The sequence below is a fragment of the Spinacia oleracea genome, chromosome 2, assembly GCF_020520425.1.
Source record: "Spinacia oleracea cultivar Varoflay chromosome 2, BTI_SOV_V1, whole genome shotgun sequence".
Lineage (NCBI taxonomy): Eukaryota > Viridiplantae > Streptophyta > Magnoliopsida > Caryophyllales > Amaranthaceae > Spinacia > Spinacia oleracea.
The window spans coordinates 31,976,233-32,120,411 of record NC_079488.1 but is presented as its reverse complement, the minus strand read 5'-3'; the positions used below and the strand labels follow the sequence as shown (position 1 = coordinate 32,120,411).

At 35.6% G+C, this 144,179-nt stretch overlaps 4 protein-coding genes and 3 pseudogenes across 49 annotated transcripts; 5 read left to right on the top strand and 2 right to left on the bottom strand.

The window, feature by feature from the left end:
- The first annotated feature begins 22,071 nt into the window (after nucleotides 1-22,071).
- On the top strand, nucleotides 22,072-25,776 carry LOC110795424 (uncharacterized). The gene is made up of 7 exons (XM_056835808.1): nucleotides 22,072-22,143; nucleotides 22,254-22,502; nucleotides 22,596-23,150; nucleotides 23,259-23,444; nucleotides 23,556-24,701; nucleotides 24,822-25,096; nucleotides 25,194-25,776. The coding sequence occupies exons 1-7, from the start codon at nucleotides 22,072-22,074 to the stop codon at nucleotides 25,774-25,776; spliced, it is 3,066 nt and encodes a 1,021-aa protein (XP_056691786.1).
- Nucleotides 25,777-45,019: 19,243 nt separating this feature from the next.
- LOC110795411 (uncharacterized) lies at nucleotides 45,020-52,408 on the top strand. Of its 33 annotated transcripts, none has more exons than XR_008927716.1 (8): nucleotides 45,023-45,212; nucleotides 45,371-45,401; nucleotides 46,126-46,197; nucleotides 46,740-46,814; nucleotides 48,581-48,613; nucleotides 49,374-49,479; nucleotides 49,570-49,735; nucleotides 51,682-51,896. XR_008927716.1 is itself a non-coding variant. In XM_056836676.1 (6 exons), the coding sequence occupies exons 1-6, from the start codon at nucleotides 45,200-45,202 to the stop codon at nucleotides 49,273-49,275; spliced, it is 237 nt and encodes a 78-aa protein (XP_056692654.1). In that variant the 5' UTR covers nucleotides 45,020-45,199; the 3' UTR covers nucleotides 49,276-49,330. The 33 variants fall into 33 exon arrangements, 2 of the variants coding, with proteins under 2 accessions (XP_056692654.1, XP_056692652.1); XR_008927719.1 differs by having other exon boundaries at nucleotides 45,054-45,212; nucleotides 49,379-49,494; XR_008927720.1 differs by having other exon boundaries at nucleotides 45,055-45,212; nucleotides 49,379-49,479.
- A 16,092-nt stretch (nucleotides 52,409-68,500) lies between these two features.
- Nucleotides 68,501-77,091, bottom strand: LOC110795425 (wall-associated receptor kinase 2-like; annotated as a pseudogene).
- A 2,710-nt stretch (nucleotides 77,092-79,801) lies between these two features.
- On the top strand, nucleotides 79,802-91,832 carry LOC110780702 (ATP-dependent DNA helicase RRM3-like; annotated as a pseudogene).
- An 18,091-nt stretch (nucleotides 91,833-109,923) lies between these two features.
- Nucleotides 109,924-111,214, top strand: LOC110795422 (uncharacterized). Its single transcript, XM_056835807.1, has 6 exons — nucleotides 109,924-109,941; nucleotides 110,027-110,187; nucleotides 110,286-110,403; nucleotides 110,551-110,730; nucleotides 110,840-110,902; nucleotides 111,029-111,214. The coding sequence occupies exons 1-6, from the start codon at nucleotides 109,924-109,926 to the stop codon at nucleotides 111,212-111,214; spliced, it is 726 nt and encodes a 241-aa protein (XP_056691785.1).
- Nucleotides 111,215-112,369: 1,155 nt separating this feature from the next.
- Nucleotides 112,370-118,746, top strand: LOC110795421 (uncharacterized; annotated as a pseudogene).
- Nucleotides 118,747-120,131: 1,385 nt separating this feature from the next.
- Nucleotides 120,132-128,263, bottom strand: LOC130459069 (UDP-arabinose 4-epimerase 1-like). 14 transcript variants are annotated; one of them, XM_056836667.1, is made up of 10 exons: nucleotides 127,854-128,058; nucleotides 127,648-127,769; nucleotides 127,014-127,138; nucleotides 126,535-126,648; nucleotides 126,349-126,456; nucleotides 125,907-125,998; nucleotides 124,586-124,695; nucleotides 123,190-123,255; nucleotides 121,976-122,038; nucleotides 120,846-121,042 (listed from the first exon to the last, which is right to left on the bottom strand). In XM_056836667.1, the coding sequence occupies exons 2-7, from the start codon at nucleotides 127,706-127,708 to the stop codon at nucleotides 124,647-124,649; spliced, it is 549 nt and encodes a 182-aa protein (XP_056692645.1). In that variant the 5' UTR covers nucleotides 127,709-127,769; nucleotides 127,854-128,058; the 3' UTR covers nucleotides 120,846-121,042; nucleotides 121,976-122,038; nucleotides 123,190-123,255; nucleotides 124,586-124,646. The 14 variants fall into 14 exon arrangements, with proteins under 14 accessions (XP_056692646.1, XP_056692645.1, XP_056692648.1 ...); XM_056836670.1 differs by adding an exon at nucleotides 125,150-125,267 and having other exon boundaries at nucleotides 121,976-123,255; nucleotides 127,854-128,057; XM_056836671.1 differs by lacking the exon at nucleotides 123,190-123,255 and adding an exon at nucleotides 125,150-125,267 and having other exon boundaries at nucleotides 127,854-128,057.
- Between the last annotated feature and the right edge of the window lie 15,916 nt (nucleotides 128,264-144,179).

The following is a 144,179-nucleotide window of genomic DNA, read 5'->3' as shown; positions in this document are numbered from 1 at the left end:
TTACCACCTTTTAATAGTAAAGTTAACGAATAGTTGTTTACATTTATATTTCACATTTGCTAATATCCAGACCATATCCTGGTAATAAATACAACTCCTAAAGGAACTAATTTGGTAACAACGCAAGTTATTCGTGAACTACAGTGATCGAGAACACGCAAATCTAAAATACCCTTGGTTTCATGTACCGAAGATATCATTTGATCTTATCCAATCCTAATAGTAACCTATATTATAATAATAAGAATGGTCGTTTACATTACATTTCATATTTACTAATACCCAAACCATCGTCTGGTAATAATGACAAGTCCTCACGCAACAAATTTGGTAACAACGTATATACAAGAGATAAAATAGTTTGTTTATCGTTAATTGGAGATGTCAGTTGTTCTTCGTCTTATAATATTTAACCATTTCTAATAACAAAAACTTGTCGTTCTCATTACATTTCGAATTTATCGAATAGTCAAGCCATTGTTCGGTAAGATTCACAACTCTGTTAGCAACTGATTTGCCCATTAAGCCTCTTATTTATAGGAACACGCATAATAACAACAAAAAGAAGATTACATTTCATAATTGCTTATATTATAAAAAGAAGATTAGTTATTCGTCTTATAAAGTAAACGTATATACAAGAGATAAACAAATTGGTTTGTTTATCGTTCATTGGAGATGTCAGGTGTTCTTATCCTATATATTTATTCGTCTTATAATATTTAACCATTTAACAAAAATTTGTCGCTCACATTACATTTCTCATTATTCGAATAACGAAGCCATTGTTCGGTAAGATTCACAACTCTGTTAGCAACTGATTTTCCCATTAAGCCTCTTATTTATAGGAACACGCATAATATCAACAAAACCAATTAAGTGTGTGCATGAAATCTGATATGTTGCTAATATCCAAACTACCGGTTGGGAAGAACCACAAATCATTTATCCACTAATTTGCTAACAACGCAATTATGAACCAACACAATTTTGTGTAATCGCAACTATATTATAATAAGAAGACTAGTTGTTTACATTACATTTCATAATTGCTAATATCCAAACCATTGTCTGGTAAGAATTACAAGTCCTCTAGCACCTAATTTGGTAACATCGCAATTTTATTTATGAATTACATTGATCGAGAACACGCAAATCTAAAATACCCTTGGTTTTGTGTACCGAAGATGTCCTTTGATCTTATCCTATTTACGCGGCTTTTAAAATATTCAACCAATTCTAATAGTAACCTATATTATAATAATTAGAATGGTCGTTTACTTTACATTTCATACTTCCTAATACCCAAACCGTCGCCTGGTAATTTATTATAAATCTAAAGTGTCTTATTTATAGGAACACGCATAATATTACATTTCATATTTGCTAATATAAATAGAAGACTAGTTGTTTACATTACATTTCGCATGTTGCGAACCAACGCAAGGTCTTCGGTAAAACGTATATACAAGAGATAAAATAGTTTGATTATTACTAAAAGGAAATGTCATTTGATCTTATAATATTTAAACATTTCTAATAACAAAAACTTTTCAGTGTTGGTATAATTCAAAACAGGTGTTGGATAATACCACTCTACGTTTGTCAAAACATATGTCGGTTATATCCAGGGCTTATCTATGAGATTACCTACGATTATCTGTATTTCGTCTCAAACTTTTCAACTGCTTGTGTTTTATTCATCTTCTTCCTCTGTCCTCTTTTCTGGAAACCATGGATGACCTGCAAATATGAATGAACCCTATTTTATTGTTTACCAAACAACAAGGTTCATCGTTAGTGATGGATTTTCTTATATGAATTACTTTGAGGTATAGTTTTCGTTTTAGGGTCACTAACTCTTCAAGATCTAGTTTGTAGTCGTTTGTAGTCCAATTTTATTTGCTCCCGCCGAATTAACCAATGTGAAGCTGGGGGGAGAGGAGAGAGAATGACGTGTTTGAGAGGAGAGAGAACAATCGACGGGGAAAGGAACGAGGGAGGCGACGAAAAACGAAACTTGAATTTTCCGGCCTCCGGTGACGAGTATAGAGGTGGTCAACTTTCGGGGTAGCCGTAAATTTTGAGGTAGGGTAGTGGCGGCGTATTTGGTTGCCGGCGTGTTGTCGGCCTTTCCGGCGCCGCCGTGGTTGCTGGAGATGGGGTGGGGGGTTAACAACAAGTGGGGGTAATTAGTGTTTACTTAATTACCATTAGGAAACCAAATATTATTTTTGGAATTTCTGAAAATCATTTTGGTATTTTCAGAAATTAATTATTGGTATTTAATAAATCATTTTTACAATTTATGTAAATCAAAGAAAATGAATTAAAAAAAAGGTGGGGCAACCTCCTCTCTTTGGACCAACCAACAAGCGCCACGTGGCATATTAAGGTGATACTCAATAGGAGTATCACCTTAGAATTCTCACTTATTCTCTCTTACCCTATTATTTTATTTTATTTTCATGCAATGCTGACATGGCACTAGCTCTTATTTATTGGAGCTAGCTCTTATTTCAAAATTTTTACTTACAAACTCTAATTAAGAGTCTCTCATTTCTCACCTAAGAGCTAGCTCTTAATTTTTCTCTCTCATTACCTTCAAAACAAAAAATTCTCTCTCATTAAGAGACACCTAAGAGTCTCCCCTTATTCATGCTCTAAATGATTATTGTTTATTATTGAGACTAATGGAAAAGGCTAGGGATACACTTGGTGTGCAAAGGTATCTTGCACACCACCAATTACACAATGCCATCTCACAAATCCCACTAAAAAAAGAGAGGGAAAAGCTTTCTGAAATATTTTTTTTGGGCGGCAAATATTTTCAGCCATTTGCGCCATTCTGTTCTTTGAGCGGGATTTAATTGCGCCAAAATACCCATTTTTCATATTTGCGCTAAACACCTCTTCACCTCAAATTTTCATCTTTCACCTCCACTAATAATAAGAGAACTGCAAAGAGCCATTTTTTCTGGTTTATATTGCTAAAGCAACTGCAAAGTATGTGATTCATTTTTCCCACCCTCTGAATTTCTATTTCTCATTCTATTTTCTGCCATTTTCGAATGCATTAACTATCTAAATGAGTTATAATTTTTTTTCGAGGCATATAAAAGTCTGCCATTAAAAGAACTTCCATGGATTTAGTGATGCATATAACCTGTTTGATGAAATTACTAAAAGATTTTCAATCATATTTATTATAGTGTTTCAGTTGAGATGTACTGGAAATGATGAATTGAAAGTGACAAAAGCTGGACCTATTGCAATGGCTGGAAAAAATAGTTAATATTGCAATGGATGTAACTATTATTTGTCTTCTATGAATCTGGAGATGATGAATTGGAAGTGACAATGTTGAACCTTTTGTATAGCAATAAACGTGTTTGATTAAGTTATGATTTTGATTCTAGAAATTGTATAGACGATACTCCTAAATGTGTTTTGGTTGTAGAATGTGTATAAAAAATACTCATTAAAATAAAAAAAATATGAATAGGAAAAAATATATTATTTTTCAACAACCACATAGGTTCGAACACGGGTTTAGCTAGTGTAAGGGTAATCAAGTAACCAATTTAACGGGGTGTATCAACACATCATAGTGGGCTACCTAAATTTTTATACAAGATACGATAGCTAATGAAGTTCATAAACAGTATGTATTCCGATTTCAGTATACATGTAATGATCCCACAAATTAAAACACGATCTCTTCAAATGCAACATTTATTAACAAGATATTTCACAATTAAAACACTCCGTCAAAAAATAAACTCGTGTTTGTTGAACTTATTCATCAAAAAATAAAAATAAAACAAATTTATCTGAATTACCCTTTGTGCATCAGGAATCAACTTGGGTTCATAATTCGACGTGGTGAAGACTCTCGTGATGAAATTAATTCATTTGTCAAGTGAAAGCTTTCACGACTTAATTCATTCGTGATGAAGTTATTTTCTTATTTTATTGTATTACACGAAGAGGTGATTTGTTAATTGATACCATCAGAATTTAAAAAATATATATGATTAAAAGAACTAAAATCATACTCCCTCCATATAGATAAAAATGTTTTATGTTGCAAATGTTAAGGTGCTGATACCCCTTTGTCATCATGGACTTATGGTCATTGCTTTACCGCTTGAACTTCAATATATTTGCGATCAACATGCCTTCCAATCCTGGCTCTAGCAAAAACAATGTTTTTAAAAAATGACATCTTTTTATGGGATCATTGATTTTTATAAGTCGTATAAATTGGTATTGCAATTGTAGACGTGCTGATACCCCTTGTCATAGTGGTGGTAACTTCAACGCTTTTGCCTAACATTCACCCGTGTTCGAATCTTAACAATAGGTTAGGATTTTATTTTTTAAAAATCCCACGTTTCTTTCAATTGATGAACCAAAATCATTATGAATTTTATTTGTTGTGTTCAAAAGTAATTATAGTTGATCCTTTAAAAACAAAACATATTCTATGTACTATAAACCCTTCTCTGAAACTAAAATCATGTTATATGTAAAAAGTTGATTGTTTTGATCATTTACATAAAAGAGATTATATGTAAAACAAACCCCTCCTAAAATTAACACCATGTTAATTGTATTTTTTGTGTTCAAAACTAAATATTTTGTGGTCCTATTAAAAAAAAATAGATTTACGTAAAATATACCACTCCCAAAAATTCGGAAAACTCTGATCAAAATAAATAATTGTTTAGAAATCATCTCAATCTAAATCCTATATAAAAATAATAAAAAATAATAAAAATTATGTTACAAATGTTAACAAATCATTTATGGGATCATTTTAATAAACTATAAATCATAGTTATAGAATTAAGAATATATTTTGGGTAACTCGTTACTTTTATGGAAATGATTAGATTTAGTGTAAAAATCGCCAATGTATAATTATAAGTATCATTGAACTATATATAGTATCATTATGAATAATATGAGTTATTTTTAACCGCCTATACTTCGTGATATGTGTAGCCGTAAAGTTTGTTTATGGGGACTAACACAAAATTTATTATCCCCATTATTTATCAACATTGGTTGTAACAATTAATTAATATGAATATTACATTTAAAAAAAATATAAGTCATGATCTTAAGAAAACCCAAAATGATAGTAAAGAATAATATTGAATAATACGCGAAAAATGTCCGTACGACAATAATTTGTGTCAAGTTATATATATTTTATTTATGCTAACCTAATTTTATAATGGTACACAAATAAATAAATAATTATTTAGAAATCATCTCAATTTTTTTTAAGTTATATACTCCGTATATTTTATTTACATTCACCTAATTGTATAACGTTACACAAATATTATAATTTGAATGAAAAATAAATAATTGTTTAGAAATAATTTCAATCTAAGTCCTATATATAAAAAAATAAAAAAAAATAAAAATTATGTTGCAAATATTACAAATCAATTATGGGATCATTTTAATAAAAAAATCATATTTATAGAATTGGAATGTTATTTGGGTAACTCATTACTTTTATAGAAATTATTAAATTTAGTGTAAAAATCGTCAACATATAATTATAAGTATCATTTAACTATATATAGTATGAGTTATTTTTTCACGCCTATATTTCATGTTATGTGCAGCCGTAAAGTTTTTTTATGGGGACTAACACAACATTTATTATCCATATTGTTTATCAACATTGGTTATAACAAATAATTAATATAAATATTAAATTTAAAAAAAATATATAAGTCATGATCTTAAGAAAACCCAAATTGATAGTAAAATATAATATTTAATAATACGCGAAAATGTTCGTATGACAATAATTTGTATCAAGTTATATATATTTTATTTATGTTAACCTAATTTTATAACGGTACACACATATTTAAATAATTGTTTAGAAATCACCTCGATTTGTTTTAAGCTATATATATTTTTTATTTACGCTAACCTAATTGTATAACGGTACACAAATGTTATAATTGAATGAAAAATCAATAATTGTTGTGAAATCATCTGAATCTAAATAGATAAAAATTAAAATGTCATCAGATTATAGTAGGGTTTAGGGATCATTTTAGTGAGTGATAAAGACTCGTTGCTTGCCACCATGATTATTTACAAGGAAATAACATATTATTTAAATTTGTCACATATCATTTACGAGATCATTTTAGTGATAAAGAAATCAGAGAACTGAGCTAATTTTGTTCTACTCCGTAGAATTTTTTGGTAACTTGTTACTTTTATCGGGAGTACGCGAATATTTAATGTCCCTATTATCAAAGAGGTATATTGGAAATATAACATTGGATTTATATTTACTCTAGAAAATTATTTTTAAAACTTTACTCTTAGGATCGGAAGTTCAATAAATAGTTCATTGTACATAATTTTTGTTTATCATACTCGGCGTGTAGTCCAATGAATAGTTCTTTGATTTTCTCTAAGATAAAATGATCCCGTATAACTATCTATTCAGATTAAAAAAAATGTTGTGTTATGCATTTACAAGGATTCGAACACAGGGCCTCTATAAGATAATGTATTGCGGTGACCAATATGGCAAGGGGGTATCAGCACATCTACAACAATATCATAAATATATTTATTGTATTTATTTTAATAAGTTATTTCAGTTTCGCTTTTGATTTTCTCTAAGATAAAATGATCCCGTATAATTATCTATTCAGATTAAAAAAAATATTGTGTTACGCAGTTGCAAGGATTCGAACACGGGTGCAGGGTACATAATCAAGGTGCGTCTTGGTGACCATCTTGGCAAGGGGTATCAGCACCTGAATATTTACAATACAAAGTATACAACAAGAATGATTATAGATTTTATGATAAGATTTCAATTACATCCTACTGTGTTAGATGGCAATAAAATGATCCTCTAAATACATCATATATTTTATTGAGCATGAACAAAGGAAATCTGATTCTGCGTTTCCAAGATTAATCTGAACTTCAATTGCAATTATAGATTTTATGTTGCAGTATAAATTGTTAATTTATTAAATCTGATTTTATTTAATCAGGGATTTGTTGCAAATTCATAAATTTGGGACATTCCAATTCCAATTGCAAATTCGTTAATTTGGGATTTATCAATTGCAAGTAACCACCATGAATCCGCCCAAAAAATAGCACCACCACAATTTTCGATTGTCTGTGGAGGAGGAAAATGAAGGTGGCGATCATCGAAGAGAGAAATTTGTTTTTGGGCATCGGCGCGATGAAATTCTGGGGATGGAATTTAGTTAATGAACCCTAAAGCCGCCGCTAAAAGTCACGGTTCACCCGCCGCTAAAAACTCAAGTAAAATAGATGTGTAACTCCTAACATTTTCATAAACATCTACCCAGTAAGTTGTTTACTTCTTGTTATAATACAAAATTATGACCCACTACCAAGATTAGAAAAGATAGATAGAACACATGAATGTGTTATAATATTATCTACGATTATAAATGATCATTTCACCTTTACATAAATCATATGTAGAATTCTCAAACTCGGTAAAATTAGATGTCTTATAATATTATCTACGATTATAAAATGTGTTATAATATTATCTACGATTATAAAGGATCATTTCACCTTTACATAAATCATATGTAGAATTCTCAAACTCGGTAAAATTAGATTAAAAGATTTATGTTTGCAATGACTTACGTCCTGATACCCCTTGCTACAATGGTCACAACTAAGCTGTTACAACATCTACTCTATCTGCGCAAACCCGTGTTCGATTCTTCTCAAGAGGATAAATAACCAAATTTTTTTAATTGCGGATCAAAACTATTTTACGGGATCATTTTAGTCATGAAAAGATCAAAATATTAGATGATTTTTTGGTTACTCGTTTCCTTTATGGGGAATGCACTCATTGCATTTATGGGGAATTAAAGATAATTAATTGCTGATTGTTGAGAACTTAAAACAAATTTGAAATTCAAAATTAAAATTTCAAAACACATTTCAAATTTCAGTTTGAAATTTTCAAAATAGAGGAATCTTTTAAAATTGAGGTGGCATATTATAAGTGGTGGTGTGCAAGATGCTCTTGCACACCTTGTGTACTTCTATCATCATCCGAGACTAATTGCGGAATATTACAAGGAGTGATCAATAATATACATGCTTATAACCAAGTGACCTACGTTTCTGCTGCTCGATTAGTTTTGATGTCGTCGGTAATAATTTTGTGAAGTTTTCGGGACCGTACGTATGGATGCATTGAAATTGTTGTTCATCGTCTATTAGTACTACAAAACTGCATTAATTAATGCATGTGATATTGATCTGTCAACAAATCCGGAGATTGATATATCAACCCACTGGGTTGTCTACCCATATGAGGTGGACAATCCATGTGGACATAAGAAGAAGAGGTGGACATGACCTACACGGATAGATGGTCAATCTGGGATGGGAATGCATTTATGGATTAGTCAACTTCATTAATAAGGGATAAATTTTCAATAAACACTAAAGATGGAGATAATTAATTATGTTCATTTTTCTTTTTTGTTCTTCTATAAAATAAAATGACTATTTACATTCCATAGTTCGCATGTTAGGGACAAAACCGTTTGTACTGAAGGGAAAAAAACACATGTTATGACTTGTAAGTAGTCTTCTTCGATGGAGATTTTTTCTGATAAAAATTTACTTCGTAGTAGTTAAGCTATTTTTGGAGGTAATTAAAAAATTCCGAGACAAAATTTATTTTCTGTTTCTTTTTTTGTAAAATAAAACATATCACATTTGAGCCATTATTTTAGGAAAAATTATAAACACATAGTACTATTTTGTTACTTTTGTGAATGACTGCCTTTTAAGTTTTATTAAAAAAACACCTATCTTTATTTAAAAAATATTCGAGTACCACTACCTATTAACCATGTACTAAAAGGATTAAGGCTTTGTTCTTACGCACTTTTTTCTCATAATTTCAGTTCAGTTCAGGTCTGGTCCGGTCCGATCCAATAAATTTAGTTTGGTTCAGTTCAGTTTATGTCCAATAATCCAGTTCAATTCAGTTCCAATAAGTCCAGTTTAGTTTAATTCACCTCCAAAAAATCCAGTCCGGTTAGCTGGGTAAATAAACAAAACATTATAAAGTTAGATGAAAGATTAGCGGCTCAGACGGTACAATCTGAATCCATCATCGCCCCTTCACCTGCGACATGCAAATACATTTTTTGATCCCATTACCTAATAAACTTTCGTCCATCGCCGCCCACTTGGGGCGGATGCACAAGGAGATCTCCCAAAAAACCCCGCCCTACTAACAATCTGACATCCCTATATTCGATAAATAATCCAATTTTCCTTTCAAATAAATTTTAAATATATTTACTTAAGTTTATTACGAAGTTTCAAAATTGAATTTATTAGTTTTAATATTGAAAAAAATATATTATTTATGGGTAGTACTCCGTATATTTAATTGTTACAAAATAAACATAAGTTAGGAAAACGATATGCGTATACTCCGTATGTAATATAAAAATTTTGCTCCTTAATTAAGATTCTAATATTATCTTAACTATTTTTTTAGTGAGATTAGTCATTATGTTATATAGAACTTTTTTAATATACTATTTTATGAAGGAAATAATGCCCTTGGTCCAAGTATGCATTCGATGTTAAGTCTAATAAATGCGGTTCAGTATTAATTAACAAGTTAATAATTCAGTGAGATCAAGTGAGCTGAATGCCTAGCTAGAGGCCGCTTCAGTTCAAGTGGAATTAATCATATTAATCCACAGCTTACTCTTGACTGAACCCGTAGGGTCACACAAATAGTGCGTAAACGGATCAAGTATTTAATGGCATTAAATACTCCATCTATGGATATTCGGAATCGATGGATCTTGGTTTCAGTGGGAGCTGAGATCGTCACAGGCAAGAAATGAATACTCCGGAAACGATGATATTGCCGGAAACGGAAATATGGATCGTATCGGAAATATAAATATTATCCAAGTCGTAGATGTTGCCGGAAACGGAAACATGGTACGTATCGGAAAATATTATCGGAAATGGAAATATTGCCGGAATCGGAAATATTGCCGGAAACGGAAATATTGTCAGAATCGGAAATATTATCGGAATCGGAAAATAATTCCGGAAACGGAAATATTAAATATTTGTTCGAAACGGAAATTGATTCCGGAATCGGAAATATTAAATATTGTTCGTATCGGAAATGAATTCCGGAATCGGGAATTTAATCGGAAGCGTATCGTACGAATTAGCATCGGACGAGGCCCGCTAGACGAAGGCCCAGCACGAAGCCAGGCCATCGCCCAGCGAGCCAACACGCACCATCGCATGCCAAGCCTCGACCAGGCCCAGCGCAAGGCCAGGCCCAGCCAAGGCCTGGGGCGCGCGCGCGAGAGCACAGCAGTGGGCCGAGCGCTGTGCGCCTAGCGTGGGCCGCAAGGCTTGCGCGGGTGTACGGTGCTCATGCAATGCTTGTGCGGGAATCCTAAAGCAATCGGGATTCGAAATATGATTAAATCCTAAAACTATTAGATAATGATTATTTAATTAGAGTCCTAGTAGGATTATAATTAAATAAATTAGTATCATAATAGGATTCCAAAACCTTTTCCATAACTCTATAAATAGGTGCCTAGGGTCACATATTTACATAGATTATTCAAGTATTCAAAGTGAGTTTTTGAGAGAAAAATTCAGTCACATACCTTGCCTAAAAGTGCCGAAATTATTAGTACCTTAAGGGCGATTCTAGTTGGTCAATCTTAAGGCGGATCCGGACGTGCTGTGGACTATCTACGGAGGGACGACACTTGGAGTCCTACAGACTTGTTCTTGTTCGGTTCGGGCGCAGCTAGGGAAGGCACGCAACAAAGAGTATGCATCTAAACTATGCTATATGATTATGTGTAAATAATATGTATTCCTGGCTAAATGGTTTTTCCGCATGATTTATGAATTGTCATATGTATCATAACCTAACAGTGGTATCAGAGCCTCTTATTATTTTCATAATCTAAATTGCATGAACATGGTTAAATGTTACAAATTTGCAAGAATTAAAAGGGGTGATTAATTTTCGTAATTGTTAATTAATTGCAAATTGCGTTTATTTAATTATACGTACGCAGTTTTTCGGCAGTTTCTTCGTTACTCATCCAAATAGAGTGATTTTTGTGTCAATTCCGCATGTAAAAGGCATTCTAAAATTTTGACAAAAATAGTGTTTTTCTGCCGAACCCAGAATTCTCAAATTCGAAGCCTAACTATGACTTTTCGAAGGTTTTAGTTTTTCGAATGCAAAATTTCGTAAATTGAAGATGTTAAATTAAATATTTGCGATTCTTGTTGATAAATCTTGAATTTTTGATTGACCTACTGTATATGTTTAACAAGTTTGAATGCCTAGCCTTGTTAATTATGCAATCTAATTTGTAATTATGATTAATTTGTTGAAAATTAGAATAATTTAGAATTAATTTGATTTTCATAATTAATTATAATTTAATTAGATACCTATGATTAAAAACCACCATAAAAATTGTAAATTTATGATAAATTTTAAATTTTTATGACCTAAACTTGAATCCATGTTAATCGGAAATCAATTGAATAATAAATTTTCGATTTTTCGCCCTAAAATTATGAAATTAATATTAATTTATTAATTTGTCATTTAATTTTAAATATAAATTTTTTAAATTTTATGCGATTCGTTCATATAACTTGCACGCACAAAGCAATGGACGCTACGTGTTACCCTTAAGGGGTGTTGTATAGTGCGGGCATGTGACGACGAGCAAGGGAGCTCGTCGCCCATGCGGCACGAATGCAATGAGCAAGGGCATGGTGCACGAGCACAAGGCAGCAGCCCTGCCTTGTGTCGTGGGCTATGAGCAATGGACGAATGGGCATGGGCGAAGGCAAGGCACGGCAGTCGCGTGTGGGCAGCAAGCGAGCTGCGCCACAACGCGCACTGCCTCGCGCAAGCGCGCGCAGTCTTGCGCGCAGCGAGCGCAAGCTCGCGTGCCACGAGTGCTGCGCCCAGCGTCGATGCCGCGCGCAGCGAGCGCTGGCTCGCACCAAGCGAGCGCTAGCGAGCGCGCACAGCATGCGCTGGCGAGTGCACGAAGCGAGCGCTGGCCCGCGTACAGCGAGCGCTAGCGAGCGAACGCAGCGAGCGATGGCTCGCGTGCATCGAGCGCTGGCGCGCGCGCAGCGAGCACATGCTCGCGTGCATCGAGCGCTGGCGCGCGCGCAGCGAGCACCAGCTCGCGCGATGGCTTGCGAAGGGTAGAAGCAGTAGCTATGTGACGCAGCGCATGGGCTGCGCGCACATGGCCAGCGATGGCTGTGTGCGTGTGGCCCATGGGCGTGTGATGCGTGAGGTGTTTGCGTTGCGATTAGATCGTTTTGAAATTTTAATTTGAAATTTTCAGTTTACGTAATTTTAATTAATTTTAAAATTAATAATTTAAATTATTTTCTTGGATTTTAATTTTGAATATTGTAATTATAATAAATTTTATTTATTCTAATTATTTTACTAAAATTAAAATCATGAATTAATTTAAATACGACTGAAATTAAATTAAACTTTTTGGATTCAATTATAAATTTATATGAGCTTTAAATTTTAATTAAATTTGTATGTTTCCGGTTAGACTAGAAATACAATTTTATGTTTAAAATTAGTAAAGCATATGAATTTATTGGTTTAAGTGGGAGCCCTTTTAGTCATAAACTCTTGATTAGGTCTACAAATCCTTAAGGTTAAAACAACTTGATTAGAATTAATAAGGACTGAATAATTGGTAGATTATTGGTGCCCTTGATTAATTGCTGCAAATGTTTACGTGATGCATAATGTGTTTTACTAACAAGATATGTGGGCCATTCATGATAATGAATGGGTGAATGGTATATATTGTATATGTACTGTTTTGCTGGTTATGAAGTGACTAGTATGGCCCAAATAGATAGAAAATATGGTCTGCGTACCATTAATTCGAATGTAATTGGTCTAAAGTACCAAAGTCGTTTTTCAATTCAAATATGGTCTGCGTACCATCAAATAGTTGTAATTAGTTTTAATTATAGCTTATTCTATTTGAAGAAAATGGTGCCTCCCACGGAGATTTTCAAGACGGACTTTGAAGTTAAAGCTTCAAGATGAAGTCGGGCCATACTAGATCACATTTATCTTATGCATGTTTTAAGTTATTTATTGCTTTTAAATATGTCTTAAAATGCATGAGATCAAAAGCTTGATTATGTTGCATGATTAAGGATTTTAGTTCACTTAAAATCTAACCAACATAGTAAGAGCCTTAAGTTCCAAACTTAAAAATTGAGTTAAAAGGTGCCATGCCAAAATATACACTTGCTTGGATATCCTTTACATCAATCTAGTAATAGTTTTCGCTCAGCGAGGTGTTACTTATTGGTCCTAAAGGGGCAAGGTACACAAATAATTGTGAGTACATGTTAGTTTTGGTGAAACTCAACGATATAAGTAAGGAGTCCTTTTATGTCGTGGCAAAATCGATAGGTTTACCTAATAAGTTCTTAGACGTACCTATCAACCAAGAATAGTTTCTAGACTATTAGCAAAAGGCTTTTGCTTACCTAAGATGTTTTAGGATTAAGTCGACAAACTGTGCTTAGTTCTTCAATGATTTTAGGATCTTGGAATCATTTTATTCACACCTGCCGGAACACATAACTTGAATAAAATGCTTAATAAACATTGAATTATGCATGTATGCTAGAATTTAAGTTTATTAAGAGAAACTGTGAATGGTTATTTATTTGTGTATTCTTTTCAATTGTAGTTTTAAATATGGCAAACAACAATCAAAACATCATCATAGGTTCTGAGCTTATGGTCAAGCTGAACCTGGCAAATTTTCTTGAATGGGAAGCTAAGCTAGTTGAAATAGTCAAACTCAATGGACTTGAGTATGTACTGTCACATCCCATGCCAAGCTACTATGCCAGAGACATGACCCCTGAGAGATTTTACGCCTGGGATGCGGATCTCAAAAAGGTTATGAGTCTCATGCTGAACAATATCCCTGATGATTGGGCTAGAAGGTTTGTAGCCTATGAACCTTTTACGCTCATCAAGAATCTGAGGGATATCTGCCGTGGAAGCACGGAGGACAGGGACCTGAACGTCCATTAGTTGATTGAATCAATGTCTGGTCTAAAGGTTAGTTCTCCCAACAGGTGTTATAGGATGGAGGTCCAAGAAACACATGTTCAGCTCCTTCGCACTAAACAGAGGGTAGGCGTCCCACTGAGGTTCCATGTGGATCTTATGCGTTCATACTTTGATCGCCTAAGTCTACTAGGAACACCAATAAGTGAAAGGATGGCAGTCTCTATCTTGCTCAATTCACTACACAGTGGGTTTGGTCGCTTCAAGTAACTATACCTAAGTGAACCAAGAGAAGAAACAGTTGCAGAATTTGTTCACCTTGTCAGAAAGGCTGAAATAATACTGGACTGTGAAGCCAAAGATTTACTCAAGGCTAGAAGGAGACCGTTCAAGAAAGGTGGAAAGTCCAAGGGCAATGCTAAATCAAAGCAGGACAAGTCCACATCAAGCTGTCTTTATTGTGATGGAATAGGCCATTACAAAAGAGAATGTCCAAAGCTAAAGGAAGATCAGAAGAACGGAACAGTCGTTCCATCTTCAGGTATTTTCGTTATAGACTGTATACTTGCTAATTCAACTTCTTGGGTATTAGATACAGGTTGTGGCTCACACTTATGTTCCAATCCACAGGGACTAAGAAGAAGTAGAAAGTTAAGCAAGGGTGAAGTCGACCTACGAGTGGGAAATGGAGCACGGATTGCTGCATTAGCTGTAGGAACTTACTATTTGTCGTTGCCCTCCGGGCTAGTTTTGGAACTGGAAGAATGTTTCCATGTTCCAAGTCTTACTAAAAACATCATTTCAGTTTCTTGCTTAGATGCTAAGGGATTTTCCTTTTTTAATAAAAGACAATAGTTGTTCGTTTTATTTTAAAGAGATGTTTTATGGATCTGCTAGATTAGTCAATGGACTTTATTTATTAGATCACGACAAACAAGTATATAACATAAATACCAAAAAGGCCAAAAAGGATGATTCAGATCTCACTTATCTGTGGCATTGTCGATTAGGCCATATAAACTTGAAACTCTTAGAAAGACTTCAAAAGGAAGGAATTCTAGAACCATTTGACTTAGAGGATTATGGTAAATGCGAATCATGTTTACTTGGCAAAATGACAAAGCAGCCTTTCTCTAAAGTTGGAGAAAGAGCAAATGAACTATTGGGTTTAATCCATACAGATATATGTGGACCAATGAGTATAAATGCTAGAGGTGGTTTCAGCTACTTTATCACTTTCACTGATGACTTCAGTAGATATGGTTATGTCTACCTAATGAAGCATAAGTCTGAATCCTTTGACAAATTCAAGGAATTTCAGAGTGAAGTAGAGAATCAATTAGGCAAGAAGATTAAGGCACTGCGGTCTGATAGAGGCGGTGAATATCTGAGCTATGAATTTGATGACCATCTGAAAGAATGTGGAATTCTATCAGAATTGACTCCTCCAGGAACACCACAATGGAACGGTGTGTCGGAACGGAGGAACAGAACCTTGCTAGACATGGTCAGATCAATGATGGGTCAGGCCAAACTTCCATTAGAATTTTGGGGACATGCACTAAATACAGCTGCACTCACTATAAATAGAGCTCCGTCTAAAGCTGTCGAAAAGACTCCATACGAATTATGGTTTGGAAAGCCTCCAAATGTGTCTTTTCTTAAGATTTGGGGATGTGAAGTATACGTCAAACGATTAATTTCAGACAAACTTCATCCAAAATCTGACAAATGTATCCTTGTGGGCTATCCAAAGGAAACAAAGGGGTATTACTTCTACAATACATCTGAGAACAAGGTGTTTGTTGCTCGAGATGGTGTCTTTTTGGAGAAAGATCACATTTCCAAAATGACAAGTGGGAGAAAAGTAGACCTCGAAGAAATTCGAGTCGAACAACAAACTCTAGAGAATGCTCAAGATGACATTCAGGATGAAACTCAGAGATCTTTAGAAGAATCTGGTGAGAATCATGGTCAATCTAGAAATGTTACCCCGCGTAGATCGCAAAGATATAGATCTCAACCGGAAAGGTACTTAGGTATTTTGACGAACGAGAGCTATGACGTTCTAGTACTTGAAAGTGATGAACCTGCGACTTACAAACAAGCTATGACGAGCCCTAGCTCCAAGCAATGGCAAGAAGCCATGCAATCTGAATTAGACTCCATGTCTGAAAACCAAGTATGGGATTTGGTCGATTTGCCAGATGGCTACCAAGCCATTGGAAGCAAATGGGTTTTCAAACTGAAAAAGGACAAGGATGGGAAACTTGAAGTTTTCAAAGCTAGATTGGTTGCAAAAGGTTACAGGCAAGTCCACGGTGTGGATTACGATGAAACCTTTTCACCAGTTGCAATGCTAAAGTCTATTCGGATAATGTTAGCAATCGCTGCATATTACGATTACGAAATATGGCAGATGGATGTCAAAACTGCTTTCTTAAACGGCGTTTTAACAGAAACTGTGTTTATGACACAGCCTGAAGGTTTTGAGGATCCAAAGAATGCTAAAAAGGTATGCAAGCTAAAGAAGTCAATCTACGGATTGAAGCAGGCATCCAGGAGCTGGAATATACGTTTTGATGAAGCAGTCAGTGACTTTGGTTTCATCAAGAACGCAGACGAATCTTGTGTATACAAGAAGGTTAGTGGGAGCAAAATTGCTTTCCTGGTATTATATGTCGACGACATATTACTTATCGGAAATGACATTCCTATGTTGAACTCTGTCAAGATTTGGCTTGGGAAATGTTTTTTGATGAAAGATCTAGAAGAAGCACAGTACATATTGGGCATCAAGATTTACAGAGATAGATCTAAAAAGATGATTGGACTTAGTCAAAGCACTTATATCAATAATGTGCTTGATAGGTTCAAGATGGCGGACTCCAAGCGAGGCTACCTACCCATGTCTCATGGAATGACTCTAAGCAAGACTCAGTGCCCAAAAACACTTGATGAGCGTAGACGAATGAATGGGATTCCATATGCATCATTGATTGGTTCAATAATGTATGCTATGATATGTACACGCCCGGATGTTGCGTACGCACTCAGTGCTACGAGCAGATACCAGTCAGACCCAGGAGAGGCGCATTGGACTGCTGCCAAGAATATTCTGAAGTACCTGAAAAGGCACAAAGATGACTTCCTGGTCTATGGTGGAGATGATGAATTAATTATTAGAGGCTATACGGACGCAAGTTTCCAAACCGACAAAGATGATTTCAGATCATAGTCTGGGTTTGTCTTCTGCCTCAACGGAGGAGCAGTAAGCTGGAAAAGTGCTAAGCAAAGCACCATTGCGGATTCTACAACTGAAGCGGAGTACATTGCTGCACATGAAGCAGCAAAGGAAGCTATATGGCTAAGGAAGTTCATAGGTGAACTTGGTGTAGTCCCCTCCATTAAAGGACCAATAGCCCTGTATTGTGATAATAACGGAGCTATTGCACAGGCAAAGGAGCCTAGACACCACCAGAGAGTCAAGCATGTACTTCGTAGATTTCACCTTCTACGAGAGTTCGTTGAAAGAAAAGAAGTCGAGATAAGCAAAATTGGAACTGATGACAACATATCAGATCCATTGACTAAACCTCTGCCGCAGGCGAAGCACAACTCGCACACTGCAGCTATGGGAATCAAGCATATTGGAGAATGGCTTTGATGTCTCTGTTTAATGTTTTAAAGTTTTAGAGTTTAAATCTTTGTAAAACATTATTGGTTAATCATTCACAATAAATGAAGAGAATTCATTTTTCCATTTAATTTGTGGTTTATTAAATGATGAGTCCCTTCAATTTGACGATATATTCAAGATAGACTGTCAGGACCAGTCCTGTGACTAAGAAATGTCTATCAAGTGAACTTGAATGTCAAAGGTTGAAAATGGTCCCTAGTCGGAGTTTTCTATAAAATTGGACGCATAGAAAATGTTAGACGACTAGAATGCAAGATGACTAGTAGTTCTGTTTCTTGAACTATGTGGACATGGCAATGTCATAATCATTTGCATAGATACTTACTTTGTGAAGACTAGTATCGAACAAGACCTATGAAACTTTACTGTAAGAGATGAAAATCTGTCATAAGTAAATTTCATTAAAATTATTAGACACTAAATCCTCAATACCTGAGTGATTTGAGATTACTTGTTTGAGAACTGGTTGCTTTGACGTTGACCAACCGTCGCACCGTAAAAGGAGGCTATAAAGGCAACGCTCAGGTAATCACCTATCAAACGAAGTCTAATCTCAAGATCGCAAGATTGGGATTGTCCTCCCATAAATCGGGATGAGATGCTTAAAAGTTGTACAAGGCCACTCGGAGAGCTAGAAACTGTGAAATGCATGGCCGTGCTCGGATGAATCATAGGCTATGATTATCTGTTTATATGATCAGTTGAACTCTGAAACCGAGGAACACCTCTGGACATAATAAGGATGACAACTCTTACCTTATGTTCAAGAGCAAGCATCAAGCGACAAAGGAATTAGGAAATGCACACTTGTCCCTAAGGACAAGTGGGAGACTGAAGGAAATAATGCCCTTGGTCCAAGTATGCATTCGATGTTAAGTCTAATAAATGCGGTTCAGTATTAATTAACAAGTTAATAATTCAGTGAGATCAAGTGAGCTGAATGCCTAGCTAGAGGCCGCTTCAGTTCAAGTGGAATTAATGATATTAATCCACAGCTTACTCTTGACTGAACCCGTAGGGTCACACAAATAGTGCGTAAACGGATCAAGTATTTAATGGCATTAAATACTCCATCTATGCATATTCGGAATCGATGGATCTTGGTTTCAGTGGGAGCTGAGATCGTCACAGGCAAGAAATGAATACTCCGGAAACGATGATATTGCCGGAAACGGAAATATGGATCGTATCGGAAATATAAATATTATCCAAGTCGTAGATGTTGCCGGAAACGGAAACATGGTACATATCGGAAAATATTATCGGAAATGGAAATATTGCCGGAATCGGAAATATTGCCGGAAACGGAAATATTGTCAGAATCGGAAATATTATCGGAATCGGAAAATAATTCCGGAAACGGAAATATTAAATATTTGTTCGAAACGGAAATTGATTCCGGAATCGGAAATATTAAATATTGTTCGTATCGGAAATGAATTCCGGAATCGGGAATTTAATCGGAAGCGTATTGTACGAATTAGCATCGGACGAGGCCCGCTAGAGGAAGGCCCAGCACGAAGCCAGGCCATCGCCCAGCGAGCCAACACGCACCATCGCATGCCAAGCCTCGACCAGGCCCAGCGCAAGGCCAGGCCCAGCCAAGGCCTGGGGCGCGCGCGCGAGAGCACAGCAGTGGGCCGAGCGTTGTGCGCCTAGCGTGGGCCGCAAGGCTTGCGCGGGTGTACGGTGCTCATGCAATGCTTGTGCGGGAATCCTAAAGCAATCGGGATTCGAAATATGATTAAATCCTAAAACTATTAGATAATGATTATTTAATTAGAGTCCTAGTAGGATTATAATTAAATAAATTAGTATCCTAATAGGATTCCAAAACCTTTTCCATAACTCTATAAATAGGTGCCTAGGGTCACATATTTACATAGATTATTCAAGTATTCAAAGTGAGTTTTTGAGAGAAAAATTCAGTCACATACCTTGCCTAAAAGTGCCGAAATTATTAGTACCTTAAGGGCGATTCTAGTTGGTCAATCTTAAGGCGGATCCGGACGTGCTGTGGACTATCTACGGAGGGACGACACTTGGAGTCCTAAAGACTTGTTCTTGTTCGGTTCGGGCGCAGCTAGGGAAGGCACGCAACAAAGAGTATGCATCTAAACTATGCTATATGATTATGTGTAAATAATATGTATTCCTGGCTAAATGGTTTTTCCGCATGATTTATGAATTGTCATATGTATCATAACCTAACATTTTAATCAAAAGAGAGGCGAATCAATGAGTGGCATTTGTCATCACTACATTGATTTCCTCTCTTTTAGTATACTACGTATTATATAGATATAGATATATTGCGTATAAAATAGTACAATCAATTGCGGTCATATTATCGAATTTAGTTGTTAAAATAGTATAGAGTACTATATTAAGATTTGTATACACTTTTTTTTCTAATTATGTAAGTACAAATTATTAGACTACATGCGGTTAAATTTTTATAATGGATTAAAGTTTTATAAAAAAGATAATCTTATATTTTTAGATTTGTTACCAAACTATAGAAACAGTAGTTTATAAAATATTCTCCATGTATATAACGAAATCTTAAAGTTAACAAAATAATTACACAATCAATTTACAAATTATATATTTTTATAAGTATATGTAAATCTCAGCCCTATTTTGGGGAAGTTAATCACAAATTACGTGATATTATTGGTATTTGAAAATTTTGTTGCTTTAATTTTTTTTTATTAAATTTAATTATTTATATTGAAAGAGAGGCCAATCAATGAGTGACACTTGTCATCACCACATTGATTTCCTCTCTTTTAGTATATTATATAGATTTTTATGTTATTAATATTTTCATATTATTTTAATTTATTATTTTCTTTTTTATTATAATTTTTTCAATTAATATAAATATAGTTACTTTTATTCTTGATATTGTTGTTGTTGTTGTTGTTATTATTATTATTATTATTATTATTATTATTATTATTATTATTATTATTATTATTATTATATATATTTATTTATTTATTTATTTATTTTTGCAATGAAAACATGAAACATGTAATACCTTAGTGGTAAAATCTCTATTGTTTAAACTCAAGGTCAAGAGTTGTTCAAACCTTAAGCAAACCATGTTTAACATTTTCTTTATGTATATGAAGATTACATTGAGCAAACGACCCATAAGCAGAGCGCCATGTGGCCCATGTGTCACGTATACTTTCTTTTAGACGTTTTTAATATATAGTATAGATATTATTTTTTTACCACCTGAAAATGAAAAAATAGATGAAACAGTTATATAGGGGCCACTATAACGGTAATATCCGATCATATCCGGTTATCCGAATCTTCCACTTAGTATTTTTAATACTTGTTTTAAGCCACTTTAATTAGTTTTCACTTTAATTAGTCTTCAGCCGCTCTATTGGCTTCTCTGTAACAATCTCTAATGGTAATTTCTCACTCACGCTTAGTGATAAGGGACTTACACTTTCGGATGATATGAATATACCGAGAGTAGTAGGTGTAGGATCTACTAACATACGAACCACGACCTACGAGTCCACCTACACTTAAACCGGCCTATGACCCACGTTCTAGCAATTGTATGATCTAATGATCTTCCTTTAATATTGAAATTAGCTTAGTTGCCGAGCAACGTATGATCTTTAATAAATTTTACCCCTGAAAAGAATTCGTACAACAGTGTATTAGTAAAACCAATATTTATTAACATTGATCAAGGCATTGGAGAAAAGTTGTCCCACATTGATTCACAATGATGGGAACAAGTATAATGGAAGTTATAAAACTCTGAACATAAAAGTTATTTCTTTTGTAGTTATCCCACTTATCCACAATAATCCTAAAGGATGGGAAAAAACTACGGATTAAATGGAAAATATATAAGCAAACAATGACAATTGACAAATATAGGAGTAATTAGGTATAGTATGTTTGTCAAGCTCCATCAGCTGCAAAAATGCTTGAGAGTGGCTCAAGTGAAGTAGGGTCCCTTTTCTTACCTTTAATAAAAAAAATTGTTCACCTTATTTACTTCTTTTTTTAATAATCAAAATTCAGTTTAGATAATTTTACATAAAAGAAATTCTTATAAAAAAAACCTCGAGGACCTTCTTCAGACTCGCAAGCACTTAAAAGACGCTCGTTGGATGAAGTATTGGGAGTATAGGCAATGGATTTTGGTTTGGAAAATGAGGTTTTCACTCCAAATTTGGCATTGAAGCAGCTTCAAGTTCGATCGGAGGTTCGACATTCGTTCAATGAGTTCATGGAGGTCATACATGGATCGCACAGTTAAGCTCAGGAGCTCGTTCTAATGTGGATATGGGTATGATCTCTGTTCCCATTTTACAGCATTTTGATGATGAAATAGTAGTTGATAATAACCTTGATGAGGAATCTGTGTTAGCTGAGGATACTACTGCACCAGTTCAGATTGAATTGGATGATATTCAAAGTGAGATTGATTTTTGGAACTCTACTGTTGTTTGTTATATTGTGGGTGCTAATCCCCCAATTAATGTGATGGAGGGCTATGTTAGGAGGATTTGGGGAAGTCTGAAGGTGGATAAGGTGGTATTAGTGAAAAAGGGAGTGTATCAGGTGAGATTTTTATCCATGGAATCGAGAGATAAGGTGCTTAAGGGCCATTATTTTTTTGATAGTAAGCCATTGATTGTGAAACCTTGGGATCAGGATGTTGATATGGAAAAGGAGGTGGTGCAGGTTGTTCCAATTTGGATTCAGTTGAAACTGAATTTTAAATACTGGAGTGAGAAAGCCATATTCAAAATTGTGAGCCAATTGGGGAAACCTATAAAGAGAGATTATGCTACAGCTTGCAGGGATAAAATACAGTTTGCTAGAGTAATGGTTGAAGTTCCAATGGCAGCTTCCTTGCCTGACCATATATTTTTCATGAATGAACATGGAGAGAAGGTTCAGGTGGAATTGAGGTATGAATGGAAACCAACTTTATGTGCCAAATGCAATATGGTGGGGCATGTTGAAACAGATTGTAGGCAGGGTAAAAGTAGGAAAGTGTGGGTTCAGAAACAGAAGCAAGGGGGTGCACAACCTCAACAAGTTGTTCACCCAGCTATTGAGGTGGATCAAGAGGGATTTCAAAGAGCATTGAGGCCTATCAGGGTTAGGGTTGATTCTGTGGAGCCAACACATGTTGCTAACCCCTTTGATATTCTGCAGAATGAAAGTATGAATGAGAGTACTGATAATTTGCCAGGAGGAGAAGTGAGTGTGAGACGGGGGGAGGTTTAAGTGGAAGGGGGGACCCTTCACTTTCTCATGGATAGAGTCCTTAGTTGGAATGTAAGGGGCATCAACTTAGTTAAAAAACAGGATGAAGTGAGAAGGTTCATCCAGAAGTTTGATATTGGGTTGGTTGGGCTCCTTGAACACAAGGTGAAGGGTGCCAATATTGGTAAAATTTATCAAAGAGTGTTCACAAATTGGTGTTTCACTGGGAATGTTAGTTTTCATAAAGGTAGAAGGATAGTAGTTGCTTGGAAACCTGGCAGTTTTACTGTGAGTATTCTAGCTGTTACAACTCAATTCATCCATTACCATGTCATTCCTATGAGTGGTAAAGATGGATTTTATTGTACTTTTTTGTATGCTTTTAATGAGAGTAAGTAGAGACTAGCGTTATGGAGAGACTTAAAGACTTTGAGCACACAGGAACCTTGGATCATGGGTGGGGATTTCAACTGTGTTATGACTAGTGAGGAGAGAATTGGTGCTCCTGTGAGGCAAGCTGAAATTTCTGGAATTAATGAGTGTATGCATGATTGTAGTATGGAGGATGTGAAATGTGTGGGGAATATGTTTACCTGGAATAATAAACAGCAGGGTAATGCTAGAGTGTTTTCTAAGTTGGATAGAGTGTTGGCTAATCCAGCTTGGCATGATGTTTATACTGATGCAGAGGTGTGTTTTATGAGTGAAGGGGAGTTTGATCACTCTCCTGGTCTTCTCACTTTGTATCCAAGGGTTGCAGGTGGGAAGAAACTATTCAGATATTACACAATGTGGAAAACAGCTCCTAATTTCAATGCTATCATCCAAGATGTATGGAGTGAGCAGATTAATGGAAGCAAGATGTATGTACTAGTTTCTAAATTGAAGAAGATTAAGCTTGCCTTGAAGGAGCTTAATAAGATTGGATTCACTGATATTCAAGCTGCTGATATTAAAGCTCACCAGTTACTGATGGAAGCTCAGAAAGCTATGCATTCTAATCCTACTGATCAAACTTTAGCTGACTTAGAGTTAGCTGCAATCAAGGAGTACAAAAGGCACCATCAGGTGTACATGGATTTCTTAAAACAAAAAGCTAAGATGGAATGGATCAAAGCCGGAGATGAGAACACTGTATTATTTCATCAGAGTATCAAGACCAGGAATGTGCAGAATCAAGTATACAGCATACATGATATGCATGGGAATTGGCAAGATACAACTGATACAGTTTCTGGTGCTTTCCTAGAGTATTATATGAAGCTGTTGGGCACTAATCAAGCTGACAGCAAGCCTGTTTTCAAGGAGATTGTGTTGGTTGGCCCTGTGATTACAGACCAACATAGAACAATTCTTACTGCTGATTACACTAAAGAAGAAGTGAAGAGTGCCTTGTTTTCCATTCCAGGCACTAAAGCTCCTGGATCAGATGGCTTTGGTTCTTTTTTCTACAAAGATGATTGGCATATTGTAGGTGATGAGGTAATCAATGATGTGCTTGATGTGCTGAATAATGGCAAGCTTTTAAAGGAGATGAATCACACAGTAATCACCTTAATTCCTAAAACAAAATGCCCAAAAAATGTTAGTGAGTTTAGGCCTATTTCATGTTGCAATACTCTTTATAAGTGTGTTACTAAGGTGCTATGTGGGAGGTTAAGATAGGTGTTACCAGATTTGATTCTTGAGAATGAAGGAGGGTTTGTGCATGGAAGGTACATTGTCCATAATATCATGGTAATTCAGGATCTGGTTAGATATTATGGAAGGAAATCAGTTAAGCCAAGTTGTTTGTTGAAAGTAGATTTGCAAAAGGCTTATGATACAGTTGATTGGTGTTTCCTTCAGGAGATGTTGGAGATTCTAGGTTTCCTTGATAAATTTGTGAAGTTGGTGATGACTTGTGTTACAACCCCAATGTTTTCTCTCATGATCAATCGGTCAATGCATGGTTTCTTTAAGTAAAAGAGAGGTTTGAGACAAGGTGACCCTATGTCACCTCTGTTGTTTGTTATATGCATGGAATAACCTATCCAGAATTCTTCATAAGTTGACTGAGCTGCCTCAATTTCATTACCATCCCAGGTGTAAAGATCTTAAACTCACTCATCTTTGTTTTGCTGATGACCTCATCTTGTGTTGTAAAGGGGATTACCCTTCCATTTATTCTCTTCTTCAAGCTTTTGTCCTGTTTTCTAAGTCTTCTGGTCTGATGGCTAATAAAAGAAAATATGCTGTTTATTGTCATGGCATGGCTGAATCTGATGTGACAAGAGTGGTGGAAGCTTCTGGGTTTGTTAGAAGTGTTCTGCCTTTTAAGTACTTAGGAGTACTAATTTGTTCTAAAAAGATATCTGCAGGCCAGTGTGACGTTTTGGTGGATAAAATGACAGCAAGGATTAAAATGTGGAGCACTAGGAATCTGTCCTACACTGCTAGAATGCAGCTGATTAATTCTGTACTGTTAAGCTTGCATATGTATTGGGCTCAGGTTTACATTCTTCCTAGGAGTGTACTTCTTGACATTATCAAAATCTGTAAGGCCTTCTTATGGAGTGGACAAACCTACAGTACTAAGCCAAGTAACATAGCTTGGGAAAGAGTTTGCTCCCCTAAGTAGGAGGGTGGTTTGGGCTTTAGGGATGTGATCACTTGGAACATTGCTAGTATGGGGAAATATGTGTGGGCTATCACCAATAAGCAGGATAATATATGGATTAAGTGGATTAATTCAGTATATCTCAAGGATGGGGATTGGTGGGAGTACCAACCTAATGCTTCTGCAAGTTGGTACTGGAGAAGAATTTGTACAACAAGAGATCAGTTGAAGCAAGTGTATTCTCAGGCTGATATCAGAAACATGACACACTATTCTGTGAAACAAGTGTATGGCAAACTAACTGGTGATAAACCTCATATTTAGTGGGATAAGGTGGTCTGGAATAGATTGAATGTGCCAAAACATAGGTTCATTTGTTGGCTGGCTATGCAGAATAGATTACAGACTACAGCCACACTAGCAAAAATGGGGATTAGTAATTCAGCTGAGTGTTTAATTTGCAAGCAAGGTGATGAGGTTCATGAGCATCTGTTTTTCAACTGTCAGTACAACCTTATGTGTCTGCAAGGTCTTACTACATGGCTTGGTATTCAGCTTACCAGTACAAGTTTGCAGAATGTAATCAGTAGTATTAAAAGAAGAAGATATTCTAAATTCAGAACTCAAGTATGTTATGCAGGGGTGGCAGCTCTGGTATATTTGATATGGAAAAGCAGAAATCAAAGCTTCTGGGAGAATTATGTGCCTGCAGTGCATTCTGTTATGGGGAGTTTGAAGCAAATTGTGAGAGATAGGATCACAATAGTCATGAGTCAGAAAGTGAGCAGAAGAGATAGTAATTGGTTCCTCAGTTTGTAATTGATATGTGGTTGTAGCTGTGTGTAGCTAGTTTGTTAGATGCTAGGTGTTATGTGTTGACTGCTGTGGCAGTTGATTGTTGTTTGTTGCCTTCTCAACTTGAGTTGGCTAGGTTGTATTGACCTTGTTTGATATTAATTATAATGCTTGCTTACCAAAAAAAAAACAAAAGGGGAAAACATGAAAAATATAGAGGATCAATAAAGGACAAGTAAAAGACAAAAATAAGAAAAAAATAATAATATTAAACCATCCTCTTACCAGGATTCAAACCCAAGTATCTTGTGTAAAATATTGTCAAACAACCACCAAGCTATGAGTACATTTCATTGTCTTTAATATAAGTTAATTATTAATATATTAAATATTCAAGTGCAATCAATTACCTCAATATCGATTTAACCAATTTTTTTTAAATAATTCTCCAGGACCATATAAGTCCGCCTCTGGAGTCTATGGGAATATCGTTTGTTCATCAAATTATGCACTAATTGTTGGGTAGCTGTCGCCATACAAAATAAAATCGTTGATGTCAACAACTAATATATGATAAAGTTTAACTATTGATTTAGAAATTATAATTATTGATTTATTATAGTTAATTGAACATATCTATTTGATACAGTAAAATAACTATTTGATTAGGATGCTAGTACTTTGTATAACTATGTGGTAAGAAGTTGGTTTTATACATAAGACAATCATTGTGTAAGCTAGGCTCGATAAGCTCCAACCATTATTTTTTTTGAATTTTTTGGAGGGAATAGGAAAATTATCATTAATAAATAGCTATATGACATGAACAACACTAATTAGTCCTAAACAACATATTGGTTGAAGATCAACCAATATTCCTCGAAGAAGGAGGGATCTTCAACAAAACAAAATAACCTAAGAAAAATATTCCTCGAAGAAAAATAAAAGCCATGTTTTTCAAGGGAGAAAAGTTTCTTGCACGAGGAGGAAGCGTTATTGTAACCTAAAGAGAAACAAAATTAAAGGAGCAAACCAACAAAATAACAAAGATTGAGGCTTTTCACCGATAAAAATCGATAAAACTCAACTAATCTACTCCCTCTGGAGTATTTTTTTTTTAGTTTTTATTTACCTTAGCCTCTTGTTTCGAGAAGTGATGATTGAATGTAAAAAAAGAGGTAAAAAAGTAAGAGATGGGTAATAAATTAATGGATAATAGTCGGTAAAGTGAGAGAGAATTGATGATAATGTCTAATTATTATGGAAAAAAGGTATTGAGATGGTAAAAGATAGATAATAGGAGGAAAAAAAATAGAATAAAGCAGAAGTGGTACACTAAAAATAAATAAAAAACCAAATTTGTTTTTTTTTTTGGTGGGAACAAAATCCGAATTTGTCAAACTAAGTACTCCATCTCCGTATTAATCATTCCTAATTCCTAATTCCGAATTGATTTACATATGATCAAAGGTTAACGATGAAGATGGTATTTGAAAATTATGCCTAGAAAATTATGACCAAAGCCCTATAATTTTTTTTATTTTTTTTTTGCAAATGAGTTATAAGTGCAATATAAATACAAATTAAGGATAAAGAGAATTGAACCTGAAACCTATAGTATACAGACGTTCAATATTAACCACGTACCTCATTGGTATTAAACTGATTATAGATCAGTGTGAAATGTTATGGAATTGATCTTTTGTTTTCTTTTGGAGTTTTGAATGTTTGAGTTTTTGAATTTTTGGGACATCCATGTGAAGGAGTTGGGGGTTTGAGAAATGGTAAACATCCAAATAAGGACTGTCACTACAAAATTATGCATCAATTAGAGATGGATTTTGAGACGGATACAATAAACGTCTCAAACTTGAGACGGGTTACTAAATTTTCGTCTCTAAATTAAAATTGAGATGGAATTTTATATGGAGTTTCAAAATTTCCGTCTCAAATTTGTAATGGATTTGCAACAATTCCGTCTCAATTTTTTTTGAGACGCCCTCCATAGTGACGCCCTATTTTCGTCTCAAATCCGTCTCTAAGCATCATTTTGAGACGGATTTGGACTATATAGAAACGAAATTCCTCGTCTCTATAAAATGATTATTTTGTAGTGTGTGCATTTGTCCATTCACGTGATTTTAGGTATAGGATGGATAATTATTAGACAAGTACCAAACTGAACCCATCACGAGCATGAGCATAATGTATAACGTGTAATGTAGTAAAGTAATGTATTTGGGTTCGAGTTATATCCTAAGTTGTAATCTAGGGCTAGTTTAGTTGACATTCTAATATGCATGAGAGTTGAGAAGTTTCATTTCTTAGGAAGTGAAAAGCAAATAGGGAGTTTGGTTGCACTTGGAAGTAAAACTTTCTAGAAGTTCTACTTTTCTCGATTCTTAGAAAGTTAAGAGATTGCAAATACAAAGGAAGTATAACTTTCCAAGTGCAACCAAACTAGCCCCTAATAAAATATTTGGGTTAGAGTGATGCCCTACACACAAAGACGTAAAGTAATACAAGTAATACGTTTTATTTATTTTTTAATTTTTTATAATCAAATTAATTTATTGATAAAAAATCATACGACATCTACATAAAGATTTGAATCCAACAAATACATATCAACCGAATTTAATAAAAACTTCCTTTCACCATAGCTAGGATCGTAATATATCAAACGTTCTGCATACCTTCTTTTATATCGCTGTGATTTACAGTCTTCTTCAACGAGGGAGTTTATAGATCTGTTGTAGACTTGTAGCCGTGATAAATATGATTTTCGTCTGATTCGTTTGATTCTAGTCGAAAGATTGACCTCATTTCAATTTCGCGCATAAAAATCTTTACCAAAGAAACAATCTGAACTGAATGAATAGTAGATATCATTGATAATAAATAAATAAATAAAAAAGAATTCGTGTGTGTGGACGCTCGTGTGGTCCTGACAGATAATACTCAATCTCGTGATTTCTCATTAATTCTCAACTGTATATATATATATATTACATTAGGAAGGCTAACTAGGTAATTCCGTATATCTAGGATATTACAATATTCACATAATAAACTCCGTAAACACTGTATATATCGTAACTCAAATTGCGCCTTCCCCAACGCTTTGGTGAAAATATGCGCCAATTGAACCTTTGTCGATACATACGACGGGCAAATAATTCCCTCCTTGATTGCATCATGAATAAAATGACAATCCAACTCAATGTGTTTCGTCCGCTCATGAAACACCGGATTATGTGCAATATGCAATGCAGACTGGCTATCACAGAGGATGTTCATACCTTGTTTATGAGAAACTCCCAAATCCGAAAGAAGTTGCTTTAACCACTTTAATTCACATGTCAATGCGGCCATGGAACGATATTCGGCTTCCGCCGTCGAACGCGAGACGGTATGTTGTTTCTTGGTTTTCCAAGACACCGGAGACAAACCAAGCAACACAAACCAACCTGTCAAGGAGCGACGAGTCAACGGACAACTTGCCCAATCCGAATCACACTACCCTTCCAACTGTAAAACACTATTTGAGCGAAGTAGAATACCTTGTCCGGGGCACTTTTTCAAGTAACGCACCACTCGCAACGCCGCTTCCCAATTTTCCTGTTTCGGCGACTGCATGAACTGGGAGAGAATATGAACAGAATATGCCAAATCCGATCTCGTGACTGCCAGGTAGATCAGACGCCAGCAAAGTCTGGCCCATCTTCCAGTGCCAGTTTATGATTTTGCTCCATTAGAAACTCAACAGGCTTTGCACCCAACAGACCAGTCTCAGAAATTATATCCAAAGCATATTTTCTCTGACAAACATAGAAACCCATACTACTGCGGGCCACCTCAAGACCCAAAAAATATTTCAGAGCACCCAGATCCTTCATCTTAAAGCATTCACTCAAATAAGCCTTAAAACTTTCCAGCGCAAATGTACTATTGCTTGCAATAATCATGTCATCTACATAAATAAGCACACTTAACTGCAACGTACCTTTGGAAAGCGTAAACAAAGAATAATCTAAGTATGACTGTTGAAAACCATAGTGCTTCAGGGTCGTAGACAATTTCTCGAACCAACAACGGGGTGCCTGTTTCAAGCCATACAATGATTTCCTCATTCTGCAAACTTTGTCCGAATTATGTTTCTGAAAGCCTGGCGGTATTTTCATATAAATCTCTTCCTCCAAGTCTCCGTGAAGAAAAGCATTGTGAACGTGCATCTGATGCACCTCCCACTTCTTAACAGCTACGACCGCAAGGAAAGTACGAACGGTAGCCATTTTTGCAACGGGCGCGAAAGTCTCAATATAATCCACACCTTCCTCCTGATGATTGCCTAGACAGACTAAGCGTGCCTTTAAACGCAACAGATTCCCATCTTCGTCTCTCTTCTCAGTATACACCCATTTACTTCCGAGTGCTTTCTTCCCTTCCGGCAAACTTTCCAATGTCCAAGTACCCTGATCCTCTAAAGCAGCAATTTCAGATGCCATTGCATCTCGCCACCCCTCATGTTGCATTGCCTGTTTAAATGTTTTAGGTGCTTTGCTTTCCTGCAGTGCTGCAATAAAATTTATGTGTTTCGACGAAAAGCGTTCATAATTAACAAAATAGGTGATAGGATAAGGAGTACCTGAAGACGGTGACATTGGTGGATTGTCGGATGAACTATATTTTTTCTGGATTGTGTGCGTCGTGTAATCGCGCAACTTAGATGACGGAAACTTCTCTCGCTTCCCCCTACCCAACTCCGTACCTTCACTACTTGACTCCGCACCACCACTCCTCGCACCCTCATCACGTGCCACGGGCTGCTGCTCCCTTACTCCCTCATTCAAAGCAACTCACTGCCCGCACTGCACGTCCTGCAGGCTCGCATGATGCAGCTCCTCTTGCTTCCCATCTCGCATCGCATCATGCTGCACATCACGCAGCGCCTCAGCCTGTGCATCATGCAGCGCCTCATCCTGCGCCTCATGCAGCGCCTCACCCTGCGCGTCATGCAGCGCCCCATCCTCACGCCCCAGCGCCTCACCTCGCGCCTCAGGCGCCTCACACACAGGCAGTTGCTGCCCACCCTGCAGAACAGCGTCTGCTTCACTCACAGGAAGATTACCATCAACAGGCCTTCCACCTGCTGTCCCAACTCCCTCATCCTCACGTAGCAAGTCCCATTGCTCAAACTCATGTGTACCTTCAAGTGAAATACGATCAACACCAACATTGCCATTCGGAGCATCTACAAACGGAAAGACATCTTCATGAAACCTCACATCCCGGGAAACAAAATTTCCCAGGTCTCAACATCATACACCTTCCACCTTTTTGTCCAAACGGATACCCAAGGAACACACATTTCCTACTACGAGAAGCAAATTTATCCCCCTTACTCCGTAGATTGTAAGCATAACACAAGCACCCAAACACACGAATAGTGGCAAAAGACGGCGCTTTCCCAAATAACATTTCATACGGAGTCTTATTTCCAAGTATCGGGGTAGGAGTGCGATTAATTAAAAAACATGCAGCCATCACACATTCCCCCCAAAACTTTTTAGGCAAATTTCCTTGGAAACGTAACGCTCTTCCCACATTCAAAATATATTGGTGTTTTCTTTCAACTCGCCCGTTTTGTTGAGGCGTTCCAACACACGAAGATTCAAACAACATGCCATGCTTAAAAAAATATCCTTGTAAACAGTTAAACTCCGTACCATTATCACTCCTAACCACCTTGATGATTTGATTAAATTGGCACTTTATCATAGCAACAAAATTCAGAAACATCGACTCAACTTCAGTTTTATTACTAATCAAATAAATCCACACACTTCTAGAAAAATCATCAACAATCGTTAAAATGTATTTCGCTCTACAAGATGACGGAGTTTTGTAAGGACCCCATAAATCAATATGAACCAACTCAAACATTCTACTAGCATGACTATCACTAACGGGAAAACTCTCTCTACATTGCTTTGCACGCGGACATACATCACAAATTTTATTATTCTTCCTATGCCTACGATGAAGGAAATAGTGCCCTTGGTCCAAGTATTCATTCAATGTTAAGTCTAATAAATGCGGTTCAGTATTAATTAACAAGTTAATAATTCAGTGAGATCAAGTGAGCTGAATGCCTAGCTAGAGGCCGCTTCAGTTCAAGTGGAATTAATGATATTAATCCACAGCTTACTCTTGACTGAACCCGTAGGGTCACACAAATAGTACGTAAACGGATCAAGTATTTAATGGCATTAAATACTCCATCTATGGATATTCGGAATCGACGGATCTTGGTTTCAGTGGGAGCTGAGATCGTCACAAGCAAGAAATGAATACTCCGGAAACGATGATATTGCCGGAAACGGAAATATGGATCTTATCGGAAATATAAATATTATCCAAGTCGTAGATGTTGCCGGAAACGGAAACATGGTACGTATCGGAAAATATTATCGGAAATGGAAATATTGCCGGAATCGGAAATATTGCCGGAAACGGAAATATTGTCAGAATCGGAAATATTATCGGAATTGGAAAATAATTCCGGAAACGGAAATATTAAATATTTGTTCGAAACGGAAATTAATTCCGGAATCGGAAATATTAAATATTGTTCGTATCGGAAATGAATTCCGGAATCGGGAATTTAATCGGAAGCGTATCGTACGAATAAGCATCGGACGAGGCCTGCCGGACAAAGGCCCAGCACGAAGCCAGGCCATCGCCCAGCAAGCCAAACGCGCGCCACACGCCCAGCCAAGGCAGCGCCCAGGCCCACTGCAAGGCAGGCCCAGCGCGCGCCAAGGCCACGGCTGTGTGGGCCTCGTGGCGTGGGCTGCTGCTCGCACGCACGTGCATGGGCGGCCCTCGTGGCTGCCGTGCGTGTGTGTGTTTGTGTTCATGCACGATTCCTAAAGTTATTAGGATTTGGTATATGATTAAATTCCTATTCCTAAAAGGATAAATTAATTAATTAGAGTTCTTATAGGATTCTAAGTTTAAATAATTCGTATCCTACTAGGATTCCAATTCCCTTTCCATACCTCTATAAATAAGTGCCTAGGGTCATTATTTTGAGACACGATTGAAGTATTCAAAGGGTAAGTTTTTGAAAGAAAAATCAGCCATACACTTGCAAACACAATAGCCGAAATTCCTAGTAACCTTAAGGGCGATTCTAGTTGGTCTAACTTGAGGCGGATCCGGACGTACTGTGTACTATCTACGGAGGGACGACATTTGGAGTCCTAAAGACTTGTTCTTGTTCGGTTCGGGCACAGCTAGGGAGGGCACGCTACAAAGTGTATGCTCCTAAATTATGCTAAATGATTATGTGTAAAGAATACGTTTCCTGGCATTAAGGTTTTTCCGCATGATTTATGTTTTGTCATATGTTTTGTGTCGTGTGCTATGTGCGATGGGCGAATGGGCGAGGGCGAGGAACAAGGCAGCGAGCAGTCGCCACAAGGTGCACTGCCTCGCGCAGCGTTCGAAGCCTCGCGCGCAGCGAACGCTGGCTCGCGTGCGACGAGCGCTACGCCTGCATCGAAGCCTCGTGCGCAGCGAGCGCTGGCTCGTGTGCTACGAGCGCTACGCTTGCACGAGCGTTGGCGCGCGCAGCGAGCAGTGGCTAGCGTGCTTCGATTGATGCCTTGCGATGGTGTGCAGCAGCAGATGCGACGCAGCACAGAGGCTGCGCGCACGTGGCCAGCGATGGCTGCGTGCGTGTGGCCTATGGCTGTGCGTTGCGTGGTGATGTGCGTACCTTGTATTACGATTAAATCGTTTTAAAAAAAAATTAATTTGAAATTTTCAGTTCATGTAATTTTAATTAATTTTAAAATTAATAATTTAAATTGTTTTCTTGGATTTTAATTTTGAATATTATAATTATGATAAATTTTATTTATTCTAATTATTTTACTAAAATTAAAATCTTGAATTAATTTAAATTCGACTGAAAATAAATTAAATAAATGGATTCAATTATAAATTTATATGAGCTTTAAATTTTAATTAAATTTGTATGTTTCCGGTTAGACTAGAAATACATTTTTATGTTTAAAATTAGTAAAGCATATGAATTTATTGGTTTAAGTGGGAGCCCTTTTTAGTCATAAACTCTTGATTAGGTCTACAAATCCTTTAAGGTTAAACAACTTGATTAGAATTAATAAGGACTGAATAATTGGTAGATTATTGGTGCCCTTGATTAATTGCTGCAAATGTTTATATGATGCATACAATGTGTTTTAACTAACCAATTATGTGGGCCATTCATGATAATGAATGGATGAATGGTATATATTGTATATGTACTGTTTTGCAGGTTATGAAGTGGCTAGTATGGCCCAAATAGGATAGAAAATATGGTCTGCGTACCATTAATTTGAATGTAATTGGTCTAAAGTACCAAATTTGTTTTTCAATTCAAATATGGTCTGCGTACCATCAAATAGTTGTAATTAGTTTTAATTATAGCTTATCCTATTTGGAGAAAATGGCGCCTCCCACAGTGAAATTCAAGACGAGTTTCCATTTTCGAGACGGACTTTGAAGTTGAAGCTTCAAGATGAAGTCGGGCCATACTAGATCACATTTATCTTATGCATGCTTTAAGTTATTTATTGCTTTAAATATATCTTAATTATGCATGAGATTGTGGCTTGATTATGTTGCATGATTAAGGATTTTAGTTCACTTAAAATCTAACCAACATAGTAAGAGCCTTAAGTTCCAAACGTAAAAATTGAGTTAAAAGGTGCCATGCCAAAATAACACTTACTTGGATATCCTTTACATCGATCTTAGTAATAGTTTTCCGCCATAGCGAGGTGTTACTTGTCGATACTAAAGGGGTAAGGTACACAAATAATTGTGAGTACATGTTAGTTTTGGTGAAACTCAACGATATAAGTAAGGAGTCCTTTTATGTCGTGGCAAAATCGATAGGTTTACCTAATAAGTTCTTAGACGTACCTATCAACCAAGAGTAGTTTCTAGACTATTAGCAAATGGCTTTTGCTTACCTAAAAGATTTTAGAATTGAGTCTAAATACATAATGTGCTTAATTCTTCAATGGATTTTAGGATCTTGGAATCATTTTATTCACACCTACCGGAACACATAATTTGAATAAAATGCTTAATGAACATTGAATTATGCATGTATGCTAGAATTTAAGTTTATTAAGAGAAACTTTGAATGGTTATTTATTTGTTTATTCTTTTCAATTGTAGTTTTAACTATGGCAGACAACAATTCATTCAACATTCGATCAATTCTCGAAAAGGAGAAGTTGAGCGGGAAAAACTTCCTTGACTGGCAAAGATACTTGCAAAAAGTTCTTATGCAGGAAGAAAAGGAGTATGTCCTGGAAGAGGCGATGCCCGAAGCCGCATGCGACGGGGTCACTCTGGCAGCCCTCAATCGTTGGATTGATGCCAACAAGGATGTGAAATGTCTAATGCTCGCCACCATGAGTGCAGATCTGCAGAAAACGTTCATCAACTCAGATGCTTTCACAATCATCAGTGAGTTGAAGAACATGTTCCAAGATCTGGCTCGAGTCGAAAGATTCGAGACTCATAGGCAAATTCTTGAGACCAAGCTTAAGAAAGGCGAGCCCGTAAGTCCACATGTTCTCAAAATGATTGGACTCATTGAGAACATGAGTCGGTTGGATCAGCAATTCTCTCAGGAAATGGCTGTAGACACCATCCTCCATTCTCTTCATAACGGGTATGATCAGTTCAAACTGAACTACATTATGAATAGTCTGGACAAAACGCTCACTGAGCTTCACGGTATGTTGAAGACCGCTGAAAAGACGCTCAAAAGTGATAAGCAGGATGTGCTTATGGTGCGTGGGGGCAAGTTCAAGAAATCTAGAAAGAAGAGGAATGCTAAGAAAGGTGGCAACAAGGCCAGCCCAACTAAGCAAACTGGCGCCAAGTCTGAAAAGAGGAAGGTCAGTCAACCCACTTCTGAATCCGAATGCTTCTACTGCAAGAAGAAGGGGCATTGGAAGAGAGATTGCTTGAAGCTAAAGGAAGATCAGAAGAACGGAACAGTCGTTCCATCTTCAGGTATTTTCGTTATAGAATGTACACTTGTTAATTAAACTTCTTGGGTATTAGATACAGGTTGTGGCTCACACTTATGTTCCAATTCACAGGGACTAAGAAGAAGTAGAAAGTTAAGCAAGGGTGAAGTCGACCTACGAGTGGGAAATGGAGCACGGATTGCTGCATTAGCTGTAGGAACTTATTATTTGTCGTTGCCCTCTGGGCTAGTTTTGGAACTGGAAGAGTGTTTCCATGTTCCAAGCCTTACTAAAAACATCATTTCAGTTTCTTGCTTAGATGCTAAGGGATTTTCCTTTTTAATAAAAGACAATAGTTGTTCGTTTTATTTTAAAGAGATGTTTTATGGATCTGCTAGATTAGTCAATGGACTTTATTTACTAGATCACGACAAACAAGTTTATAACATAAATACCAAAAAGGCCAAAAAGGATGATTCAGATCTCACCTATCTGTGGCATTGTCGATTAGGCCATATTAACTTGAAACGCATGGAAAGACTTCAAAAGGAAGGAATTCTAGAACCATTTGACTTAGAGAATTATGGTAAGTGCGAATCATGTTTACTTGGCAAAATGACAAAGCAACCTTTCTCTAAAGTTGGAGAAAGTGCAACTGAACTATTGGGTTTAATCCATACAGATGTATGTGGACCAATGAGTACAAATGCTAGAGGTGGTTTCAGCTACTTAATCACTTTCACTGATGACTTCAGTAGATATGGTTATGTCTACCTAATGAAGCATAAGTCTGAATCCTTTGATAAATTCAAGGAATTTCAGAGTGAAGTAGAGAATCAATTAGGCAAGAAGATTAAGGCACTGCGGTCTGATAGAGGCGGTGAATATCTGAGCTATGAATTTGATGACCATCTGAAAGAATGTGGAATTCTATCAGAATTGACCCCTCCTGGAACACCACAATGGAACGGTGTGTAGGAACGGAGGAACAGAACCTTGCTAGACATGGTCAGGTCAATGATGGGTCAGGCCGAACTTCCAATAGAATTTTGGGGACATGCACTAAATACAGCTGCACTCACTATAAATAGAGCTCCGTCTAAAGCTGTCGAAAAGACTCCATATGAGTTATGGTTTGGAAAACCTCCAAAAGTGTCTTTTCTTAAGATTTGGGGATGTGAAGTATAAGTCAAACGATTAATTTCAGACAAACTTCATCCAAAATCTGACAAATGTATCCTTGTGGGTTATCCAAAGGAAACAAAGGGGTATTACTTCTACAATACATCTGAGAACAAGGTGTTTGTTGCTCGAGATGGTATCTTTTTGGAGAAGGATCACATTTCCAAAATGACAAGTGGGGGAAAAGTAGACCTCGAAGAAATTCGAGTCGAACAACAAACTCTAGAGAATGCTCAAGATGACATTCAAGATGAAACTCAGAGATCTTTAGAAGAATCTGGTGAGGATCATGGCCAATCTAGAGATGTAACCCCGCATAGATCGCAGAGATATAGATCTCAACCGGAAAGGTACTTAGGTATTTTGACGAACGAGAGCTATGACGTTCTATTACTTGAAAGTGATGAACCTGCGACTTACAAACAAGCTATGATGAACCCTAGCTCCAAGCAATGGCAAGAAGCCATGCAATCTGAATTAGACTCCATGTCAGAAAACCAAGTATGGGATTTGGGTAGCCATTGGAAGCAAATGGGTTTTCAAACTGAAAAAGAACAAGGATGGGAAACTTGAAGTTTTCAAAGCTAGATTGGTTGCAAAAGGTTACAGGCAAGTCCACGGTGTGGATTACGATGACACCTTTTCACCAGTTGCAATGCTAAAGTCTATTCGGATAATGTTAGCAATCGCTGCATATTACGATTACGAAATATGGCAGATGGATGTCAAAACCGCTTTCTTAAACGGCGTTTTAACAGAAACTGTGTTTATGACACAGCCTGGAGGTTTTGAGGATCCAAAGAATGCTAAAAAGGTGTGCAAGCTAAAGAAATCAATCTATGGATTGAAGCAGGCATCAAGGAGCTGGAATATACGTTTTGATGAAGCAGTCAGTGACTTTGGTTTCATCAAGAACGCAGACGAATCTTGTGTAAACAAGAAGGTCAGTGGGAGGAAAATTGCTTTCCTAGTATTATATGTCGACGACATACTACTTATCGGAAATGACATTCCTATGTTGAACTCTGTCAAGATTTGGCTTGGGAAATGTTTTTCGATGAAGGATCTAGGAGAAGCACAGTACATATTGGGCATCAAGATTTACAGAGATAGATCTAAAAAGATGATTGGACTTAGTCAAAGCACTTATATCAATAAGGTGCTTGATAGGTTCAAGATGGAAGACTCCAAGCGAGGCTACCTACCCATGTCTCATGGAATAACTCTAAGCAAGACTCAGTGCCCAAAAACACTTGATGAGCGTAGACGAATGAATGGGATTCCGTATGCATCATTGATTGGTTCAATTATGTATGCTATGATATGTACACGCTCGGATGTTGCGTACGCACTCAGTGCTACGAGCAGATACCAGTCAGACCCAGGAGAGGCACATTGGACTGCCGCCAAGAATATTCTGAAGTACCTGAAAAGGCACAAAGATGACTTCCTGGTCTATGGTGGAGATGATGAATTAATTTTTAAAGGCTATACGGACGCAAGTTTCCAAACCGACAAAGATGATTTCAGATCACAGTCTGGGCTTGTCTTCTGCCTCAACGGAGGTGCAGTAAGCTGGAAAAGTGCTAAGCAAAGCACCATTGCGGATTCTACAACTGAAGCGGAGTACATTGCTTCACATGAAGCTGCAAAGGAAGCTATATGGCTAAGGAAGTTCATAGGTGAACTTGGTGTAGTCCCCTCCATTAAAGGACCAATAGCCCTGTATTGCGATAATAACGGAGCTATTGCACAGGCAAAGGAACCTAGACACCACCAAAGAGTCAAGCATGTACTTCGTAGATTTCACCTTCTACGAGAGTTCGTTGAAAGAAAAGAAGTCGAGATAAGCAAGATTGGAACTAATGATAACATATCAGATCCATTGACTAAACCTCTGCCGCAGGCAAAGCACAACTCGCACACTGCAGCTATGGGAACAAGCATATTGGAGAATGGCTTTAATGTCCTTATTTAATGTTTTAAAGTTTTAGAGTTTAAATCTTTGTAAAACATTATTGGTTAATCATTCACAATAAATGAATAGAATTCATTTTTCCATTTAATTTGTGGTTTATTAAATGATGAGTCCCTTCAATTTGACGATATATTCAAGATAGACTGTCAGGACCAGTCATGTGACTAAGAAATGTCTATCAAGTGAACTTGAATGTCAAAGGTTGAAAATGGTCCCTGGTCGGAGTTTTCTATAAAATTGGACGCATAGAAAACATTAGACGACTAGAATGCAAGATGACTAGTAGTTCTGTTTCTTGAACTATGTGGACATGGCAATGTCATAATCATTTGCATAGATACTTACTTTGGGAAGACTAGTATCGGACAGACCTATGAAACTTTACTGTAAGAGATGAAAATCTGTCATAAGTAAATTTCATTAAAATTATTAGACACTAAATCCTCAATACCTGAGTGATTTGAGATTACTTGTTTGAGAACTGGTTACTTTGACGTTGACCAACCGTCGCACCGTAAAAGGAGGCTATAAAGGCAACGCTCAGGTAATCACCTATCAAACGAAGTCTAATCTCAAGATCGCAAGATTGGAATTGTCCTCCCATAAATCGGGATGAGATGCTTAAAAGTTGTACAAGGCCACTCGGAGAGCTAGAAACTGTGAAATGCATGGCCGTGCTCGGATGAATCATAGGATATGATTATCTGTTTATTTGATCAGTTGAACTCTGAAACCGAGAAACACCTCTGGACATAATAAGGATGACAACTCTTACCTTATGTTCAAGAGCAAGCATCGAGCGACAAAGGAATTAGGAAATGCACACTTGTCCCTAAGGACAAGTGGGAGACTGAAGGAAATAGTGCCCTTGGTCCAAGTATGCATTCAATGTTAAGTCTAATAAATGCGGTTCAGTATTAATTAACAAGTTAATAATTCAGTGAGATCAAGTGAGCTGAATGCCTAGCTAGAGGCCGCTTCAGTTCAAGTGGAATTAATGATATTAATCCACATCTTACTCTTGACTGAACCCGTAGGGTCACACAAATAGTACGTAAACGGATCAAGTATTTAATGGCATTAAATACTCCATCTATGGATATTCGAAATCGACGGATCTTGGTTTCAGTGGGAGTTGAGATCGTCACAAGCAAGAAATGAATACTCCGGAAACGATGATATTGCCGGAAACGGAAATATGGATCGTATCGGAAATATAAATATTATCCAAGTCGTAGATGTTGCCGGAAACGGAAACATGGTACGTATCGGAAAATATTATCGGAAATGGAAATATTGCCGGAATCGGAAATATTGCCGGAAACGGAAATATTGTCAGAATCGGAAATATTATCGGAATCGGAAAATAATTCCGGAAACGAAAATATTAAATATTTGTTCGAAACGGAAATTAATTCCGGAATCGGAAATATTAAATATTGTTCGTATCGGAAATGAATTCCGGAACCGGGAATTTAATCGGAAGCGTATCGTACGAATAAGCATCGGACGAGGCCTGCCGGACGAAGGCCCAGCACGAAGCCAGGCCATCGCCCAGCAAGCCAAACGCGCGCCACACGCCCAGCCAAGGCAGCGCCCAGGCCCACCGCAAGGCAGGCCCAGCGCGCGCCAAGACCACGGTTGTGTGGGCCTCGTGGCGTGGGCTGCTGCTCGCACGCACGCGCATGGGCGGCCCTCGTGGCTGCCGTGCGTGTGTGTGTTTGTGTTCATGCACGATTCCTAAAGTTATTAGGATTTGGTATATGATTAAATTCCTATTCCTAAAAGGATAAATTAATTAATTAGAGTTCTTATAGGATTCTAAGTTTAAATAATTCGTATCCTACTAGGATTCCAATTCCCTTTCCATACCTCTATAAATAAGTGCCTAGGGTCATTATTTTGAGACACGATTGAAGTATTCAAAGGGTAAGTTTTTGAAAGAAAAATCAGCCATACACTTGCAAACACAATAGCCGAAATTCCTAGTAACCTTAAGGGCGATTCTAGTTGGTCTAACTTGAGGCGGATCCGGACGTACTGTGGACTATCTACGGAGGGACGACATTTGGAGTCCTAAAGACTTGTTCTTGTTCGGTTCGGGCGCAGCTAGGGAGGGCACGTTACAAAGTGTATGCTCCTAAATTATGCTAAATGATTATGTGTAAATAATATGTTTCCTGGCATTAAGGTTTTTCCGCATGATTTATGTTTTGTCATATGAATCATAACCTATCATACGACTCACAGGAGGAAGTAATTGTAATATCTTCTCCGACGGATGCCCCATACGTTGATGCCACAAGTCAACCACACATCTCACTGCAAGTACCTTCACTCTCGGAACTACGCGGAAAAAATATAGTCCTTCCTGTCGATCACCCACGCCAATCACCGTCCTCGTCATATGGTCCTGAATCACACAAATTTTGTTAGTAAATTGAGCTGAAAAATTCAATTCGTCGCTTAATTGAGTTACAGAAATTAAATTGCAGTTTGATTTAGGCACATATAAAACATCATGAAGAACTAATCCTCCTTCCAAAGCCATAGAACCATATTGATTCGAACTCGCCGACACACCATCTGGCAATACAACCGAACAATCTTGAGACGTAGTAATATTTCTCAAAAGTGAAATATTTCCCGTCACATGATTCGAAGCTCCTGTATCAATGATCCAACATAATTCTAGATTACCTTGTAATTTTTCCTTAGGCTTAGACAAAATATCCATAATTTGCTGCACTTGGTCTGTTGAGACCCTGCAATACTTTGCAAATCATTCACAGCAGGTACTGTCCCTGCGTTGCTGCCGTGTGTCGCCACTGCACTGCTGCTGGCAGCAGCTGTAGTGACAGCGTTGGCACGTGCTGTGCTCGCACTGCCGCGTCCAGCCTTCCCTCCACGAAAGCCAGTCCTACCACCCCTTCCCGGGCCACGGCCACCGCGCTTTTTCTCATCCCACCAATAAGGAAACCCAATAAGTTGATAGCAGCTTTCCTCTACATGCCCCTCACGATTACAGTGGGTGCAAAACTTGTCAGACGTGTCTCCGACCCCGTTCTAGGCTTGGCTTCAACTTTAAACGCCATCACGGTCTCCTTCCCCGTACTTCCCTTAGCACGCATATTTTCCGCATTAACTACGGTCTGGTATGCTTCATCTACAAAAGGCAGGGGCGTTTGAGACAATAATTGAGCCCGAATGGCCTCATAATGATCGTCAAGGCCGATCAAAAAATAATGCAGGCGGTCCTCCTCCCTTATGTCCCCTACCTGCTTCGCTATATTGCACGTACATCCCGCACATGTACAACGCGGCACCCTTGCGTACTGAACATACTCCTTCCAAATTTCGACATTCGGCCGAAATACTTCGTAACCCCCTCCATGGTGGCCTGTTTACAGCTACTCAATGCCATCTTTATATGGAAAACTCTCGTACCAGTCACCACACAAAATCTCTTCCTCAAATGACACCATAATTCGAACACAATATCAAAGTCTTCAATGTAACGGAGATTCTCATCAATCGTATTCGTAATCCACGACACCACCATAGAATTCACAGCGTACCATTGTTTCATCTTGTTTTCGTCAATAGACGGCTCGGTGACAGAACCATCGACAAACCCAAACTTGAATTTTGAAATCATCGAGTGTCTCACAGCCTTCGCCCATTCGTCATAGTTAACCGAACCTCTGAGTTTCACCGGCGTTATGACGATGCCCGGGCCGTCACCGGAACCCAGATGATAGTCAAGGTCGACGACCTTCTCAGGTGGTGGTACACCATCGCCCATCTGTGATCAAACGGCGGACTCCTCCAACTTTTGCGGAAAAAAAAATATTCTAGGTTTAACCTAGGCTCTTGATACCATGACAGATAATACTCAATCTCGTGATTTCTCATTAATTCACAACCGTATATATAGTAATTCCGTATATCTAGGATATTACAATATTCACATAATAAACTCCGTAAACACCGTATATATCGTAACAGGTCCCTTACTGGTTGAACTTGTCTATAAAAAGCTGATAGACTCGAACAGAGACTAATTCATTGTGAGAAATAAAGGTAATTAATAAAGGTGAAACAAATTTACAGGCCATGGGGAGTTTACCTGTGTTAGTGGCACTTAGAAAAGATCACGGCTGGCCGACTAAGAGAGATTTCCTGGCGTGTGTAACGGAAGGGAGCCGACAAGGTTGCATTGCGTTGTCCTCGGAAGCTGACGCTCTCAGCCCATCGGCAAATTTCTTTGTGCATCCTCCGAAAGATGGTCTTGTTCACTTAAGATCTAGGTACAACAACAAGTACTTGTGCAGGTTATTACTTTTTATTTAACCACCACGTACAAGACTACAACTAATCTAATTTGCTTAACGTTTTCTTACATTTACATCATGAATATATAGTAAATGTAAACATTATTGTTTTAAACTTTTAATGAATGTTGCCTTGTCTTAATGGTAAAGATGGATGAGGCCAGCCTGGCCAGACACGGGCAAGAAAAAGTACGTCTCGACACGAGCACGAAGTGTTGGCCCGTGAGCCGGTATGGGCCACATTTCCTTTACCCTTTTAAAAGCCAAAACTTGGCCATTAACTATTTTAAATAATGCCCATAACACCCCTTCAATCCTTCTTCAAAAAATTAGAATTCTCTTAAGAATAGTGTGCAGACATAATTACCCTCATAAACCGTGCAATTACGGTTGTACCCTTAAGGCTGACTTTTCTATCTCCTCTGCCTTCCCCTCCCCTTTCTCTGTTCTCTTTCTTCTTCCTATGACGTCTTCTTTTTTTCGTGAAATTCCTATGATGTCTTCTCTTTCTTCTATATGAACTGGTTAATCGGTGAAATGGAAAGAGCTTTGTTTTAATCTTTAATCGTTTCGCGTCGATTATTGAAATCCAATCTTACCGGAAGAAGTCTCTCGATATTTCTGGGCTTTCTTCGGATTCGATCGTCATCATCCATCTCACTACTAATCTCTGGTATTTTCAGGTACTAGTTGTTGGACCGCGCGCGCGCGGTCCCCAAGAAATTGAAATCAATTTGCAAAATAAGTTTTGTAATTATGTTGCCTAATTAAGTAATTAAGAATTAATTTAACGAATATAGAATGTAACTTAGTTACTAATAATATTCACAATTGAAATACCCTGCTATTTAAAATAATGTCAACTCGTTATTACAATAATGTCAACTCGTAGAACAATTTTATAAGTTTAAAGGTTTGGGGAAAGAGGAAGAAGAATATGTAAGTTAGGGGGTTTGAACTCAAGACCTTTGCAAATGTCAATATAGAGCTTCTAAAGGGAAGGTTTCAATTTTCAATCCGTTTGTGAATAATGAATTTCAAGGTTTTAACACTCAAAACACTATTGATAAGCATAGAATTTTGAATGCATGCATTTTAAAGGTTTGGGATTTTGTGTTTGATTTATTGATTATCTTGCTTCTTGTTCTTTTAATCAAATATTAATGTTGAATTTAATTTATAATTGTGATTAATATTTGTGATTTGAATTTCTAGAGCTGAAGGTAACGTTGTTAATCTGTTTCTTTACTTCATCGCAGCTGGCGAAAATTGGAGCCAAGAAGAAGAAAGGTGAGCAGCAATCAATCACTTGATACGAAGTAATTTCCATTAGCTAGCCATTTTCCGATTTTAATTTGGTATATTCTCTTGTTGAACTAATTTTTTTGTACGAAAATTTGTTGTTGGGTTTGCTGAACAATGTTTAAGTTTTGATGTATTTTTTTCTTCCGGTTTTTAGGGTTTGCCTTATGCCAACTTGGGTAATCAAATTAGACCAGTGTTTTAGACTTTGGGTTCTTTAGGGTTTGGAATTAGAAATTGTTTAGGTTTAGAAGTATAAAAGGGATTGAAGGAAGGGTAAAAGGGATAGAAGTGATCAAGAATTTGTATTTTCTTCAGATTTCTTGGGCGTATAGAGTTTTGGTTGATCTTGGGTGACTTCTAGGCTGGGTGAGTGGTTATATGCGCATAGACTTTTTCCCTTTTTTTCTCTTCTTTATTTGAGATGTTGTTGGCAATCTGATGAAGGTAGTGAGATTGGAAGGAAATTATATTAGCGTTTTCATCACATAATCACAACACTTTTCCTTCATCTACACCCATTTTATTTCCTCCATGGACAGGGAAAACCACCATATTCGTTGGCCATTCCATGAACCCTGATTCCAGATTCATTTTCTCTTCTCTTGTTCTCTCACATTTGGTTCATTATTCGTGATAGTAATGTGTTCATTTATCTATTTCTTCATCCTCTTGCATTAGTACTGATTGTACTTCACACTTCTGATTGAAGGAATTGGGGTGGTTTTTTCACAAAACATCATGGAGCTAGGAGGGATGAAGAGAGAAAACAAATTGGATATGAGTAAGCAGATGATGTTCCATTTTCTTTGCGTTTTATCTTTCTGATGTTTATAATTGAGTTTGGTACTTTTGTTGCTAATTTATGTGGAACTTACCAGTAATAGTTGTTTATGTGGTTGGTTTTTGTTCGATTAATGACGGTGTAATGCTTATAACGGTGAACATCGTGGGATCTAATTGGAAATAGTGGTGGGGGTTTTCCAGTTTGAGATTTCGGTGAGATTTGTTAAAGAACAAAAGTGAAGTGATAATTGTTTAAAATAGAAATCTCAATGGTGCACTTGCCTTAGGTGTATTTTAAAATGGATTTAGTTGCTATTGTGATCCAAGGAGTGCGCAAGAGAAATAGGGAAGCGCTAGGAGTAGATACGAATTTGGAAAAGCGGTAAAAAATACAGACTATTATCTTGGAATTCCTGTCATACTGCATAGATATGAATTTGGAAAACCAGGTGAATTGGCTCCTTGTTTTAGGTATGAAATTCAGACCATTTTTAAATTATACTGTAATCGGAGAGTAAAGCATTTCTTTTTTTGTTGCAGAATTGTTGTTTATAAGGCGCTTTACCCAATCTTTGGAGGGGATTTCTTGCAGATGTTATGGCTGCCATTGACCAGGTACAATATAACATTACTTGTGCAATTTTGCTGTTGTAGAAACAGTTTTGCACATTCATGGTCAATATTGTGGTTAATGTATGTCTTATGTACTCTATGTCTCAGTCTATGAGTCTAAAATCATTAGGTCATGTGCAACAACTGCAACTTCTTTCAGTTTGAGTTGTTATATTTTCTCCTTGGGATGGAATGAACTTTGGTGAAATTTATGCAATATTACAAGGGACATGTATTGGTGTGGTTTTATATTATGCTTCGTATGATAACATTCAAGTCAGGCCTCAGTAGTGTCCTTTTTTGGTTGCATTTGATTACGGAAGAATAGGGGAAAATGTAAAACACTTATGATTTGTTCTTTTCACAAAATAAAAAAGTTTCATAAGGTCTATTTAGTCAGTTACATTGTCTGAAAGTTTGAATTGAATTTGCTGGCTGCTTTTTATTTGAATTTCAACTTCTTTAGGACGCCTTTAGAGGACATGATCCATGTATCCACTAATTGCAATATGTTTGAATTTCTCTGACAATTGAGATATTAGGTTCATGGGAAACCAAGTGTTTGAGAAATATTCTTTTTGAGTTCATGGAAGTAAAGAGCACAAGTGTTTGGTGCATCCATTCGTTAATTGGAAAAGATTCCCATAGATAATAATGATTCATCTGAGAGAATATATAGGTGCTACATATACAAGGAAACCGGAGCAAATAAGTTTTAACGAGAGCTTTTGCTTTAATATGAGCCTTTTGAGCTCCATTATCGCCTGAACATATTGGCTTTTTTTTTGTATATATTATACGTTTGGTTGGCTCCACTTATGGAGGTTACTTGATGAAATAAATTACGACTCATGACTCTGAACTGGAGAGAAACTTTTTCATATGTTTCTTGTTTAGGCAGTAAAATTGGTTTGTGGTTATAGGTCATCGGTCAACTTAAGTAGATGTTAACAAATAAGGTACTTTGCACAAGTGGGTATCTACTGGGAATCTGGAATATTCATTTTCTCTGAAGTTGTTACATTACATTTCAGTTTGTATTAATAAATGTTTTGCTATATGGGGGATGCAACATATAAATTAAGACCCTTGTAGTAGGTAGGATGTTGTTGGATGCAGAGGACATGATCCATGTATCTTACAAGATGATGAAAGTAACATTAGATGAATGAAGTTCTTTAGGTTAGAAAATGTTTGCACCAAAATATCCCTACCCTTTTAAAAACAAGAAGTTGCATTTAACATTTTTTATAATTCCCACAACACCCTTACAATCCTTCCTCAAAAATATTAGAATTCTCTTAAGAATAGTGTACTGACACAAATACCCTTATTAATATCGTATTTACATTTTTGCCCTGAACCCTGGCTTTTCTCTCTTACTCTGCCTGCTGGCTTCCCCTTTCTCTGTTCTCTTTCCTTATGTTCGAATTATCGGTGAAAATGGAAAGATCTTTGTTTCAAGCTTTGATCGTTTCATTATTAGCGTCGTTTGTTGCAATTCCATCTCACAGGAAGAAGTCTCTTGCTATTTCTAGAGCTTTCTTTGGATTCCTCGTCGTCTTCATCGATCTCGCTACAAATATCTGATTTTTTTCTTCTCTGGTTTTTTCTTGTATTTTGTGTTTGATTAGCTTTCCTTCTGGGTTTTGTTGTTTTATTTTATCAAATATTAATGTTGAATTTGTAACTGTAATTTTCATTAATATTTATGATTTTAATTTCTAGGGTTGGAGGTATTTTGTTAATGTGTTTCTTCACTTTATCAGAGCTGACGGTAATCGGGGCCAAGAAGAAGAAAGGTGAGAAACACTCAAACACTCAATCACTCAATATGATGTAATTTCTGTAATCTAGCCATTTCTTATTTCAATATGCTATATTCTCTGGTTGGACTAAATTGTTAGAGTTTGGAGTACGAAAATTTATGGTTCTGTTTGTTGAACAATGTTCAAGTTCTTGATGCCCCCTTAGGGTTTGTTTGATGCCAACTTGTGTAATCAAATTAGACTAATGTTTTAGATTTTAGGATTTGTAGGGTTTGCAATTGTAAATTTTTTATGTTTAGGGAATTAGGGGTAATTCACTTATTATGCGGGAAATTGAAGGAAGGTTAAAAAGGGATAAAAGTGATCAAAGGTTTTAATTTTCTTTTACTTCGACAAAAGTAATCATTAAAAAATATGGAAAAGTAGAGCACAACTTAATACCCAACTAAATGACAGTTGAAATGAGTGACTTTGTGTTTGAGGGTGTAGAACTGCAGATATGCCATTAGCTATGCCACTTGTGTAACCGTGTTGCTATGAGGAAACCTCGCTTTTCTTGTATGGATGGTGCTCTATTTAGTGTTCTGTAAAGTATTCAAGTTGTATGGGACTATGGGTAATAAAGATATGAGATGGATTGTTAAAGTAGGGCCAACATTCTGACTTGAAAATATTGTTGCAGGTTGGATCAGTAACAACAATTTGTTTCACCTGCTTTCTTATACGTTGCTTTATGGTAAATGTTTTTAACAATAGTATACTCAAACAATACGGTTACTGTATTGGATGATAGTGCAGATGCGGGAAAACACAAAAAGTTTACAAGAAACAGAAGTGAAATCTTGCCCTGCATCATGGACTAAATCATCAAAGTAGCCGCTTACCAGAAATGCGGAAAAGTAAAAAGAAAGAAGGTTCTGCTTTCCTTGTCAAGTTCGGTTAAATGTTCAACAGTGCCCTGATTCAAGATCTATTTTTGGTCTCTCTAGGACCGTGGGATCTCTCCAAACGCTGATGAATCAAAAGAAACTAAAGAGTATATATGCACAATAAGCTGCAAATGAATCGTAGTGATGTTGGGATTGCTATTGGAAAATGGAGTTGTGGTGCTTTTGCTGGAGATCCTGAATGGCTAGCTGCATCCCAGATTATCAGGTGACTTACTTGAATTCCAGTACTGTTAAAGTTTGCATTTGCTAGATTTGTTAAACTCGAAACTGTGTTTTGTGCTCAACTGCTCATGAATTATTTTAAATCAGGATAGCTTATTAATTGTAATAGCTTACTTTGAGAATTTGTTTGAAATCTCTAAATGCTATTTTTTCTTCTGAAAACTACTCTTGAGTTTGATTTAAATTATTAAACCAACTTAAGTGCTAAATTAGAACAAAAAAAGTTCTGAAGGTTCAGACATCATTATAGTGGTTTAGAGGACTATCGATCTATAGGATTAGCAAGAAGAGGGAGCAAGAGAGGGGAGGGACGAAGGAAGAGGAAGTGAGAGGGAGTGGGAGAAGTGATATACTGATATAGAGCACTTTTACGAGGCCATCTTAAGAGTACAATTGAGAAAAATAACACTTTATAGAGACAGGTTTACGATGCTGCTCTTATATCTTAAATTTTCACAGAGTTTTCGTAAAACTTCTTAAACCATAGAATACAAGCAAGAGAGGAGATAATGTGGGACATAGAGGAGGGATGAGAAGTTATCGAGAGCATTTTTAAGAGACCTGTTTTAGTGTATGATTTGTTTTAGAGAAAAACAGGAACACCAACAACTAGGGAAAGACCTTCTAAAATTTACAAAGCCGTAAAAGAAAATTGAGAGGGGGAGAGAGGAGAAAAAACTCGAGATTGAAATCGAGCTCCATTCGAGCTTGAATTCGAGTTCGAGTTTCAGTTCTGGGTTTACGAATTTGATTCGAGCTTGAATTTTCGAGTTCGAGTTTCAATTCTCGGTTTTCGAGTTCGATTCGAGCTTGAATTTTCGAGTTTTTTGAGTTTTCGAGCTCGTGTCCAGTTTAGCTCTCGAGTATTCGAGTTCGAGTCCAGTTTGGCTAAACTCGAACTCGACTCGCTCATAAGCATGCCTAGGAAAGACAATTGAAAGAAATTAAAGAGAGAGGGAGAGAGGAGGAAGGATGAGATGGAGAGAATTTTAGAGACCATTTTTAGAGTGTAATTAATTAGCTATATCGGCTAAATATGGTCAATTTTAGATGACAGTCAGCTAGATTGGATATTTGGAACATGAGTGGTGGGGGCTGTTTAGTGTAGCCCTGAATTTCTAAGAATAGAGCGGAAAAAATCAGGAGCATTAATGATAACGGTGGATTTTGGGTGGCTTTGTTTGGTTTAGTCAAGCTATGTTTTGTTTATTACTCTGTATTTTATAGTTCAGTCCATATATAAATGAAACTTGATTTGATTTACTGTTTGAGCGGTTATGGATCTGTTGTTTGTATTTAATGTTATAGTTTGTTGGAAGGACCCTATGTTTCTTGACAAATTCCGGATGATGATGGCATCCTTTCACTCTTTATACAAAGTATATGAAGACTTATTGATTGTTCCAGTTCCTTCAAATATTTTGTAACTTAAAAGGATCTCATTAGTCATTACACAATATCCTCATAAATGTGTTGGTCAAATACCAGGATGGTGTGAATGAGCTTCTTTAGTGCGTTGCTTGAATTGTGGCATTGTAGGTACTATGTCTAAATTGACTCATAATTGATAACCTCACCTGTGAACTATTGTGGTTTATGCTTAAATGAAACAAAATTGGTATGAAGACGAAGTGCTCTGGGCACAGCCTAATCTGAAATGGAGGTGACTCTGTTTTTTGGGATGACAAATTTAAACCCGTAATCTGTAAAGAAAATGTTTTTTGTTTTGTTTTTTTTCTTTCCCCCTTTGGTGTGTGCCTTTGTTTCTTATCTTCATTGGGGAGTGGAATGGAGAGAAGAAAATTTACATGAAGCTGAATGTGTTAGACTACATGAAGTTGCCTTATGATTTAGGATATCTAAAAGTTACATCCTCCCCTCCCCTTGCCTTCCCATTTATTTTGTTCAGTCTTGCGTTTTCTATTGCAGATTGGAGCTTTACTTTATGTTCTTGTTGTTAAGACAAATGTTGCCATGAAATAGGAGCTATCGTACACAGATGATGGGCTGTGGACATTCTAAGTTCGCATGTCTTTGTTGGATCAGAGTGATAGTCTGTTATACTTCTGTTATTTTGTCTGTAATTTGGAAAGTGTGTACTGTTGTTGACTAACGTGCATTGATAAGTAGTTACATTTGATAAAGATTGTTGGTAAGGTGTATTATATGAAGAATCGTTGAAGGTGAGAGATTTGCATTTTAACTTGGAAGTCAACATATTTGGTTGATTTCAGCTGAACGTGTAGTTTGCCATTTCTTACAAGCACACTTGCTGCACTAGCTCCATTGTTCACACGCTGCAATACAAAAATGTGTTCTAAATAATACTTGTGAAGATAAGTCAAGTTGCGGACTGACATTGATCTTTCATCAATCCGTACTTTTGCTACAAGCTCAGTCGTGCACGGGTTCATGACATGTGAACACAAAAAATCTCTTCAAATTATACGATAGTCTCATAGTCTTAACGAAAGACAAAGTCAATACTTGAGGGTGGGTTATCTGAGGAAAATCTGGGGTACAAGCATCTCCTTATGCTCCTACTCTAACCAAGGTAGGGGATTTGATGTTTGAAATCTTGTCCTTTGTGATATACTTGTATTAACAATGAGTTGTTTCCAATCGACATTTAATCTAATAACGCAACAATTATCTATATACTATACTAAAAGAGAGGAACTCAATGTGGTGATGACAAATGTCACCACATGATTGGTCCTCTCTTTTAATATAAATTAATTAATAAGATAACATTTTTGTCATATTTAAGTTACTTTATTTATTGTAACAATAATGAATTAGGAAAAATCGCACAATCTATATTACTGTATATTTCCCATAATGTGCGATGATATTACTATTTACAAAACATGTATCATTTTGAAGATATTATATGAATAAATAATATAGAAAGTTTCTCAGTTATTATCTTCCAAATATTTGGAATATATTATTTGGAAGTTAAGTAGTATTTGTTTGTCCACAAAATTACTTTTGCAATTTGCAAACAATCATGCTGTGGCTAAATTATTTGGAAGATATTTGATTATATTAAGGTTTTGTGCTGTTTGACTTATTTCAGACAAAATAAGTTTAGAAAAATTCAGTTAGGTTTAATTTAGATAATATAAGTTAAGAAAATTAAGTTTTTTTCAGACATTTTTTTCACACAAAAATAAGTTATTTCCCGGATAAAATAAGCTTAGATAAGTTAGTTCGGTTAAATTCGGATAAGTTCAGATAAATTCAGATAACATAAGTTCAAACCAAATAAATCGAATAGAACATAGCTTAATAGAGAGGATTAATGTGGAGCTGACAACTTCCACTCTTTGATTTCCCTCTCTTTTAATATAAATAATTAATACATCACATTTTTTACTAGGGTAATTTATAATTGTTCTTAAAATTATATTTATTGTGGCCATGTAAGCTCTTTCATAAGAGATTAACTTACATAATTAGAATTCATTAAACTAAATTTCGACCAAATATGTCAAAGAATATTTAAGTCATATATGTTGATATTTAATTTTAACATAATTAGAAACTCTAACAAAGCTATAAAAGATAATAAAAATGCAATACTCTGTAGATTACAAAATTAGAAATCATAACTTGATAGAAAGTTTATAACACATACAGTAATACTCCAAACGTGTTAACTTTTCACATAATCTATATCTATATATTATACTGAAAGAGAGGAAATCAATGTAGTGATGACAAATGTCACTCATTGATTCGTCTCTCTTTATTAAACAAAAATAATTAAAATACTTAAATTAAGGAAAAAATATTATTGATTTTCATTATAAATCTTCAATATTATGTTGATAATAAACATATTAAAAATATTTTCCGGCTCTTTTCCCCTTCCTAATTAAACAAATCAATTATACGGAGGATATACTTCAGTTCAATACCTTATTACAAAGTATATTTTTAAAAGATATTGTTGCTAAACTAAAAAATATCTTTTATAATTTATATATTAGTAAATTAGTAAACATGAAATGGTATTACTATGACATACAGATTATATGTCAACGCAACTGATCTGCTTCATATTATGTCCATGCAATTGTACATGCAAAACTAGATATTACAAAAACATTAATTTGTGATATAACAAGATAAGATAGGTCAGAATATACATACATATAACTTAGTAAAACTCTAATTTTGTATTTTATTATATTAAGTTCAATTTAAAGTTGATGAATAAGATAAATTTTTAAATTGGTCAATTGAGTTAAGAGGGTGGAGTATGACATTTTTTAATGAATATTTGGTCGAATAAAGTGAGTGAGCATTATAATGTAACATATTTGATCTACTAATAATATATCATGTTATATCATACTTGGGGTAAAGGGGCAAATATGATTTTGAAATTACTAACTCCATAAGTCAACATAGACTTTATAATGGTTATATTTTATAATTAAGGGTTTATATTGTACGTAGTAGTATCGTAAATTATAACAAAATTATTATTAATATGTTTGCAACGACAAAAATAAGTTTTCTATGTTAATGTAAAGGATTGTAATATCACTTATATATAAAATTTCGTGTAAAGTTAACATTTTGATATATAAACCATGCATCACATGCACTTGATATGGGCGAGTCCGGACTTAATTTATTCTAACGAAGAAAATAAAGATAAATTATTGACTAATATTAACTAATAAATGGAGATTTAGCGTTAGTGAACAGATATGAGGATAACATGTACCAGGCCACCTTGGTGATGGGGCGAGTTTAAATTATTGGATTGAGAACCCTCACCCTCACCCAATTCTAATTATGTATGTCAGATATTTTCATCAATATTATAGCGAATAAAAATAATTTTAATAATAAACTTATGCCAATATATTCAAAAGATAGATGAAAGACAAAGTGACTTATTTAACGAATATAGGGACGAAAGATTGTCAATGGGGCAAGTTTTTTTTGGGAGATAAGCCCGCGCATCCGCACTTGGTGGGAAGGGTGGAGGAAATTTGGTGTGACGGGGTTAAAAAGTTGTACTCGCCGCGGGTGACGGGAAGAGGATGCATGAATTTTTATTAGCCCCACCCGCTTCTCTTATCCTTCAACTAATTTATTGTGAATCTTTTAAAAAAAAATAATACTAACCTACATATTATAATGTGTTGTTTATTTACTCAATTACTCTAACCAGACAACCAAATTGTAGAAGTCTCTAGAATAGAGTTTTAAAATTCAAAGTTCTCTTACCTAAACAAAAAATGTTGATTTTAGGGGTGGGTTTGAGGCCGGTGTAGATACACGGGAGGGTGATTGAACGGGGATGAATTTTATTGTTTACCCTTCAGGAAAGGGATTGGGTGGGGTGGCCCGATTGGTACTATTGTTCCTATCGTGGGTGGCAAGGAGGGGGATAAGATCTTAGGTGGTTACGAGTGTGGAGGCCCCTCCCCGCCTCAAAGTCATCTATATCTGAATAAAGTAAATGGTGGGGGTATGTGTTAAGTGATCGGATAATGACGTAGTTAATAAGGATGAATTTTATTTCGTATCTCATAATTAATACGAGCAGGAATGGGATTGGATTTGGTACTATACCTACAGTTGGTGGAGGGGATAAAAAATTACCCTTGTACGGTTGTGGAGGCTTCACCCGCTTCAAAGTCATTTATAGTCGAATAAAATAGATGGACGGTGGGAGTGTTAGAGGAGTATGACTACCGAAGTATAGGGAGAATGAGAATAATTTTTTATTTGACACAGGTGATGAGAGGGGACGAAAACAAACATATCTTTGTACCCTTATTTTTAATTTTTTTTTTAATAAATAAGACATTGTACGAATGGGGCAACAACATATTTTATTATATTTTATTCATCATTAATTTTTAAATAGAAAAATATTCATAAGCTCTGTTTTTTATTATAGATTGTCTGCAACTGCAACTTAGATTTCATGCAAATTTAATATTAGGATTATAAACCGTGCATCACACGGGCATTATACTAGTTTCCTACCTAAGTACGTAGTACTAAAAAGTGCCAACATTGTAAATATAACTTTATTTAGTTCTCGCTTTTAGTACCATCTTATATTCAAAGTAAAGGTAATACACTTTTACATAAATAATTGCCGACATTATATACTATATGGTCAATTTCACTCTGTTTATCACATATACGTTCTTCGCAGTCCCTTCTTCATAAATAAAATTCATTGTTCTTTTCAACGGGCATTTGCGTGCGGCCCGATACCTAGTTTTAAAAAAAATGCAAGACATGACAAATCACTTTAAATTTAGTAAAATTAGGTTTAGGATTGCCCTTGTGGCATCCATGGATTGACCTCTAAAACCGAGTCCTTGTATCAATTTGTTTCAATGTAAATAATTTATGGTGTGGTTGCAGGGAATCTGAAGAGAGTGGATTGATTGTCGCAGCGGCAAATGAACCAGTTGAAGATAAGTTCCAGTGGAACTGTACGTTGTTTAAACCCCAACTAATGAATGGTGACCCAACAGAAGTAATGTTCTATCATATTGGAAATGATGATTCCAATGATGATTCTGAATACACCGTGATGTTGGGAAAAGAAAATATATGGGAAATTCAGAAATTTCAAGGTGGAATGGACGCTTTGAAAGTAATTGATGTTGTAGAACTTGGATGGATAAAAAATTTGCCAAAATCCATGGGGAATTTACCTAAGTTAGTGTCATTTGGAAAAAAGAAACATTACTTGGCTTGTACAACAGAAGGTAATCGACAAGGTTGCATTGCGTTGTTCTCAGATGTTGCCGCTCTCAACAAAACACATAATTTCGTTGTGCTTCCTGCAAAGGAAGGTTTTGTGCACTTAAAATCTAGTTACAACAACAAGTACTTGCGCAGGCTATTGATCTTTATATTGAACGACCTTTACATTTTTTTTTGTTTTAGTTTGTTTCATAATGTTATTTACATTGTGATTTATGTTATTTTTACAGGGAATCTCAAGAGAGTGGATTGGTTATTGCATCAGCGAGTGAACCAATGGACAATAAGTTAAAATGGAATTGTACATTGTTCAAACCGCTATTGTATGATGGCGATGATGGTTCAAAACAAGTTTTATTCTTTTATACGGGAACTGATAGTTGCGGTTACATTGTAATGGTAGGAAAAGAAAATGTATTGGAAATTCAGAAATTTCAAGAAGGATTTGATGGTTTGAAAGTAGTTGATGCTTTTAAAGTGAGTAAAGCTAATAAGTGGGGTCTAACCTTTTGAACTTTTCACCGTTTAGGACCTATACCTTTTTTTTTCACCGTTTAGGACCTCATTCCCCTTTTCCAGCCAAATTTAACTAGAGTACATTAAAAGGTTAGGTCCTTGGGTTAAAAAGTTAAAGTTAAAGTAAATCAAAAGTTTGAGGACTAACCTTTTCGTTTTTTCACCTTTCAGGACCTGAACTTTCTTTTTTCACCTTTTGAAACCTCATTCAAGTTTTCATGTAATTCCAATTCAATTATTAAAGTTTCTAATCATTAACATATAATAAGTTCAAATTGAAATGATATGTAACTTAATTCATAAATTTAGCCCATATATAAATTGATTTGGGTATCAAATAATCTAATGAATAAAGAAGCAAATAATTATTTACAAGCTGATCATATATTCATATTTTATATATTCGGTTATGGTGTCCAATGACAATAGAAGAATTAAGCAATTTATATAGTAGAGTACGATATTCATACAATTATACTCAAAGGTTTACGGGGATGGTGGAACTAAAAATACACTACGAAATTTTCCGCCCCGGGACCCAAGTTGTTAGGAAGATCCGCAATTGATGGTATATCCTCACAATTATTTGTGGTTTGTTTGAAGAATATTAATAATGTCCACACAAAAACGTAAAAATAATAAAATAGGTTAATTTTAAACGAATTTTGATTTTGATCACAAGTTAATATATCATACTATTTCTTGATTGTTTTATGACAGTAAAGACAATTGGATTATTGATGCTCATATTTGATGAGGTACTTAAATGATTTATGCTTAACTCGATCAAAATTAATCAGCAATTTCCGAATTAAAATTGCTGACCTCAAATTTTCTATAAACATATTCAAATCAGTTGTTATTGGATTACGTAAATTAAGTTTCAACTATTAAAGGTCTTATGAATGAGTAAATATTATCTATGATGTTTGGAGAAGAGTACTATGTAGTTTTAATTGTATGATGGGGTTTGGAAAAGATGAATTATTATTATTATTATTATTATTATTATTATTATTATTATTATTATTATTATTATTATTGTTAAATATATTAATAACAATTATTACATAATAATTAATAAAAATAAAAATATTAATAACTATTATTATAATTATTAATTTGAGCGATAACTTTTTTTTTTGCATTTCCTGATTTTTTTTATAGTAAATAACGTTGGTATACAAAAAATGGATATGAGGTCCCAAAAGGTGAAAAAAACTATTCGGGTCCTAAACGGTGAAAAAATCATAAAGTTGGACCCTAACCTTTGTCTTAATTTATTGTTTGAGTAATAGTATGGTTAACGGTGAGTTAAACTATGGTTAACTGGCCGGAAAATGAACATGAGTCCCCAAAAGGTGAAAAAAAAAGGTTGAGGTCCTAAAGAGTGAAAAAGCCAAAAGGTTGGACCCCAACCTTTAGCTTAACTCCTTTTAAAGTAATTGATCTTGGAATGCCAAAGGCCATGGGGAGTTTACCTCAGTTGGTGTACGAGTTAAGGTAACATATTGGGACTAACATTTGCTTTTTTTCACCTTTTGGGGACTCATTTATTTTTTTTCACCGTTGAGGACCTCTCAACACAATTCCGGCCAAAAAAATTACTCCCTCCGTATTTTTTTAAGAGATACACTTGGTTGGGCACGGGTCTTAAGAAGAATAAAAGAAGTGGGGTTGGGGTAGATATTTTAATAAATAAGTACATTGGGGACCATGTCCTTTTGAACAAGTGGAGGTGGGGGTGGGGTGGGTGTAGTTGTAAAATTATTTTTTAATTGGATGGTGGGTCATAAAGTGTAGTAGATATATTATTAATTAGGTGGTGGGGTTGATAAGTTACCAAAAATGGCAAGTGTATCTCTTAAAAAAATACGGCCGGAAAAGGCAAGTGTATCTCTTAAAAAAATACGGAGGGAGTAAAAGTTATTAAAAAAAGTTAGTTCCTTAGGTTAATATGTTAGTCCCTTGGGTTAATATCTTAGGCCCTGTTCTTTAGAGCTGAACTGAACTGAACTGAACTGAACTGAATGTTCCTGAACTGAACTGAACTGAACTGAACTGAATGCTCCTGAACTGAACTGAACTGAACTGAACTGAACTTAACTTAACTTAACTTAACAGAATATATTACCGAAATAAATAATAAATAATAAATAATAAATAATAAATAATAAATAATAAATAATAAATAATAAATAATAAATAATAAATAATAAATAATAAATAATAAATAATAAATAATAAATAATAAATAATAAATAATAAATAATAAATAATAAATAATAAATAATAAATAATAAATAATAAATAATAAATAATAAATAATAAATAATAAATAATAAATAATAAATAATAAATAATAAATAATAAATAATAAATAATAAATAATAAATAATAAATAATAAATAATAAATAATAAATAATAAATAATAAATAATAAATAATAAATAATAAATAATTAATAATGAATAATAAATAATAAAGAATACTAATTAATAAAAATAATAATAAAATATATTAATTATTAATAAATATTTAGTTATAAATAATAATAATAATAATAATAAGTAATATAATAATATAATAATATAAATATAAATAATAAGTAATACAATAATATAAATAATAATATAAGTAATATTCATAATAATAATAATAATAATAATATTATCATTATTATTAATAAACTAAATTAAATTGAATTGAATTAAACTGAATTAAACTGAACTGAACTTAATGCTCCTAAACTGAAATGAACTGAACTGAATGCTCCTGAACTGAACTGAACTGAACTGAACTAAACTGAATGCTCCTGAACTGAACTGAACTGAACGCTCCTGAACTGAACTGAACTGAACTGAACTGAACTGAACTGAACTGGACTGAACTGCCAAATAAGTCCTGAAGCTGAAATTAAGCCAAAAAGAACAGGGCCTTAGTCCCTTGGGTTAACAAAAAGTAAATGTCTTATACATTAATTTTTTACACGTTACCAAGGAATCGATTGCCCGCAATACGACACTGTATCTAGATATATTGACTCTAATACAACAAGTAAGAAATTGCAATAGAAAGTCAAAATTCTCTTCCTTTCGTAATTTTCCAGCCTTTTCTTCTTCCTTTGGGCTTGGATTCAAACCAAATTTGAAATTCTCAGTGAGTCGATCTCTCTTCATATGGTATGTATTTTGTTCTTCAATTCTTTTGTTTATTTCTCATAATTATTGAGTTGTTTGTTGTTTGAATGTCACCATTGAAGGGTTGAGTTATGGTTTATGGTTTTAAAAATAACTTTTTTTAAAAACACAATTTAGGCATAATTCTTGTTAGTTGTTGCGTAAAATGGTTTTGATTGGGAAATAATTGTTGGATACCGATACATTTAAATTGAGCAATCCCTAAGTTGATACATCTCCAAGACTTGATCAAAATTGGAGATTTTTGGTAGAACAGGGGGACAAAATTAATGGATACAACTGATTTTTTTTTTTTTTTTTTGGTTTTGCAAGATATTTTACTTTTGTTTTTTTTAAGTAGTATTCATGAATTGTTGGAGAAGAAATAAACTTCATTAGAATTTGATTTATCGTGATTTTAGTTTTTTTTTTTTTGATTTTACAGTTGGGCGTTTGATATTATATGCATTTAAAAAAAAAATCAATGTCTAGTTAACGGTGAGTTAAAGGGTGGTTGAGTCATCGGAGTTGGAAAGCGAGTCCTCAAAGGGTGAAAATAAAAAAGTGAGTCCCCAAAGGGTGAAAAAGACAAATGTTAGTCCCTAAATGTTACCTTAACTCGTTGGTGTACCTTTGTAAAAATAAAGATCACCTGGAGTGCGTAACGGAAGGCAACCGAAAAGGTTGCATTGCATTGTCCTCAAAAGCTACCCCTTTCAGCAAACCAACATGTTTCGTTGTGCATCCTACAAAAGATGGTTTCGTGCACTTAAGATCTAGCTACAACAACAAGTACTTGTGCAGGTTTATACTTCTCTTTTAAGTACCAAAACACACAAATATGATTATTGTATGTTTACTCATTTTTTTTTAATCTAGCTACTTGTTACTTTTTTCTAAGGTCACTTTTAATACTTGGGTTTCCCCTCTCTTTATTACTACACGTCTACCCCTGTGTTATTAAATGATATTTACACTTTATGTTTTATTCCGTTTCACAATGTTTCTTAACACTTTGCTTTATTCTATTTTTGGACATTAAAATTTAATACCTTATCTTTCTTATCCTACAATATTTACAATTTTCATTTTCCACTCATTTTCTCTTGTTTTATTCATGTTTTTTTACCCCACCCACTTTTTTACACATTTATCTTATTTTATCCATATTTTATTATATTCAACTAACTTTTTTACTTTTGTGTTAATATTTGTGCAAATAATAACTGTAAAGATTTTTCTGAAACGGAAGTAGTACTACATTCACCTGTTTCGATCATATTGATCTTTACGTTTGTATTTTAATTGAGTTTCATAATATTATTTACATTGCATTTGATGTTATGGTTGTAGGGAGTCCCAAGAGAGTGGATTGGTTGTTGCAGCAGCGAGTGAACCAGTGGAAAATAAGGTTGAATGGAACTGTACATTGTTTAGACCCCTAGTGTATGATGTCGTTGGTGGCTCAAAAGAAGTCTCATTTTATCATACTGGAACTGATGGTTGGTGTTACAGTGTAATGGTCGGAAGGGAAGATATATTGGAAATTCAGGAACTCAAAGAAGAGTTTGACGCTTTGAAAGTAGTTGATGCCTTTAAAGTAATTGATGCTGGATCGTTTGTTAGATTGCCGCCAAAGGCAATTGGGAGTTTACCTCAGATAGTGTCACTTAGAAAAAATAATGATTAAGAGGCGATGTTGGGATTGAGGATAATACATTAAGGGTTCATAAAAGTCAAACTTAAAAAAATAAGGTAATTGAAGGTGATGATGAGTGGATGAAATGGTGTCAAAGTGAACTGATGACAGCAGTAGGCTGTGCAAACAAGAAGAAAACGGCGCATATTCTCTCAACTTGTCCTTTTCATTCATTCATTTCATCTTAGGTTTACAAGTTGGAGAAAACTCCCAATAAATAGCACATGCTAGCCACTAAAATGCTGCCACCTTGCTCTTAGGAAAATGCCTAGAAATTACCTCATTCTAACGGTACAAAAGGACATATTACAGCTAGGCAAATCAGCTTAGGATCATGTGCTAACATTACAATATTGTACTATTCTAATGGGCCTTAGAGTACTATACTATTGCTGCTGATATTGAGGAATAACATCTCTTTCAACACTCCCCCTCAAGCTGAGAGTGGTTGCTGACTCCCAGCTTGGAGAGGATCAGATTATGCTGATAGGTAGGTAACACCTTAGTGAAGATATCAGCCAGTTGTTCCGAAGAAGCAATATAGGAGGGCTTGATCTCACCTGCTAGTGCCTTGTCTCTGATGAAATGGCAATCAATTTCAACGTGCTTGGTCTTTTCATGATGCACAGGATTAGCAGCAATTGCAATGGCAGCTTGATTGTCACAAAGAATGGGAGTGGTCCCAACAGACTTTATCCCCAAGTCTTTGAGTAATTGCTTCAACCACATGACTTCACATACTGTGATAGCCATTGACCTGTATTCTGCTTCAGCAGTAGACCTAGCCACAACACTTTGCCTCTTTGCTTTCCAAGAAATAGGTGAGTTTCCTAGCAAAATGCAGAAACCTGATGTGGATCTCCTAGTGTTTGGACACCCTGCCCAGTCACTATCACAATATGCAGTTAGTTTTGCTTCAGAATGAGCAGCTAACAGTATTCCCTGCTCAATACTCCCTGATAGATATCTTAGCACTCTTTTAGCTGCTTGTAGATGGACAGAAGTAGGATTGTGCATGAATTGACTTAAGACATGTACTGTGTATGCAATATCAGGTCTGGTGATTGTTAAGTAGATCAACTTCCCAACTAGCCTTTGATATTCTTCAGGATCATTGAGAGGAGTACCTGCTGACATTGTAAGTTTTACATGAGTGTCCATGGGCAGTCTGAGTGGTTTGCAATCAATCAATCCATACTGGCTCAGTAGGTCAGCTGTGTATTTTCTTTGAGACAGAAAGATTCCCTTTGTGGTTCTGTCAGCTTCAATGCCTAGAAAATATCTTAATTCCCCCATGTCTTTCATATGAAATTGAGAGCCAAGCATTCTTTTTGCTTCTATGATGGCACTCAGTGTATTTCCAGTTACAATCAAATCATCCACATACACCAAAATTGCCACAAAGTCACCTTGATCTGTTTTTGTAAACAAAGAGTAATCTGTTTTAGACTGAGTGAAGTTGTGTTGCAGCAAAGCAGAGCTAAGTTTGGCAAACCATTGCCTAGGTGCTTGTTTTAAACCATAGAGAGCCTTCAACAATCTACATACCAGAGTTGGTTTGGCTTTTGTACTTGGCAACTCCCCCTCAAATTTATTTGCAAACCTAAATCCTTTCCCTGTATATCCAGGAGGGAGTTTCATGAACACAACTTCTTCTAGGTCACCATGCAAGAATGCATTCTTCACATCCATTTGATGTACATGCCAGCCTTCAAGTGCAGCAACAGCTAGTAATGAACTCACAGTTGACAGTTTAGCCACTGGAGCAAATGTTTCTCCATAATCAATCCCATGTTGTTGTCTGTTTCCCATGATTACCAATCTAGACTTATGTTTGTCCAACCCACCATCAGCATGATACTTGGTCTTGTATATCCATTTTGACCCAATGGCAATTTTGCCTGGTGGAAGAGTAGTGATCTCCCATGTATTGTTGCTTTCCAGAGCATCTAACTCCTCATTCATTGCTTGAAGCCAGTGAGTTTCCTTCACAGCATCTCTAAACAAAACTGGATCACTTTGAGGTGCCAAGTGACTCATAAGACAGTAATATTGATGACTAACACTGACATGTGTCTTGTCTTGTATTTCAGCTGGACAAGAGCTTGTTGTCATGTTAGTTATATGGTAGTCTGAATGCCAAGATGGAGACTTGTGACCTCTTTGTGACCTTCTAACATTTGAGGTTTTATGAGGTGAAGGTTGAGATTGAGATTGGGTTTGTGTTTGAGGTTCAGGTTCAGGTTGAGTTTGGGGTTGAAAATGGGTTTGTGTTTGAGGGTGAGTTTCAGGAGGTTGATGTTCCATTTGAACTGCCATATGATCATCAGTATCAATCCATGTATGAGTATTGGCTGGGTGTTGGTTGGGGGTTTTTTGTGGTTGAGAACTGGTGGAATGGAATATGTGGTAAGGGTAGATTGTTTCATAGAATCTGACATCCCTAGAAACAAATGTCAGATGTGTGAGAAGGTTATACAGCCTATATCCCTTCTGAGTGTGAGGATATCCCAGAAAAAGACATGGCACACCCCTAGCTTGAAGTTTATCAGTTGTTCTGCTAGGATTGCTAGCCATGGCCAGACACCCAAATGCTTTCATCTGGCTATATTTGGGTTTTTCTTTGTGTAAAACTTCATATGGACTCTTATGGTCAAGAATCTGACTTGGCAGTCTGTTAGTGATGTATGTTGCAGTCAGCACACAATCACCCCAGAAATGTAAGGGCAAGCCAGCTTGAAATCTCAAAGCTCTTGACATTTCAAGAATGTTTCTATGCTTTCTTTCAGCTCTACCATTCTGTTGAGGTCTGTCAACACACGAGGTTTGATGAACAATCCCCAATTTGTCAAAGAAGGGCCTGCACTGTCTATCATCGAATTCTAGAGCATTGTCAGACCTTATGATCTTGACACTCTTCTCAAACTGAGTTTTGGCCATATTTACAAAGCTTTCAATGGCTTCATAAGCATCACACTTCTGCTTGAGTAAATTTACCCAAGTTACCCTACTGTGATCATCAACCATAGTGAGAAAGTATCTAAAGTTCTTCCTTGTAGGTACTTTATAAGGACCCTATATGTCTATGTGCAGGAGTTCAAACACTCTCTTGGCTTTTGATTCACTCACAGTATAAGGCAATTTGGTGAATTTTGCCATAGGACATGTCAAGCATACTTCAGTTGAATTGTTCTTTGGACATTTAAGTCCTTCGATTTTCTCAATTTTAGACATTGGTGCATGACCTAGTCTATGATGCCACAAAGTCATCTTACTTAAAACTGGAACATCTGTAACAACACTGGGTACTTCACTACAACTGCTAGCTTCCATTGCAGCTTTGTTCTTACTCTGTGTTGTTCCTGTAATCTGGTTTTTAACCTTTTGCAATACCACCTCAAGTTTTTCATTCATTAGATAGTATAGACCATTTCTAGCTTGACCTACAGCCCTTACTCTACCATTCTTTACTTCTTGAATGATACAAAAACCAGAATGAAAAGATACTTGGCAGTTCATATCTTGAGACAACTTATTCACAGAAATCAGGTTGTGTTTGAAACTAGGCACATATAACACATGTTTAAGGCTTAAATCATTTTCAAGTTTTACATTTCCAGTGTGTGTGATGCTTGAGGTTTGACCAGTTGGGAGATTGATGTGAGGACTATTCTTGCTTACACAAACATCAAGCAAACAATCAAGACTACCAGTCATGTGGTCAGAAGCACCAGAATCAATTATCCACTCTTTATCTATGCTTTTCACATAATTACAAGATACCATACCTACATAGTTCATCTCCATCTCCTCATCTGTGTCAGAACCTCCACATTTTGATGGTGTTGGAAGAAGTTTCAGCAGCTGCTCAATTTGTTGAGCTGAGATTGTTGGCATTGTTGTCCCTTCACAGTTGCTAGAGACATTTGCAGCTGTTTTGGGCTTGGGTTTGTTCCATTTGCCTTGCTGATAACTCTTTCCCTTTCCCTTATAGTTGCCTTGGTTTTGTGTAGATTTCCCACTAGCAGACTTTGGATGCCAAGGTGGGAATCCTACAACAAACCAACACTTATCAGTTGAATGACCTGCTTTTCCACAGGTACTGCAGCTTGCTCCCTCACTGGACCCTTTACTGAACATGGCCAAACTTTCATGTTCTTCCTTCATTTGGCCTAAGACAAGCCTCTGAGATTCTTCTTGCTCTAGGAAGCTGCAAGCTACTTCCACAGTTGGCAGAGGAGTAGTCATCAACAACTGACTCCTTTGAGCTCCATAGACATCTTCGAGTTCATTTAGAAACAGGAACAACTTATGTTCTTCCATTTGCTGGTTCAGAGATCTAATGAAAGCATTAATCTCTGTTGTCATTGTTGTAATTGGAGGCAAGAAGTTCAAAGACTCCAATTCTTCCCACAATCCTCTCATGTGAGTGTAGTAGTCACTGATAGACTTATTCCCTTGTTTCATCTCATACAGCTCTTTGTTTAGCTTGTATTTTCTTGATCCATTTGTGAGTGCAAACCTCTGGTCCAGTTGTTTCCAGATTTGTTCTGCATTGTTCACAAACATAATAGATTTTTTGATTGATTCAGTCACTGACTGCATGATCCAGGAGATGATCATGCTGTTACAAGTGTCCCATGCTTCTGCTTTCACTACATCTGTTTCATCCTTTTTCACTGCACCAGTAACAAAGCCTAGCTTCCTTTTAGAGCTTAAAGCTATTTCCATGGATCTTTTCCATGATCTGTAGTTTCCAGACCCTTGGAGTTTCTCAACACTCATAAAATTGCTTCCATCAGATGGATGCAAATATAGGGGGCTGGTTACTTCTATTATCGACATTATGAGTATTTTTTGAAAGGATTTAAGAAGAACAAACACTAAGGACAGATTTGTTTACCTAATGGCTGAAAGAAAAATGGCTGTTCAGTAAAAAGATTGGATTTTTACCAACCTGGCTCTGATACCATGATGACAGCAGTAGGCTGTGCAAACAAGAAGAAAACGGCGCATATTCTCTCAACTTGTCCTTTTCATTCATTCATTTCATCTTAGGTTTACAAGTTGGAGAAAACTCCCAATAAATAGCACATGCTAGCCACTAAAATGCTGCCACCTTGCTCTTAGGAAAATGCCTAGAAATTACCTCATTCTAACGGTACAAAAGGACATATTACAGCTAGGCAAATCAGCTTAGGATCATGTGCTAACATTACAATATTGTACTATTCTAATGGGCCTTAGAGTACTATACTATTGCTGCTGATATTGAGGAATAACATCTCTTTCAACATGAACAAGCTAGTGTTGGCAAGAGAAGATAAAAATTAAAATATAACAATTGACCCCGGCCCCTTGCACATTGATTTTATTCGTTTTCATGTACCACTGAAAATATTCTTAAAATAACGCGCAAACACAAGTGTTGTGAGTATTGAAAAATGAGGGAGTATATACTAAGTACATCATTTTAGATTGATCTTTACGTTTTCCGTTTATTCCATTTCATAATGTTATTTATATTGCGTTTTATGTTACCTTTGTGTAGGGAATCTCAAGAGAGTGGATTGGTTGCTGCAGCAGCAAGTGAACCAGTGGAAAATAAGTTCGAATGGAACTGTACATTGTTCAGACCCCTAGTGTTTGATGCCATTGATGGTTCAAAAGAGGTTTCATTCTATCATATTGGAATTGATGGTTGGGGTTACAGTGTGATGATCAGAAGAGAAGATATATTGGAAATTCAGAGATTCCAAAACGAATTTGAAGATTCGAAATTTAGTGCTTTGATAGTAGTTGATGCTGGATCGATAGTAAGACTGCCAAAGCGCGTTTCATTCAAAGGCGATAACGATAAGTACTTGCGTGCTTGGTGGCAAGATGAACATCAATACAATTCATTTTCAAGTGACAAAAACCAGAACCAGAACCAGAACCAGAACCAGAACCTTCTCTGAATCATATCCAAAGATGCAGCCAATTAGCATAGTAATTCATGAGTTTCGTCAGGAATTGATTTTTATGATTGTTGTCATTATTGTTTCACCTTGTTGTTTCTGTGTGTTTTCGGCTCTTTTTAAATGGTGTTATAACCACACTCTTACTCTTTTTTAACAAGGGACTTGCCATGATTCGTGAGTTTCACTTTGTAATGTATCTTTTTCTTCACTTTCAATTTATTTGGTGATTATATGCTTATTTTTAACCCATTTTACTATTTTATTTAGGTCCTCTATCAGATTATGTCAAATAAAGTACTCTGTGACTTGGTCACTTGGATCGAGTTAGTTTTGCCAAATTGTTATACACATTAGCGTTAAGCACGTGCGAATGTGCGATACACTGAATACTATTAATATATTAAATAAATAATTGTTACCCTGTTAGCTGGTTAATTTCTTACCAATAGTTGTATTTTTTTTTTTAATCAAGTAGTCACTACAATCAAGTAGTATAAGATCAAAGAGGGTGAAAAATGTCGCCCTCTTTGATATACAATGGTTAAATTAAATTAACTTTATTAGTGGATTAATTGGCTGAAATATGTAGTATAGTAACAATTTGAATCAAATTGTTAGAAATTTAGGCCTGTAGTAATTGACAACCTTTAACAACATAGTAAAAATTAACAAAGTCTTTAACAACGGAGGTAGAGAGTAATTGACAAATTTTATACAAATTGAAAGATTAATAGTTATATATGAGTGGAAGTTCAAAAATATTAAGATTATTATTAGCATTAATATTCATAACTTCATCTCCCATCATTCAAAGGCACCAATTGCACAACTCTACTTTGGTTGTTCAATGAGTCGTTCATGTTGTCAACGCCATAGCCGCCATTGTTGAAAACATGTGTCTCACCAAGAAGATATTCCCCCTCCTCTTGAAGTAGTAATCCATTGTTCGACGACGATGACCATGGATGAGTAGTACTCATTCCTAAAATCCTATCTAGTTCTCTTGCAACCTCCTTCATAGTAGGACGATCTTCCCCTTTCAGTTTCAGACACCTTCTAGCAAGATTCGCAACTTCCTTAAACTGCTCAATTGCTCCATCATTATCACTCACTATTTTGTCATCAAGGATTTCAAACAATCGATCTTCTTTAAGCTTCCTAAGAAAGCATACGGCAAGGCTTCTCTCATTCTCGGGCTTAGCGTAAGAAATCGCCTTTTCTCTGGTTAGAAGTTCGACTAGAACAACACCAAAACTATAAACATCGCTCTTATCAGTTAGCTCACCGGTTTGCATGTACTCTGGATCAAGATAACCACATGTTCCTTGGACCATTGTTCCTAATTGTTCTTGATCTACTGGTGCTAACTTAGAAGCTCCAAAATCAGCGACTTTAGCTGTGAATTTATCATCCAAAAGTATGTTTGCCGACTTAATATCTCTATGAATTATCGGTATAGAAATTGTAGTGTGCAAATAGGCCAACACCTCTGCAACTTCTGCCGCAATTCTTAGACGAACATCCCAAATAAAAACATTATTATGCATTTTTTCTTCACTGTGCAAATGGTCATGCAATGTACCATTGCTTATGAATTCATAAACGAGTAACGGTACCTCTGTTTCCAAACAACAACCCAAGAGTTTCACCACATTTTTGTTGTTGATTTGAGACAAGGCAACAATTTCATTGATAAATTGCTCAACTTGGCCTGGATCCACTTTGAGAGATCTTTTGATTGCAACTATTTGGTTGTTTGGTAATAATCCTTTGTAAACCATCCCAAAACCTCCTCGACCAATGATGCTATTCTCGCTATAATTATCAGTTGCCTTCTTAAGTTCTTCAATTGCAAACATTTTAACTGTATTGCCAACTGATACATCCCGTTCTGATAGTTTTTGATGCAATATATGACCACCATTTTGAAGAAAGAATGTTTCTTTCATTTTTTTGAGCTTTTGATTTCCATGTTGCCAATGGAACCAAAATCCAACCAACAAAGAAACAATAATGCCGCCACCAACACCTACACGTACAATGATAATTAACCATAATACTCATATTATATCCATAATTATTAGAAGATTTGATTCATGTCCTAGAATAGAAGGAAATAGGCAATGATAATGGTTGTGTACATGACCAAATGCAAAACTTCATTATTAAACTCGACCCGGAAATAATGGTTCTTGAATAATATATTGTGACATGAAACCCGATTTTATCTGAACGAGAATAATAATGGGTCAAAATTCAACCGAATCCGTTTTTGATCCTATCAAGTTGTATTTGTAATTAATAAATGAGATTATGAGAAACTTTAAGCACAATAAACACGTTTATTGTTGTTATTGTTGGGGTGTATTACGACTTTGATTTGAATCATAGGTCATTTTATAGTTCAATTTGACTAAGTATAAGGTAGTGATTGATAATTTGTTAATTTGTTCGCATATTAATTTTGTACTATCCCGGTTTCAAAAAATATTTTTTACACTCTTGGTTATAATCCCTTTTTTTTTTTTTTTAACATCATGTTTTATACTATTATTGGACATGAAAATGTATCATCTTACCCCCCTATCTACCATACAAAGTTTACATCTTTGCACTCACTTTCTCTTCCTTTATTCTTCTTTTTCTTACACTCACCCACTTTTTTACATTCTATGATCTTACTTTATCCATATTTTATCATACTCATCGATCCACCTTTCCACACACTTAATCTCATTCCTCTTAATATTTGTTCAATTACTAATTATAAATTTCATTATGAAACGACAGGATTAACATGAGAAAATCAAGTACTTGACTATTAGACCTGTCAAAAATCGACCTAATTCAAAACAAGACCCGGAATGGACCAGGAAACAATGGGACTTGAACAAAAATTTTGACAAGAACAACCCGAAAAATAATGGGTCAAAACACTATAGAATCCGTTTTGACCTAACCGATTGAAACCATTGATTTATATTAAATAAATGAGACTATATATGAGGTACTTTAAGCACAATAAACACACGATCGTTGTTATAGTGTTATTATTATTGGGTGTATTATGATTTTGGTCTGAATTATGCATGAACAAATAAACTCAAACTCAAAGTCAAACTCAAACTCAAAAGCGATGGACCCGGATTAACCCAAATCCGAAAGTACGGAGTAATTTATTATAACCCGACCCAATCGACCGACCCGTTTAATATATCCATAGAAATGACATAAGTATGGCCCAGACCGCACTTTGACCTTTCCTGTTTCATTCAGTTAGACGTGATGAATATTTCATTCGGATTCTTAAACGTTTAATAAATAATCCAAACAAGATGACAAAGTATTTTTTACGTAGTAGAAGTTTAGATGTATGCAAGATTCAGCAAGAATGTAAATTAATTAAATAGGTTCCGTTCCACACAAAAAAATGTTGACCCTGTCAAATGTCAATGTAATACTACGTAAGAAGTTTCAGAAAATCAGCAGTCAGCAGATGGGTAGAAAATTTATAGGAGGACTAACATCAGCCTCCTTTACGCGCAATTTGGATGGTGCAGGCATGTGCACGTAGCTCTAGGTGTACCGGGATTAAAACGACCAACATTAAACCCAAAACGCGCGTTTTCATTAAATTTCCAGAAAAAAAGAACAATGCCCTTGAACAAAAGAACACCCCTGAACAAAAGAACATTAAAGGCTCTGTTCTTTTCAGTTATGTTTATCGCGTTTTTATTTGATTTTTGTTATTTTTGCGATATATATTCTTCTGGGTTTTATGTTTTGAATTCAAACTGTGAAGAGGAGAGAGAAAGTCTAGGTTTTCTAAAATGGGTTTTAGAGAGAGAAATTAATGAAAATCCCCAAAAATTCGTTGATTTTTCTGCTTCAACATCAAATTAAATTGATTCTTCTTCTTCAAATCTGAATTCTACAGCTGATAATCAGATTTTGGGAGGTAAATTTTCAATTTTGTAATAACAAATGGCATGTTTTGATGATTTTGATTTTGTAATAGTTGTGTTTTTGATGATTTTGACTATTTTGATTTTGTAATAATCGTGTTTTGATGAATTTGATGATTTTAATGAATCAAATTATGTAATAACACGCTGATTTCGTTGAAATCGTTGATTTTGAAGATTTTGATTATGTAATTACGATTTTTTCCAGAAAAGAACAGTTTTACGTATTAAAAGAACATATGCTCGAATGAAAAGAACAGTTACATTATGCTCGTATTAAAAGAACAGTTTCATTATAGTAGAAAAATAGACCATTTGCGTTTCATAATTTGTTCTTTTATTTTATTGTGTTCTTCTTTTTTATTATTTTCAATTTTATTTGCATTTCATAACTTGTTCTTTTTATTTTATTGTGTTATTTTTCTTGTTACTTTTTATTTATCCTTTGTTATTTTGATTGCGTTCTTTTTCTTGTTTTTATACATATTAACCTATTATTTTTTCAGATATTATGAATAATGTGCTTGATAATTCATAACAGAATGATGAAAATGATGATTCCGAATCATATGTTATTGTGGGACAAAGTACTTGACTTGTTCTTTTAGTCTCTATATTTGTTCTTTAAGACTTTTCATTTGTTCTTTTCATAATACTCTGTTAAAAGAACAAAATAAAAACACGTGCGCGGTTTTCATTATGCACTCCTTTAACAATTTTTCTTTTCTCCTTCTCTGTTCTTCAATTCTTTGATTCTACTTCCTATTTGTTCATTTTCTATTTTTCAGCAACTATATATATAATAATTGTACTTATGAGTCATAACCATTAGTCATTTTAGAAATACATTTTAGAGAGAGAGAGAGAGGGGAGAGAATTTATATTCTCTCAACATAAGAGAGATTTTTCGAGAGAGAAAGAGTGAGATGGTAAATGAAAGAGTAAAAAAATACATTTTCTCCTTATTCTCTCTCTAAAATTCCTTCTGAATGTTTTTCGTTTGTTGAAAATGAGTGAATTAAGAAAAACACTAGTTCAATGTTGATGCTCTGATAAATGTTGATCAAGTGTTTAAGGTACGCTTCCTTGTTTTTTCATCTAATGTTCTTTTCGGATTGTTATGTTTTTTTTCAAAACTTTATTTTTACTGTGTCATCAACATAGTTTGTTCTTTTATATCAACGTACATAGATTGTTAAAAAAGAACATATTATGGTTTGAAAAGAACAAATAACACTTAAAAAATAACATAGTCTGATTCGTGGTAAAAGAACAAATATACTTTTTTTTAAAAATATAGATTTAGTTTTAAGTGCATCAAAAAATCGTCGTTTTGTCTTTTTAATTAGAACATAAAATCGTTTGAATAGAACAAATAACACTTAATAAAAGAACATAGATCTTATGTGTGGGATAAAAACAAAAATACATTTAAATAAAAATATAGATCTAGTTTTAAGTGCATCAAAGTATCGTCGTTTTCGTCTTTTTAATTAGAACACTAATTGGTTTGATAAGAACAAATACAACTAATAAAAGAACATAGATTTGTTGTTCTTTTCGTCCCTTTCATTCTGTTCTTTTGTTTGGTAAGGAAAAAGAAAATGATGTTCTTTTTTCATGTGTTCTGTTCTTTTTTCCTTTTTTATTGTGGTTTTTTTTTTTGAGTTTTTGTTATTTTATTTTTCTTCTAATTTTGTTCTTTGTGTTTTGTAAAAAAGTTGTTGTTCTTTTTTATAATTATTTTGTGTTCTTTTTAATTTTTTTTACAGTTTTTTAATTTTTAATAATATTATCGATAATATGTATTTTTTTTTTGTTTTTCTATTGCATTTTCACACGATGTTCTTTTTGAAAAATAGTTGTTCTTTTTATAGTTATCAGGAGAGAGAATATGTTATTTTTATTTTTGTACATTTTCTTTAGTTTTTTGACATTAGTGTTCTTTTCAGGTTTAGTTAATGTTCTTTTTGTTTACTCTAGTTCTTTCTGTTTAGTTTTTTTATGTTCTTTTTCGTTTTTTTGTTTTTTGCGTTTTCTTTTAATGTTTTTGCGTTTTGGTGCAGGTGCACGTAGATCTACGTGCAGGCCCCTGCACCATCCACGCGTTGTCCTTTACGTACATTGATATTGTACGTATCGTTGTGTGAAACCATTGGATTCTGCAATGAAACATCCACTATGGGAATGGAGATCATAAAGATACGATGAAAGATATACTTTTTTTTTTCTTAAAGATTGTCTCATTTGACTTTTTAATTATAATCTTTCAGATAAGGCTTAAAATGTAAATAGTTCTAATTTTACACTTGAATTGTTTTTATAAAAAGTTGATATTTTATGAATATATATTGAAAAAAAGGTAACAATATCCCATATTACTGTATTTTTTTTCTAAAGTAATGAGAATTCATAGTTGACATTTTTAAATTTGGCCAAAAAAATTACTCCCTCTGTCTCATAATTATAGTCTCGTTTGACCAAAAATACGAGATTTTAAGAAAATATAAAATATAGTACATGGAAAAGTGGATTAAAGTACAAATGATGATTGAGTTACATGAAAAAGTGGAAACAAATACGGAGTACATGTGAAAGAAAATATAGTAAATAGGAAAGTGGAATATAGTACATGAGTGGATTTTTCAATGCATTTTTAATTAATATAGTACATGAGAAAGTGAGGACCTTAATAGCAAAAATTAGTAACAGGACTATAAATTTGAGACGCCCGATTTAGAAAACAGAACTATACTTTTGGGACGGAGGGAGTAGTAAAATAATGAGGTAATCTTTAACTAGATTAACTTGTTCATAAAGAAAATCATATTGATGTTTAGTTATCTACACTAGTGTAATCTATCACATTTAGGCTAGTTAAAAAAAAAGTTGAACTAAAATGTTATACTTTTACAAAATACTACGTAGGGTGCGTTATGTTCACCTTAAAAAAAATAAGTTTCAGTTCCAATAAGTTCAGATAAATTCAGATGAGTTCAGATAAGTTTCAATAAGTTCAGATAAGTCCAGATAAGTTCCAATAAATTCCGATAAGTTCAGATAAGTTCAGATAAGTTCCGATAAGTTCCGATAATTTCAGATAAGTTTCAATAAGTTCCAATATTAGTTCAGATAAGTTTCAATAAGTTCCAATATTAATAATAATATTTTAATTTTTTATTTTTTATTTATTTTTTATTATTAATTATTAATTATTAATTATTAATTATTAATTATTAATTATTAATTATTAATTATTAATTATTAATTATTAATTATTAATTATTAATTATTAATTATTAATTATTAATTATTAATTATTAATTATTAATTATTAATTATTAAGTTTAGATAAGTTCAGATAAGTTCCAATAAGTTCAGATAAGTTCAAATAAGTTTAGATAAGTTCAGATAAGTTCCAATAAGTTCAGATCAGATAAGTTCAGATCAGATAAGTTCAGATAAGGTCAGATAAGTTCAGATGATTGAATAATTTGGCAAGAAATAGGAAGAAGAAAATAGAAGCCTTGGATACTGACCAACGATGATTTTAATTGACAGCAACAATTTCTTCGGTGTTCCATCAATGACAATACAAGGATCGTTCACGGTAGCCTTGCCACGGTAGCCTTTTCGGCATGTACAAGTATAATATCCAGGAATGTTGTCACAATACTCGTTATTTCCACAAGGATTATTCACGCATTCATTAATATCTGTATATATAAACGGAACAAAGAATTAGCTACAATATAAATATGATTTCGTATGTTTTTCATGAATTAAGTTTAAACAAACTACTAGACATCCAAATTTTTTATCATCAGAAGCTTAAAATTAAGTGTTACAGTCCATTATAAGATTATCCACATCGGTCGTATGGGTGGTTGATGTGGGATTTATATAGGATCATAGGTTCTCCTCCTCTTGAGCTAGCTTTTAGGAATGGTTCTCCTGTGGTCCTGTATCAATGGTATAAGAGCCGGCCACCGGTGCTCGTCCGGGACTAAGAACCTTCTCTCTCCAAAATATGGTTTATATACCTGGGTGCACATGGGTGTATAATTCAAATTGTGTTCTCTCTCTGCCTAGCAAAAAAACCTGCCACATGAGGGCATTTGGCTGCAAAAAGGGGTGGTATATTACGGCCCATTTTAAAGTTATGGGGCTTACGTCCCACATCGGTCATATAAGTGACTGATGTGTGATTTATAGGATTATGAACTCTCCTCCCCTTGAACTAGCTTTTAGGATGGTTCTCCCGTGATCCTGTATCATTAAGCATGATAAATTAGGTAGAAGTGAAAGTTAGATTACCTTGACAATCATTAAGGTAAGGATTACCATAAAACCCAGGGTTGCACTGACAGCGGTATCCCCATTGGCCGGACAAGCCATCAACACAGCTTGTCTTTTTTTGCTGTGTCACAATCTTTTGTTCCAATAGACCAATTATAGACCATTGGATACAACAAATTACTACTATTCTCGAAATAGGTTACATTTCGCGTGAGAATGGACTTAATAGAGAAGTGATTTTCGTTTTCAATTTGATCCTTAGCTACCACAAATGCAACACTACACGGGTTAAACCTTTGCACCTCGGCGTGGTTTGAGATACTCGTAGTCTGTAATGTAATATTGGTTACTCCATCTGGAATTGAGGCTAGACAACAGCCAATTCCGGTGCATTCATCCCTCACATCGGCTTGTTCGGTGCACCCGGTTACACAACCCGAAGTAAACTCGTTAGTATTATTCATCCTTGTACCAGAGAATAATGCAATGCTGTCGCAACCAATGGCACCAGCAATATTTTGGGTGGTCGAAAGCGCAAATCTTACTACACTGATCCAAGATGTAAAGTTTCTAGTCTCCACACCATACCCATCATAACAAATGTATGAAATATAGTTACGTATACGGAATTCACCATCTAAAGTAATATTTGTTACCTCGATAGTAGCACCATACGTTGCAACCGGTGGTTCTTTACTATAGTCGCATGTAATATTGTAAAATGCGCCGTCTTTAGGGTGATCATAATGGCACCCATCCCCTATACCGAAAGGGTAAGGGATGGTGACGTTACCGCATTTGTCAGGACAATTAGGACGGGATACCGGTAACGTTGTACCAGTCGTAATGTCGTCTTGGCCTATAATTTGGTGTACTAAAGGAAATATTGCAACAATAATAATGAAACTATGGTAATAACACCAACCAATTTCCCCTTTCAACATAATTTTTTTTTTCGAGAAAGCAGATTGATGAATTAGTGGAAGTGTGTGATTTCAATGTTAATTTAAGAACAACAAGACCTGTGTTTGTGGGGCCTTTACACCGTGTCTCAATTCTCAAGTCAAGGTCTTCGGGTTTAATTAAAGACAAAAATATATATACATGTAAAATAATTCTCAAGTCGTATCTTACTTTTCAAAAATAATACCAAGAAAAATGCTATGTAATTCATCTCCTCTTTTGTGTCATATCGTACTTTTCAAAGAACTATTTTTTATCTCAAGACAAGGTCTTCGGTGAAGTATAAGTAAGGTCATTGTCTAGTTAGCCAAAAACACAAAAATCATAACTATTAAAGAGATCATATTCAAATGATCCGTCTGAAAAGGAGGTAGTCAATGTTAAGATCATTTTTAAACGATTGTAATATCTAATAATACAAAAATTATTAAATGTTTACCTGAAACTTACAACGTCTATTAACCCAAATTTTGTACTATATAAATGCATGTTAACATGAAACTTACAACGTCTATTAACACAAATTTATACTTTATATTAAAAGACGATTCTATAAACGTTTACATGCCACGTGACGCTCTCCCTTAATCCATAAATCAACATTATTATCAATCCACTTTCATTTAAAAGAATGAGTTAAATGGTTTGCATAAGATTCTAACCCGCGATCTTCATTTTCTACACTAAAATGTTATCCAATTGAGCTATGACTTTTTATATGCTATATTTGCAAAATTAATATAAATATAAAGTAGAAAATTTAACTTCTGAAAAAAAATTCAAACATAATTTCATTGAACAATACAAAAAATATAATTTTCATAAGTTAATGGAATGATGCAATACAAAAAATATAATTTCCCTCAATGATATTTTACATGTGACTTTTAAACTTCATGAATGAGGATACTATTCGTTTCCCTCAAAAAGAATACTACAACAACAACAATAACAAAATCTTAGTCCCAAAATGATTTGGGATTCCCTCAAAAAGAATACTATTCTTAAAAAAAGAAAGTTAGACATTACTTGACCATAAAGTGTAATTATTGTCTTATATTCATAAAAGAGGTTCTTAATTAAAAGTTTGTATTGCATCATTCCATGTATTTGGGAATTTTTCTTTAATAAAATATCCTCCGACAAATTATTTTTTACCATCTAGAAAATCGAAAAATTATTTTTTATCATCTAAAAAAAATATTAAAACTGGTTTTTTACCACATGGAAACTAAAAAGTAGATGAAACTTTTATGCGTAGCTACCTAATTCAATTTCTCTCCATTTTTTACACTTCATGTGACCATGCGTGATTTTCTTTTACTTTTTCACCCTTCTCTCTTTATTTCCATAGAATTTTGTCAATTTTATGAATCAAAAGTGGTGAAAAATTATGTGAGTTTATGGAAAACAAGGATGTTGTGGAAGAGAAGAGATTAAATATATGAAACCGTGGAAGAATAGAACATATTAGAAATATTACTGTTATTGTGGCCCCCATATAACATTTTTATATAATTTTCCTATTGTTAAGTGGTAAAAAACAAGTTTTTTTAAAAATTAAGTGGTAAAATACAAGTTTTAGTCTTTCGGGTGGTAAAGAACAATTTTTCAATTTTTTTAGGTGGTAAAAAACAATTTGTCCAATATCCTCATTCATGAAGTTTAAAAGTCAATTGTAAAATATTATTGAGGGAAATTATATTATTGTGTTATTATTCGTCGGCATACACCTCTATTTATATTATAAACTAGATTTTAGCCTATGCGATGCACGGTTTTTATTAGATTTATTTTTTTAATTATTAGAGTGTTTGATTTTGGATGAAATTATATATGCGTAATATTAATAATTAATCAATAAAAATATGTACGTGACACTCGACTTTTTAATTAACAAATTATTTTGAAATCTTATTTTTCATTGTCCGAAACCATTAGATTTCCTAGTGGCACTCTAATATAAGATTAATGTTTGATTTTGGATTAAATTTTATTTTAGATTAGTGTTTGATTTTGGATGATTTTTATTTTAGATTTATTTTTTTAATTATTAGAGTGTTTAATTTTGGATAGAGTTGTATATTTAATAATTAAATAATTAAAATATCTACGTGGCACTCGAATTTTTTAATTCAAAATTAAATTAGAAATCTTATTTTTCATTGGCCGAAACCATTAGTAATCCTACGTGGCACTCTAATAATTCAGCAAATATGTCTCCTATGTGCGATGCACGGTTTATATATTTTAAAATTTAAGTGCAAAGTTAAATTAATTTAGAAAAGAAACATAGAAAAATACATAGTTTTTTTTATTCATTTTCATGCACCACACATAGTTTCATGTTAGGTATAACAAACAGTTATCATCATGTATTATGAGAGATGTCAATTCTCAAGCTGAATCGTTGGACCCGCTAGGTTGGTCCGATCTTTTAGAACCAAAACCGTTAATAACCCGCAAGCTGTAACCCAAGACCCGATCCTATTATATTCAATCCGAACGATCGAAAAATATTAACCCAATTAAGATCCGAAACCCGATAACAAACTCGTTCCACAACAACCCGATCTGCTTCAACCCGAAACGAATGGATCTGGAAGCTGTTAATGACGAAATTCGTTTCAATCCAAACCGTTTGAGCCCGAGGAAAACCCGTTTACAATACAAACTGTTATAACGCGTAACCCGCTTAATCCGAATATGTCTCCTTTATATATAAGCAGTACACTTCGAAAATTTCCCATGATACCTTATCCAGATGACATGCTCATATCAGAAGGGAGGAACAAGTTAATCCAAGATGAATTGCAGTATGATAGACCATCCTTACTTGTAGAGCATGATAGACTATTTTCGAGTCTTACTGATGAACAAAGATAGATTTACAATAAAGTTATGGATGCTGTTTCAAGAGGTGAAGGCGGTGTTTTCTTCATTTATGGATATGGTGCGACAGGGAAAACTTTCATTTGGAGAACTCTATGTGCAGCTATACGGTCAAAAGGAGATATCGTGCTTCCCGTTGCTTCAAGTGGAATAGCATCACTTTTACTTCCTAAGGGAAGAACTGCGCATTCAAGGTTTAAAATTCCTCTGAATGTAAATGAAGACTCGACTTGTAACATTAAACCAGGAAGTGATTTGGCCAACCTTTTAATAAAAACAAAGCTTATTATCTGGGATGAAGCACCCATGATGAATAAATTCTGCTTTGAAGCATTGGACAAAAGCTTAAGGGATATTCTAAGGCCAACAGAGCAACCATTTGGGGGCAAAGTAGTTGTCTTTGGAGGAGACTTTCGACAAATTCTACCTGTGATCCCAAGGGGAAGTAGGCAGGACATTGTTTTTGCCACGATTAACTCATCTTACTTGTGGAATTATTGTGAAGTCCTTACACTGACAAGAAACATGAGGCTTACAGTAGGTTGTCCAGATTCGATTAGTCATGAAATCAGGGAATTCTCATAGTGGATACTAAAGATCGGTGATGGTAAGGTAAAAGAATCGAATGATGGTACAGAAGCTATAGTAATCCCTGATGAAAACCTTATAAAGGAAGAGAGAAATCCGGTTGAAGCTATCATAGAAAGTACTTATCCTTCCATTTTACAGAATTTGTGGGATCCAACCTACTTTCAAGAAAGAGCAATTCTAGCCCCAACTCATAATGACGTACATATTATCAACGACTACTTGCTATCCTTAATACCAGGTGAAGAGAGAATTTATTTAAGTTCAGACTGAAGGAAATAATGCCCTTGGTCCAAGTATGCATTCTATGTTAAGTCTAATAAATGCGGTTCAGTATTAATTAACAAGTTAATAATTCAGTGAGATCAAGTGAGCTGAATGCCTAGCTAGAGGCCGCTTCAGTTCAAGTGGAATTAATGATATTAATCCACAGCTTACTCTTGACTGAACCCGTAGGGTCACACAAATAGTACGTAAACGGATCAAGTATTTAATGGCATTAAATACTCCATCTATGAATATTCGGAACCGACGGATCTTGGTTTCAGTGGGAGCTAAGATCGTCACAGGCAAGAAATGAATACTCCGGAAACGATGATATTGCCGGAAACGGAAATATGGATCGTATCGGAAATATGAATATTATCCAAGTCGTAGATGTTGCCGGAAACGGAAACATGGTACGTATCGGAAAATATTATTGGAAATGGAAATATTACCAGAATCGGAAATATTGCCGGAAACGGAAATATTGTCAGAATCGGAAATATTACCGGAATCGGAAAATAATTCCGGAAACGGAAATATTAAATATTTGTTCGAAACGGAAATTAATTCCGGAATCGGAAATATTAAATATTGTTCGTATCGGAAATAAATTCCGGAACTGGAAATTTAATCGGAAGCGTATCGTACGAATTAGCATCGGACGAGGCCTGCCGGACGAAGGCCCAGCACGAAGCCGGGCCATCGCCCAGCAAGCACGCGCGCGCCACAAGCCCAGCCAAGGCAGCGCCCAGGCCTACCACAAGGCAGGCCCAGCGCGCGCCAAGGCCACCGTTGCGTGGGCCGCGCTGCGTGGGCTGCTGCTCGCACGCGCATGGGCAGCCCTTGTGGCTGCCGTGTGTGTGTGAGTTTGTGCTCATGCGTGATTCCTAAATCTACAAGAGTCAGTGTATGATTAAATTTCTATTCCTAATTGGATAAATTAATTAAATAGAATTCATGTAGGATTCTAATTTCAATTAATTCGTATCCTACTAGGATTACGATTCCTTTTCCATAACTCTATAAATAAAGGCCTAGGGGTCATAATTTACACAAAAAAGTTTCAAAGTATTCAAAAGTGAGTTTTTTGAGAGAAAATTAAAACACACATCTTGCTCATAAAGTGCCGAAATTTTCTAGTACCTTAAGGGCGATTCTAGTTGGTCAATCTTAAGGCGGATCCGGACGTGCTGTGGACTATCTACGGAGGGACGACACTTGGAGTCCTAAAGACTTGTTCTTGTTCGGTTCGGGCGCAGCTAGGGAGGGCACGCAACAAAGAGTATGCATCTAAATTATGCTATATGATTATGTGTAAATAATATGTTGTCCTGGGTTAATGGTTGTTTCCGCATGATCTATGTAATGTCATATGTATCATAACCTAACAGTGGTATCACGAGCCCCTTATTATTTTCATAATCTAAATTGCATGAATATGGTTAAATATTACAAATTTGCAAGAATTAAAAGGGGTGATTAATTTTCGTAATTGTTAATTAATTGCAAATTGCGTTTATTTAATTATACGTACGCAGTTTTTCGGCAGTTTCTTCGTTACTCATCCAAATCGAGTGATTTTTGTATCAATTCCACATGTAAAAGGCATTCTAAAATTTTGACAAAAATAGTTTTTTTCTGCCGAACCCAGAATTCTCAAATTCGAAGCTTAACTATGACTTTTCGAAGGTTTTAGTTTTTCGAATGCAAAATTTCGTAAATTTAAGATGTTAAATTAAATATTTGCGATTCTTGTTGATAAATCTTGAATTTTTGATTGACCTACTGCATATGTTTAACAAGTTTGAATGCCTAGTCTTGTTAATTATGCAATCTAATTTGTAATTATGATTAATTTGTTGAAAATTAGAATAATTTAGAATTAATTTGATTTTCATAATTAATTGTAATTTAATTAGAAACCTATGATTAAAAACCACCATAAAAATTGTAAATTTACGATAAATTTTAAATTTTTATGACCTAGACTTGAATCCATAACAATCGGAAATCAATTGGATAATAAATTTTCGATTTTTCGCCCTAAAATTATGAAATTAATAATATTTATTAATTTGTCATTAATTTTAAATATAAATTTTAAATTTTTATGCGATTCGTTCATATAACTTGCACGCACGAAGCAATGGACGCTTCGTGTTACCCTTAAGGGGTGTTGTATAATGCGGGCATGCGACGACGAGCAAGGGAGCTCGTCGCCCGTGCGGCACGAATGCAATGAGCAAGGGCGTAGTGCACGAGCACAAGGCAGCAGCCCTGCCTTGTGTCGTGTGCCACGAGCAATGAACGAATGGGCATGGGCGAAGGGCGAGCCAAGGCAGTCGCGTGTGGGCAGCAAGCGAGCTGCGCCACAGCGCGCGCTGCCTCGCACAAGAGCGCGCAGCCTCGCGCGCAGCGAGCGCAAGCTCGCGTGCCACGAGCGCTGCGCCCAGCATCACTCGCGCGCACAGCGCGCGATGTCGCGCGCCCAGCGAGCGATGTCGCGCGCCAGCGAGCGATGTCGCGCGCCCAGCGAGCAATGGCTCGCGCGCCCAGCGAGCGATGTCGCGCGCCCAGCGAGCGATGTCGCGCACGCGCACTGCGAGCGATAGCTCGCGTGCGATGAGCGCTGGCGCGCGCAGCGAGCACAATGTGTGCGGAGGCTTGCGATAGGGAAGCAGCAGCTATGCGACGAGCGCATGGGCTGCGCGCACATGGCCAGCAATGGCTGTGTGCGTACGGTCCATGGGCGTGCAACGCGTAGGGTGTTTGCGTTACGATTAGATCGTTTTGAATGTTTAATTTGAAAATTTCAGTTCACGTAATTTTAATTAATTTTAAAATTAATAATTTGAATTATTTTCTTGGATTTTAATTTTGAATATTATAATTATAATAAATGTTATTTATTCTAATTATTTTACTAAAATTAAAATCATGAATTAATTTAAATACGACTGAAATTAAATTAAATTTTTGGATTCAATTATAAATTGATATGAGCTTTAAATTTTAATTAAATTTGTATGTTTCCGGTTGGACTAGAAATACATTTTTATGTTTAAAATTGGTAAAGCATATGAATTTATTGGTTTAAGTGGGAGCGCTTTTTAGTCATAAACTCTTGATTAGGTCTACAAATCCTTAAGGTTAAAACAACTTGATTAGAATTAATAAGGACTGAATAATTGGTAGATTATTGGTGCCCTTGATTAATTGATGCAAATGTTTACGTGATGCATAATGTGTTTTACTAACCAGCTACGTGGGCCATTCATGATAATGAATGGGTGAATGGTATATATTGTATATGTACTGTTTTGCAGGTTATGAAGTGACTAGTATGGCCCAAATAGGATAGAAAATATGGTCTGCGTACCATTAATTTGAATGTAATTGGTCTAAAGTACCAAAGTTATTTTTCAATTCAAATATGGTCTGCGAACCATCAAATAGTTGTAATTAGTTATAGCTTATCCTATTTGAAGAAAATGGTGCCTCCCACGGAGATTTTCAAGACGGACTTTGAAGTCAAAGCTTCAAGATGAAGTCGGGCCATACTAGATCACAAATATCTTATGCATGTTTTAAGTTATTTATTGTTTTAAATATGTCTTAAAATGCATGAGATCAAAAGCTTGATTATGTTGCATGATTAAGGATTTTAGTTCACTTAAAATCTAACCAACATAGTAAGAGCCTTAAGTTCCAAACTTAAAAATTGAGTTAAAAGGTGCCATGCCAAAATATACACTTGCTTGGATATCCTTTACATCAATCTAGTAATAGTTTTCGCTCAGCGAGGTGTTACTTATTGGTCCTAAAGGGGCAAGGTACACAAATAATTGTGAGTACATGTTAGTTTTGGTGAAACTCAACGATATAAGTAAGGAGTCCTTTTATGTCGTGGCAAATTCGATAGGTTTACCTAATAAGTTCTTAGACGTACCTATCAACCAAGAATAGTTTCTAGACTATTAGCAAAAGGCTTTTGCTTACCTAAGATGTTCTAGGATTAAGTCGACAAACCGTGCTTAGTTCTTCAATGATTTTAGGATCTTGGAATCATTTTATTCACACCTGCCGGAACACATAACTTGAATAAAATGCTTAATAAACATTGAATTATGCATGTATGCTAGAATTTAAGTTTATTAAGAGAAACTGTGAATGGTTATTTATTTGTTTATTCTTTTCAATTGTAGTTTTTAATATGGCAAACAACAATTCATTCAACATTCGATCAATTCTCGAAAAGGAGAAGTTGAACGGGAAAAACTTCCTTGACTGGCAAAGGAACTTGCAAATAGTTCTTATGCAGGAAGAAAAGGAGTATGTCCTAGATGAGGCGATGCCCGAAGCTCCAGGCGACGGGGTCACTCAGGCTGCCCTCAATCGTTGGATTGATGCCAACAAGGATGTGAAATGTCTAATGCTCGCCACCATGAGTGCGGATCTGCAGAAAACGTTCATCAACTCAGATGCTTTCACAATCATCAGTGAGTTGAAGAACATGTTCCAAGATCTGGCTCGAGTCGAAAGATTCGAGACTCATAGGCAAATTCTTGAGACCAAGCTTAAGAAAGGCGAGCCCGTAAGTCCACATGTTCTCAAAATGATTGGACTCATTGAGAATATGAGTCGGCTGGATCAGCAATTTTCTCAGGAAATGGCTATAGACACCATCCTCCATTCTCTTCATAGCGGGTATGATCAGTTCAAACTGAACTACAGTATGAATAGTCTGGACAAAACGCTCACTGAGCTTCACGGTATGCTGAAGACCGCTGAAAAGACGCTCAAAAGTGATAAGCAGGATGTGCTTATGGTGCGTGGGGGCAAGTTCAAGAAATCTGGAAAGAAGAGGAATGCTAAGAAAGGTGGCAACAAGGCCAGCCCAACTAAGCAAACTGGCGCCAAATCTGCAAAGAGGAAGGTCAGTCAACCCACTTCTGAATCCGAATGCTTCTACTGCAAGAAGAAGGGGCATTGGAAGAGAGATTGCTTGAAGCTAAATGAAGATCAGAAGAACGGAACAGTCGTTCCATCTTCAGGTATTTTCGTTATAGACTGTATACTTGCTAATTCAACTTCTTGGGTATTAGATACAGGTTGTGGCTCACACTTATGTTCCAATCCACAGGGACTAAGAAGAAGTAGAAAGTTAAGCAAGGGTGAAGTCGACCTACGAGTGGGAAATGGAGCACGGATTGCTGCATTAGCTGTAGGAACTTACTATTTGTCGTTGCCCTCCGGGCTAGTTTTGGAACTGGAAGAATGTTTCCATGTTCCAAGTCTTACTAAAAACATCATTTCAGTTTCTTGCTTAGATGCTAAGGGATTTTCCTTTATAATAAAAGACAATAGTTGTTCGTTTTATTTTAAAGAGATGTTTTATGGATCTGCTAGATTAGTCAATGGACTTTACTTATTAGATCACGACAAACAAGTATATAACATAAATACCAAAAAGGCCAAAAAGGATGATTCAGATCTCACCTATCTGTGGCATTGTCGATTAGGCCATATAAACTTGAAACGCTTAGAAAGACTTCAAAGGGAAGGAATTCTAGAACCATTTGACTTAGAGGATTATGGTAAATGCGAATCATGTTTACTTGGCAAAATGACAAAGCAACCTTTCTCTAAAGTTGGAGAAAGAGCAAATGAACTATTGGGTTTAATCCATACAGATGTATGTGGACCAATGAGTACAAATGCTAGAGGTGGTTTCAGCTACTTTATCACTTTCACTGATGACTTCAGTAGGTATGGTTATGTCTACCTAATGAAGCATAAGTCTGAATCCTTTGACAAATTCAAGGAATTTCAGAGTGAAGTAGAGAATCAATTAGGCAAGAAGATCAAGGCACTGCGGTCTGATAGAGGCGGTGAATATCTGAGCTATGAATTTGATGACCATCTGAAAGAATGTGGAATTCTATCAGAATTGACTCCTCCTGGAACACCACAATGGAACGGTGTGTCAGAACGGAGGAACAGAACCTTGCTAGACATGGTCAGGTCAATGATGGGTCAGGCCGAACTTCCATTAGAATTTTGGGGACATGCACTAAATACAGCTGCACTCACTATAAATAGAGCTCCGTCTAAAGCTGTCGAAAAGACTCCATACGAATTATGGTTTGGAAAGCCTCCAAATGTGTCTTTTCTTAAGATTTGGGGATGTGAAGTATACGTCAAACGATTAATTTCAGACAAACTTCATCCAAAATCTGACAAATGTATCCTTGTGGGCTATCCAAAGGAAACAAAGGGGTATTACTTCTACAATACATCTGAGAACAAAGTGTTTGTTGCTCGAGATGGTGTCTTTTTGGAGAAGGATCACATTTCCAAAATGACAAGTGGGAGAAAAGTAGACCTCGAAGAAATTCGAGTCGAACAACAAACTCTAGAGAATGCTCAAGATGACATTCAGGATGAAACTCAGAGATCTTTAGAAGAATCTGGTGAGAATCATGGTCAATCTAGAAATGTTACCCCGCGTAGATCGCAAAGATATAGATCTCAACCGGAAAGGTACTTGGGTATTTTGACGAACGAGAGCTATGACGTTCTATTACTTGAAAGTGATGAACCTGCGACTTACAAGCAAGCTATGACGAGCCCTAGCTCCAAGCAATGGCAAGAAGCCATGCAATCTGAATTAGACTCCATGTCTGAAAACCAAGTATGGGATTTGGTCGATTTGCCAGATGGCTACCAAGCCATTGGAAGCAAATGGGTTTTCAAACTGAAAAAGGACAAGGATGGGAAACTTGAAGTTTTCAAAGCTAGATTGGTTGCAAAAGGTTACAGGCAAGTCCACGGTGTGGATTACGATGAAACCTTTTCACCAGTTGCAATGCTATAGTCTATTCGAATAATGTTAGCAATCGCTGCATATTACGATTACGAAATATGGCAGATGGATGTCAAAACTGCTTTCTTAAACGGCGTTTTAACAGAAACTGTGTTTATGACACAGCCTGAAGGTTTTGAGGATCCAAAGAATGCTAAAAAGGTATGCAAGCTAAAGAAGTCGATCTACGGATTGAAGCAGGCATCCAGGAGCTGGAATATACGTTTTGATGAAGCAGTCAGTGACTTTGGTTTCATCAAGAACGCGGACGAATCTTGTGTATACAAGAAGGTCAGTGGGAGCAAAATTGCTTTCCTAGTATTATATGTCGACGACATATTGCTTATCGGAAATGACATTCCTATGTTGAACTCTGTCAAGATTTGGCTTGGGAAATGTTTTTCGATGAAGGATCTAGGAGAAGCACAGTACATATTGGGCATCAAGATTTACAGAGATAGATCTAAAAAGATGATTGGACTTAGTCAAAGCACTTATATCAATAAGGTGCTTGATAGGTTCAAGATGGTGGACTCCAAGCGAGGCTACCTACCCATGTCTCATGGAATGACTCTAAGCAAGACTCAGTGCCCAAAAACACTTGATGAGCGTAGACGAATGAATGGGATTCCATATGCATCATTGATTGGTTCAATAATGTATGCTATGATATGTACACGCCCGGATGTTGCGTACGCACTCAGTGCTACGAGCAGATACCAGTCAGACCCAGGAGAGGCGCATTGGACTGCTGCCAAGAACATTCTGAAGTACCTGAAAAGGCACAAAGATGACTTCCTGGTCTATGGTGGAGATGATGAATTAATTGTTAAAGGCTATACGGACGCAAGTTTCCAAACCGACAAAGATGATTTCAGATCACAGTCTGGGTTTGTCTTCTGCCTCAACGGAGGAGCAGTAAGCTGGAAAAGTGCTAAGCAAAGCACCATTGCGGATTCTACAACTGAAGCGGAGTACATTGCTGCACATGAAGCAGCAAAGGAAGCTATATGGCTAAGGAAGTTCATAGGAGAACTTGGTGTAGTCCCCTCCATTAAAGGACCAATAGCCCTGTATTGTGATAATAACGGAGCTATTGCACAGGCAAAAGAGCCTAGACACCACCAGAGAGTCAAGCATGTACTTCGTAGATTTCACCTTCTACGAGAGTTCGTTGAAAGAAAAGAAGTCGAGATAAGCAAAATTGGAACTGATGACAACATATCAGATTCATTAACTAAACCTCTGCCGCAAGCGAAGCACAACTCGCACACTGCAGCTATGGGAATCAAGCATATTGGAGAATGGCTTTGATGTCTTTGTTTAATGTTTTAAAGTTTTAGAGTTTAAATCTTTGTAAAACATTATTGGTTAATCATTCACAATAAATGAAAGGAATTCATTTTTCCATTTAATTTGTGGTTTATTAAATGATGAGTCCCTTCAACTTGACGATATATTCAAGATAGACTGTCAGGACCAGTCCTGTGACTAAGAAATGTCTATCAAGTGAACTTGAATGTCAAAGGTTGAAAATGGTCCCTAATCGGAGTTTTCTATAAAATTGGACGCATAGAAAACGTTAGACGATTAGAATGCAAGATGACTAGTAGTTCTGTTTCTTGAACTATGTGGACATGGCAATGTCATAATCATTTGCATAGATACTTACTTTGGGAAGACTAGTATCGGACAAGACATATGAAACTTTACTGTAAGAGATGAAAGTCTGTCATAAGTAAATTTCATTAAATTATTAGACACTAAATCCTCAATACCTGAGTGATTTGAGATTACTTGTTTGAGAACTGGTTGCTTTGACGTTGACCAACCGTCGCACCGTAAAAGGAGGCTATAAAGGCAACGCTCAGGTAATCACCTATCAAACGAAGTCTAATCTCAAGATCGCAAGATTGGGATTGTCCTCCCATAAATCGGGATGAGATGCTTAAAAGTTGTACAAGGCCACTCGGAGAGCTAGAAACTGTGAAATGCATGGCCGTGCTCGGATGAATCATAGGCTATGATTATCTGTTTATTTGATCAGTTGAACTCTGAAACCGAGGAACACCTATGGACATAATAAGGATGACAACTCTTACCTTATGTTCAAGAGCAAGCATCGAGCGACAAAGGAATTAGGAAATGCACACTTGTCCCTAAGGACAAGTGGGAGACTGAAGGAAATAATGCCCTTGGTCCAAGTATGCATTCTATGTTAAGTCTAATAAATGCGGTTCAGTATTAATTAACAAGTTAATAATTCAGTGAGATCAAGTGAGCTGAATGCCTAGCTAGAGGCCGCTTCAGTTCAAGTGGAATTAATGATATTAATCCACAGCTTACTCTTGACTGAACCCGTAGGGTCACACAAATAGTACGTAAACGGATCAAGTATTTAATGGCATTAAATACTCCATCTATGAATATTCGGAACCGACGGATCTTGGTTTCAGTGGGAGCTAAGATCGTCACAGGCAAGAAATGAATACTCCGGAAACGATGATATTGCCGGAAACGGAAATATGGATCGTATCGGAAATATGAATATTATCCAAGTCGTAGATGTTGCCGGAAACGGAAACATGGTACGTATCGGAAAATATTATTGGAAATGGAAATATTACCAGAATCGGAAATATTGCCGGAAACGGAAATATTGTCAGAATCGGAAATATTACCGGAATCGGAAAATAATTCCGGAAACGGAAATATTAAATATTTGTTCGAAACGGAAATTAATTCCGGAATCGGAAATATTAAATATTGTTCGTATCGGAAATAAATTCCGGAACTGGAAATTTAATCGGAAGCGTATCGTACGAATTAGCATCGGACGAGGCCTGCCGGACGAAGGCCCAGCACGAAGCCGGGCCATCGCCCAGCAAGCACGCGCGCGCCACAAGCCCAGCCAAGGCAGCGCCCAGGCCTACCACAAGGCAGGCCCAGCGCGCGCCAAGGCCACCGTTGCGTGGGCCGCGCTGCGTGGGCTGCTGCTCGCACGCGCATGGGCAGCCCTTGTGGCTGCCGTGTGTGTGTGAGTTTGTGCTCATGCGTGATTCCTAAATCTACAAGAGTCAGTGTATGATTAAATTTCTATTCCTAATTGGATAAATTAATTAAATAGAATTCATGTAGGATTCTAATTTCAATTAATTCGTATCCTACTAGGATTACGATTCCTTTTCCATAACTCTATAAATAAAGGCCTAGGGGTCATAATTTACACAAAAAAGTTTCAAAGTATTCAAAAGTGAGTTTTTTGAGAGAAAATTAAAACACACATCTTGCTCATAAAGTGCCGAAATTTTCTAGTACCTTAAGGGCGATTCTAGTTGGTCAATCTTAAGGCGGATCCGGACGTGCTGTGGACTATCTACGGAGGGACGACACTTGGAGTCCTAAAGACTTGTTCTTGTTCGGTTCGGGCGCAGCTAGGGAGGGCACGCAACAAAGAGTATGCATCTAAATTATGCTATATGATTATGTGTAAATAATATGTTGTCCTGGGTTAATGGTTGTTTCCGCATGATCTATGTAATGTCATATGTATCATAACCTAACACAGACAGCATATCTAAGGAAGATGGGAACATGGTAATTGAAGATTTTTATCCACTTGAGTTCCTAAACACCCTTACCTTCTCAGGCGTACCAAATCACGTACTTAAGTTGAAGGTTGGGGCCCCTGTGACGCTTCTCAGAAATATAGATCAGTCGTCAAGCTTATGCAATGGTACAAGATTAATTATAACTCAGCTTGGAAACCATGTTGTTGAAGCTAAAATCATTTCAGGTTGCAATATAGGGCATAAGGTGTTCATTCCTTGAATGACCTTAAGCCCATCAGATACTACTATTCTTCCAATCAAGCTTCAACGAAGGCAGTTTCCATTAGTGGTTTGTTTTGCTATGACGATAAACAAAAGCCAAGGCCAATCACTCTCGCATGTTGGTTTATATCTTCCTAGACCCGTCTTTAGTCATGGTCAACTTTATGTTGCATTATCCCGAGTAACGACCAAGAAAGGACTGAGAATTTTAATTTGTGACAAGGAAGATAAGCTTAATAATACTACGAGCAATGTAGTATACAAAGAAGTTTTTCAGAACTTGTCAATATGAGGAGGTATTCTTTTAGCCTATTCAGTTATGTTGTTAAGCTCTTTGTTATTTTATTAAAAAAAAAATTCCAAGTGTTTTTTACTTTATTTTTATGTCTCACTTTCTTTTATGCAGGCTCCAAAGTTTCACTTATCAGCAAGAACCGGTCCAGTTACCGCTAAGTATCAAATCGTTTGTCTATTGTGATGCGTTTGGTGCAAAATAAGTAGGACGAACTTGACTATTTTACATGCTTTTTAGTCTTCTACCCCAAAATACAATGTTATTTTTCTTTTACCAACAACTATTTACATTTTTTTTAGTCTATTATTTATTTCACCAAAAACAAGATGGCCTGAACCATATACACTATAAAACATTCGCTAAACATTCAATTAATTGCAATAGAAAGAGAGTCTGTTGTACTAATATACCAGGAATATTTCCAACTTAGCTATTTATTTGTAGATTCTGGACTTATAACCTCTGCTCCGTGTACCTCTTTCGTGGTCAGAAGAGGTCTGATCAGATTATATTGCTATTATCGGATCTGACGCAGTTGCAGTAAGGCCCTTGGCTCTTCTCAACTCCTCAATCACTAATCCGGTGACTAATTCTGCAATCAAGATAATTTAATGGAAAATCATATACTCCATTTTAGCATTAATTTATCCAAAACTTTTCAAACCCAAATTTTACATCTTATGATTGGGCTGACTTAATCACACATTCAAAATAAACACCCCCTCAAAACAGGGAAAAAAAAAAAAAAGTTAAGTGCATTTTTCACTAATAATGAAAACCAAAAAAATCTTAGATCCAAAAAATAGAATAGGATTGAAATAAAACAAACAATCAAGAGTTCAATCACAGGTTTTGAACAATCAAGATGACTTTAAGTCGGGTACTATACTAGATCTAATAAGGAATAAGAAGATAAACTCATAAATATTACAAGCTCATAATATAATGGATAAGAGATTAAGATGTATACCTAATTAACGAAGAGTAAAAGATTGTTGCAGATGCATGTTCAGGATTTTATCAAAGAAGATGAACCACAATATAGTTCGTGAAAAACGATGAAGTTCAATCGCCCAAAAAAAAAAAAGAAAAACCCGATGAAGTGAAGCTTACAGGGGAAGCTTAATCAAAATTGATTAGATTATTTCTTTGTAGTGGGATCACACGTCATTTCTACTACTTGCAAAGTTAGAGTATTTCTTTTTTACCCTTTTTCATTGATTTTTCCTTTTCCTTTTCTAACTATCTTTGACTTTTCTTTTTTCTTTTTCTTTTTCCTTTTCTATTTCTTTTTCTTTTAAGTTTGTGGTAGATTATCAATTTATAATATGTTATTATCATTAAGCAACTATAGTACAAAATAAACATTTAGATGAATATTATAGAATTACAAATTTTGGAGGTGGTTATTTATATTATTTAGCCTGACTATATAGCTATATGATGATTGTAGGATATGTGAACATTATATATATATTATAAATTATGCACGGTTATTGTACTTCGATGAAGTATGTGTCAATCAGTCGTACGAAAATGATACAATAATGTTGATGATTAGTGTATTAGAACTAATAAATGAATCCCCAAATGATCACCAAATACATAATGTGTTAGATTTATATAAAAATTATTATTCAGATTTGTAAACCGTGCATCGCACGAGTACTATACTTCTGAAGGTTTTAAAGGGGGGAAGCCAAGCTCTGGAAAGCAACCCCACGTGGCACTCCCTTCGATCAAGCAGCCTACCCCACAGGGGCGAGGGGAATCCTCTTTGAGGGGCAAATGATGTGGCCTAAAATGAACGCCACCTGGATGTACCATGAAAGCCCAGAAAGAAGAACCAAAGGCCCATCAGCAGGCAAATCCGGGATTGTCTCACAAACCCGCATGCACACACAGGGTCAAGACCCATCAGTGGGTCATGAGATCCACTTGCTCAGAAGGAGCCCATTCCGCTATCTCCCAAAAAGAAAGGCCCAAAAGCTTAAGAGGGCCACCAGGTCTACCATCAGGCCCCCAAAACTTAGCAGGACACGTGTCTTGATCTTACAGAGCATCCAATCATGCAGGACCAGTTCCCAAGAAACCCTAGCACTATAAATAGTGCAGATACCTAGGTAAAAGGGGGCATCAATTCATTCCCACCAACCTCAAACTATTTTTACTCTGCCTTCTCTCTACAAATTCCTTCTCTCTCTAGCTTATACTTACTTAAGCATCGGAGGGAATATTCCTACCGGAATATTCTTGTTTTGCAGGTTGCCAGAAGTTCGTGCCAGCTCATACTTGATACCTCTGAGGAACGCGTGACACGTCATCACCATAAAAGATCCCACAACAATTGTCAAAAAATATTTCGCTCCACAAGACGAAGGTGTCTTGTATGGACTCCACAAATCAATATGAATCAATTCAAACATTCGACTAGCGTGGCTATCACTAATGGGAAAACTCTCTCTACATTGCTTTGCACGAGGACACACATCACAAATTGTATTATTCTTGCTAATAGTATTACTCACAAGAGGAAGTACAATATTTTCTCCAACGGAACGCTGATGCCACAAATCAACCACACAATCCACCGCAAAGGCCCTCACTCGCGGAACCCCACGGAAAAAATAGTCTTTCATGCCGATCACCCACGCCAATCACCGTCCTCATCGAGTGGTCCTGTATAACACATATTTTGTTAGTAAATTGAGTCGGACAATTTAAATCGTCACTTAATTGAGTTAAAGAAATTAAATTGCAGTTTAATTTTGGCACAAATAAAACATTATACAGGACAAATCCACTCTCTAATGTTACGGATCGGTGTTGGTTTGAATTTGTCGTTTGACAATCCGATAATACAACCGGACAATTTTCTAATGTCGTGATATTTCTCAAAATCGAAATGTTACCCGTCACATGATTAGAGGCTCTGATGTCAACAATCCATCGTAATTAAATATGACCTTACATTTTGGCTTTAGGCTTAGATAGAATATCAACAGTTTGTTGCACTTATTCACTAGAAACTCCAACGAGTCCTTATAGAGTTGCTGCCCCATGTACGTAATTGGAAGCACCTCGTAGCTTCTTCTCCTAACCTCCTTCAATGTTAATATTCTACTCACTCAAATTTGCAAATACTCAAACAAACAAATCCAACAGTCCTCACGCAAAACAATAGGGACGTAGTAATTTGGAAATTGCAAACCAACAAATACTCGAACAACTCAGCAATTCATGTACCGATCTCTCGCATCAATTTTGTGAATGCCTCGATCAATCTCGCGCGGAAAAAAGAAAATTAGGGTTTTAACCTAGGCTCATGATACCATGATAAATAGCGCTCAAACTCTGTTATTCTTATTAATGAACTCCGTATATATATTACATAGGGAAGGCTATTCTCGGCAATTCCGTATATCTAGAATATTACAATATTAACAACATATATATATTACCATATACTCCGTATATATTGTCGTACTCCCTCTGTTCCTTAATACTCGCACCGGTTTCTTTTTCGGGTCGTCCCTTAATACTTGCACCGCTTCTATAAATGGAAATTTTTACCAATATTATATTATTTCTCACACTTACCTAATAACCCACCTACACCCCTACTCCCTACAAAAAATGATTTAAAAACTCACACCCCCGCTCACCACTGGGAGCGAAATTTCGGCATTGCTGTGATGTGTTTCAAAACACATCACAGGGGCATTTTGGTGAATAACATGTACTCCCTCCGTCCCAGATTAGTTGTTACACTTTCCTTTTTCGTCCGTCCCAGATTAGTTGTTACACTTCTAAATTAGGAATGACCCCACAATTATTATATTGTCTCTCTCTTCCCACTAAATTATTTTTTGTCCCCACACTCTCTCTCATTCAATTAAAAAAATACCCCACTAACTCTTATCACATCTACTTTTTTAATAAAATAACAATTGATAACCACATTACTACTTATCGCATTAAACTGTGTGTCCAGGAGAGTTTAACAACTATTCTGGGACGGAGGGAGTAACATTCATTAAAAAGAAAGTACCATTTCGTTAAACGGAGTACCATTACGATAAAAATATGTACCATTACGATAAAACATTTACCATTACGATAAAAACAGAGTACCATTCCGAGTAAAACATGTACCATTGAAATTCAATGTATTTACAGAATTGCCCCTGTGATGTGTTTCAAAACACATCACAGCATGCCGAAATGACTTCCTCCTCACCACTCCCACCCCTTACACATTTCCCACTAACTATATTAAAAAAATACTCCACTATCAACTAACACCCATTAAATTAATAACTCAATTCAAGTGTCTTAAACTCTGCACTGGTCAAACCGATGTGAGTATTAGGGACGGAGGAAGTAACACTTATAGATGATGTTTTCAACTTTGGATGATCTTTCATCTGCCAACCCAGCATATAGGTGGTCTGTACCACTTTGAATATATGTCACTTGGATCTGTTGCAGGGGCGGGCCTATATGTACTTTGAGGGGACCAAAGGGACCCTCATTTTTCTGGAAAAAGAAAAATTAATAAAATCTGGGAAAAAGTATATTAGTATATTTATTTCATATCCGCTTAATGCAATAATGTATTGGTGTAGCTCAATGGTTGAGGTACTTGTAGAGAGTCTAGACTTTGAACGCGGAGGTGTTGTGTTCGAATCCTAACACCTGCAATTCTTCAATGCTTTTTCATTTTTTTTTGTCCAGACTATGGACGCGGAGGTCTTGTGTTCGAATCCTAACACCTGCACTCTTCAAAGCTATTTAATTTTTTTTTGTCTTTACCCATGACCATTCATCTTCATGATTTCTTACATTCTAAAATATTTGTCTTTATTTTTGCCTTTAGCATTGTCTGATGTCTTCATGATTAATTTATTTCTTGCTCTTTTTTTTGTTTTTGTTTTCTTGTATAATAAGATTTTATGACCGTATTTTATATATTATAATTGTTTAATGTCATTAAATTTTTTAGGAGTCTAATTATTTAACAATAATCTGCCCCATAAGCATTGAAAAGATGCAACTTTTTTAAAAAATAGTGTAGTTTTGTTGTTCTTTTTCCTACTTGCCAATATAATTGTAATGAATTAAATTTATTTTAACATATTAATAACTCGTTGTATACACTTGTAATATTTTTTTTTTCTTTGAGATGAATCGTTGTAAATTATTGTTGGTCTAATATATTAATTTCTATTGCTGTTAAGTCCACATACAAAATTCTTAAATCTTCACTAAATGATTTTTGGATGAAGAACAGTAGAAATTCCATAAGAGAAGCTCTAACAATGGGTAAGAGCATCAACTTTAGGTAAAACGTACGAGGAAAGGGAGTTGATATATATTTTTTTTAATTAGGTTTTTTTTGGTATTTCTAACTTAATTAGTTTAGTTTTTTTTAATTCATTAATCCTTACCCTTTAAAAAGCCAAAGGTTGCCCCTTAATATTTCTATTAATACCCACTATAACCCTAAAACACAGGACGCTCAGTTTGGAGCTGACAAGTGTCCCTGTGTTAATACTTTTTTTTTTCAAAAATAAATTCTTATTGTTGTTTACATTATTAGATACCGAAAAATGTATACTATTCTTACTATTATTTACATTATTAGATACAAAAAAAATATAAACTACTATAAAATATTAATTCTGGTGGTTCAAAATATACTTCCAAGAATAATTTATTGGAAGTAGCGAGGACCATTGATTAATAGAAGATATGAAATTTCTAAAATACTAACGTAGCGAGCACCGTTGATTAATAGAAGATATGATACTACTAAATTTCTGAAAAATGCGTAAGAATATCAACTGCTTCAAAATACTTTCCAATTCTTACTATTATGAACCGTGAACTTGGACAAGATTTTGGATTGCAATTTACCATATAATATTGTTAGCACCAGAATCTACTATAGAATAAGCAATAAAATCGTGTGCTGTGAAAAGATTTTAGCATATTTCATATATTATAATATATTAGATAGGAAAATATCTTAGATGGCAATCTACTATAGAATATAGTTAAGAATAAACCGTGTACTAGGAATATATTTTGCCATATTTACATTTGCTTTGTATTACGGTTACTAGAATAATAGTAGGAAAAGATTTTACGTTTACTAGGGTTTGCAGCGTATCACGGTATCACCCATAAATATATAAGACATTCTATTAGCATCAGAACATATTCAAAAACCACTCAAGCAAATGGCATATACTATGATATGTGACATCACACCTGTCAAAGAAAATTGGCGAATTAAGGTTCGAATTGTTGGACTTTGGCTTGCTCCTGAATGGAACAACCCAAAAGTAACTAATTCAATTGAGATGGTTCTAATTGATGAGAAGGTAATGTCTAATTGATTACATACTGTATTATGCAATTTATAATGTTTTACTAATTATTTCTTACAACATTTCGGATTGTACGCCAGGGATCCAAAATACAGGCCAGTATTAAAAAATCTCTCATTGAACGTTTTGGCCGTCTGGTGAAAGATGGTTCTTGTCGGATAATATCAAATTTTGGAGTAGTGCCGAATGGTGGTAAACATAGAGAAACTAACCATACCTATAAGCTTGAAGGAAATAATGCCCTTGGTCCAAGTATGCATTCTATGTTAAGTCTAATAAATGCGGTTCAGTATTAATTAACAAGTTAATAATTCAGTGAGATCAAGTGAGCTGAATGCCTAGCTAGAGGCCGCTTTAGTTCAAGTGGAATTAATGATATTAATCCACAGCTTACTCTTGACTGAACCCGTAGGGTCACACAAATAGTACGTAAACGGATCAAGTATTTAATAGCATTAAATACTCCATCTATGAATATTCGGAACCGACGGATCTTGGTTTCAGTGGGAGCTAAGATCGTCACAGGCAAGGAATGAATACTCCGGAAACGATGATATTGCCGCAAACGGAAATATGGATCGTATCGGAAATATAAATATTATCCAAGTCGTAGATGTTGCCGGAAACGGAAACATGGTACGTGTCGGAAAATATTATCGGAAATGGAAATATTGCCAGAATCGGAAATATTGCCGGAAACGGAAATATTGTCAGAATCGGAAATATTACCGGAATCGGAAAATAATTCCGGAAACGGAAATATTAAATATTTGTTCGAAACGGAAATTAATTCCGGAATCGGAAATATTAAATATTGTTCGTATCGGAAATGAATTCCGGAATCGGAAAATTTAATCGGAAGCGCATCGTACGAATAAGCATCGGACGAGGCCTGCCGGACGAGGCCCAGCACGAAGCCAGGCCATCGCCCAGCAAGCCAAGCGCGCCGCACAAACAGCAAGGCCAGGCCCAGCAGGCTGCGCGCAGCGCGCAGCGCGCACAGCGCGCACAGCACGCGCAGCGCACAGCGCGCACAGCGCGCGCAGCGCGCAGCGCGCGCTGGCGCTGAGTGGGCTGCTGCTCGCGCGCACGCATGAGGCCCATCGTGGCTGTCGTGCGTGTGTGTGCAAGTGTTTGTGTTCGTGCACGTTTCCTAAAACATGCAGAGTTCGGTTAATGATTAAATTCCTAATTCTATTTGATAAATTAATTAAATTAGAGTTCTTGTAGGATTCTAGGTTTGATTAATTTGTATCTGAATAGGATTTCGATTCCCTTTCCATACCGCTATAAATATGAGGCTAGGGCTCACAATTTATAACACAAGTTTCAAAGTATTCAAAGTGAGTTTTTGAGAGAAAAATTCAGTCACACATTTGCCTATAAAGTGCCGAAAATAATAGTACCTTAAGGGCGATTCTAGTTGGTCAATCTTAAGGCGGATCCGGACGTGCTGTGGACTATCTACGGAGGGACGACACTTGGAGTCCTAAAGACTTGTTCTTGTTCGGTTCGGGCGCAGCTAGGGAAGGCACGCAACAAAGAGTATGCATCTATTCTATGCTAAATGATTATGTGTAAATAATATGTTTTCCTGGGTTTATGGTTTTTCCGCATGATTTATGAATTGTCATATGTATCATAACCTAACAGTGGTATCACGAGCCCCTTATTATTTTCATAATCTAAATTGCATGAACATGGTTAAATATTACAAATTTGCAAGAATTAAAAGGGGTGATTAATTTTCGTAATTGTTAATTAATTGCAAATTGCGTTTATTTAATTATACGTACGCAGTTTTTCGGCAGTTTCTTCGTTACTCATCCGAATTGAGTGATTTTTGTGTCAATTCCGCATGTAAAAGGCATTCTAAAATTTTGACAAAAATAGTTTTTTTCTGCCGAACCCAGAATTCTCAAATTCGAAGCCTAACTATGACTTTTCGAAGGTTTTAGTTTTTCGAATGCAAAATTTCGTAAATTTAAGATGTTAAATTAAATATTTGCGATTCTTGTTGATAAATCTTGAATTTTTGATTGACCTACTGCATATGTTTAACAAGTTTGAATGCCTAGTCTTGTTAATTATGCAATCTAATTATTAATTATGATTAATTTGTTGAAAATTAGAATAATTTAGAATTAATTTAATTTTCATAATTAATTGTAATTTAATTAGAAACCTATGATTAAAAACCACCATAAAAATTGTAAATTTACGATAAATTTTAAATTTTTATGACCTAGACTTGAATCCATATCAATCGGAAATCAATTGGATAATAAATTTTCGATTTTTCGCCCTAAAATTATGAAATTAATATTATTTATTAATTTGTCATTAATTTTAAAAATAAATTTAAAATTTTATGCGATTCGTTCATATAACTTGCACGCACGAAGCAATGGACGCTTCGTGTTACCCTTAAGGGGTGTTGTATAATGCGGGCATGCGACGACGAGCAAGGGAGCTCGTCGCCCGTGCGGCACGAATGCAATGAGCAAGGGCGTAGTGCACGAGCACAAGGCAGCAGCCCTGCCTTGTGTCGTGTGCCACGACCAATGGACAAATGGGCATGGGCGTAGGGCGAGCCAAGGCAGTCGCGTGTGGGCAGCAAGCGAGCTGCGCCACAACGCGCGCTGCCTCGCACAAGAGCGCGCAGCCTCGCGCGCAGCGAGCGCAAGCTCGCGTGCCACGAGCGCTGCGCCCAGCATTACTCGCGCGCACAGCGAGCGATGTCGCCCGCCCAGCGAGCGATGTCGCGCCCCAGCGAGCGATGGCTCGCGCGCACAGCGAGCGATGTCGCGCGCCCAGCGAGCGATGGCTCGCGCGCCCAGCGAGCGATGTCGCGCGCCCAGCGAGCGATGTCGCGCGCGCGCACTGCGAGCGATAGCTCGCGTGCGATGAGCGCTGGCGCGCGCAGCGAGCACCAATGCGTGCGGAGGCTTGCGATAGGGAAGCAGCAGCTATGCGACGAGCGCATGGGCTGCGCGCACATGGCCAGCAATGGCTGTGTGCGTGCGGCCCATGGGCGTGCAACGCGTAGGGTGTTTGCGTTACGATTAGATCGTTCTGAATGTTTAATTTGAAAATTTCAGTTCACGTAATTTTAATTAATTTTAAAATTAATAATTTAAATTATTTTCTTGGATTTTAATTTTGAATATTATAATTATAATAAATGTTATTTATTCTAATTATTTTACTAAAATTAAAATCATGAATTAATTTAAATGCGACTGAAATTAAATTAAACTTTTTGGATTCAATTATAAATTTATATGAGCTTTAAATTTTAATTAAATTTGTATGTTTCCGGTTAGACTAGAAATACATTTTTATGTTTAAAATTGGTAAAGCATATGAATTTATTGGTTTAAGTGGGAGCGTTTTTTAGTCATAAACTCTTGATTAGGTCTACAAATCCTTAAGGTTAAAACAACTTGATTAGAATTAATAAGGACTGAATAATTGGTAGATTATTGGTGCCCTTGATTAATTGCTGCAAATGTTTACGTGATGCATAATGTGTTTTACTAACCAGCTATGTGGGCCATTCATGATAATGAATGGGTGAATGGTATATATTGTATATGTACTGTTTTGCAGGTTATGAAGTGACTAGTATGGCCCAAATAGGATAGAAAATATGGTCTGCGTACCATTAATTTGAATGTAATTGGTCTAAAGTACCAAAGTTATTTTTCAATTCAAATATGGTATGCGAACCATCAAATAGTTGTAATTAGTTATAGCTTATCCTATTTGAAGAAAATGGTGCCTCCCACGGAGATTTTCAAGACGGACTTTGAAGTCAAAGCTTCAAGATGAAGTCGGGCCATACTAGATCACAAATATCTTATGCATGTTTTAAGTTATTTATTGTTTTAAATATGTCTTAAAATGCATGAGATCAAAAGCTTGATTATGTTGCATGATTAAGGATTTTAGTTCACTTAAAATCTAACCAACATAGTAAGAGCCTTAAGTTCCAAACTTAAAAATTGAGTTATAAGGTGCCATGCCAAAATATACACTTGCTTGGATATCCTTTACATCAATCTAGTAATAGTTTTCGCTCAGCGAGGTGTTACTTATTGGTCCTAAAGGGGCAAGGTACACAAATAATTGTGAGTACACGTTAGTTTTGGTGAAACTCAACGATATAAGTAAGGAGTCCTTTTATGTCGTGGCAAAATCGATAGGTTTACCTAATAAGTTCTTAGACGTACCTATCAACCAAGAGTAGTTTCTAGACTATTAGCAAAAGGCTTTTGCTTACCTAAAATGTTTTAGGATTAAGTCGACAAACTGTGCTTAGTTCTTCAATGATTTTAGGATCTTGGAATCATTTTATTCACACCTGCCGGAACAATAAAATCGAATAAAATGCTAATAACTTGTTTGAATTGCATGGTTGCTTTAATTTCAAGTTATTATTCATGATAAATGTTTAGACTTTGCATGCTTCAATGTATGTTTTAATTATTGTTTATAATTAAATATCTTGCACTGCAATAAATCCTTTTAGAAAGGTAACAGTAAATTTCCTCGATTGGTAGTGAATCCAAGAACGATTCACGGAAAAGAGAGAAAGTGAGCAATTTAAAATGTACGTTTCTTATATCGACTTTTATGGTTGTTTTCGAATATCAAAATTGAATAGCAAACCAATTGGTGCTTGTGAATTCAAAATACACTGTAGTTTTGAGATCATAAAGCATTGAGTTTAATACGCTCAGCTTTACCAATGGTTAACAACCTAATATCTTTGTCCATTTAATTCTCGAATGAGTCTAGTCCCTAGACATTCGAATAGATCGATGCTTAGAGAACTTTAGAAGCTTCTGGTAAGATCATCTAGTTGAAACAAAATATTCAACATAAATCAAAATGGTAAAGAACCTTGTTGGTGACATTGGACATGTCTAACAAAGTATAAAAAGTCAACACTAAAGAATTCAATTCTTAAGACTATAAGAAAGGGTACAAGAAATAGGAAAACGAGGAACAAATGAAAGGAATTTACGATTCCGTTTCTACCTATAAGTTTATGTTTAAAGAGAAGTGACCTAGCAATCAAACTTCCTTGGTATCATATACCGCTTGAGGTTCTTACTTCGGTAATAACTCAAACAATGGAAGCTAGGATACACTAATGACCTACAAGTGGGAAATGAAGCATGGCAATGCTACATTAGTTGTAGGGTCATCTAGTTTGTTTTAAGTCCTTTCAAAGGCTGGAACTTAATGGCTATTTTGTTCCATAATCAGCATACCTAAATTTCTGTTTTTCAAAACACAGAAAAACTCACATTCAAGAAAAACAAAAACAATGTTTGTTTGTTTATTTGAATGAAATGGTCAATTACAGATTGAGTCAATATGCTTGATTAAAACAAACAACTCTTTAAAGAACTTTACTAGGTTCAAATCAACTTCTTGATTTGAGTTCCACTAATCTTTGGCATTGTTGCTTAGACCATATCAACAAGTTAACATTAAAAATCTCTATTTTGATGGACTTTTGAAAGTTGGTTGATTTCTAGATCAACTTAAGACAAGCTAGTCTTACTTGTTGAAAGTAACAAGGAATATGAACTATTGTTAGAACGCCTAGACGATAGAATTCAAAGCTAAAGAAAGGTTTTATGACTTTATTATTTCACATGGATTTGAGTGAATATAGGTTTATTTACTCAAATGTGATATAAGTTGAATCTGTTTGGCTAGTTCAAAGATTCAGAGGTATAAAATCCACTTGGCAAGAAATCATAAAGATCTAGGTTAGATCATGTTGATGATTACTTGAGACCAAATATGATCATCAATGATTGTGTGTTGTAATTTCACAATCTAGGTCCATAAGATATGGCATATCTTAGTTGGAATAATCGAAGTCAATTAGTACTTGATTCGATCAATGATGAATCATAAAGACTTTTCCTATAATTTCTAAAACAAAATGCTCAACTACCACCAAACTAAACTAAATTCGTCAAAGCTATAGAAAAGAAATTTCAGAATATCTTTTCGATAATATATATCTAGAGAGTTGCTAAATTCAGTGGGAGCTTAGTGTTTGTTATTCGACAAACTAAGGCCCAAATATAGATATATGTTTTATTGTGATTTATTCAAATGAGACACAAGGGTATTATTTCTACCACGAATTTTTGAGAACATAATGTTTGTTTGCTCGAAATAATGTCCTTTTGGAGATTCGTTTCCAAAATGACAAGTGGGAGAAAATAGACCTCGAAAGTCTTCGAGGCGAACAACAAACATAAACGGACATTCCGGAGGCTTTTCGAAGTGCTTCAGAAAATCCGAACTTATTCTTTAAGGACTTTAGAAGTGGCTTTAAAGAATAGATATCTCTTAGAAGACTTTACAAGTGCTTCAAGGAGAACAGAATATTCAAAGGACTTTCAAGTGGCTATTGATATTCTATTGTTTGATGTTCTATACCCAAGTAGGCATAGAATTCAAGTTACTGAAACTATGAGATTCTTCTATTAGATAGTAAAGAAACATAGAGATCAGGTCAATGAAACTATGAGATTCTTCTATTAAATAGTGAAGAAACCTACAACTTGCAGTCAAACTATTATCATGTAGATTAATGAGTTTGTGACTTGTAAGAAAGCTATGACGAAACCTAGATTCCCTAAAATGGTTAGAGGCCATATATAGACTCAAATGTTTTAAATGGTTAGAGGCCATAAAACATACTCAATGTTTTGATGACAAAATTGAAATTTTGTTGATTTGCAAGAATGGGTTCACACCTATTGGTTGCAAGTTTGTTTTAAGGATAAAAACCATCAAACATGGAATTGTGTTCACACACAAAGCTAGATTAGTTGCTAAAGGTTACAAGCAAATTCATGGTGTAAATTGTGTTGAAACCTCATGCATAATCGTAATGCTCAAGTCTATAATTCAAGCAATGATTGCATATTGGTACATATAGCAATTGGATGACAAAACGTATTCCTCAATCAAATGTTGGAATAAACTATGTACATGGTATGTCATAGGATTTGTGGATCCAAATAAATGCTTGAAAGAGAAAGCTAGCTTATAAAATCTAAGTACAGATTTAAGCAAGCAATTGGGAATTTGAACTGTATTTTAAGTGAAGCTAATAAGCATTTTAGTTTCATAAAATATACATGATTCTTATACATATATAAGAAGTTTAGTGGGAGTACATAAAAACTTAATTGGTCCTATGTGTATCACACACATATCTCTCTATTGTAAAATAACATTCAAATGCTAATGACTTAGATTTGAGATTATTCATCAATGATGGACCATGGCGAAACTTAGTACATACTGGGTATTAAGATCTATTTACAAAGATCTTATGATATTGTTTTGGATTAAGTAATGGCATTTACTAAATCAAACACGAAAGTCTCCATTGGAGATATTCGACCCATGTGAATAAATCTAAGTAAAGGATGTTTGAACTATGTATAAGCATTTACTAAGTTAAACATCAAAGGATCTAAATAAGATTCTTAACCTATATTATATGTCAAAGAATTTAGCTGAATTTAGTATCTACTGAAACTAGATAAGCTAAAGTTACATGAATAGAATTCAATTGGGAATTATTCTGCAAAAGAATTTATCATGTATGATATAATATGAGGATCGCCAAAAACGTATCGTATGACTTTAGGCATGACGAACATATACCAATCTCTATTGATCTAATTGAAGATCAACTAGATTGAGATCAAGAATACTTATGGTACTTGAAAAGGTACATAGGAATAGTTCTTGATTCAAGGAAATAAAGATATGCTAAATATTGATGCTACACGCATAAACACTGGCAAAGGATCAAGCAAAGACCCTTTGGAGTTAACCATTGACAAGGGCGAGCTAAAGAGCATCGTGTTTCGAAATGGCAACATGGATTGGAGACCATGAGTTGTTGCGTGGGAAATTAAAATATTAATTTCTATGTTCTAAGATACAGCTGGAAAGTCTTCCACATATCTGTGAACTGCTTGGATAAGCAAATCCAAACAAAGCATCACTAGCAACCTAAACAGTTGAAGTAAAAGTACTTATTGCCTAAGAAGCAATAAAACAGAGTTGTTTATATTAATGAGTTCTTCATTGAACTTGGGTGGATCACATGTCTGCTAACTTGATGATTCTTCATTGCAAAATGCGTAGAACCACTATCGAAGTAAGAAAGACTAGATCACATAATAAACAAACTCAAAAGATCTTATCATCATATCTCGAAGAACATTCGATGAAAAGGATATTAAGATTGGCAAAGCATGATAACTAAACCTATGCAACAAGTGAGAAGCAACACTCACGTTGTAGCACTGGAAATCAAACATAGCTTTGAATTCCATGAAATGTTTTAAAGATGGGTTAGAGGCCCATGGTTGTAAAACATTGGGGTTGAACATTTATCATATATGAAATGTGTTTTCATATTCCATTTAATCTTGGTTTAGTATTAAATGATGAGTCCCTTCAATTTGACAATATATTCAAGATAGACTGTCAGGACCAGTCCTGTGACTAAGAAATGTCTATCAAGTGAACTTGAATGTCAAAGGTTGAAAATGGTCCCTAGTCGGAGTTTTCTATAAAATTGGACGCATAGAAAACGTTAGACGATTAGAATGCAAGATGACTAGTAGTTCTGTTTCTTGAACTATGTGGACATGGCAATGTCATAATCATTTGCATAGATACTTACTTTGGGAAGACTAGTATCGGACAAGACCTATGAAACTTTACTGTAAGAGATGAAAGTCTGTCATAAGTAAATTTCATTAAATTATTAGACACTAAATCCTCAATACCTGAGTGATTTGAGATTACTTGTTTGAAAACTGGTTGCTTTGACGTTGACCAACCGTCGCACCGTAAAAGGAGGCTATAAAGGCAACGCTCAGGTAATCACCTATCAAACGAAGTCTAATCTCAAGATCGCAAGATTGGGATTGTCCTCCCATAAATCGGGATGAGATGCTTAAAAGTTGTACAAGGCCACTCGGAGAGCTAGAAACTGTGAAATGCATGGCCGTGCTCGGATGAATCATAGGCTATGATTATCTGTTTATTTGATCAGTTGAACTCTGAAACCGAGGAACACCTCTGGACATAATAAGGATGACAACTCTTACCTTATGTTCAAGAGCAAGCATCGAGCGACAAAGGAATTAGGAAATGCACACTTGTCCCTAAGGACAAGTGGGAGACTGAAGGAAATAATGCCCTTGGTCCAAGTATGCATTCTATGTTAAGTCTAATAAATGCGGTTCAGTATTAATTAACAAGTTAATAATTCAGTGAGATCAAGTGAGCTGAATGCCTAGCTAGAGGCCGCTTTAGTTCAAGTGGAATTAATGATATTAATCCACAGCTTACTCTTGACTGAACCCGTAGGGTCACACAAATAGTACGTAAACGGATCAAGTATTTAATAGCATTAAATACTCCATCTATGAATATTCGGAACCGACGGATCTTGGTTTCAGTGGGAGCTAAGATCGTCACAGGCAAGGAATGAATACTCCGGAAACGATGATATTGCCGGAAACGGAAATATGGATCGTATCGGAAATATAAATATTATCCAAGTCGTAGATGTTGCCGGAAACGGAAACATGGTACGTGTCGGAAAATATTATCGGAAATGGAAATATTGCCAGAATCGGAAATATTGCCGGAAACGGAAATATTGTCAGAATCGGAAATATTACCGGAATCGGAAAATAATTCCGGAAACGGAAATATTAAATATTTGTTCGAAACGGAAATTAATTCCGGAATCGGAAATATTAAATATTGTTCGTATCGGAAATGAATTCCGGAATCGGAAAATTTAATCGGAAGCGCATCGTACGAATAAGCATCGGACGAGGCCTGCCGGACGAGGCCCAGCACGAAGCCAGGCCATCGCCCAGCAAGCCAAGCGCGCCGCACAAACAGCAAGGCCAGGCCCAGCAGGCTGCGCGCAGCGCGCAGCGCGCACAGCGCGCACAGCACGCGCAGCGCACAGCGCGCACAGCGCGCGCAGCGCGCAGCGCGCGCGGGCGCTGAGTGGGCTGCTGCTCGCGCGCACGCATGAGGCCCATCGTGGCTGTCGTGCGTGTGTGTGCAAGTGTGTGTGTTCGTGCACGTTTCCTAAAACATGCAGAGTTCGGTTAATGATTAAATTCCTAATTCTATTTGATAAATTAATTAAATTAGAGTTCTTGTAGGATTCTAGGTTTGATTAATTTGTATCTGAATAGGATTTCGATTCCCTTTCCATACCGCTATAAATATGAGGCTAGGGCTCACAATTTATAACACAAGTTTCAAAGTATTCAAAGTGAGTTTTTGAGAGAAAAATTCAGTCACACATTTGCCTATAAAGTGCCGAAAATAATAGTACCTTAAGGGCGATTCTAGTTGGTCAATCTTAAGGCGGATCCGGACGTGCTGTGGACTATCTACGGAGGGACGACACTTGGAGTCCTAAAGACTTGTTCTTGTTCGGTTCGGGCGCAGCTAGGGAAGGCACGCAACAAAGAGTATGCATCTATTCTATGCTAAATGATTATGTGTAAATAATATGTTTTCCTGGGTTTATGGTTTTTCCGCATGATTTATGAATTGTCATATGTATCATAACCTAACAAAGCTTAGCTTTTATTTCAAGACTCAAGTGAAGGAATGCGATGATGTGGGACTCTCCCTACACGGGTTGAATTTGGTCTCATTTGATAAAATATTGAAAAGAGAAATTAGTGAGATTGATTTAGTTGGTATGACAATAGTCACTATCTATTGTTTTGTCCTATTAACCTTCTTCTATTGATTTTTATTTTTTGGATAATGCGTTTAATATCATTACTTAATTTTATAAATAAAATCATAACAGATGTGATTGCGGAAGTGATAAAAAAGGGAGATCCTGTTGATATGTCCAAAGACACTACACCAAACTACAAATTACCCCTCGTATTACAAGACTTGGAGTAAGCATTCTTTTGTTATTTTTTACGAGTATATATTCTATATTATTTTGATAGTATCTATATGTTATTTACCCATAAATAACATAATTTCTTACATTATTTTAATTTTCATTATAGAAACAACATGTTGAATTCTACTTTGTGGGGAAAGTACGCTGAGAAGATGATGCAAATTACACAAGAAAACATTGAAGGACCCATTGTCATTATTTTGCAGTTTGCACAGGTCAAACTTTGGCGAGGTAGTCAATTAGTACTCTTATAACTATTGTGAATTTAATGTTGCGTGTTTTGGTAAATAATTAATAAAAATAATTATTTTTAATGCACACATAATAATCTCTTATGGATGTAGATGAAGTTTCTCTATCAAACTCACTTTTTGCAACAAAGATCTTACTCGGTGACCAAATACCTGAAATTAAACAGTTCAAACACAGGTTAGTTGTATTATATTTTCATTTATAAGCGTATTTTTCATGAAAATATATAAAAATTGTTGTTAATGCATTTATTTTTCCGGTAGCATTGTTGATGAAGATGATTCTCATTCGCAAAGATTGACTCATTTGTCAAACACTTCTACACACTCTTTATCCGACGAGTTCTGACTAAAGTCCGAGCGGAAACAACTGGATGAACTAAGTGACACTAAAAAGGTAGGTTATAAGTATGGTTATTATACCAAACGTAATACTAAGCAGTAAATAAATACGTCTAATACAATCTATCATAAGTGAATATTTGATAAGAATCTATTTATATATATTTGCAGGAATGTTATTGTGTAGTATTTGCTACCATTGTTGGGTTTGAAACTGATACAAAATGGTATTATAACTCATGCAAACAATGTAACAAAAAGGTTGATTATGAAGGAGGTGGAAAGTATTGGTGTATCAAATGCGATAAACATGTTAAATCTGCACCACCAAGGTATAGAAGTATTATATTTTGATATTATCAAAATCATTTCATGTTATTATATAGAAAATTTGGTTTCTCACACAATATTAATTTTATTGTTGAATCAGATACAAACTGACGATAACTGTTGAAGATGATAGCGGAAATGCTACATTTGTGATGTTTGATAGAGAAGTCGTTCAAGTACAAATATCAGCCGAAAATTTGAGAGAAAAGATAGCTAAGGTAAATCATACACTACCAATATCATTGGCATAAACGGTTGGGAACATAATTAAATCCATAGGTACACTATCATCTTGGTATGATAACCTACCTATAATCTAGGTGCTTTCAAAAAGTGACAAAGTTTTGGTCTTTCATGTTTTGCAGGATGGTAAAAATAGTTCATTTCCGGATGAACTTGATGTACTTTTAGATAGAAATTTTTTGTTTAGGTTTCATATATCAAACTACAATATTGACAAAAATTGGGATCACTTTACCGTCCTCCGAATAAGTGATGGTGAAGAATTGATAAAGTCTTTCTTGGAGGTTAATAATGATATGGAGGTGAATACCTATCTTTTTTTTCTTTTCTTTTTTTGTCATATGATTATACACACATTTATCAATTCTTTATATCACGGTCATATTTTGTATGGCATATATTTCTTGACAGGAACGTGATATAGAGGTACAATCCACTGTGACTTCGTCAATTCCTTTGCATGAGAAAGAAAAGGTAGTATAAAATACAAATACATTGACATGTTTCTTTCTTTATTCTTTTGATATTACCTAAATGTTATTTACCCTTAAACATAAATACTAATAATATTCTTTTTAATAACCAAAACTTTATCAACAGGAATCTACTTCTATTATCTGTGATAATGAAGACACAAATGAGGGATTTGTTACTCCAATGAAAAGACCTCTTGAGGACGTATCAACTACTGGGATCGAAAAAAAATCAGATTCGGCTCAGCACTCATCCAACAAGAGGAAAACTTTTATAAAGATTGAAAAGGATGACAAGGCGAACAAAGATTAAGTATCTATCTTTTTTTTATGTAGGTGTGAAGATACTTAAGGATGTTTTTAGTTGTTTTGAAAGATTATGATTACTATTAGTGGTTAGAGTTTAAAAATAATTTAGAATATTTAAATTTAACTCTATATTTACTATCTTTAAGTGACGAAAAGAATATTTTCATTTCGATCATCAATCTCAAAGTCTTTCTATAATAAGAATAGTTTTGTTTCGGTTTAAATTCGACTATATCTTAGTCAAATGAGACACAGAATATTCTTATTCTATAGTATACAACTACATAAGTAGAAGAATAATATATTCAAAATACAGTTGAATCTTAAGATTGCCGCGTGGGCTAATGCTAAACGTGGAATATACTATGACTTTTATTACATAGATACCTATTATTTTAATGACACAAAGACAATTTATTATGCTAACTTGACAAATTTATTATTGACAAATCGTGCTAACTTGAGGAATTCAATTAAAATATAAAGACATTTATTATTATAATAATTGTGTTAATTTGAGGAATAGTATATTACGATTGATGATATGTATTACTTTTATGAAATAAAAAGTTATATTTGTAATAAATTTACATTATTCGAAATCTAAAAATATATTAGCAATCTATTACAAATATTTTTTATGGTAACTTATAGTTCAAAATACAGAATAAGAATAACTTATATTCTTATTGACTTCTTTCACATATACCTACGTTAATCTATATGTGTAGATTTATTACTTTTATTGCAGGCACGGATATTATTGGTGAATATTCAATTCCTAATTGATATAGAATTTTTTGTTCAAAGTTTAATCTACTATATAATATAGATTTCCTAATACATATAGAATTAATATAAAGTTTTCTATATTACATTAAGTCTACTATATTCCAAAGCAAGCAGGGACTAAGTCTACTATAAAATATAGGTAACTCATGATCTTTTAATTACGGCAAGAATCTTAAAATGCCATAATTAAAAGAATAAGTGGTACTCCGTAAGGAAAAATCCCAAACAGTGGATCATTATATAAGACAACTATGTATTATTATATATGTAGTCAAATTGAATAATTATGGCAAGAATCTTGATATGCTAACCCAAAGGAATATGATACCTTAATCTAATCATCTTTGTTGCAAATTATGCTATTACAATGGCTACATCTAACGAAATTTGTGAGTAATTAATTGTATGCTACCTTAATCTTTTACTCTTTGTTGCAAATTATGATATTACAATGGCTTATTATCTGCGTTATTATTAATTAGTATAACATGTTGATAATAGATACATCAATGGAGTCAAATTGTACCTCGGCACGGCTCAATAGGAAAGCAATTCTCGCAAATAAACGCCGAAGATCAAATAACAACGAAAATCCTAGTAATATCTAAACTGAATATCATACTCGTGATGTATTGTGGCAGAAACTACTTTTCTTTAATAGAGAAATACATCATTGCTAGATTTGATCAAACATATTAAAAATTATGCAGGTGGTGTAAAGCAAACAAAAGGTACTGGAAAAAGAAGAGATGTTGAAAGTCTGGTACGTGGTCAGAGGATCCCTATGTCCGACATTTCGAATGGTTCAGGTCTATCCTATTTAACTTTATATTTTACTTATTTCACTAATTAACTTATACAAATTGAATACGCATAGATCATGATAATTTGACTACTATAAGCTAACCATGTTTAAATTTTGGAATCTCATGAAGCAAACCACCCTCCCAAGAAACATGGTTTGATTGAAAAAGATAGTATTGTCAATTCTTCTACAAGCAACATCCCAAACATGGAAATTTATACAGCATCTGGTATGTAAATTGTTACACATATGAAGCTTAGTATAGTTACACCCACAATGATATCAGTAGGCTACTACACAAATGCTACTTATCTCATCAACAAGCATCTAATTCTTCATTTGTATGTATAGGCATAGATGCTTCTGCTTCAACATTGTCACAAGATACTCATATGGATAATGAAGGTCATGAACCGCACGGTATATTACATTATCGTTTTATTTTGTATCATGCCTTATATGATTTATTGGAGATGATATCTGAATGGTTCTAGCTATGTGTATAGGTGAGTACAATTATTCATCGACTTCATTTCAAGGTACTTACAAATTATAATTATTGTTGCTTATCAAAAAGTCTATGATGCAGCTCTAACCATCCTGATATTATGTTTACGTAGGGTATTGGGACATTGGAGATCCAATATACATTTGTAAATTCTGTGGTGCAATGTTATGGTATGAGGAAAGATTAGAGAAAAAGAGAAATTCAAAAAATCCTAAATTCTCATTGTGTTGCATGCAAGGAAAAGTCGAACTTCCTTTGTTAAAAGAACCACCATCACCACTCAATGAATTTTTGAAAAATGATGATGCACAGAGTAGAATTGTTCAAGAAAATATAAGGTGTTTAAATGGTATGCTCTCATTTACCTCAATGGGGGAAAGATTGACTCAACAGTCAACCATGGGCGAGGGCCTTATGTCTTTAAGTTAGCAGGCCAAAACTACCACCAAATAGGAAGTTTGTTGCCAACTTCTGGATCATCTCCAAAATTCCCTCAACTGTACATATACGATACAGAAAATGAGGTTTCAAACAGAAAACGTGCTTGGAGGTTTGTAGCTAATTTATTTTATGCACTATCATAGTATACACACACACACACACACACACACACACACACACACACACACACACACACACATATATATATATATATATATTTCTAACAATCTGTCTGTTCTTTTTGCATGGCCAATCAAGAAATTATGACGGCATTGATGATGCAATTATTAATGATCTCACTGCAATGCTCGACCAACACAACCCTATTGCTAAAGCTTTTAGAATGGCAAGGGATCGTTTTAGTCATAATAATTCTCAAAATGTCAAACTTAAACTCATTGGAAGAAGGGAAACTGATGGGAGGACATATAACCTCCCAAGTGCATCTAAAGTAGTAACACTTATTGTAGGTGATATTGGAAGCACATCAGATAGGGATATTATTGTTGAAAAGCAATCAGGTTTACTACAACGTATTAACGAGCTTCATCCTTCTTACCTGGCAATGCAATACCCGTTACTATTTCCATACGGTGAGGATGGTTATAGGGTTGATATTCCATTTAGAGGCACTGACGGGACGAGGAAGAGAAAAAAATTGAGTATGAGAGAGTTTTTTGCATACAGGATTCAAGATAGAGTCAATGAAGCTGCAACATTGTTGTTGTCAAGAAAATTATTTCAACAATTTCTGGTAGATGCTTATACAATGATTGAGACTGAAAGACTAAATTTTGTACGAACACATCAGAAGCAACTAAGAGCGAAATTGTATAAGAATCTTACAGATGCTGTGTTAAGAGGAGACACCGATCCTGCATCGACCGGAAAACGGATAATTTTACCTTCATCATTTACAGGTGGTGCGAGATATATGATGCAAAATTATCAAGATTCCATGGCTCTTTGTAAGTGGTATGGATATCCAGATTTATTTATCACATACACTTGCAATCCAAAGTGGCCCGAAATAACCCGATTTGTTCAAAAAAGAGGGCTCAGATCAGAGGATAGACCGGACATTCTTTGTAGGGTTTTTAAAATGAAACTTGATAGGCTAATCAAGGATCTCAAGACTGGACAAATTTTCCCCTTCAGAGTTAAAGCTTGTAAGTTTCTTAACAAATCTATAACTAAAACACAGGGCGCATAGTCAAAATACAATATACTCTTCTATATAATAATAAGATCTTATAGTTCAAAATACGGAATAAGAATAACTTACATTCTTATTGACTTCTTTAATATATACCTACATTAATCTATATGTGTAGATTACCTTATTACTTTTATTGCAAGCACGGGTATTATTGGTGAACATATAATTGTTAATTGATATAGAATTTTTTGTACAAGTTTAGTCTACTATTTAATATAGTTTTCCTAATATATAAAATTAATATAGAATTTTCTATATTGCGTTAAGTCTACTATATTCCAAAGCAAGCACGGACTAAGTCTACTACAACAAGTTCTGATTGAAAGTTGGTATGTCCAACATTTAGACCCTGAGTTTGTTATTTTTTTAATTTATTTATAACAGCAAAACAGTGACTATGAATTAGTACTCTGTATATTTCCCTATAGCAATCCATTTATGACCAAGTTGGAATTTAAGTCAGACTACTATGACCATTTGATTGAGACATGCTAGCTTATACAAATGAAAAAAAAGATATTTGAACAAGTGCGTGGATTTAAGTAGACTAATATTATTAATTTCTAACACACTTGAAAAATAATATATAGATAGATAAAAAAAATAGCCAGTGTTATAAATGTCAAACGTATGTTAATATACTCATTACATTGTCTAACACTATTGATTTCAGTGGTCTATACAGTGGAGTTTCAAAAGCGTGGATTGCCTCATGCCCATATCCTTCTATTTTTGCACCCAGAAGACAAGATTACTAATGCTCAAGACATTGATAAAGTTATATGTGCTGAGATTCCAGATCCGGATACAGATCCCGAATTGTATAAATTGGTGGGAGATAGCATGATGCATGGTCCTTGCGGTGCAATGAATACAAGTTCTCCATGCATGAAACAAGGAAAGTGCTCGAAACATTTCCCTAAGGATTTCCAGGAAGAGACAAGTGTGGATGAAGATGGATTTCCACATTATAGAAGACAAGATAATGGTAGATTTGTTGAAAAAAACGGAGTGAAACTAGACAACAGGTTTGTTGTTCCATATAACAAAACACTTCTCCTTAAGTATGGTGCTCATATTAATGTTGAATGGTGTAATCAACATAAGTCGATCAAATACTTATTTAAATATATAAATAAGGGAAATGATCGAATCACTGCTGCCATTTCTCAAGGAACTGAAGATAGTTGTGATAATGTTGATGAAATTAAAGCATACTATGACTGCAGGTATATTTAACCATGTACTTATCTAAAAGTTTGGAGGACAATACATTGAGCTAACTTTTCATCAGGTTGAGAATGTATAAATTTAAATATATTGTATGTAGGTATATTTCACCATGCGAAGCAGTATGGAGAATTTTTGGATTTGACCTGCATTATAGAACTCCTCCTGTAGAAAGGCTAAGTTTTCATCTACCTAATGAGCAGAGTGTTGTATTCAAAGACAATGATCCACTAGATTCAGTCATTAATAGGCCTTCTATTGAAAAATCTCAGTTCTTAGCCTGGATGGAGTGTAACAAGACATCTGAAAAGGCTAGAAAACTCACTTATGTGGAGTTCCCAACACAGTTTTCATGGAAGCCAGAGAAAGGTATATGGCAAGAAAGAGTATTGGATCGGTTTTCTATTGGAAGGATCTACCACGTCCCCCCAGGTAGTGGTGAAAAGTACTACTTAAGAATCCTACTTAATTATGTTAACGGTCCAACATGTTATGAAGATATTAGAATATTCAATGGTGTTTTGCACGCTTCTTTTAAAGAAGCTTGCTATGCAAGAGGATTGTTAGATGATGATAAGGAATACATTGATGGAATCACAGAAGCAAGTTTATGGGGAACTCCGCGCTACTTAAGAAACCTTTTTGCAATATTATTGTTGTCAGAAAGCCTCTCAAGACCAGAATTTGTATGGAATGCGACGTGGTATATATTAGCAGAGGGTATTCTTGAAGAACAGAGACGTGAACTTGGGATAGATGGTAATCGTCTATTTTTTTTATCAAATTATAGTAAACATTACAAGGACGTTTTATGTATTTCATTTTAATGTTTAACAAATATTAACTATATAAGAAATCTAATGATTGTTACTTTTCTGGGTTTTTACAGACTTAGAATTATCCGAAGACCAAATTCAAAATCTCACTTTGTCTTACATTGAAAAACTCTTGCAAAGTAATGGCAGTACACTTCGAAAATTTCCCATGATACCTTATCCAGATGACATGCTCATATCAGAAGGGAGGAACAAGTTAATCCAAGATGAATTGCAGTATGATAGACCATCCTTACTTGTAGAGCATGATAGACTATTTTCGAGTCTTACTGATGAACAAAGAAAGATTTACAATAAAGTTATGGATGCTGTTTCAAGAGGTGAAAGCGGTGTTTTCTTCATTTATGGATATGGTGGGACAGGGAAAACTTTCATTTGGAGAACTCTATGTGCAGCTATACGGTCAAAAGGAGATATCGTGCTTCCCGTTGCTTCAAGTGGAATAGAATCACTTTTACTTCCTAAGGGAAGAACTGCGCATTCAAGGTTTAAAATTCCTCTGAATGTAAATGAAGACTCGACTTGTAACATTAAACCAGGAAGTGATTTGGCCAACCTTTTAATAAAAACAAAGCTTATTATCTGGGATGAAGCACCCATGATGAATAAATTCTTCTTTGAAGCATTGGACAAAAGCTTAAGGGATATTCTAAGGCCAACAGAGCAACCATTTGGGGGCAAAGTAGTTGTCTTTGGAGGAGACTTTCGACAAATTCTACCTGTGATCCCAAGGGGAAGTAGGCAGGACATTGTTTTTGCCACGATTAACTCATCTTACTTGTGGAATTATTGTGAAGTCCTTACACTGACAAGAAACATGAGGCTTACAGTAGGTTGTCCAGATTCGATTAGTCATGAAATCAGGGAATTCTCAGAGTGGATACTAAAGATCGGTGATGGTAAGGTAAAAGAATCGAATGATGGTACAGAAGCTATAGTAATCCCTGATGAAAACCTTATAAAGGAAGAGAGAAATCCGGTTGAAGCTATCATAGAAAGTACTTATCCTTCCATTTTACAGAATTTGTGGGATCCAACCTACTTTCAAGAAAGAGCAATTCTAGCCCCAACTCATAATGACGTACATATTATCAACGCCTACTTGCTATCCTTAATACCAGGTGAAGAGAGAATTTATTTAAGTCCAGACAGCATATCTAAGGAAGATGGGAACATGGTAATTGAAGATTTTTATCCACTTGAGTTCCTAAACACCCTTACGTTCTCAGGCGTACCAAATCACGTACTTAAGTTGAAGGTTGGGGCCCCTGTGATGCTTCTCAGAAATATAGATCAGTCGTCAACCTTATGCAATGGTACAAGATTAATTATAACTCAGCTTGGAAACCATGTTGTTGAAGCTAAAATCATTTCAGGTAGCAATATAGGGCATAAGGTGTTCATTCCTCGAATGACCTTAAGCCCATCAGATACTACTATTCTTCCAATCAAGCTTCAACGAAGGCAGTTTCCATTAGTGGTTTGTTTTTCTATGACGATAAACAAAAGCGAAGGCCAATCACTCTCGCATGTTGGTTTATATCTTCCTAGACCAGTCTTTAGTCATGGTCAACTTTATGTTGCATTATCCCGAGTAACGACCAAGAAAGGACTGAGAATTTTAATTTGTGACAAGGAAGATAAGCTTAATAATACTACGAGCAATGTAGTATACAAAGAAGTCTTTCAGAACTTGTCAATATGAGGAGTTATTCTTTTAGCCTATTCAGTTATGTTGTTAACCTCTTTGTTATTTTATTAAAAAAAAAATTCCAAGTGTTTTTGACTTTATTTTTATGTCTCACTTTCTTTTATGCAGGCTCCAAAGTTTCACTTATCAGCAAGAACCGGTCCAGTTACCGCTAAGTATCAAATCGTTTGTCTATTGTGATGCGTTTGGTGCAAAATAAGTAGGACGAACTTGACTATTTTACATGCTTTTTAGTCTTCTACCCCAAAATACAATGTTATTTTTCTTTTACCATCAACTATTTACATTTTTTTAGTCTATTATTTATGTCACCAAAAACAAGATGGCCTGAACCATATACACTATAAAACATTCGCTAAACATTCAATTAATTGCAATAGAAAGAGAGTCTGTTGTACTAATATACCTGGAATATTTCCAACTTAGCTATTTATTTGTAGATTCTGGACTTATAACCTCTGCTCCGTGTACCTCTTTCGTGGTCAGAAGAGGTCTGATCAGATTATATTGCTATTATCGAATCTGAGGCAATTGCAGTAAGGCCCTTGGCTCTTCTCAACTCCTCAATCACTAATCCGGTGACTAATTCTGCAATCAAGATAATTTAATGGAAAATCATATACTCCATTTTAGCATTAATTTATCCAAAACTTTTCAAACCCAAATTTTACATCTTATGATTGGGCTGACTTAATCACACATTCAAAATAAACACCCCCTCAAAACAGGGAAAAAAAAAAGTTAAGTGCATTTTTCACTAATAATGAAAACCAAAAAAATCGTAGATCCAAAAAATAGAATAGGATTGAAATAAAACAAACAATCAAGAGTTCAATCACAGGTTTTGAACAATCAAGATGACTTTAAGTCGGGTACTATACTAGATCTAATAAGGAATAAGAAGATAAACTCATAAATATTACAAGCTCATAATATAATGGATAAGAGATTAAGATGTATACCTAATTAACGAAGAGTCAAAGATTGTTGCAGATGCATGTTCAGGATTTTATCAAAGAAGATGAACCACAATATAGTTCGTGAAAAACGATGAAGTTCAATCGCCCAAAAAAAAAAGAAAAACCCGATGAAGTGAAGCTTACAGGGGAAGCTTAATCAAAATTAATTAGATTATTTCTTTGTAGTGGGATCACACGTCATTTCTACTACTTGCAAAGTTAGAGTATTTCTTTTTTACCCTTTTTCATTGACTAGTTGTTGGCCGACGCGCTATCGCGCGCCGTCCCCCAAGGTAGGGAAAAACGTATGGCGTAGTTATTTTTATTAAAATATATCAAGAATGTTTAATTAGTATTATAATCATGTATTTTTAGGAACAAACCTATTGTTTAAGGATTACTAATAACATTTGTTTTGTAAGGGAGCTGATATATCACGTTGCAACACCTCCTTTTCCGACAACTGAGGATATGAAATGATAAAAAATTACAAATATGCAAACACATGAGGTATATAAATAAGAAATCAATTACAAAAATTCTTGGGCTATTATGCAAACTCATTGGGACTATGTTTTTATAGCAAACAACACCACACCAAGTCAACCTGACCACTTTGGTTAAAACTTCACGGAGCAACAAACACAACCAGCAACAGACAACAGACTACCCAGCAACCCTGAGCTAACTTGTTGCACTGCCACGGACCAGCAAACTTCATGCAAGCCAGAACACAAAAACATCAGCATACTTCGGAGAATAGAACTGTGGCACCAGTGTTGCTAGTACTTTGAAAGAACAACTAAGAACAGCTGACACAACCAAAAACTAAGTGATATGAGCAGGACAGAATGCGCTGAGTAGATTAGACCCAACTCTGAATAAGAGTATATATAAAAGTCACCCCTAACCCCCCCGCCCCCATCTCCACAAAAATAATTACAAAGAATGTATTAACCCAACTTGTTCTGTCTTCCTATCATCCATAGTTTTATCTTGTACCTGTAACACCCCCAAATTTCTCTCTTTTTAAAACCAACATTTATTTGAACAAACTAACATGGAGAGAAACTTAGGAGTATTACTGCCACGTGATTACGTTAAAGGCTAATTAACTCAACTAATGCAGCGGAATAACTCAATACTTTTTTTTTTTATTGAATAATGATAATCGAAATAGTAATAGTGTATATTGAATAAACCCTTGAAATTAAAATACTAAAATCTGAACTCACAAATGAAACCAACTTAGAAAAATAAATCCTAACTAGTGAACTCTCCATTAATCCCGTATGCAAGCATGTCACATCATCACATCAAGTTCCTGAAAACTGCTCACCAAAAGGTGAACAGGGCCAAGCCAAAACAAATAGGAAATACGGGTTAGCAAAAGCTAAGTACGAATATATGCAAGACATGTAAAACATTTATATATATTTGAACATACTTTCACAAACCATTTAATTCAAACTTGCTTAATTGAAATCATAGAATATTCATTTTCCAAAATTAGAAACTTTCCATAAATAGTAACTTTCCATAAATAGTAACTTTCCATAAATAGTAACTTTTCAAAAGTATAAACATTTCAAGATTTAAGATTCCCAAAATAGAAACTTTCCAAAAGTAGAAACTTTCCATGAAAAGAAATATTCCAAATATATAAACTTTCCAAATATAACAATATTCCAAAAGGAGAAACTTTCCAAAAAAATAGATTCCAATTAGAATATGGAAATCAAAACACCTCTTCTTATCTCCCCTTCCTTCCTAAATGTGCACACCCCCATGCTAGTATTCCATCACAAATCTATACATTGGGGTACTAACCAAATAATAGTCAACAAGTGACCCTCGACTTACACAACAAGTGATGCGTATGAACATAAAAGTTCCATGAAATCCATTCCACCTTGAGACTTTATAAAAGTATAATAATGTCATGAAAGACCATCCAGTTCCAACCATATGATAAACCAACAATCCTTCTTTTATTTAATCAAACGTATTTTTAAAGAAAACAACGTATTTTGAAATAAAGATTTATAACTCATCAAAACCAAACAAACTATTTCAAACACAACTTGAACAAATCCATCATCATATTAAAATCAAGAAAAATATTTAACCTTTCAAAAATCCTCAAACAATTTTCACAAATCAAGAAACAATTCAAAATCACTAATTCACAATTTTCAATTTAAAGTTAATAATCAAACCATACATAGATTTCAATCTATAACAATCTAGCCACACACACGTACCTTGATTAAATAATACCTCACACAAAGATAAATTTGATCATACTACGGATCACTCACGAGTTCCTAACAATTAATAAATAAAACCCTAATTAATTCATGATTAAACAATTAAATTAATAAAAATAAATCTAATGGACATAAATTTAATTCATGAGTTATGAATGCATAATAATAGTATTATAAATCAAAATTTAGAACTATGGTTTTAAAAATAAACTTTTTAAAAATTACGGCATTAATTTAGAAGACTTTAAATAGTAAAAACTGACCGTAAAAGAGAAGGCTTTGAAAACAATTGGGGTGTGGAAGTCACGACACCAAAAGGTAGACGTCGGCGGCAAGGAGTGCACGGCGGGGGTGTCGTGGTGGTTGTGTAAGGGTTTTAGGTAAGAAGGTTTAGAGCCAAAGAGGGAGAAGAAGTTTAAGAGCGGGCTTGGGAAAACTCTCAACTTTTGGTGTGAGGAATTATGAATGAAGTAGGGGGTATTTATAGGTGTAGGATTAGGGTTAGGGTTATAATGGAACCCTAAGGGGTATGGCCGTGGTTGGTGTTCAAGTTGTGATAGGATTCTGAATCTAGTCATGATTTTGGTGATATTCGATTTAGAGTAAAATCGTTTAAAATAGAAATATAAAAGATAAAATCACGAAATTTTAAACAGAGGCTTGAATAATTAATTAAGATTTATCCTGAAATTTTCAGAATTTATCTCAAAGAATTCGGATTTTTAGGGAATTTTGAATTGGTAAAACTCTTTAAATCCAATTTTAAATAGAATTATCTTATTTTTCCAAAACAAATTCCGAAATATATTCTCATAAATATCATATAATATAAAACTGATTTTATAAAATACTAAACGTAATTTTTGGATTTATAAAATAATTTTAAGTTGATTAAAACTCTTTTTCTCCAAAATTGATTCCTAATAGAATTAGGAATTAATAAAATATGAAAAATATAATTTAATTCAGTTTTGAAAATAATGTTTACATTTGAATATTTTCCCTCCAAAATATTTGAATATTTTTCCCTCCAAAATAATTTAATATCAAATATATATTAAAAAAAATGCATAAAATGATTAATAAAATCCCTAAAAATATGGGTATTACAGTACCTGTTTCCCGTTGTATGTCGTCTATCAACTATCAATCACATAAACGAGCGAAAAAGTTGGGTTAAGCCAAAAGTTAACAATTTAACTACTCACCATCACCACACATCTGTGTAAATATCAATCTTTTCTCCTTTCCTCACCTTCTGAACGTTGCCATGCCTTAAAAATTCGCATAGCATAGACTTGATCATGCACAATGTACACCAGCCTTGTCCGAAAGAAATTTCATTTATGAACAGAAGTTTATTTATACAAGTTAAAAAACCATCCAGCTGCTTGAAAATCCCTAAAGTCCTCATCTGTTGTATCTTCTGAACTTTGATTTTCCTTAAAATTAAAATCAGGTTGAACCTACTCTTTACTGGGATCTTCTTTCTCCTCTTCGAATATTTTATTAGGATTAGAACTTGGGGATCTAGGAGTTTTAGGAGAAGAAGTTGGTGAGAGGGTTGGTGGTGGAGGACTGTGGTGGACTCAGTAATATAGAAATGGGGGTCCAACTTTTTACTTTTTTAAAAAACAAAATTGCTTATCCTTCTATTTTACCCCTTTTGTTAAGGGGAATTAGGGAACGTTAGGTAATAAATTTTCTTAATATCCATAACAAAATTATGCAGTGAAGATTTAGGAATTTGTGTGTAGTCTTAAGAGCAATAGAAATCAATATATCAGTCCAAACAATAATTTACAGCGATTCATCTCAAGAAAAAAATTATTACGAGTGTATACGATGAGTTTTTACATGTTATAAGAAATCTGATTCATTACAAATTACTAACAAAAAGAATGACAAAACTACACTATTGTATAAAAAAAAGTTGCATCTTTTTCAATACTTGTGGGGCATATTGTTATTATATAATTAGACCCCTAAAAAATGCAATGAAATTAAGCAATTATAAAATATAAATACGGTACTAAAATCAGAAGAAAAAAAAACAAGAGAAGAGCAAGAAATAAATCATGAAAACATCAGAAAATGGTAAAAGTAAAAAATAAAGCCAAAAACATTTTAGAAAGTAAGAAACCATGAAGATGAATGGTCACGGGTAAGGGAAAGAGTGTAATAGCTTTGAAGAGTGTAGGGTCGGGACTCGAACACAAGACTTCTGCGTTCAAAGGATAGAGTTACAGCAAGTAGATTAACCACTAAGATACACCAATTTATTATTATTTTGAGCGGACATTAAGCAAGAATATATAGATTCCTGGTTTATTTTTTCAGAAAATGGGAGTCCCTTTGGTCCCCTCAAGGTCCATGTAGGTCCGCCCCTGGTGGAGGAGGAGGTGCTCTGATAGAAAACAAGGGAGCTTTAGCTTTACTTTTATCTGTTATTCATAGGTTGTTCACACCCTCATCAAAGGATTTCAGCTTTATATTGCCACTAGGTTTCTAACAATAAAATGTTGAGCATAAACAGATTATCATTCATTCGAGTAGCAAATTATTTATTTAATCAGTGAGGAAACAGACAAATAACGAGCTTACTTTTTAACTGAAGAACAAGGGTCTCTCCATCTTTCAAACTGTAATCAATGGCTGAAGAATTCTAGAATTGCTGCTCCGTTTCTTCAGCAGTTTTCTTGTTATCAAGATATCTAAATTGGAAATTTGGATATCAAACAGACAGTTAGTTATTCAATGCATGCCTCAGTTCTTTCAGGTAATTGTTTGAAGACAACATGCATCTAACACAGAAAACTACTTTTTATATGTTTACTTGTTGCATCTAACACAAAAAGAAATTATAATTGCAGAAAAGATAAACAAAGAGATACTTCATATGGTCATGCAGAGCAGCTTGGAAGTCATAAGCTTCAGTTCTCTCATGAAACCCTATCCCAACAAAAGCTGATTCATGTCGTTCATGTCAGTCTGATTCATGTTCTTTCCACAAATCCAAACTCTCTAGAACATCTAAGGGAAATTTCAGAAAGAATTGAAACAGATGGTTTCGATACATGTTTCCCTCTTTTGACAGGCAGAAAAGCAGTGTAAGGTACATGAAACTACGATAGAAGGGAACTGAATCATTTAGTTCTGGGAATGTACCGTGAAGCTAAGAAGTCGATAACATCAACACTTTGTTGAACAGTTTCATCAGTTTTTGCCCATTCAAGAGATCCATCTCTAGTTGCACGGTGTTCATTCCCATTTTGTGACCCGGGTGCTGCGTGCAGGTCTATTAGATACCGTACTTTCTACAGGAAAAAGTTGTGCAATTACTCACAATTTAAGTCCATTTATTTACAGATTAACATGTTGTAATCAAACAAAAAAATGTGTTTTAAAAGCAATCTGTTTTAAAAGCATATTATATTTTAAAAACATCTAAATGACCATAAACCACAATTGCAGATGATAAATAAACAGTAAACCACAAGAAAGGGCGGAAGAGAAACGCACCAAGGCCCAGATACCGGAATCGTCATTGTAAACCGTCCTATCATTTCTAAATACATTTATTTCTTTATTTATTTCTCATCCACATTTACACACCAATAGTCTAGCAACCCTAGCCATAATGAATAAGATGAAAAAGTAGTATTTAACATATATCCGTTATTCAATTTTGAATCTCTTGAAGTAGAAATTTTTATTTATCAAAAGAAAAATAAGGTAATGTAAGGAAGAAGTTTTCACATTTCCATGTAAATATTCCACCTACCATCAACTGTAGTCACTTCTAAAAATATATTCCCAACTATAATGTGTAGGAAATAACCCAATAAAATATGACTACAACTTTTAAGTGTTCTAACCAAACTTCATAGAAACATTCAAACACGGCTATATAAATAATGCTTACCTAAGAGGGTCAAGAGTGCTCTCTCCAACATAAGCAACAGCAGCGAAATGCATCACAGCATCAAAAGCATTTTCTGAGAAAAGTTTGTTTACCTGGCATTTATATTAAGGGAAAATACGAAGAATAAAAGTCTCTTATTCTGTCTAAATTACGGTCTGGAAATGAGACAGGACAAAATAGAAATATATGTTTGCTAGATATCAGTTTAAAAGGTTCAGTTGTATGCCAAATTGAAGCCTCATGGAAAGTGCCTAAGGCACATTTCTTTCAGAATAACTACGAGAGATAGTACTATCAGCAAGTTGCAGTATAAAAATTACACTGGCAAATTGATCTAGATAATGCTGTTGAATCCAATTCATATTTATCTCAAATTCTGATAGGGAAGGCCCAAAGGAAAGAATAATAGCACATAAACAATGGCCTGCCACGATAAGGATACAGCATTAGCATCTCCCAGATCAGCATATACAAACTGAAGTCTTCCTGGTTCTGGAAACATTTGTTGCAAAATCTTAACAGCATCCAGGTTCCCACGAGAAAGATTGTCCTACACAACAAAAACGATCTCTTTGTAAACCTATAGAACTAAATGAGTAGTGGACAACAACGATGATTAAGGGGATACCACAATTGTCACACGATAGGAGTCTTTTAGAAGTCTTAGTGCTGCATGGGATCCAATAAAGCCAGCACCCCCAGTTACCAGGACATGAGTGACACCCATTTCACGGCGGGAAAACTGAATAGAAATGAAAAAAGAAATTAAGAACAAATGAAAACATAAAGTGGATTACTTAAACATCACAGGATCCAAGATTAGACTATAACGAAGGACCTTCCAATGAGACAAAACTAATACTAATTGATATGGAGTACATAACAAAGTCACAGTTACTTAAAAGAAGAAAAATTGATGTCTTAAAGGAGACTCAATCCAGAATTTCTATCTTAACTTAGGCTTACCCTACCACTACATAACAAAATAATAAATCCACCAACAAGCTTAGATGTTGACTCACAACTTTACCTGTCTGTTTTCAATGCAAACACTCATTTGAACCCATACATATAGATATAACTGAAAGGTTGTGATATTAAACTTACTTGGCTGGGGCTGTTGAAAGTTGGAAACTGCTTGATCATAATAAGGCAAAATGCAATTAACCCAGCAGCTACGACTATTTTACCTACGACATTAGCTTTCCGCTTTGGATCAGCGAAATCCATGCCTACAAAGCCAAAGGAAACAAATAACATATAATCAGACCAGACAACCTACATTATATACTTCATCAGCCTAATCTGCATACCTTTTAGATTAGCATCATGTACTTTGTGACATTATAGACATGCGAGAAAAGCACCAGAAAAGCATTACACTCTAACAAACACAACTGATTCAGCTTACAGAACAGGTTAAACGAGATCCATCATTTCTCACTAAATGCGAAAGAAGAAACGAAAATCAGCTTTCTGTTACTTTTACATACTACCCTTCTTTCCTTTTCTTCTTTTTCAATTAGCTAAATGTATAACTTCAACAAAAATTCAATTGCCAAATAAAAAATCAATTACTAACAGAAATAATTTCTAGAGCCTGATTAGCTTAGTTGGTTAAAGTCTAGGTAGGTGGTACCCTGATCAATTCTTGGCTACGCCATTGTTCTTCGTGGCTCCTTATACACCAAAACAAAAACTAAAAGAAACAAAATAAAATTGATGATGAAAGAAAACCAACCTGCAACATGCAAAGATCTACCGTTTCTCGATTGATTTCGCGCTCTGGTTAACCCGAGCATTTGAGGAACCACAGCTTCAACCAATAATATATACAATCAACAATCAATCCAGTTTAATCATCTGCAGAATTCACATGACAAATTATTAGCATCCAGCAATTAATCAAATCAAACCCAAAAACAAAGAAAATTTCAAATTTTTTACCCAGAAAACACTTCAAAATCTAATCAATCAATCAACAATGATAAATAAAGATAGAAAAGGCTGGAAAAAAGGAGACCAATTGGAAAAAATAATTGCGCAAGATCCCAAATTCCAATACGTGGAAAGGGACAATTTACATTTCAAAATTAATTAAACCTAACACATGCATGCCGCTTCCACCCAATAATAGTTGCAAACAAAATATTGTATCAAAAATTCAAACCAACCTTCCTAAAAGTATCATTCAAATTTGAATTTTTTAAAAAAATTGAATTTGTTTTTTATTTAGTTTACCCCATCAAACTAACAAAATCATAATCACATTTTTTTAACAAATCAAACTTTAAGAGGAGAAAATCAAAATCAAAATCAAAACAAGATTTAAAAAGTTCACCAAGTTGGTGTTTTCCTAGAGACATGGGGGTAACTAACAGTTTCGAAAACACTTATGATGTACGATTAACTTAGCCCCATGTATAAATTACATACTTTCTCAACTGGATGCAAGGTTAAACAGATTAATTCATCAGAACTCGAGTCAAAGGAAGAAGGTAAACCACTACAATTACTACCATGCATGGGAGAATAGAACCTCGCTGTTTAATCATAGACAAATTTCCATGCATCCAATGCTACACTATATAGTGGACAATCAATCAATATGTGCCCATGACCCTGAATGATTGCAGACAACATAGAAATGTTCTACGAAGTAAGCCAAGGAATGAGGAATGTAAGCTGTTTTAATTATCTAAATAAGCTTTTATAATAAATTCAGCAGCTGACCACCAGATAAAAGAAAGAAAAAGCAGCTAACTTGCAACATACTGATAGTCTGACAGTTACAAAACATCTTTAACAACATTGACAATTTAACACTAAATCATAACCTTCAGTTGCCAATTAGCATTAATAAACGTACATGGGCTTTTAGCATACTAGCCATGGGTACGGTAGAGTGTAAGATGAACAATATTGTAAGAGAATGTTATGCATCAGCATAGCTACATTAGAATTTATAGAAAGAAAAGAGAGGTAGATTGATAATATGGAATAACAGAACATAGAGGATAGTTATCAAATAAAACTAAGATAACATCTGGATACCTTTCTCTTTGCCTACTCTCCCTTATTTATAGTAGTATTGTTTTTTCATTTCCCTCTACTAACCGACTAAATCATGCAACTACTAAACTACTCTTTCCTATTAGGACAGTTCACTAAAAAGAAGGTGACGAAAAGTGATTACGAGTGAGTATATATGGACTCTACAGAACGACTTCTATGTGGGTCCTCCTACCAACCTCAAATACCTTGTGACCATATGCATAATTTAAGGAATTTTAGTAGGTCATGTCACATATTCAGCGCTTATAAGTACACTTATAACATAAAACAGAAGCATGGTAAAAAAAATATTAATTGCCAAAGATGCCAAATTATTGCACTTACGAGAGTTGTTGGCTTCCATCTACTTGTTGATGCAGCAACGTACTGAATTATGTCCAATAATCACTCTACCTCCATGCATTTCTCTCGTCTTTTGTACAGAAAATTTGTTCGATACTGGCGATCTTATAACTTTTTGATTCATACATGCTTAGTTTCTTAATACCATCATAGTCTGCTGCGTTACATCGAAAAGCTTGGATCAGTTTCAGCAATAGTTTTTGCAAATGAACATTTCATAACAGACGTAATAATCTTACCCCAATGCTGTTTTTACTCCTATTGCCTGATTTCCGTGTTTTTCAAAATGGCTTGATCGAAGATGAATGAGCTCTTGCGGATCCTCTCTGCTGCTAAATCCATTTAGAATCAAGGAATTTCTGCTCTTCCCATTCACGCTTCCTATACTATAAAGCCAAGAAAAGGTAAATTGATATGCTGGGATCATCCATCTTAACCTAATCTAATACATGAGCAATTTGAACAAGATTAAAGAAACTGAAAATGTGATAGCATAAAATATGTGTAGCTGTGTAGGACCTTACTTCAGAGAACAATAAGGGACTAATTCGAAACAAGGAATTTGTAGAGAACATTATTGAGATCGATGGTGTTATTATGTCAATTTCTACATAGGGTCATGTTTTCTCAACGGCCTTCTCATACCTTCTTATACGAGTCGGTGTTTTCTTGGCGAATTAGGTTCACTTTCTCACATAGTTCCATATTTTCCTGCTGAATGATATTCCCCTGTAAAAAGAAATTGGGATTTGAATATGGTAAAATGTGCAATCATACTTGTGACAACATTAAAAGATAGGTATTTCCTTTAAAAGACCTTGTGATTAAGCTCTTGAATCTCATTTGTAAGGATTTGTTCCTGCATTTGTAGGATGCAGGGTCAGTTAACTAATATTCATAGAGAAATTAAATCAAAAAATCTAATTTGACTGTGAAGGCAATGAGTTTCTTGCCTTCTTGCGAACTCCTTGCAGGCTCTTTGGGAATTCAGAGTAAAAGAACTCATTTTGGCCAACTATAAAAAAAGCCTCAGCCATTCCAGAAATCCAATGGTGAAACAGCAACCAGTAAGCTGACATGTCAGTCACCCCTTTTGGATCATCTGAGAATCCTTCCTTAATAGCTCTCTCACGCCGAACACCCCAATTATCGCGCACACAACCATTGACATGAATGAGAGTATGAGACCAACTCCCATTTGTTTCCTTACACTCAATTGTCTTGGTTTTCCTGTTATTCTCGTGTTTAAAGGAATCACAATGCGATCATAAATGACAATCCATAACATTATTGAGATGACTCATGACTGTGAATGTCCTGAAGGAACCAGCAGGAACTTGAAAATTTGAGGTGATATGACGATCCATAGACCCAGCTTGTAGAACAGGGAATGTGAACTGAGTGGTAGTTACTGACATCATAATCCCTGTTCACCATATTGGGATTACCTTTATCAGGGCTTTTATCTCTTCAACCTGATTTACGGTACAAAGGTTCCATGGATCTAAGGCTACTCCATCAGGTGTGAGTTCTTCCTCAACATTTCCAACAATGCAAGCCTTATTTAAGAACCTAAGCATTGGAACAGCATCGGTGAATTATGTGTCTGAAAATGTACTAACTTTCAAAACTAAGGTTTCTTCCCTCTGGATAATTTTAAGTTTGTTGGGGTCATAATTCATTTCAAAAGGAGTAAAGCATAATAGAAGACTTAAAACTTTGGGACATACAACATTAAACAAACAGGTTCAGCTATTATGCAGTCATACAAGGGTTAGGTTAGCTTAAGAAAATAAAAGGTGTCTCTCATATTCAACCTCTTAAACCCACACCCACTAGAGAGATATTCTGTTAGGTTATGATACATATGACAATTCATAAATCATGCGGAAAAACCATAAAGCCAGGAAAGCATATTATTTACACATAATCATTTAGCATAGTTTAGATGCATACTCTTTGTTGCGTGCCTTCCCTAGCTGAGCCCGAACCGAACAAGAACAAGTCTTTAGGACTCCAAGTGTCGTCCCTCCGTAGATAGTCCATAGCACGTCCGGATCCGCCTTAAGCTTGACCAACTAGGATCGCCCTTAAGGTACTTAGAATTTTCGGCACTTATTAGGCAATTGTATGACTGAATTTTTGCTCTCAAAAACCACTTTGAATACTTGAATACTCTGTTTAAATATGTGACCCTAGGCACCTATTTATAGAGTTATGGAAAAGGATTTGGAATCCTATTAGGATACTAATTTATTTAATTATAATCCTACTAGGACTCTAATTAAACAAACTAAATCTTTTAGGATTAGATTTAATCATATGACAAATCCCGGTAGCCTTAGGATTCGAGTAACACACTTCGAGTGATACGCTAGCACCGCACGCAGGCCTTGCGGCCCACGCACAGCGCCAGCCCACTCGTCGCAGCCCCGCGTGCCCGCCAAGGCCATTGCTGGGCCTGGCCTTGCGCTGGACCGGGCGTGGCTTGGCAGCGTGTTTTTGGGCGCTTGGGCTTGCTGAGCGTGGCCTGGCTTCGTGCTGGGCCTTCGTCTAGCAAGTCTCGTCCGATGCTAATTCGTACGACGCGCTTCCGATTAAATTCCCGATTCTGAAATTTATTTCCGATACGAACAATATTTAATATTTCCGATTCCGGAATTAATTTCCGTTTCGAACAAATATTTAATATTTCCGTTTCCGGAATTATTTTCCGATTCCGATAATATTTCCGATTCTGACAATATTTCCGTTTCCGGCAATATTTCCGATTCCGGCAATATTTCCATTTCCGATAATATTTTCCGATACGTACCATGTTTCCGTTTCCGGCAACATCTACGACTTGGATAATATTTACATTTCCGATACGATCCATATTTCCGTTTCCGGTAATATCATCGTTTCCGGAGCATTCTTTTCTTGCCTGTGACGATCTCAGCTCCCACTGAAACCAAGATCCGTCGATTCCGAATATCCATAGATGGAGTATTTAATGTCATTAAATACTTGATCCGTTTACGTACTATTTGTGTGACCCTACGGGTTCAGTCAAGAGTAAGCTGTTGATTAATATCATTAATTCCACTTGAACTGAAGCGGCCTCTAGCTAGGCATTCAGCTCACTTGATCTCACTGAATTATTAACTTGTTAATTAATACTGAACCGCATTTATTAGACTTAACATAGAATGCATACTTGGACCAAGGGCATTATTTCCTTCAGTCTCCCACTTGTCCTTAGGGACAAGTGTGCATTTCCTAATTCCTTTGTCGCTCGATGCTTGCTCTTGAACATAAGGTAAGAGTTGTCATCCTTATTATGTCCAGAGGTGTTTCTCGGTTTCAGAGTTCAACTGATCAAATAAACAGATAATCATAGCCTATGATTCATCCGAGCACGGCCATGCATTTCACAGTTTCTAGCTCTCCGAGTGGCCTTGTACAACTTTTAAGAATCTCATCCCGATTTATGGGAGGACAATCCCAATCTTGCGATCTTGAGATTAGACTTCGTTTGATAGGTGATTACCTGAGCGTTGCCTTTATAGCCTCCTTTTACGGTGCGACGGTTGGTCAACGTCAAAGCAACCAGTTCTTAAACAAGTAATCTCAAATCACTCAGGTATTGAGGATTTAGTGTCTAATAATTTTAATGAAATTTACTTATGACAGATTTTCATCTCTTACAGTAAAGTTTCATAGGTCTTGTCCGATACTAGTCTTCCCAAAGTAAGTATCTATGCAAATGATTATGACATTGCCATGTCCACATAGTTCAAGAAACAGAACTACTAGTCATCTTGCATTCTAGTCGTCTAACGTTTTCTATGCGTCCAATTTTATAGAAAACTCCGACTAGGGACCATTTTCAACCTTTGACATTCAAGTTCACTTGATAGACATTTCTTAGTCACAGGACTGGTCCTGACAGTCTATCTTGAATATATCGCCAAATTGAAGGGACTCATCATTTAATAAACCACAAATTAAATGGAAAAATGAATTCTCTTCATTTATTGTGAATGATTAACCAATAATGTTTTACAAAGATTTAAACTCTAAAACTTTAAAACATTAAACAGGGATATCAAAGCCATTCTCCAATATGCTTGATTCCATTAGCTGCAATGTGCGAGTTGTGCTTCGCCTGCGGCAGAGGTTTAGTTAATGGATCTGATATGTTGTCATCAGTTCCAATCTTGTTTATCTCGACTTCTTTTCTTTCAACGAACTCTCGTAGAAGGTGAAATCTACGAAGTACATGCTTGACTCTCTGGTGGTGTCTAGGCTCCTTTGCCTGTGCAATAGCTCCGTTATTATCACAATACAGGGCTATTGATCCTTTAATGGAGGGGACTACACCAAGTTCACTTATGAACTTCCTTAGCCATATAGCTTCCTTTGCTGCTTCATGTGCAGCAATGTACTCCGCTTCAGTTGTAGAATCCGCAATGGTGCTTTGCTTAGCACTTTTCCAGCTTACTGCACCCCCGTTGAGGCAGAAGACAAACCCAGACTGTGATCTGAAATCATCTTTGTCGGTTTGGAAACTTGCGTCCGTATAGCCTTTAACAATTAATTCATCATCTCCACCATAGACCAGGAAGTCATCTTTGTGCCTTTTCAGGTACTTTAGAATATTCTTGGCAGCAGTCCAATGCGCCTCTCCTGGGTCTGACTGGTATCTGCTCGTAGCACTGAGTGCGTACGCAACATCCGGGCGTGTACATATCATAGCATACACCAATCAATGATTCATATGGAATCCCATTCATTCGTCTACGCTCATCAAGTGTTTTTGGGCACTGAGTCTTGCTTAGAGTTATTCCATGAGACATGGGTAGGTAGCCTCGCTTGGAGTCCGCCATCTTGAACCTATCAAGCACCTTATTGATATAAGTGCTTTGACTAAGTCCAATCATCCTTTTAGATCTATCTCTGTAAATCTTGATGCCCAATATGTACTGTGCTTCTCCTAGATCTTTCATCGAAAAACATTTCCCAAGCCAAATCTTGACAGAGTTCAACATAGGAATGTCATTTCCGATAAGTAATATTTCGTCGACATATAATACTAGGAAATCAATCTTGCTCCCACTGACCTTCTTGTATACACAAGATTCGTCTGCGTTCTTGATGAAACCAAAGTCACTGACTGCTTCATCAAAACGTATATTCCAGCTCCTGGATGCCTGCTTCAATCCGTAGATTGACTTCTTTAGCTTGCATACCTTTTTAGCATTCTTTGGATCCTCAAAACCTTCAGGCTGTGTCATAAACACAGTTTCTGTTAAAACGCCGTTTAAGAAAGCAGTTTTGACATCCATCTGCCATATTTTGTAATCGTAATATGCAGCGATTGCTAACATTATCCGAATAGACTTTAGCATTGCAACTGGTGAAAAGGTTTCATCGTAATCCACACCGTGGACTTGCCTGTAACCTTTTGCAACCAATCTAGCTTTGAAAACTTCAAGTTTCCCATCCTTGTCCTTTTTCAGTTTGAAAACCCATTTGCTTCCAATGGCTTGGTAGCCATCTGGCAAATCGACCAAATCCCATACTTGGTTTTCAGACATGGAGTCTAATTCAGATTGCATGGCTTCTTGCCATTGCTTGGAGCTAGGGCTCGTCATAGCTTGTTTGTAAGTCGCAGGTTCATCACTTTCAAGTAATAGAACGTCATAGCTCTTGTTCGTCAAAATACCTAAGTACCTTTCCGGTTGAGATCTATATCTTTGCGATCTACGCGGGGTAACATTTCTAGATTGACCATGATTCCCACCAGATTCTTCTAAAGATCTCTGAGTTTCATCCTGAATGTCATCTTGAGCATTCTCTAGAGTTTGTTGTTCGACTCGAATTTCTTTGAGGTCTACTTTTTCTCCCACTTGTCATTTTGGAAATGTCCCACTTGTCATTTTGGAAATGTGATCTCTCTCCAAAAAGACACCATCTCGAGCAACAAACACCTTGTTCTCAGATGCATTGTAGAAGTAATACCCCTTTGTCTCCTTTGGATAGCCCACAAGGATACATTTGTCAGATTTTGGATGAAGTTTGTCTGAAATTAATCGTTTGACGTATACTTCACATCCCCAAATCTTCAGAAAAGACACATTTGAAGGCTTTCCAAACCATAATTCATATGGAGTCTTTTCGACAGCTTTAGACGGAGTTCTATTTATAGTGAGTGCAGCTGTATTTAGTGCATGTCCCCAAAATTCTAATGGAAGTTTGGCCTGACCCATCATTGACCTGACCATGTCTAGCAAGGTTCTGTTCCTCCGTTCCGACACACCGTTCCATTGTGGTGTTCCAGGAGGAGTCAATTCTGATAGAATTCCACATTCTTTCAGATGGTCATCAAATTCATAGCTCAGATATTCACCGCCTCTATCAGACCGCAGTGCCTTAATCTTCTTGCCTAATTGATTCTCTACTTCACTCTGAAATTCCTTGAATTTGTCAAAGGATTCAGACTTATGCTTCATTAGGTAGACATAACCATATCTACTGAAGTCATCAGTGAAAGTGATAAAGTAGCTGAAACCACCTCTAGCATTTGTACTCATTGGTCCACATACATCTGTATGGATTAAACCCAATAGTTCATTTTCTCTTTCTCCAACTTTAGAGAAAGGTTGCTTTGTCATTTTGCCAAGTAAACATGATTCGCATTTACCATAATCCTCTAAGTCAAATGGTTCTAGAATTCCTTCCTTTTGAAGTCTTTCTAAGCGTTTCAAGTTTATATGGCCTAATCGACAATGCCACAGATAGGTGAGATCTGAATCATCCTTTTTGGCCTTTTTGGTATTTATGTTATATACTTGTTTGTCGTGATCTAATAAATAAAGTCCATTGACTAATCTAGCAGATCCATAAAACATCTCTTCAAAATAAAACGAACAACTATTGTCTTTTATTAAAAAGAAAAATCCCTTAGCATCTAAGCAAGAAACTGAAATGATGTTTTTAGTAAGACTTGGAACATGGAAACATTCTTCCAGTTCCAAAACTAGCCCGGAGGGCAACGACAAATAATAAGTTCCTACAGCTAATGCAGCAATCCGTGCTCCATTTCCCACTCGTAGGTCGACTTCACCCTTGCTTAACTTTCTACTTCTTCTTAGTCCCTGTGGATTGGAACATAAGTGTGAGCCACAACCTGTATCTAATACCCAATAAGTTGAATTAGCAAGTATACAGTCTATAACGAAAATACCTGAAGATGGAACGACTGTTCCGTTCTTCTGATCTTCCTTTAGCTTTGGACATTCTCTTTTGTAATGGCCTATTCCATCACAATAAAGACAGCTTGATGTGGACTTGTCCTGCTTTGATTTAGCATCGCCCTTGGACTTTCCACTTTTCTTGAACGGTCTCCTTCTAGCCTTGAGTAAATCTTTGGCTTCACAGTCCAGTATTATTTCAGCCTTTCTGACAAGGTGAACAAATTCTGCAACTGTTTCTTCTCTTGGTTCACTAGGTATAGTTTCTTGAAGCGACCAAACCCACTGTGTAGTGAATTGAGCAAGATAGAGACTGCCATCCTTTCGCTTATTGGTGTTCCTAGTAGACTTAGGCGATCAAAGTATGAACGCATAAGATCCACATGGAACCTTAGTGGGACGCCTACCCTCTGTTTAGTGCGAAGGAGCTGAACATGTGTTTCTTGGACTTCCATCCTATAACACCTGTTGGGAGAACTAACCTTTAGACCAGACATTGATTCAATCAACTCATGGACGTTCAGGTCCCTGTCCTCCGTGCTTCCACGACAGATATCCCTCAGATTCGTGATGAGCGTAAAAGGTTCATAGGCTACAAACCTTCTAGCCCAATCATCAGGGATATTGTTCAGCATGAGACTCATAATCTTTTTGAGATCCGCATCCCAGGCGAAAAATCTCTCAGGGGTCATGTCTTTGGCATAGTAGCTTGGCATGGGATGTGATAGTACATACTCAAGTCCATTGAGTCTGACTATTTCAACTAGCTTAGCTTCCCATTCAAGAAAATTTGCCAGGTTCAGCTTGACCATAAGCTCAGAACCCATGATGATGTTTTGATTGTTGTTTGCCATATTTAAAACTACAATTGAAAAGAATAAACAAATAAATAACCATTCACAGTTTCTCTTAATAAACTTAAATTCTAGCATACATTCATAATTCAATGTTCATTAAGCATTTTATTCAAGTTATGTGTTCCGGCAGGTGTGAATAAAATGATTCCAAGATCCTAAAATCATTGAAGAACTAAGCACAGTTTGTCGACTTAATCCTAAAACATCTTAGGTAAGCAAAAGCCTTTTGCTAATAGTCTAGACACTATTCTTGGTTGATAGGTACGTCTAAGAACTTATTAGGTAAACCTATCAATTTTGCCACGACATAAAAGGACTCCTTACTTATATCGTTGAGTTTCACCAAAACTAACATGTACTCACAATTATTTGTGTACCTTGCCCCTTTAGCACCAATAAGTAACACCTCGCTGAGCGAAAACTATTACTAGATTGATGTAAAGGATATCCAAGCAAGTGTATATTTTGGCATGGCACCTTTTAACTCAATTTTTAAGTTTGGAACTTAAGGCTCTTACTATGTTGGTTAGATTTTAAGTGAACTAAAATCCTTAATCATGCAACATAATCAAGCTTTTGATCTCATGCATTTTAAGACATATTTAAAAGCAATAAATAACTTAAAACATGCATAAGATAAATGTGATCTAGTATGGCCCGACTTCATCTTGAAGCTTTAACTTCAAAGTCCGTCTTGAAAATCTCCGTGGGAGGCACCATTTTCTTCAAATAGAATAAGCTATAACTAATTACAACTATTTGATGGTACGCAGACCATATTTGAATTGAAAAACGACTTTGGTACTTTAGACCAATTACATTCAAATTAATGGTACGCAGACCATATTTTCTATCTTATTTGGGCCATACTAGTCACTTCATAACCTGCAAAACAGTACATATACAATATATACCATTCACCCATTCATTATCATGAATGGCCCACATAGCTGGTTAGTAAAACACATTATGCATCACATAAACATTTGCAGCAATTAATCAAGGGCACCAATAATCTACAAATTATTCAGTCCTTATTAATTCTAATCAAGTTGTTTTAACCTTAAGGATTTGTAGACCTAATCAAGAGTTTATGACTAAAAAGGGCTCCCACTTAAACAATAAATTCATATGCTTTACTATTTTTAAACATAAAATGTATTTCTAGTCTAACCGGAAACATACAAATTTAATTAAAATTTAAAGCTCATATAAATTTATAATTGAATCCAAAAAGTTTAATTTAATTTCAGTCGTATTTAAATTAATTCATGATTTTAATTTTAGTAAAATAATTAGAATAAATAAAATTTATTATAATTACAATATTCAAAATTAAAATCCAAGAAAATAATTTAAATTATTAATTTTAAAATTAATTAAAATTACGTAAACTGAAAATTTCAAATTAAAATTTCAAAACGATCTAATCGCAACGCAACAATCCCACGCAACGCACGTCCATGGGCCACACGCACACAGCCATCGCTGGCCATGTGCGCGCAGCCCATGCGCTGCCTCGCATTGTTGCTGCTCACCATCGCAAGGCATCACGCCAGCTGGTGCTCGCTGCGCGCGCCAGCGCTCGACGCACGAGCATGCTGCCGCAGCCCATCGCTGGGCGCAGCGCTCGTCGCACGTCGCAATAGCGAGCTGCTTGCCATCGCTGGGCGCAGCGCTCGTCGCACGTCGCAACAAGCACTCGCACGCCACTGCTGGGCGCAGCGCTCGTCGCACGTCACAACAAGCACTCGCACGCCATCGCTGGGCGCAGCGCTCGTCGCACGTCGCAACAAGCACTCGCACGCCATCGCTGGGCGCAGCGCTCGTCGCACGTCGCAACAGCGCTCGCTGCGCGCGAGCGATCGATGCTTGGCGCAGCACTCGTGGCACGCGAGCTTACGCTCGCTGCGCGCGAGGCTCCGCACGCTTGCGCGAGGCAGTGCGCGCTGTGGCGCACCTCGCTTGCTGCCCACACGCGACTGCTCGTGCCATGCTCTCGCCCTCGCCCATTCGCCCATTGCACACAGCCCACGACACAAGGCAGGGCTGCTGCCTTGTGCTCGTGCACCATGGGCTTGCTCATTGCATTCGTACCGCATGGGCGACGAGCTCCCTTGCCCGTCGTCACATGCCCGCACTATACAACACCCCTTAAGGGTAACACGTAGCGTCCATTGCTTTGTGCGTGCAAGTTATATGAGCGAATCGCATAAAAATTTAAAATTTATATTCAAAATTAATGACAAATTAATAAATAATATTAATTTCTTAATTTTAGGGCGAAAAATCGAAAATTTATTAATCAATTAATTTCCGATTAACATGGATTCAAGTCTAGGTCATAAAAATTTAAAATTTAACATAAATTTACAATTTTTATGGTGGTTTTTAATCATAGGTATCTAATTAAATTATAACTAATTATGAAAATCAAATTAATTCTAAATTATTCCAATTTTCAACAAATTAATCATAATTACAAATTAGATTGCATAATTAACAAGGCTAGGCATTCAAACTTGTTAAACATATACAGTAGGTCAATCAAAAATTCAAGATTTATCAACAAGAATCGCAAATATTTAATTTAACATCTTAAATTTACGAAATTTTGCATTCGAAAAACTAAGACCTCCGAAAAGTCATAGTTAAGCTTCGAATTTGAGAATTCTGGGTTCGCCCGAAAAAAACTATTTTTGTCAAAATTTTAGAATGCCTTTTACATGTGGAATTGACACAAAAATCACTCGATTTGGATGAGTAACGAAGAAACTGCCGAAAAACTGCGTACGTATAATTAAATAAACGCAATTTGCAATTAATTAACAATTACGAAAATTAATCACCCCTTTTAATTCTTGCAAATTTGTAATATTTAACCATGTTCATGCAATTTAGATTATGAAAATAATAAGAGGCTCGTGATACCACTGTTAGGTTATGATACATATGACAATTCATAAATCATGCGGAAAAACCATAAAGCCAGGAAAGCATATTATTTACACATAATCATTTAGCATAGTTTAGATGCATACTCTTTGTTGCGTGCCTTCCCTAGCTGCGCCCGAACCGAACAAGAACAAGTCTTTAGGACTCCAAGTGTCGTCCCTCCGTAGATAGTCCACATCACGTCCGGATCCGCCTTAAGCTTGACCAACTAGGATCGCCCTTAAGGTACTTAGAATTTTCGGCATTTATTAGGCAATTGTATGACTGAATTTTTGCTCTCAAAATTCACTTTGAATACTTGAATACTCTGTTTAAATATGTGACCCTTGGCACCTATTTATAGAGTTATGGAAAAGGATTTGGAATCCTATTAGGATACTAATTTATTTAATTATAATCATACTAGGACTCTAATTAAACAAACTAAATATTTTAGGATTAGATTTAATCATATGACAAATCCCGGTAGCCTTAGGATTCGAGTAACACACTTCGAGTGATACGCTAGCACCGCACGCAGGCCTTGCGGCCCACGCACAGCGCCAGCCCACTCGTCGCAGCCCCGCGCGCGCGCCAAGGCCATTGTTGGGCCTGGCCTTGCGCTGAACCGGGCGTGGCTTGGCAGCGTGTTTTTGGGCGCTTGGGCTTGCTAAGCGTAGGCCTGGCTTCGTGCTGGGCCTTCGTCTAGCAAGTCTCGTCCGATGCTAATTCGTACGACGCGCTTCCGATTAAATTCCCGATTCCGGAATTTATTTCCGATACGAAGAATATTTAATATTTCCGATTCCGGAATTAATTTCCGTTTCGAACAAATATTTAATATTTCCGTTTCCGGAATTATTTTCCGATTACGATAATATTTCCGATTCTGACAATATTTCCGTTTCCGGCAATATTTCCGATTCCGGCAATATTTCAATTTCCGATAATATTTTCCGATACGTACCATGTTTCCGTTTCCGGCAACATCTACGACTTGGATAATATTTACATTTCCGATACGATCCATATTTCCGTTTCCGGTAATATCATCGTTTCCGGAGCATTCTTTTCTTGCCTGTGACGATCTCAACTCCCACTGAAACCAAGATCCGTCGATTCCGAATATCCATAGATGGAGTATTTAATGTCATTAAATACTTGATCCGTTTACGTACTATTTGTGTGACCCTACGGGTTCAGTCAAGAGTAAGCTGTGGATTAATATCATTAATTCCACTTGAACTGAAGCGGCCTCTAACTAGGCATTCAGCTCACTTGATCTCACTGAATTATTAACTTGTTAATTAATACTGAACCGCATTTATTAGACTTAACATAGAATGCATAGTTGGACCAAGGGCATTATTTCCTTCATATTCAACCTTATACATGTTTTATCTGGCTCCTAATGTCCTAAGCTGACCTCTCTGGACACCACTGAACCCTTGAGCTAGTTAATCAAAATATTAGATCTCTTATGCATAAGTTCAGATGAATGATTGTTTTCCTTTGTTTATATGCTGTTACGACGTATATTATCAAGCATCAATTGAATTAAAAGTTGGTATAATTGTACATATTACAAACATACCACGCTCTACACATTAACCAAATGCAGAAAAGAATATAGCCCCCCAAAAAGCGGTGCGTTAGAAATCTGTATACACTGTCATTCTGCAATCATAGATTTAGATACATGATAACCTTGGTGGAACAGTGGGTATTTCACAGAAGGCAACAAATCAACCCCCTAAATGCAATGCTAAATATATTTAAGCACATGCTAACTTGGTGAGTCTGATTTCACAGGAGATTGTAAATTTGTAATCAATCCAAAATGCAATGTTAAACAAGGTTGTATACAAACAAATAATTATTAAACAACAAATTAATCAGAGCATTCACTTTCACATTTCAATATTGTCTATTCAATGAAATTAACCAAAATCAAACCATATCCCTCTTGTAAAAGCAATCAATTACAACAAAATTGCTCAAACATGAAACTCGAACAAAATAAAACTTCTATCTAATTGATTCAAACAAAAGTAATGGCGAACTCGGGATAAGAGCGAGAGAGAAAATGTACCGGCTCTAGCAGATCTTCAGTATTGGAGAGATGAAGAACTCATCAAATTGTCTGAAATCCTATTGCCGAAACCGATAAAATCTGTAAGCGATTTGAACTAATTGTCAAGCAACACTGTCAAATATTGCAAGCAATTTGAACTAATCTTCAACCAATTCGATCAAATCAACAACAACTCAAACTAAATCGAATTAAACCTAAACCTAATCTGAAGAAAAATTGCGAAACTAAGCAAAATTACCATAGAACGCGGAGATGAGAATATTTAACATAACTCAACATTTTTGCCGCGAGGAAGCCTTGGGAAGAGGAGATAGAAAGCAGCAAGGAGGAGGGGGGAGAGCCGCAAGGTAGAAGGAGAAGAAGACAGGGGTCGAAAATGATCCGCGAGATAAGAGGAAAGAGAAAGGGTGAAACACAGAAAGCGTAGAGGGGAGAGGCTGAGATCAGTGAGTTCCAACACGTGGGAGCATCCAACAGCGAGGATAAAACTGTAGTAAAGAGTTAGAGTCGGGGCAAAATCGTAACAGCACTATTGGATGAATAGTGAACTTGAACTCCTCACTTTTAAAAAGTTGTAGATTTTTCTTTTTCCTTTTCTAACTATCTTTGACTTTTCTTTTTTCTTTTTCTTTTTTCTTTTTCTTTTTCCTTTTCTATTTCTTTTTCTTTTTAGTTTGTGGTAGATTATCAATTTATAATATGTTATTATCATTAAGCAACTATAGTACAAAATAAACATTTAGATGAATATTATAGAATTACAAATTTTGGAGGTGGTTATTTATATTATTTAGCCTGACTATATAGCTATATGATGATTGTAAGATATGTGAACATTATATATATTATAAATTATGCACGGTTATTGTACTTCGATGAAGTATGTGTCAATCAGTCGTACGAAAATGATACAATAATGTTGATGATTAGTGTATTAGAACTAATAAATGAATCCCCAAATGATCACCAAATACATAATGTGTCAGATTTATATAAAAATTATTATTCAGATTTGTAAACCGTGCATCGCACGGGTACTAATCTGAAAAATTACGTTTATTTATAATGTTTTCACTTTTATCAAAATTATGATATTGGGAATATAAGAAAATTTTAATGTCCTAATAGAAAGGTGTGAGAAACTAAATAACCAATGAATTTAATTGGTTAAAAAATCATTTGACACAAATTTTGATATAATATTAAATCATTAATGTGATGATATAAAAGGAAATGTAAAGAACATTTTGAAACACCCAAAAAGGAAAACGTAAAAAACAAAGAGAGACGGAGGGAGTACTATACAATATTAAGTTTGGTGGTTCAAAATATATTTCCAATAATAATTTCTTGGAAGTAGCGATTACTGTTGATTAATACTCCGTAGAAGATATGAAATTTCTAAAATACTATACATAATAATTATGCTTGACTTTCTAATTCTTACTATTATGAACCGTGTACTTGGACAAGATTTTAGATTGCAATCTACTCTAGAATATTGTTAGCAATAAACCGTGTACTAGGGTAAGATTATAGATGGCAATCTACTATAGAATATAGTTAGCAATAAAATCGTGTACTATAGAATATAGCTAGGAAAAGATTGCCATCTAAAATCTTTTCCTATTCCATATCTATTACTATATACTAAAAGAGACACCAGGAATGACACGTGTCAATTCCTGGTGCGATTTTTTCCCGCCAAAAATCCTTTCCTAAAAAAAATAAT

Coding starts and splice junctions, on each gene's coding strand:
- LOC110795411 (XM_056836674.1), top strand. Junction 45,402..46,125: donor TGGAGCCAAGAAGAAGAAAG/GTGAGCAGCAAT, acceptor TTCTGATTGAAG/GAATTGGGGTGGTTTTTTCA. Junction 46,815..48,539: donor TTATGGCTGCCATTGACCAG/GTACAATATAAC, acceptor TTTAATTTCTAG/GGTTGGAGGTATTTTGTTAA.
- LOC110795422 (XM_056835807.1), top strand. Junction 110,731..110,839: donor AGGTTAATAATGATATGGAG/GTGAATACCTAT, acceptor ATTTCTTGACAG/GAACGTGATATAGAGGTACA. Junction 110,903..111,028: donor CTTTGCATGAGAAAGAAAAG/GTAGTATAAAAT, acceptor CTTTATCAACAG/GAATCTACTTCTATTATCTG.
- LOC130459069 (XM_056836661.1), bottom strand. CDS start 127,708: ATGCTCGGGTTAACCAGAGCGCGAAATCAATCGAGAAACGGTAGATCT. Junction 126,649..127,013: donor CTTTCAACAGCCCCAGCCAA/GTAAGTTTAATA, acceptor ATTTCTATTCAG/TTTTCCCGCCGTGAAATGGG. Junction 125,999..126,348: donor ATCTGGGAGATGCTAATGCT/GTATCCTTATCG, acceptor TATAAATGCCAG/GTAAACAAACTTTTCTCAGA.
- LOC110795424 (XM_056835808.1), top strand. CDS start 22,072: ATGGATTTTGGTTTGGAAAATGAGGTTTTCACTCCAAATTTGGCATTG. Junction 24,702..24,821: donor TAAAGGAGATGAATCACACA/GTAATCACCTTA, acceptor AGGTTAAGATAG/GTGTTACCAGATTTGATTCT. Junction 25,097..25,193: donor TTTTCTCTCATGATCAATCG/GTCAATGCATGG, acceptor TAACCTATCCAG/AATTCTTCATAAGTTGACTG.